We start from the raw sequence: 144,179 nt of genomic DNA, 5'->3' as shown, positions 1-144,179 counted from the left end.
GAAACAACCTTTTTTATTTCTCAGACTATAACCAAACACTGACATAGTTTGATATTCAGCTGAACTTCCTGGAAGCATTTTTAACAGAAGAAATGTTTGAGCTTGAGCTCAAAGCATTAGCTTCTGACGTATGACATTTAAGCTCCTCCAAAGGTAACAAGAGACTCTGGCATGTTTGGCTACAAGCATGAAATTGCTTGAAAATGCTTTCTTTGTCACTGAGGGGTCATTTTAAACACAGTCCCAGACACACCAAGACTTACACTCTCAGTTTTATTCCAGCATAGTCACATGGTGCTAAAACACTGGAGGATATTCGTTTCTCTGGATTACTTGATAATAAGTGGAGGGGGTAACTATTCCTCACATTACAAAATTATATAGTATGATCTGACTGAAAAAGTTCCTCATGCAAAACACCGTTTTATTCCTTGAGAAGGAATAGAGAGATTATGTTGTCTGGCAATTGCCAGTGATGGCTCTTTGGGGAGTTTTGAAAGAAACTGGAACTTTTGAGAACCTGAGGAGAACTTTGTGTCACAAATTCACCTACTTTACAGGTACATGGAGAGGAAATGGACCAGTAAAGAAAAAAAAACCTCCAGTACTACCTTTCACTTACACTTAAGTAATGCATTTCAGCTTTTGGGCTTCATCGTGGTCATCGTAAAAATATATACATTTTAATTAAGATTGCTATTGGGTGGAAACAAGCATATCCAGTTGTGTGGCAAAATACACCAGGTGATTTAGTGTATGACGGTCATTTTGAATGTGATATGCTTCCTTTTGCCAGGCAGTCCGAGTATTTCAGGATGGGATTTTATCACACAACCACCTCTAGGGTTTACAAAGAATGGTCAAAAAGAGAGAAAATATCCACCTCACTGTGTCAAAGAATGGCAAGACTGCTTTAAGCTGATAGGAAGGCAACAATAACTTAAATACCCGTTCATTACCACTAAGAAATGCAGAAGAGAAGATCTGAACACACATGTTGAACCCTGACGCAGACAAAACAGCAGAAGACCACACCGGGTGTCATTGCTGTCAGCTAAGAACAAGAAACTGAGGCTATAACTCACCAAATTGGACAAGATGAGAAGAAACGCTGTGTGACATGCTGGTGGTGTAATGGTGTGAGCCATATTTTCTTAGCACACTTTACACCCCTTAGAATTACCTGGTGATCATTTAAATGCACCAACCTTCCTGTATAATTGATTTGATGACTATTTCAATCCCTTTATGACTAGAGTGTACCAATCTCCTGACGACTGCTTCCCGCAGGACAACGTGCCACATCATAAAACTTAGATCATCTCATGCTGGTTTTTTGAACACGACAATGAGTTTAGTGTACTGAAATGGCTTCCACAGTCGCCAGATTGCAATCCAATAGAGCACCTCTGGGATGGGAGGGTCACATATTGGATATGGAGCCAACAAATCGGCAGTAATTGTGTGATGCTATGGACCAAAATCTCTTGCTGAATCTATGCCACAGGTTTAAAGCTGTTCTGAAGGCAAAAGTGGGTCAAACTGAGGAATAGTGAAATTTGCCTAGTGTTTTCTTTCCCCTTTGGGTACAAACAAGGACTTATTAATTAAGGAGTTTTTATAGTGACTGTTAAATTCTTAGTATTCCATTAGATTTTTTTTTTCTTTTTATCATAATGTCTATTTTTTATGATGTATTTCATAAGGTGTTTCACTGCTTTTCCTTTTTTTGGCAGAAGACAAAAGACCCAGCCGTGTAGGTGTTTCCTTGGCTGATATGTTCATGGACTCTTTTGGTTAGTTCTTGGGGAAAAAACTGGACACAAACTCAGAGGAGCTTGGGAACGATGTGACCTTCAGCTTTCACACGGGAAGCTAACACAGCTGTTCTTCTGTGAGGTACACTGTGTAATGAGCACCTGGATATTATGATTTCCTGAGTCAGAGAAAATTTGAAGTAATTTTATTTGATTTTTTTTTACATAGCTGGGATTACCTCACCAAAATTACTTTCTAATCATGAATAATCATTGTGAATCATAAGTACAGGACATAGACACAGCCTAAAAAAGGAGCACCACAGCTCTCTGCTGATGGATATAATTCAGAAATTGGATCCAATAATGATGGACTTGAGCCACCATAAACCCCCATTATCATAGAACATATAAAATCATTTTCAAGTCAGATAGAAAAATAAGCAGTGATACTGTTCTACTGCAATTTGTATGCAAAAGTGTTTTTACATGAATATATGCATGTTGGAGAGAGGACAAAAGAGTAAAACAACTGTGAAGATTTATTACTTTCAGCCCTAGTTTCTGTTGTTATACATGGAGCATTATCCACAGGTTTTTCCCAAATGAATGTAATTTTAAGCAACTGAATTTGTACACATCTCAGTACTGGGGTTAGAAAATGACATTTGCACACTTTCATATTTTTCTAATTATGTTGATGCACCTTCCTGCGGAGACCTGGTGGAGGATAATAAAAACCACGGGTCACTTATTGCCTTAATGTTCTCATGTACGAACGTGACATGACGAGCCAAACGGGGTCAATTAAATACGAGGGAGGAGGTGCAATAAACCTGTTGTGGTTTCACAAAGTATTTACATTTCTTCATTTCAGAGGACATTAGCGAAATTGCATCTCAATAACTACATTAGCATCAGACACTAACTGCTGTTTAGAGGAACTGGACTGCACACTGTGCTGGCCACATGTAGGCATCTTCAGGTGTGTGTGTGTTTTATCTCTGGAAGAAGTGTTGATAATCTCGAGACACATACAACCTAGATAACTGCTGCTGCTTCCCCGCAGGTTTCAGCCAGTTACATTTTTAGTTCTTTGATTTGTTCCTCTCTGTTTCTACCAGCATGATCTGAGTAGTTCCAGTCTGCATCAGCTCAGATAATTCTGATATCATTTTCACTGTGCAGCTTCTCCACAGTTATCAGCAGAAATTTCCAGTGGTTAGGGAGACATTTTTGTTTGCCTTATTATACAAAGATTTATACCTGAAGTTAGCACAAACTTTAGAAAAAAACATCCCTTCCAGCAAACTAAACACACAGAAGAATTTCTATCTTGCATGAACACAAAGTCAATAGGAAAACTAGTGAAAATCAGCCAAACAGCACTTTGTGATTCTACAATGTAAACAGACACTAAGGCTCTGCCTGCTTTCCTGAGGTCAACATACACTCAGCCTTAGCATCACTATGGGTTCTTCACTTCTGGCTTTGTGTTAGTATGTTGTCTTTGCAGATACTTGCACAGGGTCCATGCCTTGTTATCAGCAGCTGTTCCTAGCCTGCCCACAGTTTGCACTTTATCATCATTCTTCACATTCTTGGCTTTTCAGGCAATAAAAACAAATTGCTCCACAATTTTTATCCTGTACATGGATTCATTTGACTAGAACAAATTAGCAGGGCTTTAAAGGGCTTGGAAGGAAAAGACAGTTTGAGTTTCTTGAAAACATTTCACCTCTCATCCAAGAAGTTTCTTCAGCTCTAAAACCAATCTGTGCAGAGTCCCAGATTTTAAGACCTAGTAGGAGTTGTCCCTTAAGAGGGTTGTTGAGCCACTATTGATCATGTGCCTTTTTCTTCTATTCACTCATCAAGCAGATTGTTCAAGAATGACTGTAACTCAAATAATGTCACAGTTGTATATCACCATGAGGCATGTTAAAGGCCAGTAACATAAACCCTAGATTGTCGTGTTTTTGCAAAATACAGGCTCAAGGAGCAGACTCGGGGCACATTTGGCAGGTTTTTAGTGTTTACTGACAAAGAAAGAATAGTGAAGGGATTTTATAGGATGGGTGTCAGCAGCACTGCAGCTTCACACTCCTGAGCTCTGTCAGGGGAGAAAATATGGAGTTAGCAATTGCCCAAGAGATGAGTATGAATTGTAAGAAGAATCCTGATGGTTCTCAATCATCTTATCAGTCTTATTCGTGTGCAGGGTTAAGAATCTTGGAGCGAGTTGGTGGGCAGCTGGTGGAATTCCAGGAGTTGATGCCGAGAGCAGGAAGGCAGGTGACCAGGTGAGTCCTTCCTTTGATAGGTTATGGAGAGCTGGTTTTGGAGTTGGTATGATTAACCTGATATTTCCACATGCAGCAGGTGAGTTGGTTTCCAGGAAAGCAAGGTTTTCCAGGAGGTACCTGAGTAGGCAACTATGAGTATCGAAGAGTGCACTAAGGAGCAAAAGCAAATGATTACTAGGAGCAGGTAACACAGGTGGCCTAATCTTCACCATACTGGCCATGAGAGTTTGGAAAAGAACTGCAACCTGAAGTCTGGATATCCTTCATACTTGATCATTCGATTACCAGATGTGAGACAGGTGTGAAATAGCTCAAAGGAGAAACTTAACGAAACAGAAAAGCATGCTTGTCCAATAGCTGAATACCTTCAGAAACTCTGACCACATTTTTCCAAGATAAGATTGGGGCAGGCGCTGTTTAACACCGTCACTGCTACTTTGAGCCTTGCTCTTCTTTCCAGCTTTCCTTCATTCACTAGACAATTTACATTTTAAAAAAACACTCCAGGTGCAACCTGAACATGTCAAAGAACCCATACTTGTGTCTTTTTTTGTGAAGACAGACAAATCAAAGCCTTTATTTAACATACAAACAATATCTCACCTCTCCACCTCTCTTTTGTACACCAGCCATCTTCTCGTTCAGCTTTGTCCGCAAAATCTTGTGGTTAAATTCAAACATGTTCTGTCTTATCCGCATTAAACAAGGTGGTGTATTGAAGTTATTCTTCATTCAAAACATATTTTTAATAGATTTTTAAACATGAAACCTCCTGACCAGGTGTTTTGACGAACAAAGTGGTTCATGTTAGGACAGCACAGGTTTCCCGTTGCACAGGGAACACATGGATAACATCTCTCCCACATTTGTTTATTGAACTGTCCTTCTGACTTGGAAACGGGAGGAGGGAGAAAAGGGAACACGAGAAAAAAAGTAAAGACATGAACAAGACAAGACATGAAGTAAACAGATATGTATTATATTATAAGGTGATTAAAGGTTTAGATTTTTATACAATGAATCTAAGCATATATATTGAAAAACCTTTATTTAACCAGTCTTGATACTCTAAGAAACTCTTTTGCAAGATAGGCACACTCTTCACTTCATTGTGATAATTACAGAGTTTTTCTATTTTCAGCAAGTAATTTTCCAAGAAGGATTTAACTGGGAAACAAATGGAAAACTCATTTCTTATTATATATGATGAATTAGATCCATTTCAATGATCTATGAGTCATTTGTTATTTTACACCTTTAATTTGGGTACAGGTTTTTGTGTAAATTTTTCGGGTAGGTTTGAAGTCCTCAGATATTTTCAGCTCTGAGGTATCCAAGGATTTCAGATTCTTATAGGTTAAATAACATGTTGTCAGCAGAGAAGTTATTGTTTCAGACAATTTGCTTGTCTTTAGACCCAGACTGCCTGTTTCTCAACACAGGAGGGTAGACAGTGAGGCGACACTGTCAGCAGAACCAAATAAGGCAGATACACTGTTTGGTAACACGATGAAGTAAAGTTTCATGCTCCCTTCGCTTGATGTAAAGTCGAGTTTAGTTCCAACTTCAAGATGAGTCATGATGGTTTTTTGTGGACTGGACATTTTCGCAAACACTGATTGTATTTTCTCCTTTGGCTGCAATCCTGTCACATTCATATCGGTACTGACGGTGTATAGTTACACTTTGCATTGAGTTGTTTTACAAGATTAGACCTTCAGATTTATATTATATCATCACACCAAGGCTGGTTGCGTTAAGATTAATCATTACCGTGGCTTAGATTCGAGGAGAAATTCTGCAGATTTTATGCATGATTACTTCAGTTGTCAGTGGCAGCACTGTGAGAACAGGTGTCTATGAGCCAGAGATTAGGAGAGAATGAGGTTAGACTTTATTAATATACATTTTAACAGAAAACCTGGTTTACAAATTGGAAAAAAAGAGGGGGGAAGAGAAAACAAGATATTTTGTATCTAAAAGTGTTACAGAGTTGCATAATGGAGATTATAGGATGTTGCAATTTTTGATCTTGAGCCATACTAAGGAATATCTTCCTGCCTCAGCAGGAAAAGCAAGTGGGGAGGTGGGGTGAACTACATCTACAATTAGCTTTAATTATTTTTGTTGTTTTTTGTTTTGTATTTTAAAGCAGCAAAGTCATATTGCTATATTTGGGGAGAATATAATTGGTATGAATATATTTATCTTCTTCTTGTTTATCTGTTTAACTCAGTCTCACACTGAGACTGGATTTATTTGTTAGACCGCTAAGATACTGTACTTAAAGCTAGTTTCAGTTCCCGTGATTATATCACATTAGAACTACAGATTCAGCTTACTCTGGTTTATGAAGGCTGAGCTTTGTCCGCTCAATGAAATATAACCCTGCTGCCTCACTCAGGATAAATCATTTTTCTGTTTTTATTTTATCTAGGGGTTTATGATTTGTTCCTTAGATTTATTTATCTGTTTTTGTTGGAAGTTTACACAGTTATGACAGAAACCTGGAAAACATCAAGCCTGGACAGGTTTGAAGCTGCAAGCCAAGAGATGAATTATTAGTGCTTGGGGTTTATAATGACTGTGTTAGAAATACCAAATCACATTACCCAGCGGTAGCCTCCTCCATTTGTTATGACTGCATGTGAGTGAATGAGTGAATGAAAGTAGGTTTTCCCTAGTTAGAAATCTGACTTTACAGCTGATGGCTGTCAGGTATAGACATTGAACATGTACACAAACTCATTGACTTGAGTAGTGGCGTACAAATGTGATTTACTGAAACATGTGTTGGTCAAACAGGAAAGCATTTTGTTAAACTTGATCAAGTGGAGTTCCAGACTGAATCTATGAAGGCTGAGATCACAGGCTATAAAACTGGGTTATGATTGGTGTAAAATCTAACTTTGATCTGAAAGTCTAGATTTGATGTCACTTTGTTTTGTACTGGTTACGTAGAGATATTGCAATTCAGCATATAGGTTTTAATTTTTACTGGCTAGAGGAGAAATATCACATTGCAGTTTTCAAAATAGCTTCAAAATGTAATTGATTTTTGTTTGGGGTTTTTTTTTTTTTTGGGGGGGGGGGGGGGGGGGTTACATTCCCGCAATTTTTAATTGCTCTGCTTTTGTATCTGTGTATCTATGTCAATGTACATTTTTAATAGAAAGGTTAGCTATGGCATTGGTCATTTTGCCCCTGACGCCAGAGACAGTTAAAGTCTTGCATGATGTTTTGGGCATGTCAGAATTGCTATCCAGACCCAGATAATCAGCCCTGGATGGATGGATGGCTGGATGGATTGCTTTTACATATCAGTTGTATTTTTGTTTTGTTTTTGTAAAAGTAATCAGTATAGTATTATATAATCAGTATATTATCAGTATAATTAGTACAATATAAAAAAAAATAAGGATGGACGTAGCTGTTAAATGTGAAGCCAACTTGCAAATATTTGCATTATTTTTAATGGCCACAAGGGGGTGATACCTGTGACATCTGGTTCCATAGAAGTCTATAGGAAAATGGCCTGCTGACTTGAGCTCTGTAAGCACTTTACTATCAAGTTTATGGACTCTGTCACTAATTTGAATAAAAAAATAAATAATAATAAATAATCTTCATGCTCACCGGTCAACATAATATGACCAAGATTTATAAAATTAAATCTTGGTCATATTATGTTGACCGGTGAGCATGAAGATTCACAGTCAGATGCAAAATCAGTTTTAAAACAGAAAGATGGTGACAGCGAAAATGCCCATGTGGAGGCTTCAAAACAGGACTTCAGATACCAATGGTTAACACGGTAGCTACATCCATCTTTGATATTGACCGTGATTTTTTTGGTTGCTATGGCAACATCTCTACTCTGAGGAGTGTCAAAAATATAGGTGGTGCAAGATGGAAAAAAAATCTGCTAACTAAAATGCATTAAATTCAATGTCATGTTTGTAAAAAGAAAAAAATGGGGGGGGGGGCAAAATATGTCCATATACATCCTTAAGACTGGGCAGAATATCAGGAAATGAAATGTCTGTGACCCATGTAAGTACAATTGATTGATTGATTGATTGATTGATTGGTAATTTATTTCAACATGTGAACAATATACAAGTACATTTAGAAAAGAAAATAAGAGAGAAAAAAATACTATACAAATTACATACAAAAAAACATTCTGATTGATTTACATGTTGAAAGGGAGTTGGAAGAAGCACACACTTATTTAATCCCACCCCTTTGCCATAAATTATCAGTTAATATTTAGTCAGCTTCCTTACTGATATCATTTGTAATAAAAATGGTGAACAGATTTCTGATATACTATATACTATAATATCACAGCATGAGTTTTGTGTTTGTTTGTTTGTTTGTTTTTAAATAGAGACATTCACTTGTGAGTGATGTTTTAGAACTGACCTTGATATGATGTAACACCAACATAAGCCATGACCAGTGTCATTAAATACCTCATAATAGGACATGTCCTGGGAAAGAACATGTGATTTTTCCATGGTGAATTGAATACAAGTTCGAGCAAGTGCATGACAGTTTGGTTGAATTTTCCCACTCACCTACCATTCCTGTCACTGGGGACCTCAGTACATATTTAGCCTACACACCAAATTTGCATTATTACTGTCAGATATTTTTTCATCCTTTCAAGTTCTATTTTTCTTTGTCTGTCTTTGTGATACAGAATTTCCACTAAAATACTTACTCCCACTGTGACCTCTCACGTACCCTCACCATTGTGGCTTCAGGCGAAAGATTTCGCTGCAGTACTCACATACTTCTCTGCAGAAATATGTCAAAACAGATGAGCAGTCTTTCTGTCTCTCTGCTATGCACTAATGGCCTAGTCTGTTTATGTGCCAAGTGACATTAATTTAAGCAATTCCAAATGCACTTTTATGGAAAGACAGTACACACCTGCTAGATGCTCTCCCAGCCCCTAAAAGAATTTACAGACTTTTATATTCGTGGAAGGCTTCTCTTGTAAAAGCCATGCAAATTCAAACAACCTGAAACAGATGGTGTGCTTGTCTTGCCTCTGTTCTTTTTCATGTCTCAGCAGGTCATTTTATGTCATTGAGGCATAAGCTATTCATAAAATTCACTTAAGCTTAGGACTGTATTAGGAAGGACAAACTCTACAAAAGCAATAATTCAGTTTGAGAATGTTTTGGAAATGTCTGCAGTGTTAGAGTTATTGAATAAGCTCGGGCTATTTTAGGTCAAGCCTCAAAGAGTGCAGATCGAGATTCACTTATGACTTCCACATTATATTAAGGGGACAGTCGGTGAATGGACTGCGCTTTACATTCATTTGTTTTGTTGCTGTGGTTGTTTTACTCCAAAGGATAATGTGAAATTTTTCATACACATTCACATGACTGGCTGCCATGTGGACACTGAGCAGCCAGTTGGATGCAACTTGATCCCTTCAGGTAAAGATTAGAAGATAATCCTTTATTTATCAAAGATCAGGGGAATTTTTTCACTTGGAACAGTATTTTCATTCAGTTACATTTTATTTATATAGCACCAAATCACAGTCTCCTCATGGTGCTTTGTATTGTAAGGTTAAGTCCCTATATTATAAACAATCATGGAACCCAGTTTGAGCAAACACTTGGCAACAATGGGAAGGAAAAACTCCCTTTTAAGACAGAGATTATTAATAACCAATAAAAGTACCACTTTTCACAGCTATGATGCATTTTTTTTGTTATGCAATTAAGGAGAAATCTACCAGATTTTTTTGTGCCTGAAACAGCAAGAATGTGCTTTTCATATAGTAGTAAAAGAGATGTATGTTTTCACATTTCTGTCAAAAACAGATACACGCTCTCATTTGTTCATTAACCAGCATGTTCATAAACCTAAGGGAGAGTCCAACCCTTCAGGCGAAGCTTGTATCAGTGATCTCATTCTTTCGGTCACTACCCACACCTCATGGCCATAGATGACCCAGAGGGGCCTTCCATCTTTTTCCAGCTGAGAAGCATGCCCTGAGACACGGACCTAACAGCTTTCATTCCTACTGCTTCTTGCTTGCCTGCAAACCACCCCACAGTGAGCTGGAGGACACCTGCTGATGAAGCCACAAGAACCACATCATCAAAAGCAGAGAGATGATCCTGAGGCCACAAGACCAGAAATCTTCAGCTGCTTGGCTGAGCCTAAAATCTCTGTGCATAAAAGTTATGTATCGAATCGGTGACAAAAAGCAGCCCTGGTGGAGCCCAGCTCTCATCAGGAACTGATCAGACTTATTGCAATATGAGTGAGTGAAACTCTCCCCACAGTTATACAGGTACATGTCCACCATTCTATAACAAGCACAACAGCTTATTACCTCATTTGTAGTGTGATAGGATGACAGCAAACAAAAAAAAAACACCCTGTACAGTTTAAAACACATGTTCCCAAGTTTTTAAACAGCTGTAGAGCTTAACAGCTGATACACAGGCAGATGTGCTGAACCTGAAAAGTTTCTGTGCTTTTTGGTTACAGACAGAAGCCTGCATTTAACTGAGACACTCAGCTCCCAACAACATAAACATATTCTGTGTCTGTGTCTCTGTCTACCTCTTTCTCTCCTTCTCCCTCTTTAACTACATATCATTCCAATCTAAACAGCTTCTACACTATATCCACCTTCTGCTATGTTTAATCTTGGGGTAAAACTTTACAGTTTTCCTGCGGATTAGCTCTGCATTTACAGCGCTGCCAGGTTCATTAAACGCCAATGGACACAGTGCAACTTAGTATCACAGACAAATGTTTACAATCTAGCAAGCAGTACAGTTCTGTGTAAATACATGTGGTCCTTCAGTCCAGTCCAAAGAACTGAAGAGAGGGCCACAGCTGCAGGCAGGCAGTGAAGCTGGAGGATTTTGACAGCCACTTTCAGAAAACAGCTGTCTTACTTGATCAAGTGAAGAAAAGTTTTCTCTACTCTGAAAACAAATGTCAGAATATGAAGTGTTTACTTCTAAAATGACACATGATTTTTTTTGCTGTCTTAAAGAAAACAGTTGATGCGATCATGAGAAGAAATACAACATATAAATGTTGAATTATTATGGGGGGTTTTTTTCACAAATTTAGTCTTTTTTTAAAAAAAACGAATTTAACAGCAACGGTGTCCAGCTGGGGCTTTTCTGTTTAGAGTGTGAATTGCACTGATGTGGATGTGCTATGTAGCGTTCTTCTGATATTGCTGTGGAGCTACACCAGACAGAAGAAAGGCTGGCAACAACTGCTTGAAGGCTTTCCATAGTTTATTACTGTTTTTGTTTTGTTTTTTTGAGCCAACTGCTATGTAGCATCTGTGGAAAATTTGGTCCACTAATTACATTTTCTATTACCATGCTCTCTGCTTCACTGCCAATGCTGCCAGTGTTCATTTTATGTGAATACAAAGATCAAATGTTGATATATTGTCAGTGTTTTTAATTATGTTCTGGTTAGTAATCATTAGCTAAACTTCAAAACATATTTCTCCAAAGCATCATCAACATCAGCTTATTAAGGCTGACAAATGATGTTATTTTCTTTTTAAGACAGATTCAGTTTGGCTAAAGTCCTCCTGTATTTTTAACTGCTGCCTTCACTTCCTTTCTTTCTTTCTTGTAGCTAAAATGATCTAATGGATGAAGACAACTCATGTCCAAGTTATTTTCAGTCATTACAGCTGAAGACTGAAACAGACAGCTGACCATTGTCTTTCATCCTGAGATCAAAAAACGGGATAGATTCACACAGCTGTAGGGGTCACGTACATCCTAATCTGTCACAGTCCACTGAAAATGATAGCTGGCATCTTGTCCCGCTGCTGTTCGTGAAGGGAACAAAGAAGAAACTGTGGTAATATTAAGACAGGTTCACAGCTGATTTGCACACTGTTTTGGCGGTGCGCGCGTGTAATCCTGCAGCATGCGACAGATGTACATGCTGCGAGAACTCGTGTAGATACACACCCACAAATATGGTCATGCAGACATGAACAAATGCACGCACACAGGTACATCGTGCGGACAGACAGTTCATGGCTGCTGGTTTGAGTTATGACAGAATCTGATTGCATCAGTGCAAGGGGCAAAGAGGTGAGCACAAGTGGGAAGTGAGTATGGGAAACACGCACACACACACAAATCTTATTACGCTGGATGGTGATGAATGTGGTTTAATCCTGTGGTTAGAGTGTTCCAGGTGGGAGGGGTCAGACCTTCTTCTCAGGGCTATCTCTTACAGGCCAAAGGTTCAGCCTGATGGCATCCCCAGATACAATGAGTGCGTTTATTCATATGCAGGGAACAGAATAAGCCCAAAAAGCATTCACAGAAACAATATCAGCTTTGAATTTCACTGAGTGACATCCAAAAAAACGCAAGAAGGACAGAAAATAATTTGACTTTTAGAAAGTGACAAATGTGATCAGACATGAGGTTGTAAGACTTTCATTACGTTTTCGTGACAATGGCTTTTGAAACGAATCAGTCCAGTTTTCTTTCTAGATGCTGACGTCAGGCGAGGGAAATCCAGCTTTTTTAATGTTTTCTCTAAACTGATCAATATTTATTATGTTATAGGTTATATCTGATTGAGGAAAAAATAATGAGAAAAATAATATACTCCACGATTTCAATGTGCGTGTATGCTTAAAAAAATTCACAGTCTTCTATCAGCAAATGAATTGAATCTCTTGAGCATATATATTCTTAAACATGTGATTTTTACCGGTCAGTTTTTAGCCAACAACACGGATTTTTTTTTTTTCTTCAATTTAAGTCTCTGATCCTTAAATGTTGCCTTCACTGACCCACAATGTGTGTTGGGTAACGTATTTTCGTACACGTCAGCCTTCAATTTCACTGTCCTGTCAGCGAGGAGGAACTTTTCCTTTGTCTTGGCTCTGTTGTTGCTGTCATTGTGGCGTTTTTCTTCATTCCACCAAGTTTTCTGTCTGTCAGCCTGAAATCAGGACAAGAGACGAACAGACCAGCAGACGTCATCCTTCCAGATTTTGGTGAACAATACGTGCACTTTTGGTTTTTTTTTCTGCCCTCCCTCCCTTTCCACGTTCTCCACTTCTCCCTCGCAGGACACAACAAGTGTTTGATTCGCTGTCTGGTCGTGCATATTAATGAGAATGGGATAGCGGGCAGCTTTTAAAAGAGCTGCTGCCTGCCTCTCCACAGCAAGCGACGGGGAGAGAGAGACCTAAACGAGTGATTGGAGATTCATCCAAGCGCTCGGGACGCACAGACGGAGTTGCACAATCAGTGCTCCAAAGGGACCCCAAAAAGCTGAAATCCCCATTGCTCTTCACGTCTGCCTCCCAGTAGTGGATGCTATCTACATATCGAAAGACTTTTTGTTGATATTTCAGTATTTACTGCTTTGCAAGGCTCGGGTTTTGAGGAACTTCTTTTTTTTTTTTTTTAAATCTTTTTGGACTTGTGAAGACATGCGTGGGTGCACGACGGTGCTGCTTTTGTTAGTGGTGGCCTTATGCTGCCTGAGCGCAGAAGGTAAACACTTTTTTCCTGTTTATCTTAGTTAAAGTTTGTCATTTTTCAAAATGGGCTGTGCGGCGCTTAAGCTGTGATAACTGAACAATTATCGGTAGGTCGAAAATAGGTGGGAGGTGAAAGCAAACGCCTGGTGTGTTGTGTTGTGTTCGTGAAAGGAAAGATTGAGGAATCAACTCATGCTGTGCAGAGTTTGTTTGAAACCAGAGTCAACAGCTGAAGTCAACTTTGCTGAAGGGACTCAGTGGTGCGTTTGCTTGCATGCCTGTGCTCCAAAAATGAATTTAGGTCGGCATAAACAGTGTGTTAGCAGTAGTGTGCACTCAATTAGGCACTTTGTTTGTTTCCTAGTATCCATAAACACTGAGATCTTGGAGCTGAACTGTAATAATGAATACCACTCTGGTGTAAGAAATCTGCTGTTATGATGAGCCTTATGTTGGCAAGCGTCCTTGCACCCTGAACAGCCCCCTGGGACATACAGCGTCTGGCAAGACAAGCGAAGCCACCCTTATGTAACTAAATTAACAGTAAAATATTCCAATTTTAGTTTTTACATAATTATTTAAAATGCATTTTTCTTTCTGTATCATAGTTTCATTCTCCTTTCGTGTCTGCAGCTGTCAAACTTTATGGGAAAACTTTGTCTGACTTTTTGTATAACGTCTTTCCCACCATATAGATATGAAAGTAAACATATACATCATTTGAGAACAGGTTTAACGGGCATCTCTTTCAGTTCAGTGTGTAAAGTGGTGAAGCTGTTTGCCTTTGACAATATAGTAACACCAGTGTTTGCCCATTTTTATTGGCCTTTGTTGTCTGATATGTTGGTGCTCAGTCGCGCTCCACTGTGGGGGCTTGTGACAGATTTAGTGCCTGGCGGTCTGGACAGATAGCAGATGATGGATGAGGGAAACCTTGGACTATCCAGGTCATCACCTCCCATCACAAATATACAGCCCAGCAAAACTAATTTCCTCTGTGTAATATATTCACTACTACAGCTAGAAAACTTGCCCTGAACAGGCATCATTTTAAGTTGATCAGAAGATGATGGACAGACATTATTAAATATATATGTATGCTTCAGAAGTAAGATGACATGTAGCTTTAATTAAAGAGGTGCATAGACTCTCCCTTAGTGCTTGTAGTGCAGGAATTTTATAAAATTAGTGTCTGATAGAGAAGCAACATGATAGTGAGATAAATACAGGATAGCTGAAGTCTCAAGTTCTTCGTGCAAGGCAGTAAGACCTTTAGGAACCCATGCATCGTCTGAGCTTAACGGGATAAATGCAGCATGTTTAATTTTGCTGATGTGCAGTGAACAATCAGCAATAGCATAAAACTCGTACAGTGTGGAATTCAAGCCAATTTCCTCTCTACACAGATGTTTCCATTTTAGTCATGCTTAATATAAAAAGGGGTCTAACTGCATGCCAAATTATATTTCTATTTTAATGTGCCTTTGACTGTGACTTAAGTAAAAGCATGGAATTTCAGCTGTGTGTTGCCAGATATAAATATAGAAACAGATAACACCCACTTGTCCTTTGAATTATAATTCAAAGATAAAGCGGGAATACTTCGTTGTGATTCCACGCCAGTTTGCCGTCAGATTGCAAAGAATTAACTTCCCTGTCAGTTAAATACCTGTCAGTCTGACTGGCAGTAATTGAGCTTGCATGACAAGTTTATTAGATTTGTGTCTTAGCAGTGTAATGTGTGCATTATATTTCTCAACAGCTTACAAGTGCAGGTGCACCAGAAAAGGGCCCAAGATCCGATACAAGGATGTACAGAAGCTGGAGATCAAACCCAAACACCCATTCTGCCAGGAGAAGATGATATTGTGAGTCAGACTCTGATTCTCTTTCAGTGTGTCACTCTCCATATGTCATTTCTGCATTTTCTCGTTTCTCTCTCTGCTTTTTTCCTCAGTTCTTATTCCTACTTTACATTCTTCTTTTTGCTTAATCCCTTGACATTTTCCTACCTGCTTACCTGTGTTCCCTGTTTTTCCCCCTTTCCTCTGGTTATTCATCCCCTTTTTCTTCCAGCGTGTACTCTGCACATGCTTTGAATACAAATCATACAATTAGCAGATTACCAGCATATTTAAAGCCGTTCCTGAAGCATAATGATACTCCAACATACTGTAAACATATTCAGCTGCCGCGCTCACATTTTGAGAACACCCTTTCGTTGGTGCCTAAAACACTCTGAAAGATTTGCAGCGCGATAAACTGATAATTTAATTACTCCCTGTAGACAGGAGGTGGGGATGATTTATTACCTGAAAAGGAGGGGATGAAGAAAGCAGCGATTTCCAGGACATTCCACAATGTTCAATTACTCAAGCATGAACATTTCCAGACTTTTATTTGTAAATTCAGACATCATGGGCAGTGTGAGATGTAAGCATCACATAATGATGCAGTCCATTAATCTATCTATTAATCTATTAAAGTCTAGTTAATGTAAGAATAATGTAATGCTTCTGTGTTCAAAAGACTATTTGTACTTAAACAATAAAAAATGGGCTAAATCACAGATCAGTGCTTGATCTTTCTGCCTCTCTCTGCCATCAGACATTTAACCTTTCAGGTCAAAGTTCAAGCACACATACAGCTAATATGCTCATTTTGAGCTACTGAGGAATGCACCATGAACTGATTCTTCTCCTATGAATTATATTTCAAAAGAAGTAACCTGTAGCGCTTTAAGACAGACACTCTCACCTGAAATTTATAAATACATTCATATTATGCGTACAGTCTGTACTACATGATTTCAGTTGATGTGAATGAAGCCCCACACAAGCCAATAAAAAACTATAAAACGCTGTGTGCGTTTCATTTTTTTTAAGTTTTTGCTTCAAAGCTAAATGAAGGCACAGCAGATGGGGATGTTATGTCAGCCTCCTGGGACTCTGCTTGGTGTTCAATGCACAATCTCTGCTGCCACCTGCTGCCACATTACAATATAACACAGAGGACACAGGCTGTGTGATGTGTGGACAGATTTTTATGCTCAAAGTGTATTCTACTTTTTACAAAAGGTTTGAGATAATATCCAACCATTTAAGTCAGTTTATCATATCAATTGATTTTAAACAGAAAACTAGGTCCTCTTATCTCACAATTTGCTGCTTTTATAGCAATTTTAATTAAGTAAAATTGATTATTAAGTTTTAAGTTTGCTGTTGTTCTGTTTTTGTTTTATCATTAATAATTTATTTAAGCTCCAAGTACATTTATACTATTAAAATCATTCATCTTATTACAGATGCCCTTCCGAAATGAGTACTTTATGGTAATCGGTTGTTGTTGAGTACAGCAAAGAAATTATAATATTTGAAAATTTTAGTGTGTTAATCAGTGTTTCAAATTTCATTTGAAAATTTCACCTTTCAAGTGCTGAATAGTTACAAAATAGCTGTTAGATGTTGTCTCCATCTATCCGAACGTTATATTTTTATGAATGTGATGTGCTCTTGAACGCCTCAAGGGAATTTCTTAAAAATTGAGCCAAATGTTAGCTTAGCTGATTACATTTTGAGGGTCAGAGGTTATGGTCACTCTAACCTCACAAAAAACATTCTGGGGCTTAACTCAAGAATTTACACTGTAAATACTAATAAATTTAACACTCTGTAAAAGTCATCACTCATGATAAAGGCTGAAAAGGGCTATTTGAATTCATGACTCCTACCTTACATATTTTATACATGAACTGCAACGTAACTGGCTGGCGGAGGAATACAGCTGCAAAGCGGAGGGATGATGTATAGTCACACATCAAGTCAGTCAAGAAATAAATTGTGTGTGCATTCCAAAAGAACAAACCTGTCAGAAGCATTATATTGTATTTGGTCTGCATCACCTCACAGGTCTGTTTTTCTGTGAGGGTGTTACGCGCCACACAGTCATCATTCAAGGTTGCTCTATTAGCATGAGATGGGGCCCACCAGCCGTTAGTGCCTGGTGAAAAATGAGTCTCAGCAGGCTCCGGAAAGCAACAGAAAGAAAGAGAGTGGGAGAGAAATGAGCAAGAGAGTCCCCACTTTGGTCGTTTGGCTTACAGCGCTTAGTTTGGCATTCTCAGCAGCCACTCCTAACCACAAACATGCACAACCTAGGAGCCCCATATACCATCTCCCTATTCCTACCTGTCCTCTCAATTTTCTGTCTTTTCCCTGGACTTCATTCATCTTCACCTTCCTTTTTCTAATGTCCTTATAACTCACGGAAGTTTTCAGTCAGTGGCTGTGCTTCAGCTACCTAGGTGAATGATAATGAGTCGGAACCAAAGCTCAAACGATCACGGTAATTAGGTTAAATGCAATATACACAGGAAGTTTCATGTTCTATCCATCAAACACACTCAGAACTCAGTTCTTCCAAAAGAAAGAACACAGAGCTATCTAACTAAGGCATCAATTGTGAAACAAAGGGACAACCAAATGGGCAGGAAAATAGAGGCAAAACTCTTTAATCTAATCTTTATAACCACTGAATACAGCCTTCGAATCAAAAGTCAAGTTCCTTTGCAGTCAAGTCATTTAGCATTCATGGTTTGCTGAGCCTTTGAGTGTGTCACTGGATAGTGAGGCCCCCTAGCATGGTGGGTCTTTTGTTTTTTTATATTTACCACGCTCGCTTCTTTCATCTGAATACGCCACATACAGGCAGTCTGTCTCTGTCGTTGCCAAAAGCAGAGCATAACAGACAGATGAACTGATTCAATGAGCTTAGATGTCACATTTTTAAGTGGCAGCTCCATAATATTGCTTCATTGCCAAAAAAGCTGGCAAAGCTGTGCAAGCGGATCTTTTGAATTCGGAGGGCATTCAGCTGTGGAAATGTTATTGGAGGCAGCTTAGAATAGCCACTAAAATTTGGGGCAAAAACATGTCAGATGTCTTACTCCTTAACCAGTCTCTATTCAGCAGACTCAGACTGGCTTTCAGATGGTTTGACTTGCTCACAACAGTGTTTTTACTCCAATGAAGTTGTGCCTTGAGTTCTTAAGCTGAACTTAACCCTCCAAGTCAAACTGAAAACTTTCATTGTGAAATGTTCTTATTTTACTCACTAGCCATTTTTGTTGTCATGATATGATAGCAGTCAGATTCCGGTAAGTGCTTGGCCTTTAGGGCCACTATATTATTTTTTTCATAAGTGATGTAGTCATTGAAATGTTAAAAGCGATCTTACTGAATAGCTGGCAGCCACATGTGCAAAAATAACTTTTTGCACATTTTAAAAATCTTTTTTAATTTTTATAGGAATAAATAAGAGTGTTCAAGAGTACATGTGTACTTGATACAGACTGGAAAACCTACATGTCATGTTTTGTGTTTTTTAAAATCAGTATTTAACCTTTGCTTCTTCTCGGCTCCTGTTCTCAGTGTGACAATGGAGAATGTGTCTCGGTTCAAGGGGCAGGAGTACTGTCTTCATCCCAAACTTCAGAGCACTAAGAACCTGGTCAAATGGTTCCGCATCTGGAAGGACAAGCACAGGTAATAGCCTAACACCAAAATAAATAAATAAATAAAAATCAGGTGATGTTAGTTAAAAGTACAGTCAGTCATGTTGTTAGGTTATTTAATGTGTAATTATATATTTCAGCAAATTGATTTTCACAAACCGAAACATCTAAACATTTTACAAACTTAGAATCAATTAATTCATAGTACACAGAACAAACACGTGGCCTAGATAAATAAATAAATAAGACTAGATAAAATTTCATCCTCTTCCTGTATCTGAACGAAACCGTGCATGAACACATTTATTTATTCCAAATACTGTCACATTTACTTATGGTAGCAGAGTAGACACGTGACCTTCCCATCCCTGGACAGATGATAACAACCTGAATAAAAAAAACAACAGCAGCTGGGTATAAGCTAACATTATGCCAGCTAATGTTAGGCTCGAGTGCCCTGAAAATCACATTTCCTTCTGTTTATCAGAGACAAAGTGTCGCTAAGAGTCCCAGTCCAAAAATGTTAGATCCATGTTGTCAGCTGAGGTGAAAGCAGAATGACAGCCTACACTCACTACAGATAAACAGCAGCTAGAATTGTTTGTCCTATGGAGGCCACCATAGCAAGGATTTTACTCTTGCATTGGTAGGCGTAACAAAACAGAATTAAGTTGAGCGTGATCTGCATTCTACTGACATCTAGTGGTCATCTATCAGGTTCGCATGAGAAAAAATTATATAAATACGTAAGTCAGACAGAGTTAGCTTAGTCAAACCCATAAACTATCGGTGTTACAGTTAAGGTCCACAAGTGTACTTTTTTTAGCTTCTATGTCCAATTTGCTGCCTTTCATGGGAGATAGAGTTTGTGCAGTTACATAAATGTACCAGTTTATATACCTAAACATAAAACACTGACGTAACAGAGATAACATATGCTGTTATGGAAACTTAACCCCTTTTAGAGATTTGTTAAAGTAAATAAAAGTAAGAATCTGAAGAACATTTCATGTATTTACAATATCGCACAGCTCCATAACTTATATATATTGTCAAATGTTTACAAAACTTCACAAACAACATTTGATGTAACTAATGGTTATTTGACTTACTTCTGCATTGCTATCATCTAAAAGCAGTCAGGCTATTCTTTTCTGACAAGCCAGTATTTCCTAGAGAACTGTTACTGAATGTTTCCCTTTGGATTAGCCTCTACAGACCCTGAGATGGTTTTGTGGGAAAATCCCAGTAGATCAGCAGTTTCTGAGCTAGTTAAACCAGCCCGCACCAGCACTAACAATCATCTTCCCCATTTTAATGCTCAGTTTGAGCATTATAAGGTTATTTTGGACATGTCTACATGCCTAAATTCAGTGAATTGCTGCCATGTGATTGGCTGATTAGATATTATTAGATATGCATTAACAATCACCTAAACAGGCGTACCTAATAAAGCATTATCACCATTATTATTACCATGTTATATCTTCTTTGTCATTTCATTAAGAAGCAATGCATAAACCACTCATAAACATATGCACATAAAGTTTTTCAAGTTTTATCCCTGACTCCGGGCTGAAACCATATCCAGTGGCTATCAATAAAGATGTGATGCTTTATTGATTTGTTTTGTTAAAACTAGTCTTTTTAACTTCAGAGGTCAGAGTCAGGTCTTAGACAAAAGTCCTCTGGACGTATTTTTTCAAAAACAGCATTTCTAAGGGACACTGTTGGTTACAGAAGCATTAAAGTCATGTTCGTACTACATGTAAACATTTGATCGCTACTCAAACAGAGACACCTTTTTTAGGAGGCTGAAAAAAAACCTACATTGTTTGCAACCAAAGGAGCAAATCTCGTAAGAGATATATGTTTGTTTTCCACAGGGTGTATGAAGCATAACACCGTCGCTCTCAACACAAGGATCGTGTGAGACAAACAAAGGACACCAACTCCACCAGGACTACATTTGTGAAGTACAAGATGTAATCTGCATTGAAGCTGTACTTCTACTTCTTCTGCCTGAGATCTGTCAAGCGCATCAAGAGATATCTACAATTTGTACATAGGCTGGTGGGCTCGCTTTAGTTGGCCATCAGTGTAGTTACAGTCACTCACCACTCCAGTCTTTGCCACTGTAGTTATATTTGTCAAATTGTGGACAACGCCATCTGTGTTCAAACAGTTGTATGGTTGTTATTCAAAGGGGCTTCTGTTTTGTTTTGGCTTTGGTGAAAAATGTGCAAGAAAAAGAAATTCTGAGGAAAGGCAAATATTTCTCTTAAAAATACAGTGTATTGGTGTTTAATCATTGCAGTTTCCACTTTTCCGTATCCTATTCAGTATGACAGGTATATTTATATAATCAGCGTATAAGGTTTGGCTACAAGGGCGCAGTTGAAATAATGGGATAAAGGTTCTCCATAAATTAGATTCTCTGTATCTGTAGAGGAGAGTCAGTCAGTGTGTGATTATATTTTATACAGAAGTTGTTTTTATTCAGACAGATTATGGAGGTCCGACAGTCAGTGTGTGTGTGTGTGTGTGTGTGTGTGTGTGTGTGTGTGTGTGTGTGTGTGTGTGTGTGTGTGTGTGTACGCATCTGTGAGTGTTTTAACTGTTTCCATCTTAATAAAAATTCATCTTCAGAGGGACAACTGAATCAATTTTTTTGCAAACTGTTCTCATACTTAACCTGCAGAGTGCACATTCAATAAATATAAAAAAATCAAACAGGTCATCTGTGCCATCACTGCTACAGTCTGTTTATTGGAAATTGTCCAAATAAGTCATTACTAAGGACACTAAGAATATAAGAATCCTAGCTGTTTATGACGAATGACTATATGTTTCCATATTTTCACACTGGTTGAAATATTTTTTTAACTGACCTACATATCGTGGCATCCATAAAAATATGAGGCAGGCCTGCGATAGCACCAGTAGACAGCATCTTGATTTTAAAACCTATTTAAACTCTTTAACGCCTGCTGAAAATATAAAATAATAATAATTAGAATAATTTTAGGAAATATTTGTCAGACAGAAGTAAAATGTGCTCTGGGCTTTACTGCACCTACAACAGTAAAGCAAAAGGAAATTACAGTGACATTATCAATAGTTTCAAACTCTGCCCAGTGAAATAGTCTGGCTTACTGGTGTGCTTTTTACTAGTTTATGGACAATAAGGAAGCTCAGTGGCACAAAAGAATGATCTATAGCAAGATTTGGTTACATAGAAAAAAGTTTATTTTGTATGTCTTCTTTTTGTTGTATGATTTACATATATATATATATATATATATATATATATATATATATATATATATATATATATATATATATATATATTGATGGAGGAAATGTTGGCTGTTATCAGAATTGTCATTTATGATGGAGTTTGTGTTATTTTGATGTTAGAAAGGCATTGGAAAAGTAATGCTTTGCTAGGGACGATTTGGCTGAATCTTCCAAGAGTCTGAATTACAATTACTACCCACACAGAAGACAACACTCACAACAATTTAAGCTGTATGGCCATTATGGGTTTTTTTTCATTGGTTTTCTTTTTCCTATAGTCCTATATGGATGACTTCAGTATCTCCTAACCAATTCTTTCATTCTTCCTTTTGAATATTATTATTCCTATTATTATTATTATTCCTTTTGCACATTATATATATATATATATATATATATATATATATATATAAAACACCCAGCACGCCCCTGCGGGCGGTTTATCCTTCAAGCTCGGGTCCTCTACCAGAGGCCTGGGAGCTTGAGGGTCCTGCGCAGTATCTTAGCTGTTCCCAGGACTGCGCTCTTCTGGACAGAGATCTCCGATGTTATTCCCGGGATCTGCTGGAGCCACTCGCCTAGCTTGGGAGTCACCGCACCTAGTGCTCCGATTACCACGGGGACCACCGTTACCTTCACCCTCCACATCCTCTCGAGCTCTTCTCTGAGCCCTTGGTATTTCTCCAGCTTCTCGTGTTCCTTCTTCCTGATATTGCTGTCATTCGGAACCGCTACATCGATCACTACGGCCGTCTTCTTCTGTTTGTCTACCACCACTATGTCCGGTTGGTTAGCCACCACCATTTTGTCCGTCTGTATCTGGAAGTCCCACAGGATCTTAGCTCGGTCATTCTCCACCACCCTTGGGGGCATCTCCCATTTTGACCTCGGGACTTCTAGGTTATACTCGGCACAGATGTTCCTGTACACTATGCCGGCCACTTGGTTATGGCGTTCCATGTATGCCTTGCCTGCTAGCATCTTGCACCCTGCTGTTATGTGCTGGATTGTCTCTGGGGCATCTTTACACAGCCTGCACCTGGGGTCTTGCCTGGTGTGATAGACCCCAGCCTCTATGGATCTTGTACTCAGAGCTTGTTCTTGTGCTGCCATGATTAGTGCCTCTGTGCTGTCTTTCAGTCCAGCTTTGTCCAGCCACTGGTAGGATTTCTGGATATCAGCCACCTCCTCTATCTGCCGGTGGTACATACCGTGCAGGGGCCTGTCCTTCCATGATGGTTCCTCGTCTCCCTCCTCTTTCTTGGGTTTCTGCTGCCTGAGGTATTCACTGAGCACTCGGTCAGTTGGGGCCATCTTCCCAATGTATTCTTGGATGTTCCTTGTCTCATCCTGGACTGTGGTGCTGACACTCACCAGTCCCCGGCCCCCTTCCTTCCGCTTAGCGTACAGCCTCAGGGTGCTGGACTTGGGGTGAAACCCTCCATGCATGGTCAGGAGCTTTCTTGTCTTTATGTCAGTGGCTTCTATCTCCTCCTTTGGCCAGCCTATTACCCCAGCAGGGTACCTGATCACGGGCAGGGCGTATGTGTTGATGGCCCGGATCTTGTTCTTACCATTCAGCTGACTCCTCAGGACTTGCCTGACCCTCTGCAGGTACTTGGTGGTTGCAGCCTTTCTAGCGGCCTCTTCATGGTTCCCATTTGCCTGCGGGATCCCCAGGTACTTGTAACTGTCCTCTATGTCTGCAATGTTGCCTTCTGGTAGTTCAATCCCCTCAGTTCTGACTACCTTCCCTCTCTTTGTTACCATCCGACTACACTTCTCCAGTCCGAACGACATTCCAATGTCATTGCTGTATAGCCTGGTAGTGTGGATCAGTGAATCGATGTCTCGTTCACTCTTGGCATACAGCTTGATGTCATCCATGTACAGGAGGTGGCTGACAACTGCTCCGTTCCGTAGTCGGTATCCGTAGCCAGTCTTGTTAATGATCTCACTGAGGGGGTTCAGGCCTATGCAGAACAGCAGTGGGGACAGAGCATCTCCTTGGTAGATCCCGCACTTGATGGTAACTTGTGCTATGGGCTTGGAGTTGGCCTCTAGTGTTGTACGCCACATCCCCATTGAGTTCCTGATGAAGGCTCTTAGGGTCCCATTGATCTTGTACAATTCTAGGCATTCCAGTATCCAGCTGTGGGGCATTGAGTCATAGGCCTTCTTGTAATCAATCCAGGCAGTGCACAGGTTGGTCAGTCTGGTCTTGCAGTCTCGGCTGATTGTTCTGTCTACCAGTAGCTGGTGTTTTGCACCTCTGGTATTCTTGCCAATTCCTTTCTGTGTCCCGCTCATGTATTGACCCATGTGCCTGTTCATCTTAGCCGATATGATGCCTGACAGGAGCTTCCATGTAGTACTGAGGCAGGTTATTGGTCGGTAGTTGGAGGGGACCGCTCCCTTCTTGGGGTCCTTGGGGATCAGGACCGTCCGACCTTCGGTTAGCCATTCCGGGTGTCTCTCGTTAACTAGCAGCTGGTTCATTTGTGCTGCCAGACGCTCGTGGAGTGCAGTCAGCTTCTTCAGCCAGTAGGCGTGAACCATGTCGGGCCCTGGTGCTGTCCAACTCTTCATACTGGAGACCCTTTCTTGGATATCTGCCACTGTGATGGTTACTGGACCCTGTTCAGGGAGGTCGCTGTGGTCTGCCCTCAGATCCTCTAGCCACTGAGCATTGCCGTTATGGGTTGCATCCTTCTCCCATATGCTCTTCCAGTATTGCTCCGTCTCCAGCCTTGGTGGTGCTGTTCTCTTATTGTTCCCTTGCCACTGAGAGTACACCTTTGCTGGTTCTGTGGAGAACAGCTGATTTATTCTCCTGCCTTCTATCTCTCTGGTGTACCTCCTCAAGCGGCTGGCCAAGGCTGTGAGTCTTTGCTTGGCAGTTTCCAAGGCCTCAGGTATGGACAGCTTGCTGTATTTCTTAGGCACCTTATTTGTCGCACCTTTCTGCAACTCTGTTAGTTGGCTAACCTCCCTCCGTGCTACTTTGATCTTGCCCTCTAGCCTCCTTCTCCATGGAGGGTACTGCCCCTTCTGGCTGTTCAACTTGTAGCCAAGCATCTCACTGATCACTGCTGCCGTATTGTAGATCAGCTTGTTAGTGTCGGTAATCGTGGTTGTAGGTATTGCCCGTAGTGCTGCATTAACATCATCTAGCAGACCTTCTGGGGGTACTTCACGTAATCTTGGTAACCGGCTACGGGGGATCCAGGTTTCAAGCTTGGCCATGATCCTATTTTTCAGGTCAGTTCCTCTCGCACTCAACGATCCTTCTCCTATCGCACTTGGGGCTATGTACCCAATCTCGGGTGGGGGTGATGATATCTCCCCCCTGACCTGGCGTCCTGACTCCTCCTTGCCGTAGCATTTGTGTTGTACCTCGTCAATCTCTAGCTGTGAGAGCAGTCCCTTCTTTCGAATGTTGGAACACTGAGCTACTAGTTGTTTCGCTGTCATTGTGGATGTTGGGTATCGAAGAATCCATAGGTCCCTCATCCTATTCATGTAGCCCCTTCCGCCGGGGTTACTTGCGTAGTAGCATTCCAACAACGCCCTGTTTTCGTCCCTTGCCCACCGATGCCTTCTTGTTCCAGTAGCCCACTTTTCGTCAGGGTGCCCTGGTTCCTCAACACCTGACGCGGACCTTGTTGATCCGGGCGACGTCCGAGCCGGCATGCCTTCATATTTATCTGTCTCGCTCATGTCTGCGGTAGGCTTGCTTAGCATAGGGGGTCTAGCCTTAGGACCCTTACTGGATACAGACGCCCCAGGCAGGAATCGAACTTGCGATCCTCTGTTCCAAAGGCGTGTAGTCTAACCACTACGCTATCCAGCTGCTATATATATATATACATACATATATATATACATATACATATATATATATATATATATATATATATACACATACACACATACATTCGTAAAGAAGCATTTTGGAAGTGGAAACATATAGCCTATACGTTACTGAGAATAAAGAATAAATTCATCTTAAGACTTTATAGCATCATGTATGTTGTATTACTGCATTATAGCTGTTTTTTGCTATTTAAATCTTGTTTTGGTAACAGATTCTTGGAGGGTGTGTGTTTGAAGCCCGCCAAGCTCACTGTTAGACCTTCCTTAGATTGTTAAACAATAAACACAGCAATAAAGTGTCTATAGAGTGTCTATAGAGCTTGTGTCAGCTTGTGTTTGTATTTAATTCATTTAATTGAATTATTGAATCGTAGTTCAACTGAAACAGCAAAGAAACCTTTTTTTCTTACAACTTATTCCACCAGGTGGCGGTAAATACCCATTCAGTCACATTTAATATCCTGAAAGTGACTTTGCTCCACTGTATTTATACATAAAATACATTTATGTTAAGTAATATAATGCATAACTAATATAGTACATTTATTTATCATGTCACTATGTGCAGTATAGGCAGGCTGGATATCAAATACGTGTAATGCTCTTTTATTCACTTTAACAAATCTCTAAAAGTGGTTACGTTTTCATAACAGCATATGTTATCTCTGTTACTTCAGTGTTTTATTTTTAGGCACATAAACTATTCATTTAATGATTAATTAACTTGCAACTATCTTTATGTAACTGCACAAACTCTATCTGCCATGAAAGGCAGCAAATTGAAGATAAAAGCTCGAGAAAAAAAAGCACACTTGTGGACCTTAAGGTTACAATTGTTACACATATAGTTTATGGGGTGGACTTTGTTGTAAAGACTCAGGTTTATTATGCTGCCAGCATATGAAAAAAGGGGTGCTTATTAAAGTATATGTAGTTAAAGGTTTTAGTTTATACATTTATTCATTAGTTTTATTTGTAAGAAGCAATGTACAAAAACACTGGAAGAGAAAAAACAAACAAAACAAACACATATCTAACATGCAAGTAATAATAAAAGAATCTTTGCATTATTAAGCATACAATAGCAATAGTACTTTATTATTTCTAAAATATAAAAAAGAGATTATTAGACGGAACTTACAGCACTGTGCAAAAGTCTCTTGCCACTCCTGTCTTTTGCTTCCAAGGAGCCAGACTTCCATGTAATATTTTAAAGTGAGCAGCAGTTCTCCAGGCTTTCTGAAATTATTTCACAATCTTTCTTTAGACATTGGCTGCTTTTTCTTTAATTTTCAGTCCATTCCTTGTACCAGAGCATTTTTTACATTTTCTACTGTTTGTGAAGCCATTCAAATATAAAAAAGCCACACAACTCAGGGGAAAAACCAGTCTTGCACAATAGTGTAATATAGCCAAAACCAAATTTGAAATCTATTTTTAGTCACTTTGTTACTAGCAGAATGTTGTAAAAACACATTTGGTTATACAAAAAAAGTGAAACACAACATAGTTTGCCACAAATAAAATGTTTTTGCGCTAGCAAGGTGCCTCCTAAAGAGAAATAAGCCCAAGTGTGTTTTTGCCTTACATACTGTACTTACTTTTACTGTACTGTACTGTACTGTACTTACTTTTACGTTTACACATTCACATTTGTGCGTAAATCGCTGCACCTATTTCCTATCGTCTATATATATATATAGACGATAGGAATATATATATATATATATATATATATATATATATATATATATATATATATATATATATATATATATATATATATATATATATAACACATACTTGACACTGGATTATTACTGTTATAAGTAGATAAAGAAATCAGCCACAGATGCGTTTTAAGATGTCTCTGCTAGTCTACAGCTGTCTGCAAGGCGGGGTCAGTATTTGGCAGCTGTCTCCTGCTGCGCTCACAGTAAAGGAGGCGGGGCCAGTATTTGGCAGGTTCGTCCCTGGAGGGTGTGTGTGTGTGTATGTGTGCGAGTCTCTCCAAGCAACGACCTGCGAACGGGCATCCGAGCCAGTCTGAGCAAAAAAACAGGAACCACATTAATTTCGAGTGTCTTTGCAATGTTCCCGACGATATTTCTACATTATTTGCTTTGATCTCGTCAAAGTTACCGTCTCACCAGAAGTCGGCTTCAGAAACGAAACAAGAAATTAATGCATCTCGCTCCGCTTTCCTGTTTGTTTTGACCTGGTAAGGTACCCCGGAGCGTCTGATTAGCTTTCCTTGCTAACAGCTCTTCTTCTGGTTCTCTCAGCATCTTAAACGCTAACTAATGCTAGCCTGCTAAGCTAACTCTGTCTGACCATTTCTATTATGTGTTTATATCATTTTTTTCTCATGTATACCTGATATGATATATCTGCTCTATATGTGTCTTTACGTAGAGGCTAATATTAAAGCGCACAGCGGGGCTTAAACCCGTTTGCGACTACATTTGTGGTCACTGTGAGCTAGTGGCTAACGGATAGCACCGAATAGCAGTTCCATCACATCTGTGGCTCCTCCGCAGGCACGGCAAGCTAATTCGGAGACAGAAAAAGAAACTCCTAAATAATTGAGTGTTTGTTGGCTTTTATCAGTACCGCAAGATAAAAAAAAAACACTCAATGGATTTTTTAAAAAAAAAAAGTTTTGTGTACATTTGATAATATATATAAATTATGGAGTTGTGTGATATTGCTTGTGCATCAAGAATATGAGACGCAGTAGGTAGGATAGTTTAAAATCATCCGGTTATGACGGGTTTTTTATACAGGATTATACGGAAACCGTTTTGAAATCTGTGTTCCTGGAATTCGTGTTCTCCCGAGTTGTAGATGGTTTCGTTTTCTGTTCTGTTTATTTCTGGAAAGCTTCATCACTGACACAGATGCTTCCTGCTCGGATTCATTTAACTGTGTGTGCTGGAATGTTCGCCAATGCTTAGGTTCACATGATTTGATACGAAGCTGTGCTGATCCAGATGAGGATATGTATATGTGCAATAATTGCGTCAGCAATGGCGTTACATTGAAATGAGAGGCTGACGTTTATTTCTGAGCTTTTTGAAGTCTTGGTGATTGCATAATGGCATCCGGCAACATGTCAAGAAGCATGACGGGTTGGTCTTCTGCATACGCTGTATAGTGTGCATAAGTAAAAGAACTTCCATGTGTATGAAAACTAGACTGTAATTCACAATTATTCATAAATATTTGGCCAATTTAGGTCATAAATAAGGCATTAGTTAAGAGGAATTTACCAGTATATCCAGGTATGTTGTTAGTAATATTATTTCTGTGCCTACCATATAGGTTCAAATAATAAATATAAAATAACAAATAATTTTTTCACTTCATGACTTGTAGGAGTTAATTCTATAAAACCCTTTTAGTTCGAATACATTTCAAACTACAGCGCACCTAAATAATACACATTCACAATTATTAGTTATACCTCTTAAAGTGCTCATTAACACAAATACCTAATTAGGAAGTCACATGGCAGCAACTCAATGGATTCAGGCATGCAGACTTTGTCAAGTCAACCCGCTGAAGTTTAAACTTAGCATCAGAATGAGGAAGAAAAGTGGTTTCAATAACTTTGAACTTGGTTTGACTGTTGGTGCCAGATGGGCTAGTCTGAGTATTTTCCTACACACCTCTCTGTACTGTGCACAAGTAAAACAAGTGCTCTCACAATCTAGTTTGAAGTTCAGTCTGGTCTGGAAAAGGGAAAATATCAAGTGAGCAAAAGCTCTTTGGATAAAAAGCCTTGTTTGTGCCAGAGGTCAGAGAAGAAAGCTGCTTTGAGTTGATAGGCAATCAACAGGGGCTTGAATATCAGCAGTTGGGCTCAACTGTCTTAAAACTGTGTTTAAATGGTACATAATAAATTCAAAATAAAATGTTTGCTGCAATGCTACCTTTGCCCCTGTTTTTAAATAAAGTCAATATATAGCAAGTCTTTGTTGTAAAGCTTTGATACAAACTCCATTTGGACTTGTCACGATAAACAGTGTTTTAGCCTTGAGGAATTACCCAGTATGCTGTTAAGCGGCATAATTGTGTAAATATGAAGTTATTAGTTAAATAGTTTGTTTGACAACTTGTGTCCTAGGATTGTTCCCAGTTGAAGAGATTTGCAGATTTGTAATGGCTGTCCTTATAATGTGTATGATTCATAGGACAGGAACTATGAGTGAGAAGACTGTACAGTCATAAAAGCCCCCTTCTCATGCGCTTCAGCAGTATCCATGGCAGTAATAAGATAAATAATAATATAAGCTATTTGAAAGGACACGGTGGGCGTTGTATCTTTTAACTGGTACAGCATTTATGAAAGACTGGTACACTGCTCAGCACTGCGTAATTTGCAGTCATAAATACCATTTATGACTTCGAGATTTTTAATTGCAATAAAAAGCTTTGTTTTATTTTGGTAGTAAATGATACATTTCTGTTGTTTGTCAGACAAAACAAGTTAACTAGATTTCAAATTATGCTATGAAAAGCTTTTTATGAAATTTACATTAGAAAATATATGTGATTAAGTTGATTGGGAATTAAAATGAGTTGTTCTGTGACATCATCAGCTAACCAAATGATGGGGATGGCATTTTGATAACTAGAGATATACTAATATATCAACAGAACATTTGCATTGGTCTTGATCAGTTGCAGAAGTCAATGTTATCAATTTTATAATGGGTAAATATATATCAGGATTGTTACAAAGGGCTGAAAGACTTCTAACAGTTATGTTACAAGCTGTCCAGACGATATCTTTGTTTTTGATACTAGTTTATTAAAAAACTAAAAGCTTGAAAAAATTAGATTATTTGTTATTTATGTCACAAAACTGTCCTGGCAGTAATTTAATACCGAAGCAACCTCTGATTTGTTTCCAATCTGTTCTGATTGGATAATCTTTATTGTGTTGAGCTCTTCAGATATAAAATAAGAATTATTTTTATCTACTTTAGTCTTAGGCCTTCTCAGTACAGTATAACCTGTTACCAAAACACTAGTGTCTAAGAAACAACAGGTGGATCTATACAGGTCAGTGGAAAAAATAAAAGTAGTTCTAAAGTTAGCTGCTGTAAAAACACCTTGGATTTAATCTGACAGTACTTTACAAGTGGTCTTATACAACAGTCCTCCAATACAGTCTACCTTAATAAAGGTTATAATTGTCCATGTTTGATGAAACTGTTTAAGCAAAGTGTTGATTCAGCTTTATGGTCATTCTAGAGTTGAGTTCTGGAGTTGTTGGTGTAAATGAGCTAGATAATGGGAGCGCAAACATCTCTCTAATAAAAACTGATCAGTATGATTTTATTGTGATTGATTTGAAATGGGCTGCATTAACTTTAACTTAATGTGGAACTGCAGTTAAAATCTATTTTAAATTTTTATTACTCCTCCAGTGATTTTATCAATTTTATCAATTTTAATAACTGGTTTCCTCTCACAGTGCATATACATGCATGTTAGGTTAACTGGTGATTCTAAATTGGCTATAAGTGTGTATGTGAGTATGAAGGGATGACTTTCCATTTATGCTAGACCTGCAAAAGACAGGCCGCCTGCCTAGGGAGTACTTTACCTCTCACTACATGAAAACTGTTCCAGCCCTAAGTTGGGTAAGATGGATGGATGAAACTGTACATTTTCCAAAAATGGTGACAATGGCTCTTACTCTTAGAGGCTCTTAGAGTGGAGTGTAACATATTAAGCCCTAAATACAGGAGAAAAAGCAGTAATTTGTCATATTGTGACAGGAATCGGTATGAATTTCAAATATTCAAGTTGTCATCCACTAATAAGAATGAGTAGTGACTGGGTGGTGGCGTAGCTCACTGGGTTGAGTAGAGGATCCATATGCCACATTCAAGAATAATTGGATAAGTTAGTATTTTTTTTTTCATGAGATGCCTAGATGTTAACAGCTGGAAATTTAATAATTACAGTAATTATTTTACCTCTAGTCACCTACTATACCTACTTATAACTAACTATTAATACTGAAATCAAATAAAAATTAAATTCTCATTAAGTGTACTTAAACTGAACCTGCAGCCCTTTATGTGGAGTCTCTCACGTATGCACATACCAACAAAGTCAGAAATCTCCAGCCTCCTACAGTGTCAGATAAGACATACATGTAAGACGACCCATAGTTTTTATATGGAAGGAAAAACACACGCACACACAGCAGTGTCAAAATCACACAGCTGCCTGGAGTGTGAAACTATTGTTGCCTAGTCATTGAATGTTTTTTTTTTTTAAATGCTGTGTATAGGGCCCCAAGCCAAACTAAATATGCCCCAAAGTTTGCTAAAGCTGGAGCAATACCAGAAAGCTACAAAATTAAATCTCATTTGGTTTATGTTAGCACGTATATAGCAAATATGCTTTGTAACTTATAACTAGTAGAATTGGTGAAAACACCATTTGTATGTTTGTATGTCATGTGTAAGCACAAGGCTAAGTACTCAGTGATGGACAACAACAAACTCCCATGAAAAGGAGTAGCAATATCAAAGTATGTAGCTACAAGCTGAGGAAATCCAAAGCACTGCCCTCTGTTGTAAATTAAACCAAAACTGCCCGAAGGCAGTGTCATGCTGTGTGTCACTGACCTGGCTCAAAGACTGTGTAAATGGAGATGGTTCACTGGGTGGCTATAGAAACGAAAGCTTCTACATGAGGGGAAAAAAACCCTCATAGAAGCTTTTTTCCTCATATTTTGTCATTTACCTTGAATAACAAAGAATATCAGAACTTTAACTGTACATAGAGAATAGATGGAAATGATGAAAATCACCCTTTGGTTTGATAAATACCATGTGTACATGCTTTAGGACTTCCATCAACAGGTATGACTAGTATGATCCTTTTGGCATGTATGTATTTAATTGCTAAGTGCTCTCAAACATGGAGCTATCGCTGTTTCCTCAATGACAGTAAACAGCTCAGTAAAAATCGCTGTGTCAGGCAATTATGAAATCAGGAAGTCATGTGAAAGTACAGTTTGTCACTACTTCTAAAAAACTGACACAAAATGCATTAAGTTATCAAGCTCCTTGTGGTATGAAATAACACTTTGCAGAAGTGGTCAGCAAGGAGAGTGGTGAGGGGGATAGATGGCACTTGGGTCTGGTATAAACTAAATGTCCCACGTATAAACTGATCTCTGGAGAATGCTAGAGAATCAGTCTTGTGTAAAGATCTGACTGATCATCTTTAAAAGATCAGTGATGAGTGCCATGAAGGGAAAAACTATGAAAAAGAGAGATGGAGTTGGGGGGGGGGAAGTAAAACAAGGTCCTCATTGCACTTTGAAGGACTTGACTGATCTTTTTGCTCATGTCTGAGTGCGAAATACCTTAAAAGGCCTTGCAGCCTCCAGGCTTTGTGGGTCAGAACTGTTTGGGCAGCAACAATGAGCCAATAGAGAGTGGTTACAATCTTTTGACAATTTGTATTTACGTTTGAAAATTCCAAATCAGAAATTAATAATTACATTTATAAGTTTAAAACAATTCACTTTGTTTAGTCTGTTAGTAGATAAACAGTATACTTCTCACGGGTTTTGATCTCGTTTCTATTTGCTGTAGTTATTTGATGAAAGCAGTTCTTAATTTTAGTTTGGAGTTCATTTGAAAAGCAGAGGGCTACAGTATTCAATTAGGCAGATGGAGAAATCCTGTACTGAGCAGCTGGTTGGGGTTAAGTAATCTGGGGCTGACACCGTGTTCTCAGTAGGTTTAAGGACAGTGCCCTAGCCGTACAGTATCTGCTGAGTGTCGAGCAACCACAGAGATTGCCTGGTGAGCAAGGTCATATAACTGTAAATACAGCATGACAAACGACCATAAAATATATTTGTAACTCTTAGCACTATTTTCTACAGTATTTGCAGACCTTTGTACATTAAGCCTGTGGTTTTCTTCCTGCTTTGGAAAGCCCCAGTCGCTAAATATCTCTAAGTGTATTGGTTTCTATATCTATTTTCAGCTTTGGTTTGCATAATTAGTTGCCACCCTGTCTATAATATGTATGTATGTATGTGTGATGTGTGTGTGTATATATATGTATATATATATATATATATATATATATATATATGTATGTATGTATGTATGTATGTATGTATGTATGTATGTATGTATGTATGTATGTATGTATGTATGTATGTATGTATGTATGTATGTATGTATGTATGTATGTATGTATATATATATATATATATATATATATATATATATATATATATATATATATATATATATATATATATATATATACGAAACTAAAGACTGAATTGGTTTAGTTGCCCAAGTTTCCTTGTTTTTTTATTTGTAGAAAGAAATAGTGACTCACTTTTGTTGATAATTTATTCTTTATAATGTATGAAAGTGACTTATCACAACTGGGGTGGGTGATCAGTAAAAATTATTTTAAGTCCCGTTTAAGCCAAATTGGAATCAGTAAAGCCAACAGTCAGTCAGCTATTACTGCATGCTTTCAAACCTCTTGAATTATACTTGTGATAGCTAGAGCAAGGCTTTGCAAATGGCTAATGCATTAATTTGACCTTGACCTCAGAGGTGAGTTTTCCTCTCTTGATTTGGCAGTAGTGCTGTTTGGCTTGGATTGAAGGGTAAAGTTAGTTTGCTGGCATCAAACTCAGCTATTAAAACCTCTCAACACTGCTCTGGAGCCATTTCAGGTCAAGTCATTGCTTACCTAGATCTGGGATCAGCTGTGCTCACTTGTTCAGCATTGGCTTTTGCACGGAAACTCATTTAATGGAATGTACTTTGGTTTATTTTCATCTGGGCACATTAAGGGTTTATGTTACAATGTTACATGAATATGATGGATACTCTCTACTACTGTTCATATAAATCAGTAAAATTAAGGAAATATTTTTAAAGATTTATAAAAATCATAGCAAACACAGAACTGTTTAAAGTTGTACACAAAGGCCATGCATTATATAAAACTAGACATGCATGGGAAACTGCATTATAATAATTATTTATATTAGTTTTTAAATATCAGTATCATTAGGTTGAACAACAATTAAGTGATTATAATATCATGAAACTGTTCCCTTGAAGTCTACAAACAATGATATGAACTGTTTCCCACTCTTAATATTTTGTTTACATTACACTTTAATAAGTACACAGTCTTGCTAGATTCTGTTGTGCGTTTCCGTTTTCCCAGATGGGTTTCTACTTACAAAAAGAAAATGACATCATTACTCTGGATACTTTTGTACATGCTCTTCCTTTTTCCACACGTGGAATTAGTTGGGTAAAAAAATGGTGCTTTTTCAATTACATTTTTTGTCATTTGCCTTGACTTAAATTATCTATTATACCTCTGTTCTTATCATAGTAAAAATGGCAAACAAAATTTAGCAAGTGCATCTTGAAGAGAAAAGCAACTCTTTTGTGTGTTCGATGCATGTGGAGAACAAGCATTGACTCGTGGCCACAGAGCAATAATTGAGAAGCAAATCCTCATTGATCTAAACTCATTTCTCTGCCCTTTTTGGTGAGAATGCAAAACTGCCTAAATGTAATGGCTAAAATATCCCTCTTAATTAACCTAACTACTTACCACAATGTAGATTTGTTCACTTAAAAAAAGTTCAAAATATAAAAAGATGCAGTTAAAGGAAGTAAAAGACAGCAGCAAAAGCTATAATTAAAATGTCACTTCCTCTATTCTCTGTGAAACTATAGCTTGAACTCGTATCAGATTTTGCTTGGTCACTGTTGTTCATTTGTCAGCTTATGCTCACAGCTGGTGTTTTGATCTATTGTTTACACACAGGAACTCACACACAGATGGGAATGACAAGACTTGTACTATCCTGTGTAGACTACTCTGTTAATTGAGCCTCATTCAGTCTTTGTATAGTAATGCAAAGGATATTCATTCTGTGATACTGGACAACAGGCTTCCTCATTGTTTGGGTTTGACTTTCCCATTGCACTGTCACTGCTTTCACAGAGATGCCAGACATACACAATGTACAAAGGCAACAGTGAAGTAAAATACCGGCAGAGTACTGGCCCAAAGTTGGAGTGCAGACATTTGGAAATTTCCATCAATGTGAGAACGAGTGAGAGAAAGAGGTGATACAGATCGATGCTAAATCAAAAAAGCTCAAAGTCACTGCCTCAAAGGAGGCTGGGCCCAGTAACTCCTCCAAGCTCTGCTAAGGTCGGGCTACCACCTAATCTGTAATGCTTTGATGGTGAACTGAAATGAGTGTGTTGAGGTATATGGAAGCTCTGGAAACAAAACATTTACTTTCAAATTTGTAGGTCGTGTATATCAGTAGGAAGTGTACTTCACACCAGTGGTGCATATTTTGTCACCATGGCAACTAAGAAAAAAGAAAGACATAGCAATCGAATTTACTATGTATTTAATAGATATCAGTACCATCAAAAAAAATAACCGATTACTTACATAATATGCATACAAGACATGAGATATATATCACCATACAAAACCTATCCGCAGATTATACACCTGCTGAATTTAGTGTGAACCACACCTGAATGTTAAAATGACTACTGCAGTTACTTTACAGTACAAGTTTGAAATAGATCTGTTGACTTAAAACCCCATTTTTACAGTAATTAATGTTCTTGTTCATAATCTTTTGCATAATTTTCTTGATAGAGGGTAATTACTTTAGATGTGCCAGCTCCACATGACTTTGTTGCTGTAGATGCTATCGTTTGATCAAAAACCACTGGTTTATTATTACTTAGTTTTCTAAGGATATATTAGTGTGAGCTCTAGGGGGACAATTTAAAGTACAGTCTTCACCTCTGAAGGCCTGAGGGAAATAATTAAACGTTTATGATTATAAGGCCTCTAAACAAAAAAATCTTCAACTACTTAATAGCTCTATTGGGATTGACTTGATAAAGAGGCTGCACTAAAAGTTGATAATACACTATCAAAAGTCCCATTTATCTTTTATGCAACATTGCTGAATGTTAGTGATGGCCTACTGTCATCCAGACATAATTCATGACAGTAAAGCCACAGTATATAGCCAATGCTTAGACAGTAATATATACTATGTATACTGTATAATAGACTTCTTTGGGAGATTGCACAGTCTGTGTGCAAATGACCTTTTTTAAGATGGTTATATTTAATAAAATGTGACCATAACCATTTCTTTAGTTTAAGAAAAATCTGATTTGGGTTATTGGTAAAGTGTTAAAAAATAAATTCTGTATGTCTGTTTACCCAGATGGCAACCAATCAAACTTTATGCAAATGTCCCAAACAAAATGCTGCTTTCCCTCCACTCCCACATTGGCTGCACAGAGCTGCACTTGTGTTTCCACTGTAGGCGTTAGAGCTTTTTTCAATGTCAAAGCCCTTCTGGGAAGCAAAGAAAGGTTGTTTTTTTTTGTTTTTTGTTTTTACCGTTTCCCTTGAAAGGCACATGAGTCCTATGAAATTTTAAGACAAATTAATTCAAAGGCCTTCATAAATCAGATGGTTGTTTATCCATAAAATATCAGTATAAAGTATCAGAAAATTGCTGTTACAGTTTCCAAAAATGTCTGTAGGTTGCATTTTCTAAACGACTGTCCAGAATGATATGATGCGTGCTGCATAGGCTGGTTACATGAAACAAGATTTAGCTCTGTTCACCCCCTTGAGCTGTCATATTCATCAGATTCTCTAGCTTCAAAGAAAATCAAGCTAACCAACATTTGACAGCCTATTGTACTAGTTTTTAAAGTACATGTTGCATGAAATAGTATAAAAATATGTGTTGAAATGGTTATTTTTATTAGATGTCCCCTGCATCTTCAAAATAGTTAACAGGAAGATTGTGAATGTTCCTCGAGGGAAAGAGATAACAAGGCCTGAAAAGAAGATGTCCCCCAAAGACATGTGCTTATTAATTTATCACAGAAGGAGCAGCTAAACTAGGCTAGGGCAGTGAGCTGTTGCTGCTGATTCAAGGGCAAACACCAGCTTTACTGCCTTTTTCCCCTCCTCCTTACCTCACTTGCCCTTTCTTCTGTGACTTCATTAGTGTTTCTGCACGCAAACTGGATTCTGTTTGAGCAAGATAATTGCCAGTTTTCCTCATTTGGCATAAGAAAAATAAAAAACAAACAAATTGTAAAAATGATGCGCCGTCTTTGTGTGGATACACTACTCAATTTTTCCCGTGTGCTTTTCCTCTTCTTATTCTTTCAGCCATTCTGTTTAGCCATTCTCTTTATGATGCTCTTTTATTCTCTATAACTCTACTCCTTTATTCCCCCATCTGTCTGTATCTTAGACTCTCAGCCTGACTTGACCTGCTGCTGTCTGCCTCCAAGAAATAGACTATAATTTCAAAGTTGTAAAATAAAAAAAAACTTTAACGTAAAATTAAAAATGTTAACTATCCGCAAAATATTTGATTTTGTACTAATAAATGACTGAATGCTAAATAATACTCTTCAACTCTAAAACTAATCTACAGATTAAGCTAGATAGAGTATAGTAGTATCTACTTGAGTCTTAGTAGGAAAATGTATTTATTTATATTAACATCTATTTATATGTAATCCTTCTATTCTGTTGCTTTATACACTTGCCATGAACAGTCTATGTAATAATTAGATGCTATTCAACCTTCAGGTTTTTTAACACAAAGGATAGTGCTATCTATGTATATATTGTTTTAAATTACTTAATATTTTTCTTAAATTGTACAAATTGAGAATAAAACAAATAATAATAATATTAAGTATCAAATTTGTAATTCTAGCAGCGAGAATCTAAATGACAGAGTATTTATTTCTCACCAAAATCCCTGCTCTCTGTTGTTGCCATTCATGCATTTTGCCCATTTAGAAGTAAGTCTGGTGGATAGTGAACATTATCTGCTAACAGCATGTCACTAAAATGTACAGATGAAGAAGAAGAAAACAAGTAAGTTATTACAACATTACAACAACATCCTTTTGCTGGGACAGGGTGTATTGTTAGGGTGGCTTAGTGCTACAAGGCAAATGAAAAGACTTGGCACTAATACCAGACAGCTTAAAATGTGCACATACAGGTTTTAGGTCAGCTTTCACACCACCTATATGTTTTTGATTTATATATGTTTTAATAGCTGTTGTATTTCCTGTCTTTGTGTTCGTGCTTTCTTTTACGGGCTCTCCCATGCAAACTGTTTATTTTTCGAAGCCCTATCTATTAATGTTTTGTATACTGAGACTGATACAGCTGTGTGTAATGTAAAAACACCTTAGCTGCTGGGATCAGCATAATCACTAGCTGTGCTTAGCAGGTTTTTGATATGCTTCGTGTTATGCAGGTTCTTGCAAATTAGTTAAACATTACGAATGGCTAACTGGGCTCAAGGTAGCAGAAAATTAAAACTATTTCTGTGAGGTGACATGTTGTAAGTAGTGTCTGAGTAAACGAGTCTCAATTTAAAAGCCGCCACTTTGTGCTCAGTAACTCAGATTGCAAATCAGATGGCACAGAAAATGTTTAAGTATACACACCCTGAATGATAAATACCAATGTCTGATATATTTGATGAGTGCTTAAAGTGACGTGTCATCTTCATTCCTTCAGTGACAGACCTTTTTTTGGGGGTTGGGGTTGGTCATTCCAACACTATCGACTTAACAATCAATGGATACATGTAAGAAATGACTTGAGTCCAACGCACCTAACACAGTAGGTGTGTGTGGAAATATGAGGCCATAATAATGGTTTTATGGCAGACCATAAAAGTTGATAAAGTTTAGGGGATTCATGTTTCTTCTCACGTTTACCTTTTAAGACTTTCAGGAAGGAGAATGAAAATCTCTTTCCTGAAGATTTTTTTTCTTTGCATGTATGTATCGCATGTGTATTTTACATAGTTTTCTGTTATTTACCTTTTGTCTTATGTTATGTCTTAGGTCTTATGTTTCACTAAGTTTTAAGACTGGGTTTTTATTCTATCAAAATATTTACTTTAGTTTCTTTTTTTTTTCTTTAATGGGATTAAGTAATATACTTGGCAAGAATTGTTCAGCGGCAAGGTTCAAGAAATTCAGAATAGATTTGTGAGGCAGTTGAGTCACGTAGACACCCAAGTTCCAATAAACTATTACACGAATTCACAGGAAATTTGTATCATTACCTTGAAAGGGAGACAGAAGCAAAGGCTGTTGTTGAACTTGGGGCACTGCAGTAAGGCCTACTGATCCTTAATGCAAGGTGCAGTTACTCTACCAGGTGGGCCACCAGGGCACAACAAAGGGCTTCTCTCTTTTTTAGTTTTTGGTTTAATATAAATGCTAAAAAAAACTCCCAGGCACTTTGTTTTAAGTGACAATTAAAACACTCTATTTCTTATACCACTATTATGTTTAATTGAGAGAATAGAGTTGGGTTTTTTTGTTTTTTAGATTGAGTATATGTTTTGTATGAGAATGAAGCCTTTTTAATTCTTCAGATTTTGACAAAGTCTATATATAATCTTCTGAAGAGCAAACAAAACCATTTTGAATCCAGGAAGCCAATCTGTGCAAGTATTTTTTTAAGCTCAGAAATTTAAGACAGTACATCATTGAGAATGAAAAACAGAACTACTGAAATGCAGGAAACAGGAGCAGTTTCTGGGTTTGTTCTTATGAAGAGAATTCCTGGCCCAGCTACTTCCTCCAACCTTCTTTTTGTCACCTTGTCCTTCCCTCATTTAGTTGGACCATGATAGTTTGGCACCTAATCACAGACTGCAGAATTGAACCACTTTGATCTCTTTTATTCAGTAGATTTCACACCATGGTGCGCGTTGGGGAGAATTTGCTGATTTATTTATAATGCCCTGTGAATATTTTATTTTCATTGTGGTCATGGACTCTGTTTTAATGGAAAAGACACTGTTTTGCACATCAGAGGTTCAACTTAACAAGTCTTTTGTTCTCATAGTTCTTTCCTCTTTTTTTTGCTGCTGTTATCACTTGGACCATGTCAGTGAACTGTGTGGTCATAGTCATATTGTGGAACCTCTGATCTTTCTGTTCAGGTTTCATATCTATGTGAACACAGGTGCTGGCATACTGAAATGTGATACAAGTCACATGGCAAGGATAGAGTCACGATCCAGAATCTGATTCTCCCGGCAGGTGTAGTTGAACTGACTCAAATCACATGATTAGTTGTGAATATAGTCCCTGGAAAAAAAAATCTTGCCACCTTAACTCAGTTTCTGCAAACTCGTATTTTACTTCGAAAGTTCTGATCATAAGTGATTCATTTCAAATTTGTTTCTGTTCCTTCTGCACCTTAAGCTCAAAAACCAGAAATCCTCATAGTCAAACATTAACCAAGTCTTTTCGTTAGCAGTGTTTGACTTTCAGAGGGTGAAACAGTTAATTTAGCTTATCTTCTGTGCTTTCTTTAGCACATCAACTGACCGTGTTTATTCTAGTGAGACAATAAAGTACAATTGGAAAATGCCAGAAGACTAGCAGAGCCATAGCCATACGTCTGGAGGTTTATTAGATGCCAAAACAGTATGATGTTTTGGCATCTAATAAGCAAATGTGAAACAAACGATTCCAGTCATTTCATCCTCTATCGCAGCTGATGCGAGGGAAACAATAAGAATATGCCTGTTCCCAAATGACATGCATTCCGGTTCTTTACTGGACCACACGGTCCCTCCCAATTGAAATGTGTGAGCTCATGGCTTTTTACCGTCTTATTGTTTAGCCGTGTGTCTCTGTGTACACCTTTCTGGGTGTGTGTCTTTTTCTTTGAACACCTTCCTTCCTCGTTCTTATTCAGGTTTATTTTTCTCTCCTCAAACACTTTAAAATTTATCATGTTCAACAATGCCCCTTAATGTTTAGAAGGACGTTGTAAAATGTATATGGGTTTAAGACAATCAGATAGAAGCATACAAATCAGTTCTATTGCTGACCAAACACTGCAGAGATCTTTTAAAGTAAATTTTCATAGCAGGCAAGGCTTTGGTTTAGTTGGTTGTCTAATCTCTTGATTAGAGATTGTCCTCATCTGTCTGTTTCCTCTGTCTGACATTGCTCAAGTGTTTTGAACCTGCCTGTTAATGTCAAGCTTTTGGTTCTGCTATTGAAGCTTTCAGCCTGGTGAATTAATAATCATCTAACAATATTCAGAAACGGTAGTTAGGGATTGCATAATGACTTTGTTTTCCGGGAACAAAGCTGTGTAGCTTGCGGGCTCTGACCCAGTACAAAGAGTTTTAGCTGCAACAGTGGGATTTTCTCTGGCTTTTAAAGAGGCTTAGCAATGCCAGTTCAGTTGGCCTTAGAAAAACTGGAGGCTGAAGAATCTCTTTATTAGTAATAACTGTGAGCAAACACAAGGGTACTGAAAGGTCAGTTTGATGAACTTAAGTAAAATATCCTATGTAGTCATTGGGAAAGCTTTGATATTAAATATCACTCTCTTAGTTTTTGCGGACAACAGTTCAGTAAGATGGGAACACTGGTACTCAAACAAAATGGCAGATAGGAGAGTAAGTAAAACTTGAGTCCCCAAACAGACCATATGGTACAAGAGACAATAATTATGTGTGCTGCCTTAAAAACCAAACTTGAAAACAGTTGTTTCTATGTTTATTGCAGTTCTTTTCTTCATCACAAGGAAACATGGCTGTGCCTGACAATTATAATATGCAAACTCTGTTTCAGCTGAGTCCCACAAAACCCAGAAATACGATTCCAAGTAATCTGATGGTCGATTTAGGTTTTATATTAACCAAAAATGCCAAAGAGCTCATTTTATCGTTAGTGCTTAAGTCAGTGCACTGGAGTTTTTTCATGGTTTTCCTGATTTGAGATTGTAGCTTTCATAACATGGCACAGGGCTTTATTTCCATATGGTTGTTGCCAAGGCTCTTAAAAAGGTTTGTAACTGGCTCCGTTTGATGGTCTTACTTACATGATCCAGATGACTGTTTATGAGATTTAGGTACTTTTGTAATTTTGAAATCTTACTGTTTTTGCAAAGAGAGGCAAATCTTTTATCTGTCAGTATTTTCCTGTCGTGCCAATTTCTGTTCCTGTTTATCTCTACTACTGCGCTTCTCTTATTGTAGAACTGTTGAATCCAAGTAGGCCAGGTGGGTTGTGTAACACACAGCCAAAACTGTGAATAAGATAGGGAAGAAAGGAGTGAAATGGAAAAGTGCATTTATACACTGTTTTATTGAGTCTGGAGCCTAAATGGGTCTACCTGCCTTTCCTTTGCTTCATCAACATAAAATACAGTTTGTGGTACATATTTCCATACTGACCAGTTAAGCAAAAGTAAACTTTTCCTCCTAATATACTTTCAGACACGTACACTCATCAGCTAGATCTCATTTTGCACGTATTCTAACATGCAACCATGTCCTGTCTGGGCAAATAATAGTTCACATTCATACAATGGCAGTATTGAGACACACATGCACACTCTAAAGGGGCAGGAAGTCAATAGGAACACACCTAATATAGACACATTAAATGGGACTCTTTGTGCATACGGGCAGGCACAGGTCTGTAAGACACTATGGCACAGCTTTCCAGAACAATCTTTATTGGTTTAATTATTGTATTCAGCTCTCCAGCTGACTTTTAGACAGCCTGATATCTCAAACCTTGAAGATTTCATTAGCGAGCAAGAAGAGCAGAAAAACAGAATGGGGAGTGAAGAAACAGGAAAGAAAGGATTTTAATGAAAAAAGATGAAAAGAAAATGGGCTTGGAGCATAGAAAAACTAGAAGAAGAGAAGGGAAAACTGAAACTCGCTGTTGTGGGTTTTTATTGCTGCGATTCCAGCTTTGGTATTGGGCCCAATGCATCTTTCATCACTAAATAACCATGAACATGCAATGTATGGATATAAAGCCTGAGAATAGAAACTGGAAGTGGAAAACTATAGCCCACATGAAACCCATTGTTACTACATGAAGTAGCTAATTGTGTTTTTCAACACACCTGCGATTGGTTAATTAAAACGTTCCATCTTTTTTGTCTCCATCCTTATCCTGTCTTCTTCTGCCATTATCTCCTGTTCTTTTCCCCTCCATCTTTTTTCTCTTCCTGGTTCTCTTCTCAGTGCAGCTAGAAGGGAATCCTGTTCGAGGGATTAGCGGTCTGTCAATGAGGAACTACCGGCTCATCTTCTGCCACAACCTGAAGCAGCCATAGATGATTCAGTGGTTTACTGGCCAGGGGAGGAGAGGATAGAACACACTTTCACTGCTACACGGTGAGTGCACACAAACACACAACACTTACCGAGCCACATCCGTAATTGAAGGGGAAAATAGACTCGGTGCATTTCTAAGCCATGATCACAGATCAGATGCACAGATGCACATCTGGGGTTTTTTAAGCAGTTTGGAACTTATGTAATACAGTCAACAGTGTGGTAAACTTGCCAAAGCGAGTTTATCATAATGTCTCATTGTCACACTTCCTTATAAACTATTTCTTAGATTTCATTTTATTATCTTTATGATTCTTGGTGCTATAAAGAGCCCAGATGTGAGGATACAAAGAGCACATCATCCTACAGCCAAGAATTAATTAGCTACAACCGATGAACTCTGCCAAGGGCTGTAAAATAAGCAGTCATTGGTACATGAAGGTATCCACTTAGTAATGCGAACAATCTGTTAAAGTAGGGTTAAACATAGTAGCTGTTGATATTGTAAAACAAACTGGATATCAAGAGAGTAAAAGAGAAGCACACTGAATATATGTAGCTTTATCTACTCATTACAAAGAATGCATTGAACGTATTTTAAATTATTAGTGCTGATATTTTTCTATTTTCACCTGAAAATCAAAATGTTTTAACATTGATGTTTGAAACTATTAAAATATGTACTCATATTGTATGTCATTTATATTTATATTGCATTGTATGTCATTATTGTAAACAAGGCCAGATTACTTGCTTACATTTAAAAGACCGCTATCATTAGTTACATAATACTGCAAGATTAGTTTCACTGGAACAAATTGAGATTACATTTCTGATAAACTGATGTTCCTCCCCCAGTGATGAGTGGACTGGACACCATCTGTCGATGTTTGCATTTAGATTACTCACCAAACAACCAACGTCAATATCAGACTTTTCATTTGATTATTTTGCATTGATTTTCATCCCATCCTGAATGTCATCACCTCTAAAGAAGCTACAGAGGACCACAGAACACATAATATAAGACTGCAGGAAGCAAACAAAGCAATTTGTCATGCAACATTTGTTATAGGATAAAAACACTGGTACAGTATTACAAACTGAAAACCAGACAATTAGTCAGTAGCTATTTTGAATATTGACTACACATTTTAGTCAAAGAAAATTGGAATCTGAATGTTTGCAGGGTAAAGCTTCTCAGAAATGATTGTTTCTTTCTTTATTGGTAAATTGATTATGCAGTCTTTGGAAGACTGTAAACAAAACTGACATGAGATGTCCTACTCCCCCACCTACCCTCTTTTTACAAAATCCCTTTGCAGGTCACTACCCTGTAGCTGTGGCCCTGCCCCCTCCCACTCACTGGCACTTAACAGTTAGTAAAGCCAGACAGTCCTGTATGTCCTGCATGACTGTTTACTGGCGCCTTTAAATAATTATTCTTGGTATCTATAAGCCCGCATGATCAGGGATGAAGATTTTATTTTTTTTAAGCCAGGCTGCATTCTGTCTTTCTCTCACATTATGTCTGATCTCACCCATTTCTTCCTTTATAAGACGTGAGGTCTTGGCGGGGTTGTGGTGAGGAGGAGGAGGAGCAGGCCATGAGGAAGAGCGTGTCTCCGTTGCCAGGCAACGAGGGCGGGAGCTCAGCCAGCACCACACGGGTTTTTGGTGTTCCTCTGGAGGATGTGACCCACACACACACAATCAGCGGCCATGAGGTTCCTGCACTAGTAAAAGATATTGTCGACTACATTGAGGAGCACGGTGAGTGACTGAGACGCAGTTCAGTTCAGTTTAATTCAATAATAATAATAATAATAATAATAATGGATTGGATTTATATAGCGCTTTTCAAGGCACCCAAAGCGCTTTACAATACCACTATTCATTCACTCTCACATTCATACACTGGTGGAGGCAGCTACAGTTGTAGCCACAGCTGCCCTGGGGCAGACTGACAGAAGCGAGGCTGCCATATCGCGCCATCGGCCCCTCTGGCCAACACCAGTAGGCAAGTAGGGTAAAGTGTCTTGCCCAAGGACACAATGACCAGGACAGAGAGCCCGGGGATCGAACCAGCGACCTTCCGGTTACAGATGCGATTCCCAACCCCCTGAGCCACGGTCGCCCTAAATTCAGTCCTACATATTTGTTTAATATGCACATTGAAATGCATATCCTAGTCAAAAACGGGTCCAAGATTCCTCACAGTGTTACTGGAGGCTAAAGTAATGCCATCCAGACTTAAGTATCTGGTTAGATACCATATTTCTAAGATTTGAAGGGACAAGTACAATAATATCACTTTCTATCTGAATTTAGGAGCCGGAAATTGGAGGTCATCCAGGTCTTTATGTCTTTAATAAAACCTTGCAGTTTTGTGCGGTTTAACTGATTAGTGTGTCATCTGGCTTCAGGGAAAGATAGAGCTTGGTATCATCTGCATAGCAGGGAAAGTGTATACTATACATGTATAACGTAAACAGAACTGGTCCTAGCAAAGAAACCTGTGGAACTCCATAATTAACCTTAGTGTGTGAAGAATAGGGATGGGTATCGTTTAGGTTTTATCCGATACCAGTACCAAACCGATACTTTTGAAACGGTGCCGGTGCTTAAACAGTGCTCGATCCGGTGCTTAAAGAATGGAGAACACAAACTTTGTGCAAAAACCTCTTATGTTTTGCTGTTTTTTTGTAAAAAGATAACAATGTTAGCCTTTTCTGCAGCTATGGGGCATATATGGTATCACTCTTGGCTGGAAGCAGTGCTTAAACAATGGAAAAAACACCAATTTTGTCCAAAAACCTCTCATGTTTAGTTGTTTCCCACTTTTTCTTTTCTTTGGTTATTTTAGTATCTGCCATCAAACAAGAAGACAGCCGCATGTAACTACGACGGTGTTTGCTAGTTCACCTTACGTGCATTAATTTATTAACGTGGTTAGCCTACTCAACGTAAATTATCACCATCATCCGTCATCATTTCTGCTACACTGGCAGGGCTAGGGGCCAGGACTCTCCTCTTCGGGTTTTTGGGGGAATGTTGCTAACTCTGGTCCCATAACAGGCACCACACCCGCAGTAGATGTGCACGGTGTGAGGTCTCGCAGCAAGCTATCAAATACGGTGCATTTCTCGGCTTTTAACAAAATGCTATACGTCGCCAGGTGTTTCATCAGATTCGAGGTGCTACCTCCTTTGCACAGTATCACCTTAAAGCACTTGCTGAGTTTGCATCTTTTGCTGTGAAGTACAGCCAGACTTTGACCGCTTCGCCTTGGGCATTTTTAATCTGTAGCTCTGCTCTAAAAGAATGTACGTACCTGGGCCCGCCTACTACGCTTGCAAAGGTAAAGTGATTGGCTAGAATCCAAAGTGTGTGACATCTTAGGGAAAAAAAAGCACCGAAATGTGCGCTGCTTTTCGGTCTGGTTACTACTCTTTATGTCAGAACCGATACCGGTACCCGTCCCTAGTGAAGAAGACTCTCCATTAACATTAACAAATTGAAGTTTATTAGAGAGACTCAAATCACTGCAGTACCTTTAACATGCTCTAATTGCTAATAATTAATAATCGAATGCTGCACTGAGGTCTAGCAGGACAAGCACAGAGATGAGCCCATTGTCATCGACCATAAGAAGATCATTTGTAACCTTCACTAATTCTGTTTCTGTACCTCTACAAATAAACAATTCTTCTTCCGATGATCTGTTAGCTGTTTTAAAACTACGCGTTCTAGAATTTTTGAGATAACAATAAGGTTGGTGATTATTAGCCTTTAATATAGCCTATAATTAGCTAAGACAGCTAGGTTAAGTGACAGCTTTTTAAGTAATGGTTTAATCACTGCCACCTTAAAGGCCTCTGGTACATAGCCCAGTAATAGGGAAATGATTTGGAGGAAGTAATTATTGAAATTAAATCAGAGGGAAAGAGTCTAAATAATTATTAATAGTACTGAAAGTAGCTTAATTCTTAAATGAACTTAAAATAGCCAGAGGAAGGTAGCCTAGTTACAGACATTCAGTGTGTACAAAAGAAGCAGAGAAGTTCTTGTAGGGATAAAGCTCCTCTCTAAATCTTCTGTGATTAAATTATAAGAGGTTCCTTAAATTTTGCATGTGGCTGAAGCAGATCTTTCACCTCATTTCTTTTTGGTAAGGATCAGCTGCATCTCCCTCAGTTAAAGTTATGAGTCATATTTACATGGAACGTTTAATTTGTAGCAGGATACAGGCATTACATAATCTTACATAATTACCACTAATGTTAGTTTACTTAATGTAGAAAGAACTCTGCGGCTGATGTCAAAATCCTTTTATTCCGTTTTAGCTGTAGTTTGACTCGAGGGGTTGCACCTGTAGGTCATTCCGCTTATTTAACTAAACACGTCGAGCCAAAGATTTAAACAATTTCTCAGTACAAAATGTTGGATGTTCAGCTAAATCAGATTCTGTGATGTTTCAGTCCTGCTTTTGTTGAGCTACAGTATCTTACATCATGATAAAACCAAAATATGTTGTTTGTGGGATCCAGTTTTTGATAAGATAAATTCTGAAGGCCCTGGCAGACAGCTCCACGGCTGGCTTCCTTCTGTTACATAACACTTCTGTCAACTTCAGCCTCACTTGTGAAAACAGAAGAGAGTGAGGAGAGTAACCTACCAAGCGCTCGCCCTGGATTTTCCTACAACTCCCTAGAACATTTCTGTATGAGCATCACAGAACAGCAACTTCAGTCTTCTGTCATGTTCTTACAAAAAGGAAGTTGGCAGTTAAGACAGCTCAGTCTGAAAGATGAGAAGTAAAATGCCTGACTGTTTCACTAGCCAGATCCAAGTTTTGTTTTTTGTTTTTTTAAACTATCCAAATCTGAATTGGGCTTGTATATTGGTTCTGATTAGATTACACTATCAGTACTTGTTTTATAGCTCTTTAAAACCTCAGCCAGATAGTCTTATGTATGCTAAAGATATGTTGTTGGTTTGACCCTTGTTATATCAATTAGACACTTGTATGTCGTTACCCTTACTGTGTGCAAAATTACTTCACATGAGATAAAAAATTGCAGAGCATGTAAAGATCAGTTGATGTACTTTGTATCATTAGAGATTGAAAAGCAATTCCACAGCTGTAAATATATCCCACATAAAATGAAGGAATTGCCTGAGAAGACAATAAATGGTTTAAAGTAATAAAAAAAAAGATTATCAGGAAGCATCCTGATCATTTAAGTAGGATTCATCTTTGATAGAGATCTTACAAAGCAGGTCAATGGGACGCTGGACACGCTGGATACATTTTCACGTTAAAGTAAATAAGTGTTGAATAAATACGCTTTTTCTGGATCCCCAAAAGTTGTCACTGAACTTTTTTTAAACACTGCTGAAATGAAGTACCACTTCAAATTGTTTCCAGTGAAGCAGGTTGGTGATTTGTGTAACTTGGGGGCTCTTTGACTACATGAGGTTATGCAATAAGTCTCCAGGGTCTCTGCTGGTGCAATAATTAGAGCGGTGCTGCCTGTCAGGAAGTTACTAAGACAGTGAAAAGGCCTCCGTCTCTCTGGGATGCCTGGTAGTAGTTGAAGCAGGAAAATGACGTGAAATGTCAATTTGATAGAAGACAGTTGCCAAAAGCTGAAAACATTAGAGGCATGTCTGAGCAAATGCCCAGTGTTTTAATGGATCAGCAAAGACAGAGAGACCGTTTTATTTTATTTTAGTGTAACTCTGCTGTCACTCGGTGTACCTCTGGTGTTCTTCATGTAGACGGCTTTGTGGAGATATAAAAGGGAGCAGGTCCCACGGGATTCCTGTCATCATTTGGACTTAGTTGATTATCTTGCTTGTTAACAGATAAGAAACTGGAGAGTGAGGCTATAATCAAATGTAATCCACACATCAAACCATTACCACTTAAATATAGTTTGAAGCATTTCGTGTGTTTTTTTTGTTTTTTTTCTCCACACCATATATTTGTTGTGTTGTCAAAAACGGATCATTTTCGCACATTTGTGATAGCGATAAGTCATCAGATCTAGAACACTCACCACTAAACAGATGTTTTCAGGTGAAAATGCATGCAGTCAATGTACAGTGGGGCAAAAAAGTATTTAGTCAGCCACCGATTGTGCAAGTTCCCCCACTTAAAATGATGACAGAGGTCAGTAATTTGCACCAGAGGTACACTTCAACTGTGAGAGACAGAATGTGAAAAAAAATCCATGAATCCACATGGTAGGATTTGTAAAGAATTTATTCGTAAATCAGGGTGGAAAATAAGTATTTGGTCAATAACAAAAATACAACTCAATACTTTGTAACATAACCTTTGTTGGCAATAACAGAGGTCAAACGTTTACTATAGGTCTTTACCAGGTTTGCACACAGTAGCTGGTATTTTGGCCCATTCCTCCATGCAGATCTTCTCGAGAGCAGTGATGTTTTGGGGCTGTCGCCGAGCAACACGGACTTTCAACTCCCGCCACAGATTTTCTATGGGGTTGAGGTCTGGAGACTGGCTAGGCCACTCCAGGACTTTCAAATGCTTCTTACGGAGCCACTCCTTTGTTGCCCGGGCGGTGTGTTTTGGATCATTGTCATGTTGGAAGACCCAGCCTCGTTTCATCTTCAAAGTTCTCACTGATGGAAGGAGGTTTTGGCTCAAAATCTCACGATACATGGCCCCATTCATTCTGTCCTTAACACGGATCAGTCGTCCTGTCCCCTTGGCAGAAAAAAAGCCCCATAGCATGATGTTTCCACCCCCATGCTTCACAGTAGGTATGGTGTTCTTGGGATGCAACTCAGTATTCTTCTTCCTCCAAACACGACGAGTTGAGTTTATACCAAAAAGTTCTACTTTGGTTTCATCTGACCACATGACATTCTCCCAATCCTCTGCTGTATCATCCATGTGCTCTCTGGCAAACTTCAGACGGGCCTGGACATGCACTGGCTTCAGCAGCGGAACACGTCTGGCACTGCGGGATTTGATTCCCTGCCGTTGTAGTGTGTTACTGATGGTGACCTTTGTTACTTTGGTCCCAGCTCTCTGCAGGTCATTCACCAGGTCCCCCCGTGTGGTTCTGGGATCTTTGCTCACCGTTCTCATGATCATTTTGACCCCACGGGATGAGATCTTGCATGGAGCCCCAGATCGAGGGAGATTATCAGTGGTCTTGTATGTCTTCCATTTTCTGATGATTGCTCCCACAGTTGATTTTTTCACACCAAGCTGCTTGCCTATTGTAGATTCACTCTTCCCAGTCTGGTGCAGGTCTACAATACTTTTCCTGGTGTCCTTCGAAAGCTCTTTGGTCTTGGCCATGGCGGAGTTTGGAGTCTGACTGTTTGAGGCTGTGGACAGGTGTCTTTTATACAGATGATGAGTTCAAACAGGTGCCATTCATACAGGTAACGAGTGGGGGACAGAAAAGCTTCTTACAGAAGACGTTACAGGTCTGTGAGAGCCAGAGATTTTCCTTGTTTGAGGTGACCAAATAGTTATTTTCCACCCTAATTTACGAATAAATTCTTTACAAATCCTACCATGTGAATTCATGGATTTTTTTTTCACATTCTGTCTCTCACAGTTGAAGTGTACCTCTGGTGCAAATTACTGACCTCTGTCATCATTTTAAGTGGGGGAACTTGCACAATCGTGGCTGACTAAATACTTTTTTGCCCCACTGTATTTCTTTGGAGCTTTGCTTTTAATGCATTTATCAAATATTCCCCTTTTCTTTTGTTTGTATATGTTTCAGTACATTTTTTGGCAAATTTGTATAAACAACTTACAACTTACACGCTACTTCAACAACTTACAAGTGGTTGGTCAGGTAGCTGCAACCAAGTAGTTGTTACACATCCAGAAAAAGAACCAAAAATCTTTTGCAGCAGATTCATGTGACATCGCAGTGCATAACATCAGGATATTGTTTTACAAGATCAACTGATATGTTTGGTAAACAAGGGGGAAAAATGTTGGTTATTCTAAAAATGTCCTCTAAAAAGCCTTGACAAGATTTACAGATTGGTTTATCTTTTCTGTCACAAACACATGTGATGCTGCCTCACATGCGAATGATATTACAGTATGGTCATGCTTTTTCTGATAGATAAGGGAAGAATCCACATAACCAAATGTTTTTGCACACACACACACACACACACACACACATCACTGTACTTTCTTTTGTTCATCTTATATAAGTTGTGTAACAGTGAAGGATCTGAATCATTCTGCATCAGCAAAATTACAGTACTCGGTTAGTTTTGACTTCCCTTACAGGTTGGTAATTTTCAATTCCTAATTTGGAAACTCTAACATGACCAAGCTGTATTTTGTTGCATCTTTATGAGTTATTATTGTCAGAAAAACATGCCCTGTGGGGGGGGGGAAGCATATAAATCTTCACTGTTTTAAAACACCAATGACAATATAATAGTATTCCTGGTGCTAAACCTGGTTGTTACACTTTACAAGGTGACAATAAGCATGTTATTACAACATCGGTTTTGGACTCTGTAATGCCTGATTTTGTTAAAGAGTTCTCTGACAGACATGAGCTTGTGAATGGGCTCATTGATTGGATCCAGTGTCTCTGTTTCTCTCTGCTTTTGATATCAACTACTAAAAAATTTACTTACATGCAAAATTAATCCAAAGCAAGCAAACCAAACTACAGAAAGCAAGACTGTCACCTAGTAGGTATTATAACTTGCAAAACTACTGTAATGCCTGGCATACCTTCCTGATCACCTCTACAAGAGGACTTAATTTGACAAACCTTTAGCTGCAAAAAAGTGTGCCACACCTAAGCTACTGCCAAGACCTCTAAAGACCTAAGCATGCAAGCAAACACCTGTTTGTGAACCACAGTAGGGCTTTGATGAGGTTATCTTAACAATTATGCAAATATGAGAAAGGTGTGATTGTTATATAATAAATATAATTTTAAAAAATCCTGGTAAAAATGAATAAGCAAACCAAGTTAACCAAATACTGAAAATTGAACTGTATATTAACATGAATGGTTTTGAAGTAGTTTGAGTTGATAATTAACATATTCATAACTGCTGCTATGTGTGTCTTTAGGTCACCTGGACTTTGAGGGGCTCTTCCTGGTTAATGGCAATGCAGAGCGAGTGGATTGGTTGCGTCAGCGCTATGACAGTGGTGAGGAGGTGAAGCTAGAGAAGGAGGCCGATCTGGCGTCCGCTGTCAGTTTGCTCCGACTGTTCCTGCAGGAGCTTCCTGAGCCCGTTATCCCAACGGCTATACAGGGACGTATACTACAGCTCTATCAAGGTGTGTGACCGTGGCTGTGTTTCCTCTTCTCATGCTATTTTACGAATTTCTTCTACACTCAACCACAGTCTGTTTTTATCCAGTACAATGCAGTTAACCTCCTTTTTCACCCTGTCCTCCTAAAGTCCGGTTGGAGCTTTGAGTTTGTTCTGCTCAGTCCGTAAATGTACTTCCTATGAAAAGAGTGTTGACCATAGCTGTTATAAAAACAAGCGCACACTCTTCTGCATCATTTCTGGGTCTTCATCCAAGTTGATTTTGTTTTAAGCTGTTAAGGCTGTGCCCATGTAGGCTGATGCTGGTTATATAAGCTGTGAGTACACAGTACGGTGGTCTGCATGTAAGGAAAACTGGCTGAAACAAACTCTTTCATAACGAGAACCTGAATTATCTCTATGTTTGCATATCTGCTACGCTGATGCACAGCCTTTATCTTTTCCTTTCTTCATTCTTTCTGCCTCTGCTTGTCCACACTCTTCTCAAATTCAAAATCTAAGGTTGTGTTAACAATGTCCCAGAGAGAACTGCTGTCTTATTAATTCTTCATTTTTGAGGGATTTTTGTGTATTTGGGTAAAAAATGATTGAAAGGCATGGGTTTCATTTCCCTTTTTTGTTTCGGCTCTTTGGCCTGTCCTCTTTCCCCTCTGTTTTTATCACAGATAATCTGCTCTAATCCCCTTGTCACAATGATGGTTGTTCCGGTTGCTGTCATCCAGATTATAGTAGAAGACTGGCTGTGTGTTTGTCGAGACTCCTTGTCATGCCATTTATTTCTCAGTGTGTTATATTCTGTAATGGCACCACTGCACTTGAAAAAGGATTGCCTTTTTTGCACATTTTCCTCTCTGTCGCCCTCCGTCTCACCTAGTTTCACCTCTCCCAGAGGTGAAACTGAGCATAATGTTATCTGTGTGTGCAGTTTCTCTTGATTAGATTTTTTTAAGGCTATCTGTGAAGGACCAAGAAGGACCCGATAACCCATAATTCACCCCACATTATCATTAGTTTTGAGAACAAGCTCTAAAAGCAACACAGACTACAACAGAAATTCTAATAGTGATTCTGAAATAAGAGCTTACACCCTTTTCAACTAAAAATAAAATAATTACATAAGAGATCCTGTCTGTGGGGTCGAGCTCTCGCCAGCTGTGCTTCATAGCAAGTACGACCTGCTGGTTCTCCCGGGAGCTGGTTTGCACAGTCCATCAAAAACCTAACATTGTTTGATGATTTTAAATTGGCCATAGGTGTAAATACTCTTAGCCTTGTTAGACCTGTTGAGCTGTCCAGGGTGTCCCCTGCCTCTCGCCTAATGAGAGCTCCAGCCCCGGTGACGGTGAAGCGGAAGTGGTTAAGCAAAGAAATGAATGTATATTGGCTTAAGTAATGATATCCGGTTTTTCGTCTTCACATTTGCTAGATTACGACAACGAAGAAGAGGTGTGTAGAAATTTGAAGTATCTGCTTCAGGATCTTCCCCAGTTGAACTACGGTCTGTTGCGTTTCCTGTGCCGCTTCCTGGCTAGCGTGGCGTCACTTCAGCAAAAGAGCTGGAACGTCGGAGCGCTGGCCGCCGTCTTTGGACCCGACATCTTCCAGTAAGATTCTTCTGCAGTTATTTAAGAATTTCGAATCGTAATTTTGATCATTGTACACAGCTACCGTCTCCATCTTACAGATGTTTACTTTTAACTTAATGAGGATGGTGTGGATATGTCACTAGTATATATTCAGTACTACATTACTTGTTTTAGAACTCCTGCTGCTTGTAGGGATGCACCAATACCACTTTTTTGGAAACGAGTATGAGTACGAGTACTTGCATTTCAGTACTCGCCGATACCGATACCGAGTACTTAATAAAAACATGATTTAAATTTGCAGGGAACAGCTTTAGTCCTATAATTTAACAAAAAACAAACAAACAAGGGACTAGTTTGGAATTAAGAACATTTATTTAAAATGAAAAGCATGTTGTATGCAACATATTACAGAATAAATAATTATAAAAAAACAAAATTTAATTTTAAATTTGTTCGTCTGTTTCTCTGTTTAGAAGTCTCACTAGCACAGTCACAGCTGGGATGACATCAGAGGCTAGTGCGTCGTAGCTGCTCACTTTTTTAGTTAGTTCCTCAAAGGGGGCGAGGATGGCAACAGTCGTCTCCATATGAGCCCATTGGTGAGCGGTGAGATAGTCAGGGAGTTCGTGCTCGGACACGCCCAGCACTCGCTTTTGCTAAATGATGGACTGGAGCATGTAATACGTGCTGTTCCAGCGCGTCTGTACGTCCTGCTGCAGTCTCTTTATTGGTTGGTTGAGCTGTCCCTGAATGTCCTCGAGGCGGGAGTAGGCTAAGGCGGAATGTTTAAAATGCCCAACTATTTTCCGTCCCACTGCTATAGCATCAGCTATGCTCCTCTGTGCTAATAAGCGTGGGTAAACTCTTTGTACTCGTTGTCGTGTTGGGATTTTAGGTGCTTGATTAAATTACTTGTGTTAAATGCGCTACCTTTAGAGCCTCCTCTGGACAATTTCGCTGAGCACAATTTGCAGTCCGCCTTTGTTTTCGCGTCTTCGTTCACTTTGAAATAGTTCCACACAGCTGACATGTCTCGCCTCGCTTTCTCCCCGCTCTGAGCTGCAGCTGGGGCCTGGGGGCGGGCACTCGGCGCCTGTGATTAACCCCTTACATGCCGCTCAAACATAGACAGGTCTCAGACCGTGGTATCGGTCCTCGGTATCGGGGGACTTTTAACAAGTAGGAGTACTTTAGAAAATGTGGTATCGAGGCCGATACCGGTATCGGTGCATCCCTAGCTGCTTGTATTCAAAAGCTTCATTGTTACATCTTCAGTGGAAATGATTAATCAAGTGCAAATTATCAGATTATAAAGCTGTAAAGTCCGTGGAAGGAAACTCTTGAAGCCATATACCACATCACATTTAATGAAGCCACAGAATGGAGTGACAGCTGAATATCTATTTTTTTTAAAAGAGTGAAAGAAGTTTTTATTTTTGGCACTTGCAGGAACACATTTACACAGAAGTTAAAAAAAGAGGGGTGTTTATTCTCATGGGAGTATTATTAATCTCATGGGAAGCAGTGTGCAGCCAACTCAAACTTTTCTGTCATTTTCCATCTGCAGTCTGTCAACAGAAGGAGAGGACCTTCGGGACCAGGAGTCTGTCAGCAGAGTCCTGGCAGAGCTGCTGGACAATCAGGAGGGCTTGTTTGACTCAGAGGACGATGATGTCTCCACCACCAATGACTACAGCTCCATCAATGAACAGGTTCGACCCATCTCTCTTACACCACGCCTCTCAGTATTGTTGTTTCTGCCTTGCGTACTGTCGGTGTCCAATAATATGACAATAATTAGCATAGCAAACTTTCTACACTTGATTTTGCAAATGCTTTTGAATTTATTAATGACTGTGAATGGTGAAGATATTGTAAATATAGCTTGTGCTGTCGTAGCAAAACATTTTATCACAGTCCACAGAGAGGTCGTCTATTTTCAAGCTTACTCGTTAATGCAGTTTTTGGTGTTTCCAGCCCACACGTCTTCCCTCCTGCTGTAACAGATTATTTTCCCCCTGGGATCAATAAAGTCTTCTTCATCTATTTTTTGTTCACCCCGGTCATTCTCCCATAGGGGTCTTTGTAGCTTTTCTTTTATCCTCAACCAAACACAGTCTCTAAATCTAGAGAGTGATGGTAAATGCCTTCTTAACCTGATATAATAATTAGAAATCTGCAAACAAAAACAAAGTACAAAACAATCAAATGGAAAAACAAGACAAATTTAAAATTTCTTGCCAAGTTATTTGCAGAAAATAAAACTTTTGTAAAAAAGTTAATTTATTGGCATCAATCGTTACATATGAACAAAAGCGTGCTTTCACAAAAGCTGTTAGATTCCTCTTTGTCTTCCTCCTCTTTGTGTTTTCTTCGTCCTCTCTGGTGGCATTTGGCTGTAAAATGTGGCATTTAACCGTGCCAGGGTCAGAGGGGAAGTTTTTCAGCGCTGACGCACAGAGATAGCAGTCAAATCTTATGAAAAGCGAAAGATGAAATTTATAAATGTCACCCAACAGCATAAAAGAATTTAAAAAGGCTTGAAGTGATTGTTCCATCTAACAAGCATGTTCTGTCTTGCGCTGGGGTCTTTTTTTTTTTTTTATAAATAATTAAATTTTGTTGTTGGCATCAGCAGCAGTAAGTTAGATGTAATAAATGATCAACCTTAAAGGCTAACGTGAGAATAACAATTCTGCTTTATTTTGACTCCAGTATTAGAAATCTAGAAGACATCACATTAACTGATTCAAACCTGTTATGTACAAAAACTACAGTGTGTCTAACTGGAGTTATTAATTAGCTAGAAGATCAGGCTGAAGTTTTGCTGTAAGGAAATGTAAATAACACTGATACCAGCTGTACCCACTTCCTCTTGGTAATGTTGAAATGTAAGCAGTGGCGTTTAAGGAAAACAATACAGCATTTTTCTGTAAACAAAATTTTTCTCCGAATGATCTTGGTGTTCCCGCCCAAGGACAATGGCACACCCCTGCATACTTTACACAGAGCATTACAAGAATGTAGTTTTATAGAAACACCTGAGCCTAAACCAAACATTTTCCTCCGCTTTCTAACAGCTCGTTCTCTTTGCTGTCGTGCACAGTACAAAGAAAGGCGTAGTTAACTTTTAACTTTACAGTGCCCTTGTGCTTTTGTGCGATAACAAAAATACAACAATAAAGAGGCAACCCTTGATCAGTATCTCAAATGCTGTGCTACTTTAATTTAAGAGTACGTTGTTTGCCACAGCAGGGACTCTTTAAAGATAGCCTAAAAATGTTGGAGTGAAAGGGCAGCCTGTCATTGTGAAAGTATGACCACAAAAAGAAAAAGAGAAACTTTGCTATATATCTACATTGTGTCACCTATTCAAAACCTTTCAGCTGCTTGCTTTGTTTGCTCCCCTCTCCTTATCTTTTATTCTTCGCTTCACACAGTTAGTGTGCTCTTAACCGAACCACTGCAGACTTTGCTTCCACTTGCCTCGTAATATTGAGTCCTTGGAGTTATTATCTGCCAAATCCTTCCTTTTATTCAAGGAAAAGTTTAAAGCCTTTGCCTTGCGAAAGACAACTAATTAGATTGTAATTGCGCTCTAAACAACAACAACATAAAGCACAAGTTCTTTCAAGCAACGTCATATCATTCCCTCTGTTAGCTGTTGACCTCGGTTTTATTGTCTGATTTGTCAGATGAATGAGACTATAATCTAAGAGAGGAGGTGAGAGCAGATGAAGAATGAGAAGACAGAAGCAAATCTGTAAAGACATTTCTGTGCACTGATCCATGTGTCTTATGTAATAGAGAGGGCAAAAAAGTGGGTGGTTTGAAGAAGGAGGGGGAGAGAAAGCAGCCAGGAAGATAGGGGAGAAATGACAAGAGTGCAGAGACAAAAGAGGAATAACTGAAGGGAAGGAGAGAGGGAGGGAGGTAGAGATGGTGAGACAGGGGAGGAGGATGATGTAACCATGTAACTCACACCTCCAGTCCCTGCTCTACACCGGGGATGACTCTCATGAAGGGGATTATCTCCCACACACACCTGCTTTCACACAGGAGACCTTGAATCAAGCCTGGTTACAAACTAAAGAGTAAGTTGAAAATGCTTGGTCGAGCCTAGCTAGCACACATAAAAGGAGCCAATTCATCCTAAGAAATGGAGAGACATTGTAAAAGCAGCGTAACAGAGAAGTACATGAACGATAATGAGCGGAGAAAGGTGGAAGGCAGGTGTTGTTTTTATGGTGTGTTTGTGCTCACCTTTGGAGCACAACAAGGCGGGAATAGGTCTGACAAAGATGAATATAAAGATGGATTTTAGCTTGTTTATCGCACAATCGGAGTCAGTTGAATTTCTGCTTGGGTGACAACAAGAGTACGCTGATGCTTGTTGCTGTTGCGAGGATAATAAAAGGTTTGTTTTTTAGTTCACACTTCTTCGTTTCAGGGTTTCTGCTTGGAATATGAAAGAAAAATATTCTGGATTCTCTACTGAGATGGCTTGTGACATTTTTGGTGCAGCTTAGCTTGGCTTGGCTGGACTGTCTGATAGTGTGTTTTGATTCCTTAGCCCACATTTTTCTTTGGATACACACCAGCTTGAAAATATATTATTGCTCTAATCAACCACAATCCTGTGGCACTAAAATGCTGCTCTGTTGTGACTCATAGCTTTTAGACAGACAGCGACACTGCAGTACCAATATTACAAACATAAAAAGTGTGCACACTGTCCCATCGGAATAATAATATCTGTGATGCACAGTGCCTTGCGTACTGGGGCCACAGTTGATATTTCTGCAGATTAAATGAGGCTTGTAGGCTTGAAGTTAATTTGACTGCTGAACCTCAGACCTTTTCCGCTTGAGCTCTTTTCTTGTTACATAATTGTTCTGTTTCATGTCTCAATAAGACCTCAGATCCCTTTGTACATCCCCTGTGCCCGAAGTGGACATAAGTTAAGGCTTCAGCAACAGATGTTTTATAATGCATTTGTTAGGCAGCTTGTGAGAAGACTTAGTATGTGGGTAGTTGTTTCTGTTATTACTTTTCTGCTCCCTGCTGCGTTGCTGTATGACCCTTTAATTGCACCAGGTGTCATTTCTGTTTAATGCAGAGCTGCAACGATTCATGGAGTAATTCATATAATTCTCTTACAAAAAATTCTCGATACAAATTCCTTTCTTTGACTGCTTTTGTGCCGTTGTCACCGTAGGAACGTGAGCGCTTTGCGACTTAAAGCAGACCTGCAGTACCAACAGATTTAGGAGCAGAATAAAAAGTTTAACAACATTAAGCCCACACAGTTTTAAACAAAAACCCTGATGACACAACAGCAGCAGCAGTGATGATGATGCTGGCACAGTTTAACGTGTAGTGCGGACGCTGTTTACACACCGCGAAAAGAAAAGAGGAGGAGCCATTACCGAGATTTGCATCCAAAACAGCAGCGCTGTTCCTGTGATCACCATTTAAACCTTTACTGGAAAAATGCTGGCAGAGTCCAACAAACGCTGACATGAGGAAAATTGAACTCTGAAGCTGCTCCATCCACCACTGTTTGTTTTAAGACAGCAAAAAAATCTTCACTAACGTATATTAAAATGTGCAGATGAACTGTTGACTATCAAAATCGTCACTACTCGATCCGTACCGGAAACCCGATCGGTACCCCGCATGCGCGAAAGGTGTCTACTTCCGGTCGTAGCATTTTACGATAGTTATGGGTCAGAGTATCTGTTAAGATGTTAAGAATAATAAGTATATCTTAAAATGTTTGCAATAATGAAGCATTTCAGAACAATGTAGACAAAAACGAAAAATAAAAAGATAGTTACGGATCGGGACCTGCTGACCGAGCGAATGAACCCTATTGTAACGGAATTGGCGTCATTACAAACGTGTGTTAAATTTGATTTAGTGATAGTCAAGTGTGTTTATGCTTGTCTGTGTGGAGAGGATTGACTGGAATAGTGATGATGATGATGTCCGCTATCACTGTCAGTTGTCAGTAAACACTTAATCCGGCTGATGAATCTTCACGTGACACATTGCTAAGTCAATATTATTAAGTCTGTAATTAGGCGCCATTCTTCGTATTTTACGGCGCTGTTGTTCAATCGGGGGACGCTCTCTGTGGAGGAGAAAAGCATGAATTTGTTTGTATACGGAGGTGTCCATTGTTTAAATGTCCCGGGCAGTCGAAAAGGAGGCAGAGCTGTTGAGAAATGCTAGGAGCTAACTGGGCGCTAACCGTATCATTCAAATATATTGAATGTCGCAATCCGGTTGTTCAGTCTGACGTCACTAGCCGTGTCTGGACCTAAACTCCGCTGCAGGTCCATATATCAAACGATCACTATGGCATTACTGAGAGTTGAAAAACTGTCTAAAGTCTTCCATCTTTAATAAAATGATCAGCGTTCTGCTCTACCAGGTGTAATGAAGACAGAAAACTAAACAGCAGTGACGTTTGTAGGGTTACTGAAGTTGGGCTAGCTGGTATATAATGATGTGCTACGTGACCGCTAGCGACACAGCTATGTTAGCATAATATAAACAAGCTAACTTTTTTTCCACTCGATAAAAGTTAACGTGAGTGTTCTCGGTGGTCAGGAACAAATGTAATCGCATGGCAGGATGCTGTAAAAGGACCAAACTTCAGCCAGGAGAACAACTGAGATAATCCACCCACAATACGAGGTTAGTCACTTATATCATGCTGCATGGGCTGGGCTGTAGTTACATCCTAAGGTTTTAAAAACTGAGCTTAAATAAATGATTAGTGGTAATAAAAGCTGAGGGAGGTCAACAGTGATCACTGACTGTTTTAGGAGCTTTTTGAGATCAAATAGAAGAAAATACAAAACATTAAACATGTTAACAACACAAAAGCCATATTAAACGCAGACTACTTTTTTTTCTTTTTTTCTTTTTTTAAATATTAAACTTTATTAAGAAACAATATACAGAACATGTATACAATCAGAACAAAATTAACATATGCCAGGGGGTGTAATACAAAGAATTACAAACATTCAAATAATTTGTAATTACTACAAATAGTAATAGTTTTCATAGCCTTTTTGTTAAGTGATCCACTAATCAATTTTATGTAACATAAAACATCATTATAGTAATGTTTAAAATTAGGTTTTTTGTTACTGTATTTGCATTTGTGAAAATAAAATTTAGCTAAGATAACTAACAAGTTTATTATAAAGTAAACATCTTCTTTTTTTGCCTTTGAAAGAAACAAAATACAGCATTTTCCCATTTCACAGTAAAGTCTTTATAGAGATGTCCAGCAATGAATCTACTGAAGTCTTTCCAAAATGTTCTAGCGTATGAACAGATCCAGAAGAGGTGTTGCACAGTCTCAGGATGGCTTCCACAAAATCCACAGTTCACATTTATGTCCCTTTTGAACTTTGTCATGTAATGATTAGCAGGATAAAATTTATGCAGCATTTTAAATGAGACTTCCTTCACTTTATTCGTTACCAGATACTTGTTAGGAATTGTCCATACTCTTTTCCAGTTAATGTCACTGACAAAGAAATTCCAATAAGAGACCACATGTGGGATATAAACGCAGACTACTTTAGGCCCGGAAGTAGGATTCGTCGTGTCATCACTGAACAACTGGATGTTGACAAAGAGAGGAAGTGACGTAAGCGGGGTACCGATCGGGTTTCCAGTACGGATCGGGTAGTGACACCAACAGTTTCCAACAATGGCGGCAGCTAGTTAGTTTTAATATTACTCTTATTATTCTTTCTGGGTCACAAAATAAACGTTTCACATATTTTCAGGCGAGAATGTAGCTGTGTAAACCTCAAATATCTGCTCAGTTTATCAAGACACCACATATTTTCAAAAGCGCTCTGTCGTTTTCGGAGACGTCTGTTACCCACTAGCTCGATAGCTAGCCGGGGGCAAGGTCACTAGAGCCGTGAGAACACCGGACTCCCGGCAAATCGTTTTCAAATCCACCGCCGTCTTTTGCTACTCAGGTTAAACATATATAAGTCACTTAGATAACTTAAAAATGTTATTGTTTGGCTTTTTTTTTTTTTTGTATTTTATTTGTTCCTGAGTAAATCTGTTTGGCTGAGATTAAAGTTATAGTTTTTACACAGCTGAATAAACTTCAAGCAGACAGCTGATTATCAGAAGTGTGAGATGCTGGAGAATATATTCCGGTGTCCTGTTATATTTTAGATAGCAAGGAGTTTATTAAACTTCACCGAAACAATCTGCAAATTTCATTAAAATTTAATAAACTCTCATCTTGTCTTTATTTTTAGTTAGCACATACCTGAAACACTTAAAGCTGTAAGCTAATGATCGTTATATAAGAGCAGATGCTGCTGGTGCAATAAGCTGTACGTTTTACGTCCAATGGATGATGATCTGATTAGTCGACTAATCGCAAAAATAATCGGTGACTAGTCGACTATCAAAATAATCGTTTGTGGCAGCCCTAGCTGAAAGCAGCCGTCCTGTTTTACATTGGAGCAATACCTGTAGCAAACAGGGGTGAGTCTAAAGGGGGGTGTTGGGTGTACTAGACCATATATTATCACAAGTATTTCTTATCTGATTACTCGATTAATTGATGCATTAATCAATAGATTATCCATCAATGGCTGCACCTCCCTGAACCTGTTTCTTCCTGTTAAAAAGGGAGTTTCTCCTTCCCACTGTCGCCAAAGTGCTTGCTCATAGGGGGTCATATGATTGTTGGGTTTTTCTCTGTATGTATTATTGTAGGGTCTACCTTACAATATAAAGCTCTTTGTGGTGACTGTTGTTGTGATTTAGTGCTGTATAAGTAAAATGGAATGGAAGAGATTACTCTATTACTAAAATAATCAATAGCTGCATTGTAGTGCAGCTGCAATGTGTATACATGCAGTTGAGTGAATGAAAGGTTATAATTTTAAAACCTAGGAAAATCTAGGATTATGTGTTCCATGCATGAAAGACTTGTCTGTCTACTTAATTACTGTCTTAATGAAAGCACAGGTGTGGTCAGAACTGTGAACAGTAACTCCAACTGGGTGGATGTAGTAAATTCATAAATATCAAGGTGTTCAGCAGCAGTGAACAGCCTGCTTAGGATGGAGGACACACACTTGCTTGGACCTCTGACACGAGTGATAAATTATTGAGTGGTAGCCTATTTAAGTTTGAATGTGGAGTTATTTAAGGAGGATCTGTTGGCCTAGTTGGACAGTAGAGGAGATGTATAATAGCTGTGGAGAGATATATAGTATGAACACACAAAGATCTACGGATTTTTCAATAACGTCTTATGAATACACAGCTACATTCTTGATTTATTTACTTTCACTAAGATCTAGATCACACTGCCCACTCACTGCAGGAACATTAGGCCAGAGGGCTGTTCTCCAGTGGTACTGCTGGAAGTAAACAGTGCAGTCTTGCAAGCAAGAATGAGCAATAAAGCACTGAGAGGAGATTCAGTTGAACAGTTTGGACCTTTACACTTCCAGCACCTTAAAAAAAGTCCACTTCACAGTTCAGCTTCCACTCTGCAGTAGATAAATCTGAAAATGAGAAAGAACTGCTTCTCGTCTTTGTTCTCTTTAGTCTCATACCGCTCGGGTCTGAATGACCCCTTGGAAACCGCAAATGTAGGCCACAGTTTGAGATCGGTAATGCCCATCCCAATCAGTTGTTCTGTGATTGTTCTGTGTTCTTGGCCCACAGACAGTTTGACAGCCAAGCTAGTGATGTCAGTGCAGCTTGTTCCTTGTTCTCCATCCTGAAACTCTGGATTAGACTGCTAAATAAGGGCCAATGTCGTGACCTTTTGTTCTAGAGTGTTCTCTCCCATCGTTTCACCCACTCGACCACACACACACCACACAGAGGCGCACTTGTCTATCATCACTGGGACTTGATGTCTAAAAGCACTGCATCTTCTGTTTTTAAACATTAATTTGATAAGTTAGCCCGATTAAAGATTTCCACAGCCCTAAATGGGGGTGGGGCGGGGGGTTATAACTGTTTAACCAACCCAATGAATGACCAAGCAAGGTCATCTTGACAGGGGGATTTAACCTCTCTTATCCTCTAATATTGTTACAACCCCTCAAATGCTTTCTGATAACTTACTCAGCACATTGTTGACCATATTCATAACTCCATTTATACCATTTGAATGAACACATCTAGCCCAGGGGGAAGTTATACAATCAAGATTCATTGTTCATGATGTCAACCGCTAATGTGGATACACAGGGGCTTTTGTATTTAAAGCTTATCCACACCAATTTTTCCATGTCACTGACCAGCAGCCTGGATAGAATATGCTTCTGTTAAATCTTTAATCCCAGTTCATGTTCATTGAATTCAATATTAATTTTTCGTGCAGAGAATTTTTCATGAGTTTTGCATAATTTTAATGTTTAACCCGTCTTTCTGTGATTTCCTGCTGTGTGTGTTTGTATCTGTTTGTGGCAATCACATAATCTGAAATTATTTTACACTCAAAATATTCTGATTTGGATTATAACATCAGGAAGGTGTTTACTAAATGACAGTTTCTATATTTATTGTTTCAGCTCTCTGGTTGATAATTATGTGTATGTCCGGGTCAGCGGAGAACGTTTTAATGAAAAGCAGCTGAAAGAAGCAAGCCTGGAAAGTTGGGTTCTTATATATAAATGTCTAAGATAAGAGATGAATTTTCTGCATTCATATATAAACATCCAAAACTGGAGTTTTAATAAATCAAAACAATATTTCCCGATGGTAGCATGGTTTCCATCCATTCTCTTCCACGTATCCAATTCAGGGTCGCTTCTAGAAAAGTCCAAGTATGATTGTGATGTGAAGGCAGAAATGAACAGAGTCCTCTCTTAACATCACCATGAGCTGAGCTGCTGCTTATTTTTCCAGCTCCTGTGAAACATTAGCATCACTTGTATTTTTTATGTGTTAATAGCAAAGGATGGTCAGGAGATTAATAATTGTCTGTCAGGCTTCCATATAATTTAATCAGTATTTCACACACCTACACGTAAAGATAAGCTGAGCTACGGGGTGATAATTAACTGCATGCTGGGATAAAGGATATTTTCACTTCTCAATTGAAGCTCTGTCATAAAAACTGAGACTGAAGCTGTTTAAAAGTCTACGTTCTGCACTTGGTCTCACTTAGACACACACACGCTCTCTTACTTCAGGGAATCTTGTGAGTCACCCTCCTAGGTCTGCACATGTGACGATGCAAGAATTTCCCAACAGCCAATCAGGGCTTTTTTTAACAGAGGTGTTTCCATAGTGACAGTACAGTGACAGCAGCAGATGCTGAGAAGACCAAAGGAGAGAGGCACAGGAAAGGGCAAACAGGGTGATGTTGTTTCCTCATGACAGTGAATCTGATTTAACCTTTTAGTCCACGTTCCTTTCTGGGTTTTTGTAGTTGAGGTCAAACTTGTGTCTAATGCAATGTGAGCATAAGGTGTAGCCTGAAGACATAGCTGATGATTTTACACAGGAAAAAATATCTGTTTATAAAAGTCATGTTTTACTAAATCAACAAAAGAAATCCTTGAGCTGGAGCATAAAGTACAGCTTGTTCACATGCTGTCACCTACCAGAATGATGATGAGTTATTTCTGTCAACATATTTATTCCCCCTCCCACCTTCTCTCCTACATCCATCTCCTTCCCGTCTCCCTTTCTTTCTTTTTACTGGCAGATTCATTATCACTCTTCTTCTTTCCCTTCGGCTCGCTCGCTTGACCTTTTCCTCATCGTATTCACACCTTCTTACATGATCTTAGCCTTAAAACCGGAGCTGCGGCAAAAGAAACTCAATAGTTTGTTGTCGAGTTTAGGTTGCACTAGAAACACGCAGCATCAGCTCGTCTTTTTCCATCACCCTGTTTCCTTCTCTGTAAAAGCTTTGAATATGTGGCTCGTGCAGGCCAATCAAAGGATTTTCCTGCACCTACAATAGGACATGTGCTCTCTGTGAGTCAAAGGAAAAACAAGACGGTGATTTTTCCTTCTGGTGTGTGTGTTGCGTGTTCAGTTTTTCACAGAGTTTGTGTGATATGGTTGAGTTAACATCCAGAAACCTCCGCAATTAAATAAAATGTCTTCTGGTGGTTATTTTTCTATATTAATAATCAATTTTTGACCCATTTCTGTGACCTTTCTATATTTGCAGAGTACACAGACCCACACGTATCATACATGTCAACTATGTGCTCAGTGTGTTTACAGCTGTGGATGCAGTCTGACATTTAAAAAAGGTTGAGTATCTGCCATTTAGAAGAAAAATGCATTCACTTGTTAATTTTTAATTTATTTTATATCAAACAGCAAAGCTCCACGTGCTGCATACCTTGTGGTCTGGTTTCTCCTTATTACAGTCTTGGAATGTGACTATCATGCATCGGGACATTGCTACGTCAACGAGAAAATGATACATCCTCAAGCCCGAATTTAAACCCTCGTTCCCGTCCTTCTCCCTCCTTCTCGTTTCTCTTGTCCACTCATCGCCCCCTCCATCTGTCCGTCAAAGAAATGTTTTTTCCCTCCCTCCTGAAGACTACATCTGTGCTGTCAATGTGTTACTCATTAGCGTCGTCTATATTTGGATATCTAATTGAACAAACGGTAACATCTTGGTTCTGCCTTGCAAACACAGAGTATATATAGCTTTATATGAAATGATTTTATCTCTGCAATCACTGGAAGCCCCTGAAAAATAAAAATATAGGATATGTTCACATGCTATTCTTATAACTGTAAACCTAACAGTGAAGTTGGCCGTCTTCATTGGACTCCATCGTGAGGCTGGTTAATGTCAGCGTGTATATTTCCACTCAGCATGAGATACAGATAAATAAAGTTTCACGTTACTACCCGAAATCTTTATTGCAAAATAAACATGCATCGCATTACCCTTTAAGAAACTGCTTTGATAAACATTTCTGGATTATGCTACACCCGCAGTACAGGTGGTTACCTGTGCTGTAACCTTTGTTGTTCCGTAATGTAATCCTGTTTTTAAATCTAATTGTTTTAGTGCTTGTAGTGCTCCTCATTTACATCCTTTTATATTTCTGTCTGCAGATCACAGAGCTGTTGGATGATGAGAAGTGTGAGGCAGAATGTGAAGAGCTGCCTCAGGACGGGGAGGACGGCCCTGCCTCAGATTCACCGCAACGCACGCACACCGATGACAACCCCGCAGTCAGGTGCGGTCACACATCTCTGTCTTTGTTATTAGATCACATGATGTGTCAGAGTCATATTAGGCAGAGGATATGACATGTGATAAAGGGCATGACATGTCTTGGATTAAAAACCAAGACGTTCCAGTTCTGTGTTATTTTTCGACAGCCCTTCAGGCCAACTAGCAATGTGGTCATTTTATCAGCTGCTCGTCTCAGTCTGATTAAGAGAGATTTTGTTTGGTCTGTAATGGACTCTCAGTGTAGGAACAATAGCTCATTCACTCATCGAGTTATTTCATTTTATGATGCCCTAGAAACAGTGATTTTTAAAAAGACAAATATTTTAATCCCAAGGCGCACCAAAAGACAAGCCAAACTTTCAAGGCACACCTGCATGCCTACATGTGGAAAATAGCTTCTTTCATGTGAAATATCAGTTCCTCTTTTATTTATATATTAGCAGAAATGGGCATCTTTTACAGCACATTTGTAGCATCTGGATCGTAACGCCTACAGATTAGTTACTTCTAGTTTGCTCCACACAAGAAAGCAGTCTGTTTTATGTTCTCAGTCAGACCCTTTTGATGTGTACTAATATAGACAATTTAGTGTTTTTGCAGTTGCAATGTATTTAGGTCAGTGTATGCTTCTGAAGTTAACTGGATGATATCTTGTTTGTGCTGTGGTCCCATTTTAGCCCACTGTGAACATATTTAACTGTGTTATAGTATAAAAGGTCAGCAATGACAGCAGGGATCAAGTTGGAGTATGAGTGTGTGTATCTTTGGTATTAGCAGTTAATTTTTTGTTTGTGGTTCAATACAAAATGTTTTCCATGACTGTGTTTATATTTATGTGAGCTTTATTAGAGGAAGATTTAAGGTTGCAGCTATTGTACCACAGTGCACAGACTGCCAGTGAAAACAAAGGGGGGATTACATGCAGTAAATTCTTTAAATTAAACAATGCACATCAGATGGTTTTGATCCTGAAGTCACATGGGATTGATTTTAGTTGGTATTAAATCTCGGTTAGCCGTGGCTAGCCTGCAGCCATCATCCCTTTGACCTCGACTAACCTCTTGTCTGGTCTGGGGGGGATTACTGTGGTATTTGTAGACCATGGAGCATCCAGGGTACTCCGCAGAGCCATTTCAATAATGCACAGATTTAGAGATTGTTTTTTTTTCTTTTTTTTTTTAAATTCCTAGTCCTATTTAGTCCTCTCGAGTCTGGTTATGTGGAAAAAAAATATATTTTTGTGTTTTCAGAGTTGACATTTTCATAGGCTTGTTAAATTAAATGCATAAATGTTTAGAATTTGAGCATTAAGGATGGTACTGGTTATGATTGGATGGGTTTGTTTTTTGTTTTCTACGATTATAACCACCACGTTTTTGGAAGCAAGCTGGAAACACTTACAGTCGAGTCTATTAATTTAACCCACGTGCTTGATCCAGAGCCAGTCCTGACCTCTCTGGGGCCTTAGCAAAGTTCTGCCAAAGGATCTTCCTGACAGATCCATGAGCCATTTTAACTATTTATCATTGCCACATAATTACACCAGTGATCCCACTACAAACCTAACTCCCTAAACCATTTAAGGATAAGCACTGCTAGGTAGAACACAACGAGATGTGGACGATAAACAGTGTCGTTTCTATAGAACTACATGAAGTTTTAACATCAGATTTGGAGACTTGTCTAATTTTCTGTTAAAATACACAGAAATGTTTTTGTTGAAAATCAGGTTGGGCTGTTTTTTTGTCCTCAAACCTTTTTTTGAGTTGAGCTTGCTGTTCCATATATGTATATGCCATATGCTTTGACAAGGCTCCAAAAAGGTAAGTTCCCATCTAGTGATTCAGCGTTAACGGTGGCTCAGTTGTTTGTCTAGACTTGACAGACAGGGAAGGCTGTCCTCTGTGGCTGTTGCTGTGCCCTCTTAATAGACTCTGACAGCCAACACACACACACACACCTTAGATTCCAACAGCCTCTACTCATTTCAGATCTATATATATATATTCCCTGGAATTTCTCTTCTGATCTCTCTTCTTACCCCATCACTACTTCCCTCCCTCTCTGCCCTTGCTTATGTTCTCTCTCCATGTGTGGAAAGTATTTTTCATGGGATCACTGAAATACCCTGGCAGCATGAGAAGCATCACCCTTAGAAAGCACGTCTATGGCTAAAGGCGGGAGGAGAGCGATGGATTAATGGAGGGAATGGAGATTCAGGCAGCTAAAAGCGCCACAGTGAGATAAGAACTGGGAAATGTCCCTACTTGTGAACGATTTATTGATTTTCAATCTAAGTGATAATGCAATACTAGACCTCAGGAGGAAAAATGTCAGCCTGACAGTAGATTTTAAAAAGATTAGCAAACGTTTGTCTTCAATTTTACCTTTGAAGACAAGTTGGCCTCAATTTTTTACTTTTTAGAGCGTCGTACCAGTCTAGCGTGACTGACCTGTGTGAAGCAGATTACATCTGTGTACATAAAAATCACGCGTGAGATTATTTTGTGTGACTGTGGAAATGATTCGTATATCTCACTGGGACACCATACCAGGCTGGAGAGCCTTGTTCTGTCCATTTGTGCCAACAATTTTCATGTGCACGCACACATATATGTCTGACCTCGTCCCTTCTGGGTCACCTACACTGGCTTTGACCAAACTGTCAATGGTCACAACAATTTGGATATTAATAATCATGAAACTGATCTATGTTGGTCTGGTCCTAGTTTTGGGCAATGTGCAAAGGAACTGTTTATATGTTTGGGAAACCTGCAGTGAGCTGAGACTGAAGAAGTCACTTGGATGAGTGATGAACTGTTTCTCCAACTGAAAACCCATCGTTCAGATGAACAGAATCAGCTTTTGGGGATTTCCTTACCTGGATGATTGAGCATGCATCGAGACAAACAGTCACTTACTTTTTTACCTGTGTGAATTGGATGTTGAAAGCTTGGTTGTGTATTCTGTATCGTTTTATGCCATATTGCACTGGTCCAAAATGATCTCCAAACTGACCGCTGGAGTCCTTATCAGGTGTAATTCATAGCCACTGTTTTGGATTAACAGGCACAAATTGTACCACAGTCCCCTTACAATTCTTCCCTCGAGTTTGCACAGTGTAAAAGGGCCTTTAAACTCTCTGCACATGAGGAACAGAAAGAGACAGAAACCATGGTTAGTTTTATATCCTCATCCAGAGCTGAAAGCTTGTGATAGCACGATCTATCACAAATGCTGAAAGAATCCCATCATGTATAAAAAGGAGAGAAAATGTCCCAATTCAAACCACCCTGTCTTGTTTTTCAAAAGCGAAAAAAATAATTGCGGATTTTTGTGTTCAAATCCAACACATAATTAGCTCTGCTTCCCAGGGCTTTGCTGCTTCCTGGTACAAATTGATAAGGTAAACCTGTTCTGGGCTGTCTCTGCTCTGCAGTCTGCTTCCAGAAATTTTATAAATAACAACCCTTCAGTAAGTATTGACATGTGTTGATGCTGTTCTCCGTTAGGTTTTCCTTACTTGCACCCTGCCCATGCTTAAGGTAACCATTACTCGAATATGTTGGCTATAAGATCTCTGCGTGACCTGTACATGGACTGTATATGGATAGGTCATGTTTGCTTTATTTTCAAAAGCTGACACCAAAAGAAAAAAGGTAGATATGCACACAGACCAAGTTGTTTTTAGATTCTTTTCTTTCTTTAGCATTTTTAAATTGTGATGTATGTTTCTATAGCAAAAGGAGTGTAATGCACACAGGAAGTGAGGGATCAGTACATAATCAAAACATTTAAAAGGATACACAGAACTAGTCAACACTGTCATAGTGTGTTTTCTTCAGCACGAGAGGATTACTCTAACAAAGAGGTCTGGAACATGGAGGGGGCTGGATCAGCAGGTCAAGGCAGTGGGAAAGTAATAGGAGACATAAAAAAAATGTACAACTCAATCAAATAGAGCTAAACAAAACTGTCATTGCAGTTAATTTAATGACAGAAAGCTGTTGCACAGCTGTTGTCAGCTCCACTCTCCATGCATCTATATCACTGTGACACTCATGGAACAGAGATTAGAGTGAGCTGGAAACGATAACACAAGCCTTCAGCTTGAAACACCTAAAGGAGAGAAAACACAGCCACAGCAGCACTGCAACATGGCATATGATGTGCATCAAGTGACACGAACAACGGCCAAGTGTGACTCGGACCACGTTAAATAACCTGTCTGTGAGGGACAACAAAATCCCATGTGCATCCACCATTTGAACTTTGATTTCTTAGTTGTAGAGCCAGTCTGCAGAGCCACACCTTACCAAGTTTATAAGTGTAGGTGAAGGGTTATTGCAGTTGTGTGAAATGTCACGCACATCATTGTGTGACTAGTCACAGCAGGGTTTCTAATTATACATAGAAAACATTAGAAGCTGCTGTTTTGACACATGCCATTCAGCAGCAGTGTGTTTCTGGCTTTAATTATATGTTTCTATATCACTGCATTAAGTTGATGGGACTGGTTTCTTATGGCTTGGTGAATTGTTGTCAGTACAACCCAGTGAACCCATTAATAATGTTCAAACAGGTCTCCTGGTCCTTTCGCCCTTTGTTTCTAGACTGTGGCCTTGGCAGTAGCTTCGGGCACAGTGTGTAAAATGATATACCAGCTGACCCAGATTGTACCGCTCATTGACGTGCTATCAGTGCTCATCCACAGTTCGGGGACAGCTGTTCTATCTTTCCAAAGAGTGCTCACGTTTCTAAATCACAATAGATAAAACAGTTATTCTGATTGGCTCTGAAGCTTCTTTGTCAACATGCTGCCCCTGTTGTGTCTGTATGTTATAAATAGAAGATAAAGTTTTAGTTTAGGCGTCACCAAAGTCAGCGGTAATACCAGGCAGGCTGAAAGTCAAAGTAGTGTTAATGATTCATGAAGAACGCTTCATAACATTTACACATTCTCCTCGTCTGTTTCTTCCCTTGAGAGATTCCTGGAACGTTGTGTGTAGACAGGTGTATCCCACATGGAAATAACAGAATCTAAAGTTGGGTCCTTTAGGAAGTTTGGAACTAGCAGGATTTGTACACCACTGAGCGGATTTGGTGTATTGCACATTTCTTATCTATGATGGTCATGAAAAAGTTTTTTAAATTTTTGTAGTCTGTCAATAATCTGCAAGTCCATGGTCTTCAAATTGACGGCGGTTAGAGTTATATATAATAATACCCAGTCGTCAAGTTTAAAGTGAAGTTTTTAAAGAATTTATCCAAACTGTAATCATTGAAGTTGTGCTAACTAATTGAAGGATCAGTTGAATCATAAGCACAGAACACAAAGTGTCAATACAGATCTAATATGTCGAAACTTCCTTTTAAAAAATCATACAGAAAACAAAAATTTGGATCAAACTTCTCCTAGTTGCTGTATGTGAGGGTTAAATTTTGCTTGTGCAACTGTAAAATCATCAACTTTTAACTTTCACTGTTCTTTATGGAAACTTCCAGAAGCTTCACCTTACAGTTTGTCCAGAACAGAAGAACAGAGGCACACTGTCTGATATAAACACACTGTGTTCATAGTCACACTGAAGCTCCCAAATGGAAAATGCTTATTTTTTAAGTGTAGTTACTTTTGTAGGTACGTTTTGCTTAAACAGACAAAATCAGTATTTGGTTTTCTTTTTTGTAAAATATGTACCTAGTCTTGTATTTAGTATTTAGTATTGCCTTTTACCCAGCAGCTGTTTGCTCAGGATGATTCATGATTTTTGTCTTTCTGCTGAGGTCATGCTTAGTGAGCGCTGTGCCTCTAAATCTCAGGGGCTATAATGGTTTTAGTCTATTGTTTTCCTTCTCCGCTCTTACTACGAGACTCGAAAGTTCTCTAAAACTTCAATATACATCTTTTAAAAAAGCTTAATAACTTAATATATACAACCATGGTAATTATAGATAACAAAAATATTAACAAAATAAGGAAAAAACACATTTTAGTTAACTGAACTAAAAAATAGACTAAAAGAAAGAAAACTAAAACCGATAAAGCCATCCAGGAAAATTCTTAGATTTTTGACTTTGTCAGTTTAGTTTGGCTGATCGGCGAGTGGATATTTTTGTCTTTATTACTTCTCTTTTGAGGGAACCCACAGAAGTTTCTTTAGGATTTCTGATCGAAGCGGTTCCCATTCAGTTTTACTTGCTTTGTCTGAGTCATGATTATCAGGGATATTTGTAGGCAATGAATCAGCACACTGATAGGAGTCTTCACCTTTAGTCCATTTGTGTCATACTTGTTCTCTCTTTTGTTCCTTTTTAACTCTTCCTTCTTTGACTGGTATAAATATTTTGGCCTCTTTGTTCCTTCACACCCTTTTTCTTTCGTACACTGTTTCTGTGCCTTCTTAGTCTGTATTTTCTAAATGTTTTAATTCTTCTCTTTTGGAAAAAGCTCATACAGGGTGTTTTAAAAGACACAGGCATCTGTTAGTTTGTGTGCATCTTGTCTGTGCGTGCGCACCATTACACAGCCCACGGGGCTGACTGTAAACTGCTGAGTTCATACTCGGCACTGAGTGGACAAAAAAAATCAACCCTCTTCCCAGTTTCTGCCGTAAGATTGGCCCACATAGCTTTCCCTCCCTCTTCCCTCTTTACAATTGGGTCTCAAATTCAGCCCCTCCCATCCCATTGGTCCTCCTGGGGTTGTTGCCTGGTTACATCAGAAGCTCATATATTTGAGCAGAGCTCTGGATATTTACTGCAGCACTTTTGGAGACAGAGTGCAGAGTGAGGCAACCTCACTCACTCACACACACACACATCCACACTTGTTCATAAATTCAAGACACACACCGTTTTAGAGGACGCTACAGCATGCACCCTGCTGACACCGTGGCTCTGTTGCTAGACCTGCTTGTACTGACGCTGACACCTCAAAGTGCTCAATTGGGATAACCTCTGAATACAAGGTTGATCTACAGACCTGCCAGGTACTCGAAGAAGGAAGGAAAAACTGAGGGTTCAGGAAGAACAAGCTTAACAGCTGGATACTGCTGCTACAGGAGATGTGTCAATTGGTTAACAGGCAAAAAGAAGAGAAACACAGAGATCGTGCAGAGTTTGGCTAAAAGTCAAGCTCGCTTCTCACACTGGACTTCAATAACCTACAGGTTGGCTTGCTGAGTACAGTGGAAAGACGAGAAAGAAGATACTCAACAGAGAAACTGACAGAAACTGAACCGCCTACCGGCTTGATCCAGTGGCATAAAAACCCCAAAGCTAAACAAAAAGAGTAGATCACAGTGAGAGGAAACACAGCTGGGAAAATGAGAATGGCCTGTGACATTCTGCTGCAGAGGTAAACATCAGGGGTTATGTAACTCCTGTAGTCTGACTGGAATGAAAGATTTCATGGATGAATAGATGGATGAAGGAGAAAGCAAATATGTGGTTGGATGATTGATGAAGTGAATAAAGAGAAGAGGTGGGGAAAAGTGGATCGTTGTGATCGTTGTGATCGTTCCCTGATTGTTTGAGGGAAAATGACTGTAAGAAGCAGCAGGAAGAATAGTTGAAGTTTTGATTTAGGTATGAATTGGTGGAAATGTTAGGAATTTAAAACATCATTGTACATGGAAAACTGGAGGGGAAGGAAGATAGTTTGTGCTTGTTGCTCAGTCTTTATTTACCAGAGAGAAGAAAGAGGAGCTGTATAGGAGTCCAGAGGAAGTATATACTTGACAGCAGATTTTTTTAAGTTATGTAATCTGAATATAAATGACACAAGAGTGCATGATGACAGTGTGTCAGCACTTTTTGCACCATAGAAGGAAAGAAAAGGCAAGTTAGTAGGGAGTAATTAGGCGTGTGGAAGTTTATCGACAGAAATTTTGCTAACTGATTAAAGTAAAACAAGTCTTGATGTGCCAAATGCCAAACCCCTGTTTCCTTCTGCTCAGATGTAAGGATTTTGATGCCGTTCAGCTAATGATTAGCAATTAGAAGATGTGACCTTGAGCTTTTTCTTTTTAATGCTGTTACCTCACATTTTACAAGCAAATCTATTTAGCAAGAAAATAATCATTGATTCATTTTTGGCTTTTTCTGACATGGAAAAGAATGTGAATTAAACCATCAATATGGAAAAATATATATAATGCATAGTTAGATGTAAAATAATCAAAACAGTGAGGGTATCTGTAAATGTGCAAGCTCTCAACAATGTTGCATCAGTTCCTCGTGACTGGTGAATGGTGGAATGAGGAGGATTTGTTGGGCCAACTTAACCAAAATCAAATCAGTATTCTCTGATGGCCAAACTGCTGCGGGACAATTAAGAGAAAATGAATGAATCTGAGCTGCGCAAAGCAAATGATGGAAGGAAACAAATGAGCATCATGGAGGCAGTGAAACAAACAGATGTTACATCTTTGACCTGGTCTGTGTTTAGGTTGCGATCTGAATACAAACATCTGTGACGGATTTTTGGCGCTTCCACGAAGGACTATAAATGTTTACAGTTTCAGACGCAGCCAGGAGAGCTGTTTATGAGATGTAAGATGATGCTTATGAAGAAGAGTGGGCAAGTGAGTGTGTGTTTCAGGTTGTGCTAAGGAAGGAAAGGCTTATGCAGGCAAGGTGTATTTATGTCCGAAGTGGGTAACGAGCTTAAGCAGTGAGCTATGTTTTGTTGAACATGCTGGTTTATAAATATATATGTATGTGTGTGTGTGCGGGGGCTGCTGCAGTCACTATTACCTCCCAGCCAGAGCAGAGCCGAGTCAGGTTTGCTGACAACAGCACATCTTTAAAATCATATCTCACCTCTAACTTACCTTACGCGCGCACACACTCGTATATTCTTGCCTTTGCATCAGAAGAACCATTGAAAATAATAAAAGTGGGTAATTGATTAGTTATTTTATTCTTTAGTGTCATCACTGATAATACAAAGTCCCTCTGCTCTACTTTGCAGTAACCCACAATCTTTTAGCTGTTTAGTCACCAGTCAGCTGACTTGATGGCGCTAATACACAGCACAGTGGTTCACCTCTGCAGTTCATGCTCTTATCTGTGCAAAACTGATACCGGTGTCCTAAATTTGTGATACACACAGGGTACTGTAATGTTTTAGATTTCAGATAATTGCACAAACTCAAAATAGAGTCGAGTAAATACTGCACATTTCATCCACATTTCTCAATGATTTTATCTCCTAATACCTGAAGGTCACGCCCCGTGCTGCAAGTATAAAATGTGTGATTGCGAGATAATATTAAATCTTACAAGTTTTTCTCCATTACTGAAAGCCAATAGGAGATATTTTTTAAAACAGCTTTGTTGAATAATGATTGAATTACCTCAGCAGCACGCACAGCAGCAAATGGAAGGATAGCTTTCAACACAGATGGAAATAACAGTCGTGTTTAGACCGTGGCAGTGCTGACTGAGATAATCCTTTGGTGGTAAATCAGCAGTAAATATGTTATGAATGTATAAATATTGCTCTTCACAAATGGAAACCCATGTAATCCAACTGGAGAAAAATGGCCAAACGTACATGATAGTTTTTTATTTATATTGATTTATTGATATTGATTTATATCAAGTTAAGAGCTGAGTTGTGATGATTACTATAACCAAGACTACAAAGTTTACACAAGAGTGCTAATTGTGGTGGTGTGTAAGTTGGACTGTGTCCACTGACCCTGCTGCGGGAGAGATGTTTCTAGCAGAGGGATCCAGGGAGGAGGCAGCAGATTAACCTGATGCGATCTGAGTGATTCTGGCAAGCATCCCTTTTACTCTGACGCGCTCATCTCTGCACCTTTAAGACGTAGATAATAATGCAGTTAGTAAAATCAAAAAAATCTGTCATAATCTGTTTGAATAATACAAAGTTTAGTGGTCATCATATATGTAGAGACTAAATGTAAGTTGAACTATTTATACTTTGGTCACTAACAAAGGGTTTAGAGTATTAATGCCAACAAATAGCCGTAAAAGGTGTGGTTCCTTAAAATGTTATTAAGGGCTTATCTGTGTCTGCCGTCGAGGCTTTAGGAGCTGCTCTAATCCAACTACTTGAAGCAAAGCTGTGTGTGTGTGTGTGTGTGTGTGTGTGTGTGTGTGTGTGTGTGTGTGTGTGTGTGTGTGTGTGTGTGTGTGTGTGTGTGTGTGTGTGTGTGTGTGTGTGTGTGTGTTCTGGTTGACTCATTGTTAGGTCTCTGCAATACGAGCGCCTTCCTTTTTGTCTGTCCTGCCTTCACACTCACTCATGATCAAGGCTACATTCTCAGGAAGGGAATGTCGGATGTTTGCTGCCTTCATAGTCAGTAAGATGGAAAAAAAAAGAAGCAAAGCGGAAGAGAAAGGAGAGCTCAAGAGATGCAGTAATGAAACTAAAAAGGCTTTTTGGGGTTGAGTGAGCATGAATGAAAAGAAACAATAGAGTGATAAACAGAAGCAGATTTGATTTAAAACATAGCTAATGGAAGACAAACACCCCAGAGAAAGAAAAGAGAGGGAAAGTAGCAAGAAGGAGAAGAATAAAGAGAGGGCATTATGGTTTCCTATCTGCCATTAATAATTCAGTCATTATCGATCAACCTGAGCACTTCTTGTAGCGTTAAAAGTGCGTGTGTGTGTGTGTGTGTGTGTGTGTGTGTGTGTGTGTGTGTGTGTGTGAGAGACAGACCCAGAACACACATACACATGAAAGGCTTGCATAACGTCAGCTGTTGTTTTTCTAATGAGTCGAGTTTGCCCCCTTGACTGACACACACACACACACACACACACACACACACACACACACACACACACACACACACACACACACACACACACAGCAGAAGGTCGTTCGCATTAAGTCCAAGAGCACCGACACGTCTTAGGTAGGTGTGTGTGTGTGTGTGTGTTAGTTATATAAATCCTGGCGTGCCTGTCAGTGGGTGTGTTTGTGAATCAAGTGATGAGACACATCACAGCCAACTTCTTGTTTCATGCCGTGTACACATGCACACGCACACACTTCCCTGCTTATGGAAGAACAAGTATGACATTACATACACAACTGTCTATCTGATCAGCAGGGTCAAGCAGAGCTCTGTAGCCTAAATAACAATCTGCCCACTCAGAGTGGCGCCACTGACTAAAACTGTGCGCGTGATACATTTGCTGAAATTGTCATTTCAGGGCATCTCAGACATCACTGTGCTAATTTTTACATGTTTTTCATTGATTTCACCTCTACTACCTCAGTGCTCGATCCCTGCTCTGTCTCACTAATGCACGTATAGAATACACAGACATACTCATTGTTAACAGCATTGCTAACATTCTTCTTCCCTGTTTTGACTCTTGCGGCTCGACACCCGCCTCCTCCAAGGTCAGTGCGGGACAGGAGTCGAGGAGTGCGTGATGTTCTAACCTTGTTGTGCTTTTCCTCTCTCTGGCTCTACAGCTCCCACCTCTCCCCTATATCCATCCTGCCTGCTGACTCTGCTGAGTAAGTCTCCACATATTCACACACACTCTCAATGGCATACTTAGACATAAACTCACGCTAACATACGCATTATATCACAACAACTTATCATAAACATCATAAGCTGTAATAAAATATGTACTCAATAATTCTTAATATTATATCCCGCAAAGGCATTTCATGTTAGAATATAATATTAATGAAACTGCAAATAATCAATAAGAGAAAGACAGAGCCATATTATATGTTAAGCGTGATGAGGCAGTCAAATAGCGTTTTCTCAAGAGGCGAATAAAATAATAGAAATCGAGATTGATGTGCAGCCGCTGCTGAGACAAGTGAGTTTTAAAAACTGTACAAGGTTTAGAGGAAGAGACGAGCAGGAAGGAGGAGAGCCGGCCTTGTGTTTTGATTAGGAAGCTTAAAGTAAAGCGTTTTGCATGGCGTGGCACTTTGACGGTCTCAAGGACACGAACTGCAATCACATGACAGTCAGGCCGTCTCTTCGACGCTGCTCAGCATGGACGCAGAATACAATTATTTCTCTTTGTACAGCGCTTTAATGTGGGTTTACTTATTAGACTTAAACAATGAGGAATTAAACATAAAAGCTGGAATTCACTACCAGCAGTCAAAGGAGTTTAAATTGTCACATGTTCAGCTGCCCACCAATTTGACAGAAAATAGTAAAGATGGTTTTAAAAGAAGAAGAAACACATGATGATGGAGATGGGGAGACAGTTTTTTGCTGTGCAGATTTTAAAAAAGCAGTTTAATCTATTTTCATAACGCACATGCCAATAAAAAAAAGTTTCCCTTAAATTTAAAAAGAGGGACCCTGCAGGTCCCACCGAGTTTCCCTGTTGGGAGGTAAAAATTTGGACGCTGTGTGAGTGTAAGTGCTTCTTTCTGTGTCTATGTAAGTAGGAAAGAGTGCAAGTGCATCATCTTTTACTGCTTATGTGTTTATTTCTGGAAGTGGCTGTTTGTGTGTGATGTGCAGTGTAGTTATTATTGTAGAGCTTCCTGGAGGTGGAGGCGAAGTTTGAGTGTATGTGTTCATATATTGACACCTACATTTCATTTATCTCAGCTCAGTAGCTTTATGAGTTTCTGCCTTAAATGGACATAGCAGAAAATCCCCTACAGCTATTTTTCCAGCATCAGGTACTCGATGTGTTAAATTCATGCGTATCTACAGTACCTGGGACAACTTGGTGTCACTGTCTGGACATTTACTTTGAGGATCAGCTTAAGGAGCAGAAGTTATATGATAGAAAAATAGAGGAAAAGTTGGAATAACACGTGATGAAAGCAGATGAAGTGAGTGAACAGTTGGTATGGGGGAGTTGGGTCTTTTCCCATTCAACTTAGGCTCTGCTGCCGTCTAAGCTGGAACAGTGACAAAACTCACAGACTGCATGAAGCCAGAGTAAATGAGGGAGGAATACATTATGATCAAACAAACATGGTCCAGTAATTGAAGCCAGATAGATAGAATCTCAGTAGAGCCGGTGGATCAGGCGTTGCATGTCGGTGCAGAAAAGGTCAGCGTGTGACTGCCGATGTTACCTTTTATAGGCTCTAACATCCCCTCTTTTTTTCTCCCTGACTCCATATTAATCCTTTTAGACCAGGGCCGCACCATTGGCTTAATAAGGACTTGTTAAATAGCTCAGAAGGGGGGGAAAAGCACTGAGTGAAAATGATGAATATTATTCACTCTTAAACTTCAATAAATGTCTCTTATATGTACCTAATTACTATATAAAGATGAACATATAAATGCCATTTATCTGTTAATTGATCAGCAGAGGTTCCAGACACAGAGGTAGTGCTAAAAACAAACATCTTAATTAAATCTGGAAAAACAGCCCTCTAACCTCGTCAGTGTAACTGAACTAAGGATGTCATGTTGATGTCAACAGTTTTAGGCATTATGTGAGCGTTTTTAAAGCATGTATACTAATCACTAAAAAAAACATGTTTAACTGAAGGATTAAAAAAATAGTGATGGTAGTGCTGTAATGTTGGGTAGTTGTTACTCTGCAAATCAGTTTTTATCTTTTTAGGTTTTTGATACATCGTGTCCTACTGCAGTTCAGAAATAAATACATACACAAGCCTAAATAGTGCGCATGATTCTGGCAGGTGGACGACAGATGGAACTTATCGGTCTCCAGCTTTGACTATTTGCAACATGGTTGAAGTATTTTCGTTTTGGTTATCAAAACAGTTGTTGACGTCACAGACTTTTTCTCTGCTCGATAGAAGTCAGAGAAACATGCCCAGCATCTTGGGTGTTTGGATTATTGCTGTGGCTCGTTTTATGTGGATACTTCAGGTGGATAATGTTATTTTCAGGTTATCTATTTTTGTTTTTCTGTGGAGTTGTTGCACTGAATGAACAGGAAAAAAACATGGTCACTGGATCTCATGCAAATTAGTTATGTAAAGCTTGGAAACTCTGCTTATCCTCTTTAAAGGTAGTCTGAACTCTTTGGACAGTGGTTAGTGTTAAACATCATTTTAACTTGTATTTCTGCTTTGTTTCCCAGTATTATTCAGCGGACCATCAGGGCTGCAGTGGAGCAGCACTTCTTTGATCTGAAAAACTCCATCGACCAAGACCTCAGCAGGTACGACAGCCAGGGGTGAGAGTGCAACACAGGCAGACCTGAAACCACAAAGTTTCTATGCACGCATGAATTAAATGTCTGTTGCACTTTGTAGTTGCACCTGTTGGTACAAACATGATTGCTCAGTGTTTTAAAGTGGCATCAGATGACTCTAAAGAAGCATTTCCAAGATAGCAAATCTCATGTACAAAGGCACAAAGCCAGCCAGATGGTTCACGTTACAGATAAACACATTTAGAGGTTACTTTAGCATTATGCTACTTTGCATAGCATTCCCCTGGATACAAGTTATGAATTTATATTTAAATAAGGGTACTTTCATTGCTTTATTAATCTTTCCATTGTGATATGTTAGGGAGAGTCCCAGTGAGCCTGCAGACCAGGGCTGTGATGGAGACGAGGAGCAACAAACTGACCCTGAAGACAGTGCCTGCGACACAGAAGGGGGTACCCCACTCACACAGCCTGAGCAGCACATCCAACAAAATCAGCGAGAAGCGCAGGTCAGTGGGGGGACGTCATGACGTGATAACCAGAAAGGGAATCTTTGTTTTAGTTGCGCGCGCTGCCTGTTACTGTAACATTGGCCGAACAGCAGCTCCCCTGTGTTCAAACAGAAAGTGACATCAGATGATAAGACACAAAAGAAAATCGTAGCAAGCTGCTGTGTGGGCTCAGAGCATGCTTCCCATAGCTAACCTCCTTCCCATCTCAGTGTGTCGCTTCATTCCAAGGCGAAATGTGTTTGATATTATCAGCACAGGCCCATCTTTGTTCTGCTCTGATCGCTACAATAGCTGGAAATTTACTGGGAAAGCAAGAAACAAGAGGGTTGTTTAACAAATGCAAACACGCAGACACATTTAGTCATAACTAAATGTTAATAAGGTCATTTTGTACTTGGAAAAAGTGCTGAGTAGCTTCTTTCTCAAGGTTTGGCGAACACATTTGCCACTTTTTATACCTATCATATGCCAGGATGCTATATTAAAAAACAAGGAGCTACTTTCAAGGGCTTTGGAAATTCTTGACCTTGCTTTCTTCACATTTTGGTAAGAATAGATACGAACTGATAAAATTATTATCCAGATGATGATGCTTTGAGATGCATTATCTGTTTAACACATTCTGAAGAGTAGTAATGTTTCTCTTTATTTTCAATATCTAGTTTTAGGCAGACATACACGGCACATATTCTTTGTATTCCTGTGCACATCACATACATTTTTATTGAAGCTGTCTCATTGGAAATCAAAACCCTGTTACTAGTGCCCCCCATTCAGCCTTACTGGCTTTTATCCCAAGAACCATGTTAGCTTCCAGATGGAGGGGTGAGGAGGAGACAACATGGTAGGCAGGGAGATGAGAGCCACGGCTGGAGGAGAAGCTGTCACAGAAACAATAATCTTGATCCAAGTCCTTAAATAGATCAGCCAAGAGCCAAAGAATGACAGCTGCTCCACTGTACTACATCATCACAGACATGCATGTATTTACACTGGTTTTATGTTTAAAAAGTTGTATAGTTGTGCCATGTGCTATTAACAATGAGTTCAATATGTGTATGTCCACATAACATACACGCTGTGAAATGTCTTCTCATTTATGATGAGGACTTTTGTGTTCCTACAGAGTCGTCTGTATAGGTTCTCAGTCATTCAGGTGATGCTAGTCTTAGAAACTTGAGGGGGGGAAACAGAAGGTATCTGGACGTCTTTAAGCTTGTGAAGACATTTCATTCTCATCCAAAACTCCCAAACTCTCTTTCAACGATGCCAATGTTCACATTCTGGACTGAAAAGACAGATGGCTTGAAAGAGGAGTAAATGAAAAAGATCTATGAACAGAAATGGTAGCTTTTTCTTCCTTTTCCTGTAGCGCCTACTCAGCTTGGTTTCAGTCATTTTCCATTACAATTGATTACCAACTTATGTGCATGAGGTTGTTATAGCAACGTCCTGTGACATCTTCTGTATCTGACACAAAAATGCATGTCGCTCTCATGACTCATCGAGTGATGCCACTGACTAGCCAATCGGTGGCATGCGGTCTGTTAATGTCACGTTTTCGCCTCAGACTGCTCGGAAGCTGAGTAGGTACTAAAGAAGTGGTACCCGTTATTACCAGCTAGTGGAAAACCCTAAAAAACGTATTTAGCTGAGCCAAAAGCCAACCTGCCTTGAGAACCCTTCCCAGGTTTTTCAAATCTCACTCACAACTTACCTCAGATGTGAGTCAGTAGGTCACATGATAGGGTGGGGCAAGGTTTCACAGTAGTTTCACCCTTAACTTCCCTGATGGTATTAAGCCACACCTTTTTTCCCACCTTGGCTCGTGACAATGCACATGACGTGATTAATACTGGGTCAACGACTCTCCAAACCACCTCCAAAGAGAACAACCCCCATGTTAAATACGTGGGACTCTCCACCTTTTGTTTTCAGGACTGAAAAGCCTCACAAACTTCAAGAAGTCCAGTAACTTTTTCAAGGTTTACAGAGTTGTTGAAGTGGAGCAGAGGCATTTTTAACCTCTAATTTTTAAGGAGCATTAAATTCTTAACTATTTAAGGTGAAAGAGCTTTATTTAATGCATTTATGATTACCTCACTGTATTCTGGGTATTTTGTGAACATTTGATCTGTTGGAGTGCTACATCTCTGTGTTGCAGTGTTTTACTTATTTCTGTTAGACTCCAGTGTGTAGCTCAGTTTGTGTTCTTGCCCATTCCTGTCTCTTGCTCTGCTTATTCCTGTTTAAGTTAAACAGAACATCTTGCTGTCCTGTCTTTTTTCCTCCAGAATTCACTGGACTCTGTCCCCACCCTGGAGGAGAGCTCAGGAATGGACCTGGATGCAGAGTCTGTCACCGATGCAAAGAACAACTTAAACACTGCCAGGTGAGCTGTTTACTTCACAAACACCAGCTGCCTGGATTTACCCTCAGAGTTTAGTTTCGATGCAAAGCAAACGAGAGGCAGCAGTGTTGCCGTGCTGATCAGACACTTGCCTTCTGCAAATTGCTTTGACACGCTGTTTCAACCAGAGCTCACATTTTATGCTGCATCTGAAACGCATCTTTATCTCAGTCTCTCTCACTCCCAACACTTATTCACTTTTGCTTCCTTCTTGTGTATCTTTACATGTCATATGATGATATTACACCCCCAGCTTGTTGTTAACAGCTGTAGTGAGTACACCGCCATCAATGTGGCATGCAGTGTTAAAACTGACAAATGCTGCTTCACACCTATTTATTTAAAACAGGCAAAATACTGACTACACAAAGCACTGATTTTGGTTACAGCTTTGTGAGTTTTTTTCCTCGTCGAATTATTCGTGCAGCGGAAAGATTTCTTTGTTGTGTGACTGTGGTGTGACTCTTCGTCAGCTGTTATCCAGGCAAGGTTTCAGGAAGACTAAATATGGTGAGAGTGATATGATTGGACAGCTTTTATAAAAGTACACTTATCCAGATGAGTCTGTACAGGGGTACCATATTAGTACTTCTTGTTATTGGACCAAAGAGTACTGAAAACGTACATCCCCTGGTGGAGTGTTAATGTGTTTATCTCCTTTATGGTTTCATTTTGAGTGTTTATCTAATTTTATTTCATTCTAATCTTCATTTTCAGGCAGGACAATCAGCCTCTTGTGACGATGGAGCACACTGTCACCATAAGCTGTGTAAGTGACAGGATGTGGAAATGTACACCTTTCATAGACTGTATATAAACAATGGCTACAGCCATGGTTATGTCATCCACTGGCTTGGACCTTCACAGTAAAGCTTTTAAGTATCTGTTAAGGCCTTAATTACACGGGCCTACAGAGCAGTCAGTGACCCCATGGAAACCAGCAGATGCTGGGGGAAAATGTTTATTCCCTGATTTGTTGGCAAGTGGTTGCTGGAAGTTGCTAGGTGAAATTGGTTACAAAGGTGCTGGTCTGAAAAACACCTTAGGCCAACATTCCTTCAAACACTTGCAAATTTACCTTCAGTTATTTGGTCCATTTTCCTTATTTCTTTTATCTCTTATTGATTTTATTTTTTTTTACTCCTCCAGGACTCCAGTTCATGTTGCTGTGATCACAACGCCAACACCAGCCAGCCCAACAGGAACCACCTGTCACCATGCCAACCAGACTCCTCCCACCTCCAGCTTTTTCCCAACAACCAATGGGAAGGTGAGTTCCATCATATCCTGGGAATTCCAGCTTGCTCAGTGCAGCATAAATATTCATAGAAAATTAAAGTGGCATTGGAGAAGTTATGCAGAGGAACAGACTTTTAAAACTTTAAATTAATTTATTTTATCTAATAAAAGTGACATAATGGGAAAAGTTAATTTCATTTAGATTGTTGTATGAATTACTCTTACTTAAATATAAAAATTATGGAATATTTTTACTCTAAGCTTAAATATGTCGCTGAGATCTCAATTCAAACCTGCTCAGTTGGATAAATTCTCTCATATAAGTGATGAAAAACTGACGTTGGTGGCATTTGTTTGCAATTAAACACAACACACATTGGATGAATGCTGGTGAGTGAAGTTATGAATGACCTCACTGCTCCTCTTCTGTGCTATCTCTCTCCCTGTCCCTCTTCCTCCTCGTCCTTCTACTTCTCCTCCGTCCATCCAAACAGCGTCACCCCCCTCCCATCTCCACCTCCCTCCCATCGACTTCTCATTGATGCATCTGCAAAAGGAAGGCCAAGGTAAGTCATTTCATAAGCGCCCATTCACCAGTCTACCCCTCCCTCCTTTCACTCGTCCTTGTTATTGTTTTTAATGGTGGTCACGGGTGACAACAATAAAAGAAACTATATTAAAATATAATTAAAATAGCCTCGGCTTTTCAAATGTGCGCGTGGTGACGCTGATCGTGATAAATCCTTCCCTGTAACATTCTTCCCTCCATCAGATTTCATGAGATAGCAGGCGAACTTGTTTTTTCTTTCTTCACTCTTCCCTCTTACTTTTTTAATTTACACTTTGATTCTGCTGCTCTTATTGGTCACGACCCCTCCTACACTCTCTCTTCCTCCTCGATTCAACTTGGCAGCATAGCACTGACTGTAAATACACCGGTAATCAGGCTTAGCGTGAGTCAGCAGGTATGGAAGTAAACAAAATAAAATGTTGCTGTACATATCTGTCCATCATGATATGTATAACACCTCTCTCTCTCTCATGCACTTGCTAGAGAGGGATTAATCATCTGGCCTCTCCCTTCCTTCTTGTCCTCTTTTTACTTGGCTTGATTCCTCTCTTTATTTCTTTCCGTCTTCTCCAGACCCCGTCCCAGCTTTTAAATCCTGGCAGGATGACAACGAGAGCGGAGAGGCACAGCTCTCCCCGCTGGCCGGTCGCATGGTTCCTCTCCCTCCACTCCCCCTGGAGGAGGGTGGTGAAGAGGAACAGGGAGAGGGAGGGCAGGATGACTCCCCTTCCTCTTCCCGCTCCCACCCTCACCTGCTGGCACGGCGCTTTCTTGATTTTGGTGTGCACGGTGCCCAGAGATTTCTCCAGCAGGATCTGGACGCCACTTCACCCACCAAAGTACATAGGTATGATGTGTAGCTTATTCACTGTAAGACTGGTGTTTTGGGAGGGTTTAATGGTTATAATGACACCCACAAATCGTTATCTTTGGTCTGAGACCCGAAGGGTTTTTTTGGGTTGTTTTTCTTTTTTGGTAGTTCTGTCATGCTGGGGGGGGTCGCTGTGGCTCAGGGGCTAGAGTGTGTGTGAAAGTGGCTTGTAGTAAAAAGCCCTTTAAGGGCTGAGCTGGAGTCAAAAAGAGCCATCAAGTACCAGTCTACTATTTATCCTCAGGCCCAGGCGAGCATCGTTTGGTTCCAAAGAGGCGATGAGAGGAGGAGATTCGGTGATGCACCAGCTCACCAAAAAGCTTCAGCATCTGAAGAAGAAAATCAAACAGTTTGAAGAGCAGTTTGAGAAGGAGAGAAACTACAAGGTAAAATCAGAACTTTAATGGTTTTTTTAGGTAGTAATTTAAAAAAAAGAAGAAGAAAAAACTGCAGGAGCCAGTCAGTTATTGCTTTCTTCAGGCTGTTATAGCAAACAGTCATCTTCCTCTGCATCAGAAACACCAACACATTGTTTAATTGCTTACACTGTCACACATTCTGAAAATGTAATTTTGTATTTGTGTCTTAGCTGTTGTTGATGTTTTCGGTGAAATGCCAACTCTTGGTCTCTGTGTGTCCCCCCTCTTCTCTCTGCAGCCTTCTCATGCAGATAAGGCAGCTAACCCCAAGGTCCTCAAATGGATGACTGACTTGACCAAGATCCGCAGGCAGATTAAAGGTACAACTACGTTTTGCTGTCGGCATGCATTCATGTGTGCTTGACGGGGTTAGAGTGTCTGTATGCCATCCTGTTCTGTGCTGGACATTTTGACCCCACTTTCAACCTTTGACTTTTTGTGACAACATGGCATGTATGCTGGTCTGACAGACATACGCAGACATGCACGTGCTCAGGGTCAACGTGGCTCTCACATGCGTGGCTCCCACCCTACAGTGTGCTGGTGCGTCCTTGTGAACCCACATTCATTACCTGCAGGGTGAGTTCAGTCAGGTGAAGCAGCGGAAAACACACAAAGGAAGTATTTGAAAATATTTGGTCAGAAATCCCAAACTGTGGTTGCAGAAGCTTTTGGTTTGGCTGCCAGTCAGCATGTCCAAAATCAGATATTAAAATATAAAATGTATAGAAATTCTTTTCTGCCGGCGGATGTTTCTCCTCCCGTTGTTTCACCACACTGAACGAACCCTGCAGGACGCCCGTCCACCTCCTTCCTGTGAGGTGCCGGCTCTCCTTTATGGAGTAACGCAGCGGCCAAAACATTTGTCACTGTTTCAAATCAAAACTGAAATCAATAATGTGAGAATCCGCTCTTCACTTTCCTCCTTCCTCCTACTGCCCAACGACCCATTGATTGATTGATTGACTGATCGGCCAACCAGGACGCCAGCACCACCTTTTGCCCAGAAGCACGTTGAGGCACCAGGCTTTGATCCATTCACACAGATGCCACCATGCTCCCTCCTCCCCTTCCTCCTCCTCCTCCTCCTCTATCTGCTCACCTCCCCATCACATACTCACCCCCCCGCTCCACCCCTACTCAGGCCTACTCAGCTCTAGACCGTTTCACCTCAGTAAGTACAAACCCCTCAGTAAGTAGACATCTCAAACACTACTGACAGTCACAGCGAGGCGGCTTTGTGAGAGCATCTTGCTTCCTTGTTTCGGTGTCTGCTGAAACAGCTTGTTGGCATGGGATAATTAATGGAGAGGTGGTGAGAAGTGTGAAGCATCATGATGAAATTACACATTTATGGTTCTGATTTCAAAATACAAAACAAGCTCTCTTTTTTGCCAGACATTTTGGGTCTCTGACATGTTAAAAATGTTGGCAAACTGCAAAAAAACATGTCTAACTGCTGGTATCGGTTCTTTAAACAAGAATGCTGCGGTGCTGAAGGTGCAGAAGTGTTTCACCTTTACAGCCATCAGGGCCTTTTGAATTTAGTGATTTTACTGTCTGGAAAAAGTTTGCTCTCTGTCTTTGGCTTTGTATGTTGTTGTCACACTGTCTTCTTTCTCCTTATTTCTGATGGGTTAATTGTAATCGTGACGGATAAATTCCTGCATGCCTTAACTGACTTTCTCTGTTTTCTACGTCTCTCCCTCTCTCTCTATCCCTGCCCTTATTTCTTTCCTCTCTCCTCAACGTCATGTGTTCATCCTTCCCCAGATGCCAAACACCGTGCAGAGACCGAGCTCGGCCCTCAGACTCGGCCCCGCAGCAACACCTTGCCCAAGAGCTTTGGATCCACACTGGATCACAGTGCTCATGACGCAGCAGGGGAGCTCAAAGGCCCGCGGCCTACAAGGGAGGAAACACTGGAGCTGATCCAATGCAGAGTCAAAGACAAGAGGGAGGAGGACGGCTGGCCGGATGATATCAAGGTAAGGACCAGATATTTTCCAGCAGAGCCACTGCACTTATCCAGGGCTCCAGCAACAGGACAAATAAAAAGGATGTGGATCAGATATATAGTTGTCAAGATGGGGAAAAAGAACAGAATATAACCTATAGAGTTTTTTGGGGTTTATGAAATCCTTTAGAAAAGGTCTGGTGTAGGTTTACATACCTAGCAGAACTAAACATGTCCAGTTTTATTGACAAAAACGTTATTTTTACATTTCAATTCATGCTTTTAAGTTCTACAGGAAGAGAAGAAATCTTTTTGATGGACATGCACAAAATTTATAGACTACAACTTACAAACTGCTGGTATATTGTTTGACTATAACTTTAAGGGTAATTTAAATAGTTTGATTGTGAACTTCTCCCATCACCAGTTTAAATACTAGTTAGTTAAATGTATTACTTTTGTTTTATTAACATACAATGGCAGTTACCTGCTGGTTCAGAGGTGTTGCAAGGCCATCAGCCACTAACAGGGCTCTGCACTGCGACAGGAAGTTACAAGCAAGTAAACAAGCAAGATGGAAAGTAAGCAGTGACGACGCAAGATTCTGCAGCACTTTGATGCAGAAAATTAGCAAATGTATGAAAGCTGTTTCAGAATAAACTGACCCACAAGCGCGCGGCAGGTCACCTCAGCTCGGTGATGTGCAAGCACATTGTGCTCGGGCATGTGGACGCGGGCCTGTGCTCTGATTGTGAGGCCCTACATTTCAGCAAAAAATTCTTATGTTTTTAACTACACGTACATTATTTCTACGTCTCTGTGTTTTAAACTAGTCGATCTTTTTTTCCCCTTCCTCACATTTAATGACTAGTAATATTAAAACCAGGAAAGACACTGTTGAGTGTTAAATATCTGTGCATCTCTGTAGAAGATGACAAAAGAGCAATTAACCTGTGAGAAGACTGTCCTGCAGAAGAATCTGCTGCACTACGAAGGGCTGCACGGTCGACCGGTACGTTCAAAAACCTAAATTCTGCAAAGATTTGTCTTTGCCTTAAAAAGCAAAAAAGAAACCCCTTCTAACCAGGTCTGTCGCTTCACCTGTCCTTCTAGGTGACCAGAGAGGAGCGGCTGGTAGTGAAACCTCTGTACGACCGCTACAGGCTGGTCAAACAGATGCTCACCAGAGTCAGCATTACACCTGTTGCAGTAAGTTCACAATCTCCACCAGAGACACAAAGTTAGCAGCACTCATGGAGCAGACAACGGATCAACTGCATCTACCTTCCTTTCCCTCCTCTAGGTATCTCCATCTAGTAAGAGGCGGAGTAAAACCCTGCAGCCAATCATTGAGGGTGAAACTGCTCACTTTTGGGAGGAAATTAAAGAGGAGGAGGAGGAGGAGCAAGAGCAGAAAAGTGGAGGAGAAGAGGAGAGGGATGAGGAGGAAGAAGAAGAGGAGGAGGAGGAGGAAGAGGGAGAGAGCAGCGGTGGTGAGATGCAGAGCCCCGAGGTTATCATGGCCATCGACCCAATGACCTCGAGTGACGGGCCCGTGAGCAGCCAGAACCAGTCTGACCGACAGAGCGACTGTTCAATGAGAGAAAAGATGGAGGAGGGATCGGGGAGGCTGGCGCTCGACCTGCGTCTGTCCAGCTCGAACGCCTCATCCATGTGAGAGCAAAACACACGCAGACGCATTCATGCGACATTAGGGCCTAAAAACTGATGTGTTGTTACGCTGAAATTTTGCTCAGCTGTTTATCATTTTAGAAATACTGAATTTGGGTGATATTGTGAATTTGAATACATATTTGTTGCAAATGTAAAGGTCTACAGTTGTTCCTCTCAGTGTAGCTGCAAGTTCACTGAGCCTCTGCCTTCATCTCAAAGACAGGAGAAGTGTAGCCTGCTGTGTTCATTACTAAACCCTGGAGAGGAAATGTTCACGTATCCTTCTGCTTTGCAAACTGTGCAGATACAAGCAGGAAGTGTGACACAGTTTTCACACAGGTTTCAGCAGCTGAGGTGTAATCTGTTTAACGTGTCACAGGATAATGCCTGGCATTAACATACATAGACTCACACCTCTGATCAGCTCAGGTTCCTGAGTCCAACTGTGATGTGTTTCTTATAGGTTGTGACTCCTGTTTAGGTCACTTCCTGCTCACACTGGTCACCTTCTCTCTCTGAATTCAAGTTTTAATTTCTGGTTTATAAGCTAAGTGATTATTAGTGTTAAAGAGAGCAAATGTTGCTGAGAATAAAGCTGTTCTCATGTCTCCACACCACTGTAGTGTTACGTGTGGTTACAGCATCCTCTTCTATCCCATCATCCTCCAGGCCAGAGCTGCTGGAACAGCTGTGGAAGGCCAGAGCAGAGAAGAAGAAACTGAGGAAGACCATCAGAGAGTTTGAAGAAGATTTCTATCAGCATAATGGAAGGTAGGTGGGACACACGTTTATTTAAGGAATGAAGTCCAGCTACATCACATATGTTCAATGATTTCAGCTTTGTCTTTTTAAACTCAGCAGAGATTGTTTATTCACTGAATCAGGACAACCTTTATGTAGGATGTATACATTTGTGACGGACTCCCTTTTCTGTATTCCATGCAGCTCTTTTCTGGTCTCTCACAGCTTCTCTATTGTGAAAAAATAAATACCACACCTTCTGACAGGCAAGTCTTTGTGTTAGAGCTTTGTCTGTCTGGATAGATCAGCGAAAAACAGTCTCAGCCTGTGTGTGGCAGGTAATTTGGCCAAGCTGTGAAAATGAAAGCCAGGCGGGGTGTGAGAACCATATAGCGAGGCAAAAAAAGTTTTTTTACCTTCATGATATGTTCGAGATGTCACATCCTCTCACTGTCGGTACAGTGATCCACTGACTAGAAAGAGCAGAAGTTTCTCCGAGATCAGTTTTTAGTCAAGAAAAATATCCTTATTGAAGCTCCACCTGCTTGGCAATAAACACACTGCATTTCCTGCCAAAACAAATTAGCTGAAGTGAAGGAGCAGCTGGATCAGGTTCACCATGCTCAGCAGTAACTTAACAGGTCCGACATGGCTGAAAGCGACCAGCAAACTGAAGGGAACGGCAGGGAAATTCAACTAATAAAAAGTCTGCGTTTCAGATGGAAGCTGCAAAAGTGCTGAGAGCTGAAAAATAAAAACATAAAACCTCACAACAGAAACCTCACAACTCTGTCTGCTCTCGTTCCCCTTTTAGAAATGTTCAGAAGGAGGACCGGGTGCCGATGCTGGAGGCGTACAGAGAGTACAAGAGGATCAAGGCCAAACTCCGCCTGCTGGAGGTCCTCATCAGCAAGCAAGATTCCTCCAAATCCATCTAGACCCCTTCCTCAAATATCCGCTGTCCCCGCACACATCAGCTGTCATCACTGCAGCGACGCTACGCCCAGGACGTCTAGCCTGTCATCACGCCTGGAGAGTTTAACAAAGACTGCAGCCAACAGTCCAACACACAACAAATGACCTCCTGTTGGTACCCTGCAGCCACATCATGGGGAAATTAAGTCAGCTCTGACTGCTTTTATTAAAAAGTAAAAAAATAAAAAATAAAAGTGCCACCGAAATCGTAAATACGACATATGGTGTAGCTAAGCTACAAATAGCCTCACAAAAATTAAAATGGTACGGAAACACCCAAAATATTCACAAAGAGAAACACATAACTGACTCTGCCACATATCAAACAGAAGAATATTTTAGGGCGGCTTCAAGTGTCATTTCCTCAAATTAAAAAATGGAATGACATCTCAAATGTTTTTTTTAAACTTGTTAGTGATCCAATCTGCCAAATGCCTGCAAGTGTGTGAGGACAAACACTGGAAAAGTAAAGCCGTCATTTAATGTGTGGCCAAACCGAGGTGCTTTGCCAAATATCTGAAACCTAGGTTTTAGTTGAGCATTTTAAAGTTAAATGTGCGTTCTTACAACTTTTTCCCCCTGATGTGAATGCAGCACGGCCGCTGGTCAAACTTAAAGCAACTTCCATCATCCATCCCCGCTGCCTCAGTCTGCATATCATCTGAAAACAAACAGCAGTTTAAATAAAAAAGACAAAGAGAAACTAATCACTGTGTGTATCATCATCATCATCATCATCATCTCACCAATTTGACTCAAGACTCTGCACTCGTCTCTCACCTCCTGGTTTTCTGACCAGGAAGAAAAAGGCAAAAGCATTTTGACTATTTGATTTCAAGAACATTACTGTTGTCGTCGATCTTTGCGTTTCTGAGGAATCTCATCGGACAGCTCGAGGACTGGCATTTTAGACACTCTTCACTCAACACACTTCGGATTCATCTGGAACGTCTCGCACTGCGCTTCAACCTCTTTCACTTGTCATTTTAATAATAATAGTCTAACATCCTTACATCCTGGATGCCTCACCTTCTGACTGATTTTAAATATTCATCCACAAGATTTCAAAGCCGCTTTGTTTTAAAAAGATGATGTACACCGTACAAGATTTATTCCAACAAAAGTATTAATTCTTTTCGTTATTTTCTATTCTTAGGCGTTTTCTTCTACTTTTTGTTTGCATTTCAAAAAACAGTGATGTGGGAGCATCTTGCAAAAAGAAAAAAAGAAATGCTGCTTTAAGTCTTTCGACAGTTCCCAAGGCCTCATTAAACAGAAGATGCTCACAGGAAACAGCTGTGACTTGGCTCCTTGTGTTTCATCCGTCTCCTGTTCAGTTTGCCACATTGTAGTTCCTGAGTTATGGGTGATAAATAGGTCTGTGTTGTTTTTCATCTGAGAATCCAAAAGCATGTTGGCAGCGGGCATTAGTAGTCTTGTGACTAATCTGGAGGTTTTAATTGAAATTTGAAGCTGAGCAGATCATTTGTATGTTAGCATGATGTCCTCAATACTGAGAGAGCTGAGGGTGTTTTTAACGAGTGAACGGTCTTTAGGTGTGCCTCTGACCTCCGGTCTGCAGTTTGATTTCCTGCTGGCAGGTCAAAGTAGGGCAGGTGAGGGGAACAAAGTCTGATTTGAGCTCTTCTTTTATTGTTTCCAGTAAGAGTCGAGGCGTCACAGCGTGCTTTAAAGTGTGGGACAAAAGTTTCCGACAGTCACTGAATTTTGGTTTTAAGCTGCGAGCTCGTCAGTCAGCTGTTTGTCGTTTTTCTTCAATCTGCACTTGCATGTTTTAGGCGCACAGGACAAAGCTGACGCACAATTCTCTGCCTGGTTCAGAGGTGGCTGCAAGTCTGTCTGTCGGTGGGCATTCAAAGCTATGAATGAGGTGAACCTTTTATGTTGTGTGAAGATTATTAGGAGTGTGAGAAGTTGGGACAGTTGAAGTTAAAAAGTTTGATGTAAAAAGATGTTATTTGCACAGCATTCACAGAATGCAGCCCTTTTGTGTTTTATAATTTTTTTTCCATTTGTATTTCTAGAAATGAAGCACTACTTCTATACAGAAATTATACTGTACATTTAATAAAAAAAAAAAAAAGAAATACCCGAAGGAATGAATGTCAAAAGAAATGTTTAAATTATTTCAAACATTAAGTTTGGCCCCCTTTGGTTTATTATTGTTTGTGATGCCCTGAGAATGTGTTTTTTATTATTATTATTAATATTATGAATACTGCTTGTAGTATCATAACCATTATTTTGTGTGGTAACGACAATAATAATCCTTTTGTATGTACTCACTAACTGTAAAACCAGCTGTAGACGTTAGTCTGGCACTGTGGCGAGACGCACATGAACCTGCTCTGTTTTCTGAATTACTTTGTTGCTCTGTGTAATATAAGCTAATATAGAAGCTGTACTGTAGTGAGCTTGCATGGCAAACAAGAACGTAATCATATGAAAAAAAAGTCAAATTGTTTCCATTATTTGTGCCATGAAGAAGCAGCAATAATATGTTTGTGTTCTCTTTAACACAAAAAAGCATTGTGGGTTTGATCCCGAGTGAACATTTGAGGTACGATGTTTTCGGGGTTGGACAGTGTGTTTTTACCTCTGCGTCACGCCGGCACTGCTGAAATCCAACGTATCAATAAGTCTGTGAAACTAGCAGGGATTGAAAAGCCAATGACAGATGTATCATCTGAAAACATTCCAGTTTTTATCGTCATCAAAAAAGTGAAGAAAAGCGATCCACCGTCAATATCTGAAGGGCTTTTATTTCTGTCGACTTGTTTTTCATTGTGCCTGTAGCAGAGTGGTAAAATTCACAAATGTAAATGTATTCTGTCGGTGTACAGTATGCTTCATCTCACACTTACCCATCTGACGTGCATGGTTGTTTTACACACCAGGAATTCAGAGCAAAACTCCTCTTCAAAGACGTCTCCTAGGTCCTCCTGGAGATACTTTAGAGATTGGACACATTTTTACTAACTGATTATTTAAAGTGATTTAAATAAAAGTTGTCATGAAGTTAGTTTAAAAGACAGAAATTATGTTTTTCCTTTAACTACAAACAGTCTGAAGTCAAGAAGAAAACCTCAGGACATCCTTGAGATGGGATTTTGCTATAAATTCCTTCAGTCGAGATTTCAGGAGGGATGTGGCATCAGACGCTCCCTCCCATTTCCTCCAGTCGACCTACACGTGACGCGTTTTAACGCATTAATATATCGTATGCATCTGTAACTGTTTTCTTACTTTGTGAATGCTTTTTCAGTTGTTCCTTCATTGACGAAAATGAGAAAATACAATCAGTAACAAACATTTACACATGAAAATAAAATTTACAAGCTTGCCACACCACTTCTCCCGACTGTTTTATTTTTTAAATGAAATATACTGGGACCAGGATGTCCCCTGCAAACTTGCCCTGAATATTAAATAACTTATGTCCATTTTTAACAAACAAATCCTTAAGATGACTCATTTACCACTTTTAGCATTAAAACCCATCCAGGTTACAGACTGGTTTTGTACTAGGTTAAATTAGAATTTAACCAGCTCTGCAGCCATTTTTCATCAATCTATGCTAATTTTTTAAATTACTTTAATAAGTATTTAATTTGTCTTATTATCACGCAAATATGATTTATAGCGTAAACAGATGCATAGACATAATGTCACTTGTCTCTGATAATTTTTCTTCTTCAACATTATGTGTGATGTTCTCCAATTGCAGGCTGTAGTTCCCATAAAAGTAGTTCTATGCTCTATACATCTACAAATGGATAGCGTAGTAGTAAGACCACGCTCCTTTGGAGCAGGAGTTGCAAGTTCGATTCCCACCCGTTCCATTCTATATACAGTAAGGGAATCTTATAACCTTAGACCTATGAAATCTTCAATACCCAACATCCACAGTTGATGGCAAAACAACTAATAGCTCTCAGTGTTCGTTTGGAAGAAGGGACTGCTCCCACTGCTAGAGACTGACGAGGTACAAAACACATGCTACGGCAAGGGGGAGCCAGGACGCCAGGTCAGGGGGAGAGATCATCACCCCCACCCGAGATTGGGTACCAATTAAACAAAGAATTACATTTGTTGAGCTCAGGCATCAAAGGTACATTTTTTATTTCAAAATGTCAGTGATAATATTAGTGTTTTCTCAAAACATCAAATAGATGCGAGTAAACTAGTAATCTGATTACTGAAAAATCTGACCAACCCTTTATCACAGAAACCTTTTAACCTGATTAGGTGAACTACAAATTAGTAATCAGTGACCTCTAGTGGAAGCTAGAGAACACATATGCTGCACAAATACACTCTTCCTTCCCTTTTTCCTGCAAACTACAAGTCAAACATACCAGTTAAGATAAGTTATATACCGCCCTTTGTTCTAATTTTGTTGAGACGTCTCACACAGTCAACCATTATTGTTTTTAAAACATGTTTTAAAAGTACAAGTTGTGTCCTCCAAGTTTCACAGCCTATGAGATCCCACAACTCGCATCTATTTGAGAAAACACTAATATTATCACTGACATTTTGAAATAAAAAATGTACCTTTGATGCCTGAGCTCAACAAATGTAATTCGTTGCTTAATTATTTGATTTATACATAACAGCGTTATAACATTAAGTGACATTTAATATAATTTTCAATATTTTTAAGCTTAAATTGTCCTCCAATTGTAAAAAAAACAAAAAAACACCGTGAATCCATCCTACCTGGAAAAACATCCTACCCAATGTTTCTGCGCAGACGCGGCGCATGCGCACAACACCAACGCCAAATTAACTTCTTTTTCTCTCACCCATTCTTTATGGTTAGGTTTAGTCGCAAGTCACCGTCAAACTATAATACGGGTAGGACGTTTTGTCAGAGTAGGATGGTTTCTCAGAACACCGCCATTAGCGCTAGCTTAGCAGGTTTGGCTTACAAACTACTAAAACGAGTACTTAACAAGTCTGTTTATTTATTCCAGTATGCAACAATACGGCGCCTCTCTGCATCCCACCTGGTGTGGTCATTTAAAGTTAAAAGCATGGTAGAGAAGGAAACAAGTGACGGGAACGAAAATTAATTCAAACTCACCTCCCGCTAGGCTCTTCTTGCGGCACACACGTTTCCTGATAAATCCTTTTTCTTAATTATATTATTATTAAAATAGTTCAATGGCTAACTGTTAATAGCAACTGCTACATTCGGCACCGTAGCTAATTAGGCTCGTTGCACCTGTCAACAAAACCAAGACCACGCCCACATGGACCCTTTTCTTTTTTCATCCGAACTCATTCAACTGCTTTTAAAACGCACACCTTTAAAAGAAATTAAGACATTAAGAATGTCTTTTCTCCTTAAAGGTTTGCTTCTTTATAAAAGGAAATAATTTCCCTTAAAATAGATCATGGTTTTGTTTTATATGCTGCTTTGTCAAGAGGAAGATGGCATCATGCAAAGAGCACAAAGAGATGTAATGATGGAGACATAGAGAAGGCCAGAAGGAGCTGCACAGTCTTTGTGGATTAGACAAAATCATATAATATTCAATTCAATAAAACTTTATTGATCCTGAAGGTTGACCCCGAAGGAAAGGAAGGAGGGTATCTGCATGAAGTGATGGTGCTTTTTACTTTAGTGCGAACAACTCATGAATTTCAAAGCTGTTCTAACAGTCCAACACTGGTCTCTCAATCTCCCGTTGGAGAGCCGTGAGCTTTCTATGATGTTATCCAAACTTACGTTCTGTGATGTTGTCGTTCTTTTTGCTCAAAGAGCAGGTTCTGAGAACTCACGACCGCAGTGCACTTCCCCAAGATGTGATTGAATTTGCGCTCAAAGGTGTTGTTCGAGCGAGCCCCTCCAGATGTAATCCAGTTTTTCACTCAGAGGTCTTGTTCTGAGTGTTCACGGCAGCCGTGCGTTCTCCAAGATCTTCTCCGTGCTGCACTCAATGAGCCCATTTTGAGAAACTCACGCCTCGTCCCATCATTTCAATCCCAGCGGGCAGCCTTGTGGGGGTTTGAACAGCCAGTTCCGCTTCCTTAATTCCTTAATAAGTCAGGGCCAAGCCAGCTCCGATCCGCCAGAACCCTGTTACCATGGTTCCGAATAGGTAGATATCTTCAGCAGTCAGGCTCACCCGAGCCCAGACTTCTCGTTGAGAAGGGGTGTCAATTGCATTCAGAGACCAGTTGATCAAATCCATAATTCTCTTTTAGGTTTTAGAGAACAGACTGTGAGAGACTGTTCAGGGAAAAGTAATACAAAAAACACGAGACTAGACAAGGACATAAGAGGCTAAGCAGGGAAGCTAAGGGAGAGGAGGAGAGGAGAAAAGTGCGACCGCCTTCGTCAAGAGCAAGAGCAGACAGGTAATAGGTTGCAAATAGAGGATCTTAGAAAGCCCGGAGTGGCAGAGAATATGAGAGCGTGGTGCAGGAGATTTAAGAAGACAATGAGATAGTGGCGAGTAGTGACAGACGGGTTCAAGGTTGGGGTGGGATCATGGAATCTCCCTGGCCTATGAGTTTTGCAGATGGCAACTGCAACCTGTTGTGAGAGTAGAGAGCCTGGAGAGGTGGGGGGAGCCAGCAGAAGAAGGTTGAGCGATTTGGAGACAAACTTAGTGATGCAAGGCTGGAATGTTTGGACACGTGCAGAGGTGGGAAAGTGGATATATTGGACTAAGGATGTTAAACATGGAGCTGCCAGGAAGGAGGAAGTTCTCCGAAAAGATTCTGTTAGTGAAGGAGGTGTGCAGAGGGTTGGTGTGACAGACAGGACACCATCAACTGTGGCAATAAATGTTATGCATTTGGGCTGATTAGAAACCACCACTGTGCACTTGCTCACTCAATACCAGCTGCTTACTACTTTTCCATAGAAGGCAAAGTCCACTTCATACAAAACATCCTTAAATTTCCACACAGAGTCAGTTTTAAGCTCCTCTTGCACATTAGCTCAGCTTCATTTCATGAACACATTGAACAGTTAACAAACTCACAACAGCAGCCGTTTCAGTCACAACATCCACAGTTTATATTAAAAAATATAACATCTGCTGTAAGAACATCATTATAACCTGAAGCTTCGATAAAAATCGCCATAATCATGACCAAATGGGTTTAATTTGCCATCTACATGAAACTGCATATTGTTATCATAGCTTTGTTTTTTTAGAAAAAAAAAAAATCCCAATGCTTCTGGTAGAGCAATGTGAACGTCCGCTAATAAACACTTAGATTTGCTCGAGACAGATGCAAGTGTGAGTAGGTTTTATTTTTTAAGTGAAGAAAAGATCTAAGAAAGCAAAAATACTTGGTGATGCGTTCAAGTGCTGATGGGAGGCTCTGAAATCACCTCTTATTGCTGCCAAGTGCATGTCTCTAAAGTTTCACCCATTTTAGTTAAGTGTCTAAAACTCGGCGTGCGATCTGTGCTTTAAGTAGTGCCCTGAAAAATAAGAAGAAATTTACACACATTTCACCTAATCAGCGTTGAGGATCTATAACATAGGAAGTGGTGAATGCTTTCAAACACAGCAGAGGACATGAAGGAATAAAGAGCCTCTAACCTCACTGAGTGACATGGACTCCTAAATGCACCACGTGGCTCGAGCCACTTGCGATACTACACAGTGTTAAAGGCTGTCCTGATGCTGAACTCTAGCTCTTCAGATCACTACCCCAAACTGGAATAGTCACAGTGATCCATTCATATATCTCGAGCAAATTCAAGTCACTCCAAGTCTGAAATTTTAAGAACTATGTAGTATTTATAGTTCTCTGTGAGACTGCTTTGAAAGGTTAACCATTATGTCATGATTTTAGGGAAATCAAAAACAGAAATTACAAAAGTCGACGTTACATAAAACTTTTTTTTTTTTATAAAACTCTCTTCAGATCAAAAGCCATGGCACCAGTCAGTCATCTACATCTAAAAGACACCCACCATCATCCAGACGGGGGCACAAAGTGACATTATGATGCTAAGACTTGGATGCGGATGAATGCTGTGTGATAAAAGTCAACCAAATAATAATAATAATAATAATAAATAAAATGTTAAATCTGCATGTTTTACACATTACAGCTGAATTACTACAGTGCATTTTTGACACGATCGATTCTTAATTTACTTAAGCGGTAAAAACATCTCCAGCATTTTTTTGATTACGATTCAAACTGGCATACAGTTGTTGTTGTTTTTTTACAATTATTGGCCTTTAAGAAGTGAATGTAAAAGCTCCTGTGAGTGCGATCAGAAACAGCTGAGCGATCAAGTTCGTTGGTCAGTCAGAGAGAGGTCGGTCGGTGTGTCCGCTCCGCCGCTCTGCGTCAGTCAGTGCAAGTGATCAGTGCTTCAGTAGTGTGTCGACAACAGCAAAGTCCCATCAACCGGCCTAGGTCAGAGCCCCTAAAAATATTAAATATCACTCTTAATTTGCATATTTTATACATTCTTTACACTAACTGTGCAGCTCTCCGGGTCCAGGATTCTTGGAGGCGAACCAGCTCAACTCCTCAGAATAAAGTTGAGCAGAGTTGCTGGGTGAGTCCTATAATTTAAAAAAGGAAGAAGAAGAAAGGTCTCAACTGCTCACCCAGATTACAATAATCTTGTGAATGATGTTCCTGCAGCAGCCAATCACAGGCCAGCATTGGAGCGTCGAGATTATCGCCTCAACGATGTTGTGAGCAGTCTGAAACCTTCGTGCAGTCCATCGAGTCAAGTTGTTTCTTTTTTCCTTCCTCAGCTGATGTTTCAAAGCTTTAATTCTCCAGGAAATTCTCCAAAAAAGAAAACCGTACGTCTCCATTTGGTCCACTAGGATCACTTCCTTCCTTTGAGTCTTATTACAGCTGCTGGTTGTGTGCTTAGCATTTGAAAAAGCCCACTCTCCTGTGGCTGCTGCTTCTTATCCAGTGCAACACTGCCCTCAAACAGGATCTGACACAGCTTGAATTGAAATGACAAGAAAAACAAAACAGATGTACCCCCCTAAAAAAAAAAAATATAATAATAAAATCATTTCCGATCACGTTAGCTGAAGACTGAGGGCGTCTCGTGTTTGTTCCGCTTTCCCGATTGCTTGCTGAGCTTCAGTTCGCTGATGCGGAGCAGATGCCGTCATAACAGCTTGTCAATCACTGCGACTCCTGAAACAACGAGACGACCAATCAGAGAAAGCAGATTTGCAAACAGGTAATGCGTGTTCAGCCCGTCACGTTCATTTCTCCCGGTACTGTAGAAATACTGCCTGCAAGGAGACCTACCAGCATAACTTCGTCCATTGCTCATGTTGGTGGGAATGAGGCTCCACTTGTCTGTGGCTGGGTTGTAAAACTCTACAGAGGACAGATTGCAGGACCCGTCATCTCCACCGATCACATACAGCAGCCCGTTAATGGCACAAACACCTGGGGGGGAGCAATGTAACATGTTTATTTTAAAGATCAGCACAGGAAATTTGTCCCATTTATCATTAAATGACCCAATTTACAAAATAATCAGCGTACACCACGTTTACGTATGTTTTATTAGCAATACAGGAGAATAAAGGTTTTTAGTCATCTCTTACAGATCGAATATCTTTAAAGCACAGGCCAGTAGAGTACATGAACATCTTAAAGCCAATCTGAACATCATGCAAGAAAATATTGTAAATATTTGTACATGTAAATCTAACAAATGGCTCTCTTACCCATAAACTGCAGCTGAATAGTTATTTATTAGTAACAATTTAAATAACTCAAGGACCAAAAAGAAAGGCAGTCATCAGCTTTTCAGAGGGAGAAATAAAGCTTTAGCCAGAGCGTACGATGAATAGATCGATAGATGCTGTGACCGCAGTCTGACCTGCGTTTCGTCGACACATGTTCATGTCGCAGACCAGCCTCCAGGTGTTGGTCTGTGGGTCGTACACCTCCACACTCTTTCTCACCAGAGGACCGTCATGGCCTCCTGCTGCATACAGCTGACCACCCAACACACCCACACCTGGACAGAAATGTTTTTTAAATAAATATCAGGAGACTGTGAAATCCTCCAAAACCCCAAATATAGTGCAAATTCACCACAAATGAAGAGCTTTAACAAAACAAGTTCTGATTTTGTTCAGATTGTTTTTACAAAGCAGTTAGCGTCCACCAGGGGGTGCTGTTTCTACCAGTTAAATGGTTAGAAAAAGGCCAATTCACCATCATAGAGCGGGATGATTAGATGCTTCTAATACTGATATTACACAACACATTATGATCAGAGCATGTGAGCATTCGCTTGGATCCCACTGATGGAAATTTCTATTTTTCCTGAATACTAAGGGTTGAGCTGTGATGCTGCTCCCTGTGTGGATGTACAGTAGGCAGGATACAGTGTGTGGTACCTGCTCCACTTCGCCGTGTGCCCATCTCAGCTACATAGCACCACTGATTAGAGACTGGGTCATATTCTTCCACTGTACTGAGACACTGGCGTGATGCACCATCATAACCCCCTACTGCGTACAGTTTACCTACAGATAAACACAAACCGGTTAAAAACAGCATATACATATTTAAAGCTTGGATTTTCATTCTGATGGCATAAAAGGTAGCTGACACACAAGTCATTCTTACCATCAACCACCCCTACACCCACGCTGCTGCGTCTGGTGTTCATGGAGGCGACGTACGTCCACTCGTTGGTTTTATAGTTGTAAACCTCGACTGTTGACAAACCTGAGACACAGATGCAAAGAAAGAAGGGAGAGATGTAGAAATGGGAAAGACTGGAAGCGAAGGTCTGCGGTAAAGGGTTACCGAGTGCGTTATCACATCAGTCTGTGAGCCTTCTACACCCAGCTGGTAGATGTGTTGTGAGAAGAAAATAGATCTCCTGCCTCCTGTGTTTTAATGGGATTTAATAGAGCATAAGAGCGCTGTGCCACTACAAGCAAATGTATCAAATGAGGAGAACAGTCAGATGATGATACCAAGGAAAAACAACTTTTTTTCTAAAGGGAAAATATTTTTCTTCACTTGCATAGAAATTTACCTTAATTTCCTTCAGTATAAACAGTTCATAATCAGTATTTTTATATTAATTGAAGGCAGTGCAATGAGATCCCTGTGAGCAGCAACTGGATGTGTGATAGTTCTCAAACTGCAATAATGTGACAAATGTATCTATTCCGACTGAAATTTACTAAACTTAAAAATGTGTTTATTTGAGTTACCAACAGGCACATTATGCATAAACCCACTGCTATTAATAGCTACATGCATTATGTGTACCTATGCTTCCATTAAAGCCTCCCACAGCATACAGTAAATCGCCCAGCACAGCGGCTCCCAGCGTGCTGCGTCTCTCCTGCATGCTCGACACCGCACTCCACTGGTCTCTTGTGCCGTCGTACACGTCCACCGTACGCTCCCGCAGCGAACTGTTGAAACCTCCAACCGCAAACACTCGGCCCGCCATGGAAACCACACCTGGGAAACAAGACAAAGAATTTGGGGATGAGATCATAGCTTGTTAAATTCCAAAAGTCATTGCTTCTATGAGGAAACCACAAGAATGTTTAGAAACCAACATGTCAGAAATGCACAAAGTCTGTCTTGAATCCTTGTATCTTTAACAGTCTTTGTTACACCCTTGCTGAACCTCCTTCATAGGACTCTACTAGACCACAGCTGGTCTGCTGCATTGTTCTACTGATTGTTTCTCCTTTTTTCAGTGCTTTTGGAGTAGGGCTGTGCGATATGACCAAAATCTCATATCCTGATATAACCCCGCTTTATTGTGAAAGGTTTATGTGGAACATAAACAAGCAGACACGCGAAGGTGTTACCGTCATTGTTGCTAACCACAACGCATAAAAACAGGCGCTTGTAGTGTGGTTATATTAAATATAAGAGAAAGAGAGAACTTTAAGAAATTAATACAGCCACTACAGTGACCATCAAAATGATGAAAAATATCGCCGTGAACAGTTTAGTTTATTTTGCGACATCACGAAACAAACGATAGCGTAAAATGAAACGACAGATGTTTTTATATCGTCATATCGAACAGCCCTATTTTGGAGTGCAGGAACCAAAACCATAATAAGTTTACAGAACTTTTTGGGGCCGTTTTATCTGCTACTACAGAGTCAGTAGTTTTGGTCCATACATATATGTAGGCTTGAGTAATCTGGATAAAGCAAAACTAGTACAGGTATACATGTATATAGATTAGTCATTGAACATAAATGCAGCACAAGCCACCAGCATTGCAAAAATATACATGTAAACCTTAAAAAGTGGATAAATAAGGAAATATTAATGCACCGTAAATTGATCCTATATAATATACATTTTAACCTGGTATATAAGACCATATATTCCTGTCAACATAGTACAGGGCATCCAACACACTGCAAACAAATGTAGAAATAAGAGGTGAGAAATAAGGTTTGGGCGGTACACAATTCCCTGGGAACAGTGCAGACAGTCCCCAAAACTGATTGAAATGCAGCCATTATTTCTATTTTTCCATCAGAAGTGCATTTGCAGCAGTGTTATCCAACCCGCTGTTTTCAGATGTCACTAGACACACCAAGTAATGAACTAACCTGCCCGGCAGCGTCTAGAGGGCAGATCGGCCACTTGGTACCAACGATCTTCCTGGAAGTCGTAACACTCCACGCTGCGGATGGCTTTGGGAGCCTGACCACCCACTACAATCATCACCTGCACGTCCACACAGACCCACAGTAAGAAAATACAAGCGCACACGTGTATTTTATGTTAAAAACCTTCAGCTTTGGCACATTTCTGCGTGTACCTTTGGGATGCTGATCGGAGTTCGTGGTCGCGTCCTATCAGTCTTTATGAGGTGACGCTGGTCAGCAGGCAACAGGTGATACTTCATTGCTTCTATGAGGAAATCTTTACAAGTGTTGTTGTTCTTTATCAAAGCTTCTTCCTCTACAATCTGAAACAAGGATCAGATTTCATTCAAGATGAAGACACAGTAGATTTCTGTTGAGTACTCAGCCTTTCAGTCTCTGGAGGCATTTCTAAATGTAATAACTCCTTTCATCAAGTCCCTCTGTTGTTGCAATACCTGTTTAAAATGTGGCAACAGTGGCAGAGACATGAACACTACAGGTGGGAGGCGAGAGAAAAAAAAAAATTACGTGGGAAACCGGTTTCTTGTGTGTGACTTGAGCAAAAAAAAAAATCAGTGCTGCTGAAAGATTTGCATGTAGGCACACTAATTGTAGCAGCTGGCCCACAAACACGATGACTAATGTACTGCACAAAGACGAACAAACAGTGATTTATTTCAGCATCAACTCTTCTTAACATACTGTGATGAAAACCATTTGTAGCTGTGGGAGTGACTTTGTTATCCAACCTAAAGGCCAGAAACTAGTCTAACATCTTAGTAGAGCAGCGATTCCCAACTGGGACGAGCCATCAAGGTACGGCAAACAAAGCTATGAGCTGAATTTATTGTATATCACATTAACAGTGGGGCTCTCAAATGTAAAGCGGATTGAGAAACTAAACAAGCAAATCATTAACAATCAAATCAAGGACAACATAATGAAGGAAATGCTTGATACACTGGTGTGATGGTCAAAGTTGTGGGTTGGCAAGAGGAGATTTTTAGCTCACATAATGAGCGATAGCAGTCTTAGGTTTGAAAAAGCTCTTTTGAATATTCAATTATATCTGATGGCACGGCTGACTGAAAGCCATGATTAACCCCCGTCCCCTGTTGGTCAAAGACCGATAATGTTTAAACAGAATTCGTTTTACCTGTACCAGGTAATCTCTGGAAAGCAGTGGAAGTCTCACATGCTCCATTAGTTTGGGCATGTATTCCAGACGAGCTGGTTTATCATGTTTGATCCACGATATCATTGCCTCGAACACCTAAGAACAAGGAAAAATATGAAGGATATGGAGAAACTGCTCCGAGGTAGAAGCGACCACAGCAGTTTATTACATAGACTCTCAGTTACTTTGTTTGGCCCCACTTTGTATTTACAGGTGCTTATCTACATCAGTACTCCACATTTTCAGGGGTGTGTGAAAGTTTGAAAACTTTTGGGATCAAAAATTTTAAAACTGGGAACAAAACCTGTTGACACAAGCCCAATTTTATCCCATCCCCTTGAAGTTAAGAGGGCGTGACAGATTTTTCTTGGAAGCTGCTGGATGTTAGAAATGTGCAGGCTGAGACTGAAACAGTGAGACTACCAGTGTATAAATACACGACACCTCATAATCCCAACGACTTTCCTGTTTTGTAGATGCCGTGAAGTTTCAAGACTGATCGCTCCAGGGAGCAATCGACAGAACAGAGGCTGCAGACACTAGTTTCATGCCACACCACATTCATATTCATTGTGCCACTTCAGTCCCATTTATCTCTTGATTGCCTGTAGGGCAGCTCCACAAGAGCAAAGGGGGGGCTGCGTGCCCCTCACATTGTGCACAAAGGACTCCAGCGATGGTAGCATAAAAAGACTCACCCAACTCAAGGGATGCACCAGTTTTTCTCTAAACATAACAAACAACCTAGCAAAAAAAACTGTTTTAAATCGCATCTTTACACAATTCATTACTAGAAAGCCTGTCAGAAATGCAAACACAATTTGTTCCCATTTCTTTAGCTGAATCTTTGAAAGAAAAAAAAAAACACCAAAGATAACAGTTTGACGTGCATAGAAATCGTGTTTTTCCACCAGTAGGGCAAATACCAAAGTGCTATTAGGTGGAAACCTAACTTATTGTGGCAGTATGCACTTCCAAGATTAGAGGAAACTAGTCCAATAGCAGAAATGGGCAACTGGGAGCTAAAAACTACCAGCAAATAAATCACTATCTGAAAGTTACGTCCTTAACAAATGAGACAAAATCCAGCAAAAACCCAACTGGCCCTTTTGTTGAGCCAGTTGTTTGTTAAAGCCTCGTCAGAAATGGTGTGAGGGGAAGGGTGGCTGTTAAGAAGCCATTCTCATGGAAGAGAAGTGGACTGAAAACCAGTGGCAGCGGTTTTGATGAAGTGATGAATCCAAATTTAAATTTGGACTGGATTAACCAGAGCCCAAACCTCAACATTACTGAAGCAGTGCGGGATCATCTTGACACAACAGAACAAAAGGCAGCCACCAACATCCAAAGCCTGGAGAACTACTCCTGAAGACAACTCAGACAAGCTTTCTAGTAATTTCTTTAAGAGTCCGGCTGTTTAAGAATAAAGGTGATCATAGCAAATACAGACTGTCAAGCTCCTTTGTGTTTATACCAGTTCTGTTTTTGCCTTATATGCTGTATTTTTATATAGGATTGCACATTTCAATCCATCACTGCACCCATTTTCAATTTTCCTTGCAAAATATAAAGAAATAACGGCTGATGCAAGACTTTTGCACAATGTAAAGCAATAAAAACTGCAATTTGGGTTATTCTCCTCTCAACTAAGAGGTTAATAGAGGGGGAACCCTGTTTCAATGATGCATGAACACTCACATGATGGAAGAACAAAGTCAAATTGAGACAATACACAAAAATGACCTCAAGAAGTTAATCCACTCACTTCATTTAATCCACTCACAAAACAGCTGCAGCAGGTAAATCAGAGCTAAATGACTGTGTCTGCTGATGCAGTTTGTTTGGCGCTTCATGGTTAGCGTGACAGCATCCAACTCCCCGTGTTTATGTTTGAATCAACCTTTGCTGTCAGTGCTCTGACAGCAGCATGTCACACAGCTGCTACATCAAACTCTTGCTGTTTGACAGGTTAACTGCAGACAGATGCGCCATCCCCAGGAATATACGTCTGCTGTCAGATTCAGCCCATCATACACAGCAAGTGTGGGATGACTCTTTTTTACTGTCCCTTTTTCTGAAGTCTGCTTTACTTCAGAGATTTTGTGATCACTGAAGTGAAAATCTGTTATGGATTTCATTTTCACTCAAGCATCTTTAAAAAAAAAAAAAAAAGAATAAAAATCTCTATCTTTATGGTGACGCCTGACCTTTTCCTCTGTTGACACGGTGAGTTTGTCGCTGGAGATGAGGCTGCACACCTGCTGCAGAGAAAGGCTCAGAAACTCCTCGCCCTGCACCACATCAGTAAAATGCTGCTCTGAGAGACACAAACATCCACAGCACACATTAAACACTGTCCCAGCAAGCGAAGCTTAAATGAAAACATGTTCGTTGTCTTTGCTGTCCAAGACACCTAATGTATTCCCTAGACTCGTGTCAGATTTTAAACACCTCATAAATCAGCCAACTCACAAAGTGACAGATTATGTGGCGCGAATAGAGAAAGAAAAAACAAAAATCTTACCAGCGTAAGCATGAGCCTGGTTGAGAAGCTGTGTGCATGTATGCAGGTCAGCAAAGGCTCTGATGCCCAAGCAGTTGGTGGGATGAAGCTGAGATTGCAGGAATTCGCAACAAACCTGACGCACATCCATCAGCTGGAGGAGGCTGGCTGCAGGCAGCAGTACCTAATATTTGTTTTTTTTAAAAAGTCACAAAAAGTTGAGTTAGCAGTTTACCTCCACAGCCATTCCCTGTGTACACAACTCAAGACTTCATCAGCACAGCAGGTCTGTTATTCAGTGAGCTAATCAAACAAACTCAAACGCATCATTCAGGTTAGGAAGCAAACTGATACCCGGTAAGTTTATCAGTAGGATTAACTTTAAGGATCGGACAGAACTGAAGAAGCTTCTCGGATGAGAGGTGAATCGTCTTCAAGCAACTTAAAAAAGTCCAGACGCTTTTCTTTGCAAGCTCCTTAAAGTAGAGAAACTCACATTTGGTTTTGATCTCTACTTTGAATGAGGAGCTACTAAACGACTTCCTGCAAGACTTTCAACTTGGTGCAACAGCCTCTAAAACGAAAGGTCACAAACATGTCAGCTATGCTTGCCACTTAGAGTTTATAAACACAAACATCATGGATTTAACAATTTTCTGCAATTCTTCATCCCTCTATTTTCTTTACCAGCAATGAAAAATAAATAAATCCAGCCCGGGACCATAATCAGCCAATAGCCATAGTCCTTGGTCCTGACCAGAGTCGACCTCATATATGATCACAAGCCAGTCCGATTCATGCATGCACAACACATACACGCTGACAGCCACGCGCCAACATGAAAGCTTCTCACTGGGCGTGAATACACAACACCGCATGGCGACGACCCCAAAAACACTTGAAACAACAAACCTAATCAGACACTTAAAATCACCTTCATCTAAATCACTTTTATCAAATCAAATCAAATCACTTTTATTGTCACATCACATGTGCAGGCACACTGGCACAGCACATGCGAGTGAAATTCTTGTGTGCGAGCCCCACAAGCAACAGAGATGTGCAAACACAACAACACAAACGAGCAAAATACAAGAATGGCCAACCTGAGACTAATAAATATATGTACAATATATAATAGTGTATGCATTTCTGGATGAACACTGACATTAACTGAGGCTAACAAAGGCTAAAGCTATCCAGAGCTCAGAGCCAGGACTAAGACGGCAGCCTCGGTACGAGCAAAGGCTCAAAGCAGAGACAAGTGAAAAAGAAAAAGAGCTTGATGTCTGCTGAAGTTAGGAACACTGGAAACATTATTCAAGTACCTGAAATTGATTTTGTTATATAAACCTGTTGAACCTGCTTCTGTTTGGTAAGTAAAAGTGGGTGTGCAGCAACTCATTTTCAGTTACGTGTACCTCTTTCCACTAAAGAAGATCCTGCAACTTACTGCAATTAGGGAGAAAAGCTTAGCCTTCACTGTAAATCTGCCTCCCTTTTTTTGTTGTGTTAAAAACAAAGCAAGTCCTTATCCTTTACAGCAGAGCGCTTTCACCCCTCCTTGGCACGCCAAACCGAGTCCCTGTTTATCGCAGCTCAAATAAAGGTAACTAGAAAAGAGCTTTTTATCAACACGATATAAATAAAGTCCTAAATAAAGAGTTATCTGAAAAATCTGGCTCCAGTCCGCCTTCTGCAGCTTTTGTTTGTATTGTGATTTTATTGTTAGAACACTAGATATTATGCTAAACTCATCACTGTGACATAAAGATAGACAAAAAAGAAAAAAGATTAATAAGACCAAATAAGAGTTTGCACACATTCAACTGGCAACACTTACTGATCGATCAGTACTGACCTTGGCCACTTGAAACTATTTTCTAGACCAGCCCTCATTTTTTTGGCTACGGCTATGTTTTTAAAACGGGTGCCGCTTTTTGTCCATTTCAACATTTGTGACAAGCATCTAGGGAACTGCCGAGAAACTGATGCTAACAAAGCTACTCATTAGTTTAAGTAGGTCAGTGTCTGCCTGCCTCAACACCTCGCTGTTTCTTCAGACACACACACTCATCCACTGAATGAGTATTGTCACTGTGTCCTCTGTTTCCTGTACACAGCTGCCCCGAAGCCTTGCATCTTCTAAAACACAGCATCAGGCCCAGTGAAACTCTGTTTACAGCAGCTGTGACACACCAAAACACACACGGCTGCAAGCAAAACAAAAACACTTTTAGTACAGAGAAACGCTGACTTTCAAGAAAAGAAAAAGAGTCTAAATCCAACTTTTGACAGATTTTTTTTTTGTCAAAACACACACACACACACACACACACACACACACACACACACACACACACACACACACACACACACACACACACACACACACACACACACACACACACACACACACACAGAGAGAGAGCCAATCAGCAAGGCACGCTGCTAACAGTTGGAGGATTTCCTGCCTTGTCCATGCACACTTCCTGCACTAATAATCAGAGGAAGTATCTTGCCTGCAGCTGGATCAAGCTGAGCTGTGAGAGAAGTAATGCAGCTACCACAGGTTAATGCCACCGAGCTAACCAAAGCCTCAGCGCTGTGCTTTCACAGCAGAAAACCCCACAGAAAGCTCTGTGTTTGTCCTCTGTAGTAAACATCTGCTCCTCAAACACGGCCAATCGGACCATCCTGATAAAAGGGAAAGACTTAAAATGACGACAATCCCTTTCAGGTATTATGCAGCTGTGTCTGAAACACATTTATGATTAGAAACAAAAACAATAATATCATTAAAATGCTTTTGTGAGCAACACTTATTAAAATTAATTTAGGTCTTAAAACAGGTAAATAGAGGCACTTTCCCCAAGAAGGACAGTTCAAAATATGTGTTTAGTTTATAGTTTAGCAACAGTGTTTAAAAAAATTAAAGCTTTTATCCACCCCAAACAGGATTAATATGCAGTTATTCTTTCTTGTACTTAAACTGGTGAACAAAAACAAAGGTCAGGATAAAGAAAAGGGCAGCAAGTTACAAATTTCCTTCTTAAAACAAAGGATGTTTTGTAAGAGCCAGACTTATGCTGCGATCGTTTTGCTTGGAGCAGCAGCAGCACCACTTTGATATAATTATCTAACTTGTTAAACAAGTGTGAAAAAAGAAAGTGTGACAACATGATGTTTTAATATGCAGCTCCCCAGGCAGCTCCATGTTTACTTCTCCACTGTTAACCATTAAACAGAGGAGACGACCAGCTTACAGGGCTAGGCGTTATTAGCAAAGGTGATTATGTTATTGCTGCTAATATACAAGAGTCGTTTTAAAGCACAAGCAGTCTTCAAATGAACACACAAGCCACCATAAGAGAGCAGAAACGGGAAGGAAATCTAGGATTCTCACCTGGACGTTGTCCTCTGTGACCTCGATCTCTGCTGTGTAAATATAGTCGACCAGTTTTCTCAGAGTCTGACCGTCCACCTCTCTGATCTCCACCTGGTGAGCTTTACTCTCACTCATATCACCTGCGCACACACAGACACACACAGCTAAGCATACACACAACTGTGTGCAGCATCATACACAATGCACCAACAATAGTGTGCATGTACCTGTGAACATGGCACAGAAGTAAGGGCTACAGGACGCCAAGACCACCCTGTGAGCTGGCACTTCAACGCTCCCGGCTACCAGCTGGACGTCACACAGCATCTTTTTACTGGAGGAAGGACAAACAGACGGCGTTGTGTACGAGAACCTTCAACTGACGATGTCCATAACTAGACATCTGATTTTATCGCTTGCAATTTTCAGATTCGTCATTATTTTTGTGCAGAAACACTCAATTTCCTAATGTTACACACCTACAAACACGACGTTTATTAGAAAGTAAATCTAAACAGACATGTGGCAGTAACACTATGAGATTAAATGGTAAATGGTAAATGGCCTGTATTTATATAGCGCTTTTCTAGTCCCTAAGGACCCCAAAGCGCTTTACATATCCAGTCATCCACCCATTCACGCACGCATTCACACACTGGTGATGGCAGCTACATTGTAACCACAGCCACCCTGGGGCGCACTGACAGAGGCGAGGCTGCCGGACACTGGCGCCACCGGACCCTCTGACCACCACCAGTAGGCAACGGGTGAAGTGTCTTGCCCAAGGACACAACGACCGAGACTGTCCAAGCCGGGGCTCGAACCGGCAACCTTCCGATTACAAGGCGAACTCCCAACTCTTGAGCCACGATCATTGAAACAAAGAGAATTTAACTCACTTTTCGATAAAGACTAAAAGAATTACTGACATTAGAACATAAATATGTCACAGACATACGATAAACACAAAATAGAGCAACAGATAAGCATTAATGCTTCTGGTCATTCCAGTTGCTTTGTCAATTGAGAGTTCTGGAAGGATTATTTGAGTTGCGTCAAAAATATAAGACAGAATTATTAAAATGTTTTTTGTACAAATGTGAAGTTAAATCTGCACTCAAGAGCCGAGCCAGGGAAGAGGGGCACCTTTGAAGTACAAAAACTCTGGTATTCATCACCAGTTGATGAAATATCACAGTAAAATACATGAACCTGGGCCAGTTGTGTTGAGGTTCACATTTCACAATTAACAAGCCCACAGTCGTTTTTGTCATGCATGTGCAGAATAAAACATCCCCACCCAACAGAAGAGGTTTGCCAGTAGCTGTTCGACAGTGATTTGCAGTTGAAGTCGCTTCTTTAAAAATGCAGCAGTTCAGTTCAGGCAGAAGTCATGTACTGCTGCACTGACATTTTCAGACAAGCCAGGTGAACAAGCGAAGACTTGCATGTCCTTTCTGGCTTACAAAACTCGATACGGCCTCTTCGTTCTCAAGTTAAAACGAAACGGTAGAAACCACAATTTGAGCTACGCACCTCCTCAGGTCGTTCATCAACTGAAACGCTTTCCTCATGTGCGTCTGGTTGAAGGTGTGCATCCCTCCATTCACCGTGTCCTCTTCTGAATCGGTGGCACATGGTGGACGCGGTGAGGCCGGTGTGGCAACCAGACTGGTAAGACATAAGAGGCGGTGTCTGGATCAGCGGATAGCGATGATGACAAAAGGCAACCACAAACCATAACAAAGCCTCCACCATCTTTTACAGATGACTGTAGACACTCACTGTTGTACATCTCCCCTCACCTCCTCTGTACATATGGATGATCTGAACCAAAAATAATTTTATACGGCTTCTTCACTCCATAAAACTTGTTGCTACAGTCCAGTTCTTATGTAATTTGGCATAGCTCAGCCTTGTCTCCTCATTTCCCTTCCTTAGGAACAGATTTTGAACAGCCACATATCCAATGAGACCATTTCTGATAAGGCTTCAGCAAACAGTGGACAGATCAACTGAAGGTTCATATGCATCTCTCAGATCCTGTGTCACGTCTTTGTGTAGATACAACACTGGCTCATCCTTGAGTTAGGTGCCTTTTTATCCTTGAATGGTTAACTGGTTAGTGTTAAGTAGAAAGTTTGGATTTCTCAAGACAATCAAAACAACAACAACAACAGAGTCTGGCTTCTTGGAAGCAAACTACAAAAAAATGAGTATGTGTATACTCAAAGCTGATCCATTAGACTGATGGATGTCATCTTCGCGTTAATCCAAAGGTACCAAATAACCATTCAAGCATGTCTATTTAACTGAGGATACCTGCTCTATTCAAGATGATTGGAGGAAAGGTGTTCTTTGACCCTATCCTTTATTAAGGATTAAAGCTGGATACATTTTATGGTCAGTGCATCCTTTAAAAGGGTAAAAACAGCCACAATATATAGGGTTTCATTTCTTTTAACGAGCTAAGCAATTAGTGCCTATTTGCTGTGGAAGATTAACAAACATCTGCCACACAGATGGCATGTGCATATTACTGGTAACTTCTTTTACACAGGGACTGCACAGAAAAAGAAGCCCTCACACATGCTTACAAGGAAATGGGGGGAGAAAGAGCATGCAGACCCGAAGCTTCAGCCCAAACCTTAGGATATTAATTTACAAGCAAATGTGACCTGCAGCGAGCTGAAAGCACATCTGATAGTGTCGGACAGAAAAACCGCTGTTTATTTAAACAGTGCTTGGCCGTCTCCACCGTGCATGTACTGTACGATGTGCTATCTTAACTCTCAAAACAAGCCGTCTCTTCACCCACAGATAATCAAGCATTTCGAAGAATTTATGATGCTGCACTGAAAAGTCCCAGTAGCTGCCCGGTAATTCGTTTTTGTTTAACAGCTTACGGTAAGCTTGTCTTCATGCGTCCAAAAAAACCAAATCAACAGGAAGCTGTTCAATTCATTTTAAGTTTGTTGTGGGTTAAGTTAGCTAGCTCCTAGCATTGCTAACCAACATATAACCTTATGACAGCCATGGATATCAACTGAAATCGTATTCTAAGCTACTTTAAAAATAATTACAAACCAACCCACTTTCAGTCAACTATCTACAGTCTGGTTTGGTTGGCTGCCATCAGCTGAGCAGCCAGTGATGCTAGCTGACTAACGGGCGCTAACTAGTCAACACAGCTAGCCCCGAGTTCGCGTGCTGTGAGCGAGCTCTCGAGCTGTCCGTGTTGGGTTTCTGGCCACTACATCGCGTAGGTTCAAATGTCATCCAGCAGATGCAGAAGCAGCCTGAATCCCATCTTTAGAAAACATAATCCCCACCGATGAGCCAACTCACCCCAACGACACACCGTCCATCCTCCCGGAGTCAGAGAACACAGCGGGCATGAGCGCCGAGCGGCCGGCTGCACGCAGATCGTCTATTAGAAAGATGAGTAACTCCGCAAGACTGGCATACACAGATAGTTTTATATGGTGACTCACTCCCTTTATTTTTATGCACATTTTTAAAAATAGTTATACAAACTGTATTAAAACACAGTAAGCCAACCTTTGAAAGATAATAAGTAATGACAAGAATTATCAACAAGACCACAATTTCATAAGAGTTATAGGGTTCATCGTTCTTTCTTTGTATCATTCGTCTTTTGTTGTCATTTCCAGTGAAAACAGGATCAGGGATCAACATTTCCCTGAAATTACTAAATGCTCCTCCCACGATAAACTTGAATTTCTCTTATCTTAAAAACACAACTGATTTGAATTTAAATTAGCTGGATGATTATAATTCAGATATTCCGATTAACTAAAAAGAAAATGCGTTTCGATGCCTTTTGTTTCCATTTGCACTATAAAGGCAGCACAGTCAATAAATGCTTTTGCATTTGCAGGACTTCATGAGTACAATTGATTTTCCATCATCTGGCTAATCAAATCACTGTTTCAACTCTAACAAGAAATGTGAAATCCATCACCTGGTATAAAGCAGGGGCGTTACCAGCTACTTAAGATAACAGGAAATGCAGCAACGTTGTAGACATAAAATAAAGCCATTTTTTTGTTATTTTAGTTGTATTGCAAGAGCTGTTAGTCTTTAAATCTCTGCAATGGAAGGACTGCCAAAGTAAAAGAATTTAGATGACTTAAAAATCACATCTTAAATAGGCCCACATTATGAATATTTAGGTTTTATTAAATAGCAAGATTGTACAATCCAAAATTGCTTACTGGAGGGTTGTTTACCAACTGGTGGCCTGCATTTAGTCTATTAGTGTATCATAAAATGCTTACTAAGGAGTCAAATACAAATAGTCACATCTGGTCACATCTGCACTGAAAGAGTCCCATTTTAAAATCTATGGGAGCATTCAGTGATTGCAAATACCACGAAGCAAAATTCCTACCCATTATTGTGAGCTTTCAAACGTAAGTCAGCCACCCTTTGAATTCACATTTGAGCAAAAGGGGTATGCAGAACTATTTCTATAAGTTAATTGTTCCTATTTTAACAGCACAAACATGCATTTAGTTTACTTCAGCAATAACAAAAAATAACTTGAGGAACTTTCTTCTATCAGTTGAGGTTAAAATAAAAATGCTTATAGGCTTTGTATTAGCACTTTTATGCACTATTTGCAAGGGATTCAGCAAATTATAAAAGTGGCTCAAAAAATAACTCTTTGGACTACAGTTAAAAAAATTACATATCAAGTTCTGCACGTAGTGTAAATAATGGTCGTCTCTATAATAAATCTTTCTAGCTCCACCCACTGTTTGACTTAGTATTTTACATTCACAGTCATCTGTCCAGTGATCGGAGCTTTATTCTGGCTTCCTGTGAGTCAGAGATTTTTCTGCTGTTGTAAAACACTGAACGGGTTGGTGTCAACAGCACTCCTCTCACAAACTCTAAAGGGAATAATTATGAGTTATACACCGGAACCTTCTCAGTTAGCCTCATTTAATATTGCTAATCTCACTCGCTATGAATTGAAGTTGACTTAAAATCCTATTTGTAACCTGTGAAAAACAAAAAAACCTGCAACCCTGTGCCTGAAGAACTGAACTCTGTGTGACCTTTGGGGAAGCTGTACCTAGATCCCTGTAGGGTGGCTTTGAAGGGAGGTTGTCATACAGTTTACAGGGAGTAAACACTGGGAAGCATGCTGAACATAGGCACGCTCAAATACACTGGAAAAGCAAAGCTTGGCCTGATATGTTTGGCATGTGAGAGGTGCTTCACATTAATATGCATTTAGAGTCTACGCTTGTGCACAATACATGTGGTTAAATAACAAAGAGAGAAGGTGTCAGCGGCACTTTGTCTTTCTCTGCTGCTCGTGCTTAAGTCTCGACACCCCAGGGGATCATTTTTACTCCTTAGTTTTTTATTTTACATTTTCTATTAGGATCTGTTAATCTGGTTTAAATCAAGCATTATATCTAGCAAGATTATGCTCAAAATACTTTGCAAAACAAGCATTACAAATTAACGCTCAAACCTTTTGTGAAGTGTAACTTTTCATTAAATATATTAAACAGGATACAAGGCAAAGCTGCACAGAAACGTTAAAATCATAGGTTTTCCAGGCCTGTTTTCTGCATTTATTTCTGATTTCCTTCCTGGAAATGCACATTCTCATCTCCAGGCCTCTTAGGTCAGGTTTGTGATGAGTATGTGCATTTCCATGTACTAAACTGATAACAGAAGACCAGCATTCAGTTTTAAGTTCGCTCGAGGTCTCTTCCAACTCTCATTCCATTTAATCTAAAGCCAAAATGATTCAGTCAAACAATGAATGTATGCTACTAAACGTGCTTTATAAAAATCAGGCATGAAAGGAGTGATAAAATGCAGTGTACAGCTGTAACAACATCAGGTTATAACACTCAATGTTAAAAAGAAAAATACTTTCATATAAAAACACCCAGTATTTGGATATTTTCCAAACCAGAAACAGGTTCAGAGTGAGAGCTCTCACTTTATTCTTCCTTTGCCTGTGCACCTACTTTCCTCCATAAAATCTTGTAGGTCATGTAGGTGTTGCTGATGACATCCAGCCCTTACACAAGCGGATTTGGTACACACTTTAGCACCATGGCCGGTTACGTTCATCTATATCTGCCAATACCTAACACCTCTCCCCTTTGTTTGATGGACACTAAATACTGGTTGCTCCCAGGTGAAAATATTTATCAGCTGGCTGAATCTGTGAGGGTTTTAGGAGCCTGATATTGTGAAAACCTGTCATCGATGAGTTTCTGTAGATCAATATGGAGGAAAAATAAAAAGACAACTGGTAAGTCTTAAAAAAAACAAAAAACAAAGCAGTTAATCAAAATGAGGATGCTCGTTTATTTTTTTATGTTGTATAGGAATAACAAATACTGCTTTGGTGATTCACCACCTCCAAAATGGCCGATGTAGCAGAAATCCATGATTTCCAGGCAATACTACCTCCTAGTGGTCGTTTCCTGAACCCAATTTAAAGAGGAGAGTTTAAGGATTTAAAAAGGAAATAAAAATAATTGTTCCCAAACGTTCCCAAAGTGGGGGGTTTAAAAGCACTTTCTGTTGATCTGAATTAAGACTGCGAGATTAGATAGATTTTTAAAACATTAAAAACTTTAATAAAAGCAGAACATAGGGGGTGAGCTGAACACATGAATTTCAAAGGATTTTAATCTAGGCAAAACAAAAAAAGAAAACAAAAAGAAAACTGGGACGGGAAAGTGGGGCAAGAGTACAGTGAAAATAGTCCCTGACATTTCTCAAAACAATAAACAAAAGAGAGCAAAGAAAAAAGTTTTAGGGTCAAGAAGCTGAAGAAATCCAGTCCCATGCTGCCGGACACTGCCACAAACTTTACCTAAAACCCTGAGTTCATGGTGTGAAAACAGGCAAAACTGACAGATCTGCAAATCAAACAATCGATTTTTTCTCATTTGAAGCAGTGACTGACAAAAATTATACTTAAAGAATTCAACATAACAAAATACAGTTCAATAATTCACAATTCTTAGTATTAAAGTCCATAACGTGTGGAATAAGAGGACAAGAAGGGAAGTCCTGGTGGGGGGTGGATGGGATCCAGAAAGCAGGCTGTGTGGGTGATGGGCGTTGCTTCTTTTTAATTGAACTCGAAGACCACCTCTCACCCCCTACCTGGACATGTGTAGCTCGTGTGTGTAAATCAAGTCCATTTCAATTAGAAATGAATCTCTCATCGTTTGAGGGCGCCATTAGTAGCCACTGCTAAATCCACCACCCCTGTTATAAGGAGCCCCGCTCCGGTAAGAAGTATAGTTGCCCCCCTTCATCGCTCCGTAACTGGAGTGCTGCTGTCCATAGCCGTCCCCAAAGTCCCCATTGCTGTACCCGCCACCCATCTGGCTGTCGTATTCGTCGTATCCCCCGTAGCCTCCGTAGCCATCCCCCCCGTTATAGCCCCCGCCGTAGCCGTAGCCACCCCCGTAACTACCGCCGTAGCCGCCTCCGTAGCTGCCGCCGCCGCCTCCTCTTCCGCCGCCGTAACTCTGCATCCCTCTCCCTCGACCCCTTCCTCCCCGGCCGCTGGTGGACATTTCCTGCTTGGTTAGAGCCTTTTTCACCTCCACCTTGTTCCCGTTGATGGTGTGGTATTTGGTCAGGACCGCTTTGGTGGCGGAGTCGGTATCCTCGAAGAAGACAAAGCCGAAGCCTCTCTTCCTGCCGGTCTGCTTGTCGGAGATGATCTCGGCCTTCTCCACCGCGCCAAATTGCGAGAAGTACTCGGTCAGGTTCTCCTCAACGATGTGGTCTTTCACGCCGCCGACGAAGATTTTCTTGACATTGGCGAGTATGTCCGGGTTGTTGGCATCCTCTCGCGCTATGGCCCTTTTCACCTCCACGTTGTTGCCTTCGACGACATGTGGCTTAGCGGCCATTGCTGCGTCGGCCTCCTCCGGCGTGGAGTAGGTGATGAAACCGAAACAGCGGGAACGTCCAAGCTGCTGGTTCATGACCACCACGCAGTCGCTAAGGGTACCATACTGCTCGAAGTACTTGCGGAGGCCTTCATCGGTGGTCTCCACGTTCAATCCCCCAACAAAAAGCTTACAAAGTTTGGATGTCATGGTTCCTCCGGAGGATGGTGCGCAGCTCAGACCGTCCCTCTTCTTCAATGAACCGACGTAAGGGCGGGCCGTTTCACTCACGTCTTCGTAAGACGTTCCTCTCGCTGATTGGTCACCTTAAACCAAATCACCCCCTCACAATCGGCGCGCGATTGGCGTCACTGTCCTGTTCCCTTCAGGTCCCATCGGAAATCTTAATTTCCTGAAAAAGGACCGCGTAAATTTCGACCTTTGTTTTTCTTCGAATACAGTAATAAAGCTACACCCCCGATAAATTAATTTTACTTAAAACACATAAAACGTCAATCCGTGTTTTATTTTGTGTTGCACTTTAGACCCACTGGGACAAAATATATTTTTTCCAAGTGTGTACGTGAACCACGTTCAACCCTAAAATAAACGAAACTCATAAGCCTGAATTTCATGTTTTATTTTTTTAAGTGTATATTAGCTCTGCACGACTGGCTGTTTCCAGCAATTACAGCTGTGAAATGCAGTCATTTCGCTGTTAAACTATTATGATCAGAGAAAATCTGAAGTCGCTACAGCCTTAATAAATTAGGTTAGCTGGAGGCAGGCGCTTCACAATAAATGCAACTTCTCTCAGCGCCCCTCCCCCCTTGTTCCTGGAACACGATTTGAGCCCGACAGAAGCGAATAACTCCCATCACATAGTCTGACACACGAAAAGCATTTTTCCTATCAAATTCAGCTTCTTAGTTTGATCCACCTAATTTCTGATTGAAAAAAAAAGACATTTTGATAGGACACCTTGTGGAGATTGTTCTGCAAGCCATTTAAACTTCAGTCTTAGTGGTCGTGCAGATCTGAAATGTAAATTATGTTAATTTAATTCTATGTGAATTTTCAGTAGTGGTAACTGAGATTGGATATAATTTATTCATTTAACACATACTTATTTATCTTGTTTGGCAAACATGTTGCAAAACACCAACTGTAACCAAGTGAAAATATAGTTAAAAGGTACCACCAAGGTTTTATTATTATTGCCACTATTGAACTATTATTTCAGCTAGTTATTTAGCCAAAACATGCAGCAATGTGCAGGCAAAACCAAAGTGGAAGGAGGCCAAATAGGAGTGATGGTGATGGGCAGACCTCCACAAGGCACCTTCAAAACTGGCACAGTATGTGCTATGCATATGGAAAAACCATGAAATCCAAGCTGTATTATGGAACACATGGGATGGACAGTAAAGAAGGGCACTCTGCATGTTTTATAAAACACCCCTAAAACAAAAACACATACCAGCTTTACATCTCTGGGCTCCCACCTCTGCAAACCCTCCACCCAACAGATTGAAAACAAGCAATCAGACTGCCCTCAGTGTAAAAAAGCAACATAACAGACATCTTGATATACAAAAATATATTGATTTATTGTGAATTCATAAAAAGAAAGGCCAACATAAGTTTCCTTTTCCTACAGGGTGATCAGAATTCGCCAAGCACCATCATCCTATAAAAAAAAAGGTAAGAGAACAAAAGCATAATTTACACTCATGACCACATCAAGCAGTTCCTTTTTAAATCAGCACAAAACCTCAGATTGGTTTTCATTTTTTATTATTTAAACCCTAACAAATACTTAAGATTACTGTGGGAGTTTTAGTCAACTCTTGTACTGATTTTCTAGTGCTCATTAAAGCCAAGACATCAAGTATTGTCTTGCATTTCATCATTGAAGCGCTCTTTAGAACATCTTTCAATTAATCTGAGAAAACTGCTTCAAGAACCACAAAGACCAAGATTCACTTTTAGACAGTGGTCAGCAGACTTGAAGACTTAAAGCAGTGCTGGAAAAACCAAATAGCTGAATATAACAGTCCACTCTGTGTAGATGACTAGTTTGGTCTACAGTGTTTGTTTATGCAAATTCTGAGTGCATTATGGCTTTTACCTGATACAAAGTAGCATCATCTCCCCTCTGTTCAATTATATATGACTAACGTTCATTGTCAAATGTGGAGGCCGTTTTAACAGCTAGCCCACTTTGCAGCTGTTGAACACTTTAATAATTTAGGTAAGAAGCATTGAGCTGCAGTGGGGTCTGCCACCATCTCCCATGTTTTTATTCCCCACCCCTTCCATTTACTGACCCGTCATGTTTTAATTTTACAACCATCCATTACCACATTAAAACCCAACAAGTGGGTTATTTTAATTACTTATTTGCAAGTTAATAAAATGAAATGTGAAGTCAATTCTGTAGACAAATGTACAGTCAACTGTGTTGTTTACAAAGATCAACTAGATTTTTACTGGTCTTGCAAAACAAGTAAAACCAGAACTACAAGAGCCATTTGAACAGTTTCCCTTTGGCCAAAACCCCACAAAGCATGTGACTGACTTGAAATGCATCTTAAAAAGCTTTACAATTATCAGCTTCAAGTGTTAAATACTTTTGAAACAGCGCAAAAACGCCCATGCTCCCTATGAACATTGGTGGTTTCCAACCAAGATGTTGAATCAAGTAGAAAATTCTCAGACTTGACCTCAATTTTATTTGGGTACTGTTACTCAATGCCAAGTTCTCCTTTCATACGAGGATTTATTCTGGTATTAAACACAAGTTAATAAGTTACCTAGATGAAAGTCAAAACTGTAAAAGCTCAAATACACCAAAAAGAACACACTAACGAGGACTAAGAAAACGCTTTATTTTAGAAGGTGTTCCAGACCAAAAAGGCTAGAAAACCCCGATTTGGATTCAGTACTTATTTTTTTTTAAAACAAATGCATCAAAGGTGTACACTGGTTAGTCAGTAGCACTGGGGTACTGTATAATCAAAATTCCCTGGAAACCCAGTAACAGTTCACATTAAAAAGCACATTAACACTGCCTTTGACCACACCGGGGGAATCCTCTGAAAACTGACTTCACCTGTGGGGGAAGAAGGCACAACCACTCTTTGGTCCCCACTGTCAGCGTGGAGACACACACCCCCATCGTTTCGGGGGTTACCGTCCTCGTGCCCAGGTTACAGAAGCAACCTGGAGGAGATGAGAAAGAAAACAACAGGGTGAGATTCTGCACAGAGCAAAGCTTCTCTGGAGGAGACTCCAATTTACTTGTTCCATCGTTTCATTTAATTATGGAACAATACTTGGACCCCCTTCCAACCCCCCATCAAAAAAATAATTAACCCACCCACCCCTCCCTTTTATTTATTTTAAGATTAGCTATATAAGACGCTGATAAATTAAATAATGGCACACGTGTGCACCATCTCAAAGATATGCCATACAATGACCAACACAGAGTGAAGACAGGTTGATTTACATACCTAGTTTGCTGGATGTGGATATCCTAAAGAGATATTTCAGACTCCTATCACAATCGACCCCAGGTAATCAACAGGGTCCTGATGTAGCCTACAAACAAACTGCTACGGCTATTTTGGCTGGGATAGCCTACTGGAATAAGAGTAAGAACACCTAAATGTAGGAATAATCAAAGATAAATATCAGAGCCCTCATGTCCACATAAATATATGTATTCAGAAGAAAAATAAAGAGTTATTAGCAATATCTAAAAACCACAATTTTAAAACAACGTCACACCCTACAAAGCCTACATGCATTGGCTGTGGGTAGACAACCATTAACCATTTCACCCACCTGAGTGTAAGGGAATAAACTGTGGGAATGATGCCATGTAACTAAAGAGCAACAAGGTGATGCCACTTATATACCTGTGGATGAACTTGAGGAAGCCTGGTTAAATAAGTAAAATAACTAAGCTAAGTGGTATAACGTTTTATTTAAAATGAACATACATGAGCATAGCAAATTGTTTTTTTTTTAACAGTAGGTTTTGTTCTCCAGACATGAAAGTATACAATATACATTAGATATTGCTACAGGTAAAGGAAACATGAACAATATTTAGACTGAGACTGGCTGAGAGGTTTGGTACAATAAGGGAGAAGGAAACAGTGGTCCTGCATCCCGTCCCGCCTTTGCTGAATGACCCAATAAGTAAATAATACATGTCCGTTATCAATAATGACATAGCTATGAAAAACCATAAACATGCTTTCTCATCCTCATACATTGAAAAGTCACACTAAGTTTTCTGCAGAAAAAAACAAAATCGAAAACGAACTGCTTTAAAATGCAAATATTAAAAATAAACCAGAACTTGTCAGAAAAACAATCCTACATCGAAAAAATCCAAAAACAACGAGTGAACGCAAATAAAAAATAAATTCAACTCTAGACAACTAGACGCCGGAGGCGTGAGTACATAATAAAAAGCGATGTTATTCTTCGTCTTAATGTGTCCTAGTTGAACGGCAACAACCGCTTCTCGTTATAATCAGGTGTTCTGGGAAGTGACCTTCCTACCTGTTTGGGTTTGGAGGTCTTCGTAATGATTTGGGGGAGGGGGTCTTTGTGTCCGTATCTCTGCCATGGTTGGATTTCACGGCAGACGCCCCGTTACTGGCTTTGACTCTTGGCGTCCAATTCCGGGCTGAGGGGAGAGGGCAATTTGTGGGACAATAGTAGGGGTTGCTTTCCATCGTGCAGTCTCATTTAATAGCCGCCGCCGCCGTAGCCCCCCCTTGCGTAGCCGCCACCGCCGCCGCCGCCTCTGGTGTAGGGAGCTGCGCTCCTCTGGCCGCCGAAAGGTGGCCCTTTCATGGGGCCATAGCCAGAAGGATGCTGACCATAGCCGCTGCCAAACTCATTGTAGCCGTTGCCACCGCCATAGCCACTTCCCTGATCTCCATAGCCACCCCCATATGGCCCGCTGCCGTACCCTCCGTAGCCGCCACAGTTGTAGCCTCCGCCATTACCGTAGTTGTAGTTTCCGCCATAATCCCTGCCGCCGTAGCCATTTTGATTTCCTCTCATACCTCTACCGCCTCTGCCTCTCGGTGTCATAGAGGTTCTGTTGGCTGCCTGCATCTCCTGTTTGGTCAGGGCTTTCTTTACCTCAACTTTGTGTCCTTTGACGGTGTGGAATTTCACGACAACCGCCTTATCGGCCGAGTCGTGATCGGTGAAGTACACAAAGCCGAAGCCCCTTTTCTTTCCGGTCTCCTTCTCTGAGATCACTTCGGACTTCTCGACCTGTCCGTACTGGGAGAAGTATTCGGTCAGATGCTGCTCTTCGATGTCGTCTTTCAGACCGCCAACGAAGATTTTCTTCACCTTAGCGAGGGCCTCGGGCTTGTTTGCGTCTTCTCTTGCCACGGCTCGCTTCACTTCGACCGCGTTGCCATCGACGGTGTGCGGCCTAGCCGCCATTGCCGCGTCGGCCTCCTCCGGCGTGGAGTAGGTTACAAAGCCGAAGCAGCGAGATCGCTGGAGCTGCTTGTTCACGACGACAACGCAGTCGGTGAGCGTGCCGTACTGCTCAAAATGCTTGCGTAGGCCATCGTCGTCGGTGTCCACGTTGAGCCCACCGACGAAAAGTTTACAAAGCTGGTCGGTCATTTTTGAAAAATGGCGAATCGATTACACCCGAACACCCTCAACAACGCTCTGAACTCAAGATGGAGGTGGGGGAGAACGCAGCTGTATTTATATCATACGCGCTGTGACGACATGCTAGGCTGACTATTAGCGCCGCCTTTTCCGGTCCACTGCTGTTTCTTTTGTAGAAAAAGACTGAAGATACATGAATAACCCATGATTTAAAAAGACTTAACTACAGTGAATAGTTTTGGCCATGCTACCCTTTTCTCACGTATTACCAAACCACATCGATCTCAAAAACTTAGACCTTAAAACATGGAGGTGGGGAACCTTGTTATGTATTGCGTATCTCCTCCTCATTATTTTAAAGAGTGCGAGGCTATGACCCAATAAATCGGATGAACAAAAAAAGACTTATTCGGACTTATTCTCTTTTCTATCTCTCCGAAATATGGCATTGGAAGATTTGCTAATGAAATTACAATTTTTATATTTGGTTTTATCTACGGCAGAGGATTAGGGCCACTGGGGGAAAAAAAGTGGGCACGTCTTTCCCCCCTTTCCAGAATCCTGAGATTGAAGTCAGAATTCTGACTTTTTTCTCAGAATTCTGGAAAAGAAGAAGAAGAAAAAAAGACGTGCTCACTTTTCCCCAGCAGCCCTAATCCTCTTCCGTATTTATCAAGGTAAGAAAGGCTGTAGAAACTGAATAGGCTCTCAACTAGTGTGTGAAATTGTAGCAGACATTATTTTTCACTAATTTACACGTCAAACAGAAAATGAGAAAAATACTGGATTAATCTGGAGAAGAAAACCTTGTCAGTGGCTGATGTGTTTTCTGCAGAAGTTGCAGGTTTCGGTTGTAACAGATAAGCCAATCGTCCTGCCTGTTTTCCCCTTATCTTTCCTGCCACGATCTCCATGTAAGTGATCAAACACAAAGAAAAGGCCAATTCCCCTCGAATCCCGACGTCCTCGGGCTATGGCGATGTAGTTTCAGGTGAAAGACACGGCACTTGATTTAATTACCTTGTGCAGAGAATAACCACACCTACCAACAGCTTATGGTAATGCAGATTTCAGAGCAGACAAGAGCAAAGCAGACGGCAAACAAAGAAACACCAAAATCAAAGTTTACTGAAACCTTTATGAGGCATATTGCTCATGAAACAATCCCCATTTCTACTCTACCAACACAAACACACAGGACAGTCTGTGTCTGCACAGATACAGCTCCAAACTATAGATGGACACAAACGAGGTGACTCGTGGTTTGCTGATAAAACAACAGATGGAAGAAAGGACCGACCACAAAATTGATTATGTTAACCTGCATTTTTTGAGTATTCTGGGTGTTCAGGCTTGATTTTCAGAGTGACCTTTAGGTCCTTCTCCATATTATTTTATATCCCAGTCCTTCTATAGTACGTTTGAAAGCCATAAAGGTTGAATGTGACTCCTCTCCTCCTCCTGTCTTTGTAAGGAAAGACAAAGTCTTTACCTTCAGTAAAGGCATGTGAATGTATATTAAATGAAATGGTCTTAAAGCCTGTAATAATGGTGCTGCAAGCAGCTTCAACATAGAGTACAAGACTGGTAACGCAGCGCCATTGTCCTTCTCTTTATTATCGAGGCTTCACTGGGAAAATAGTTCTGAAATTCAGACTGTAGGCAACGTCCAGTTGACTAAAAATCACCCAGAATGTCTTTTTTTAAAGGCAAAATTTCAAACAAACTGAAATAAACACCAAACCTGTCACACCAAAAATGGGAAGACTGTTTTTGTGTTTTTCATTTGGAAGCTAAAAACATCAGAGATGGTTTTCTTGTCTGAAAACTTAGTACATTTCTTTACGGGAGCAAGTACCGCTTAATTTATATTACTGTCTGTGAAACTACGAGCTTCTCCAGATATGAGAAATTATAAGCAAAAACCGCTTGACTTGAGGATATTGAAGGCTACATCAGGTTTTAAACACCCGAGAAAACACTCAAATTTACACAGCAATCTGTGCAGATGGCAAATATTTTGTTTTTTTAAAATGACATTTCTCTAAAACTCCTGAATTTATAAATGAAGATCAAGTCCTACCTAATATTTACATTAAAACTGAAGCCTTTTGTAGCCCAAAACATCCTCCAGTTTCAATCGTGAGGGAGATAAATGTAATTAATCCAGTTAGGTAGTTTAAAGGAAGCATTTAAAAATATTCCCTAACAACCAACATAAACATGGCTATAAGACAAACGATGCAGACAGCATGCACCATAGGAGGAGATGTGACTAGGAAGCCATGTCTGTTCACAAAAAAGGCTCAAATCTTGTGTTAATGGTTAAAGCAGCGACTTAACACATTTCTGCCACATTATTTCAGTAACAAACAACATTTGTAAAAGGAAAAAAGTCAAAAGTAACCTCAACAGGATTTTATTTGTTGTAGTAAAATCAAACATCTATCTAGCAGTTTTTCCACTCTTCAGTCTTTTTCTCTACTCTCTAATCTTCAGTGTGAAGGCCTGTAAGATAATGACAATGCTGATAGTCCATGTGCTTGAATGGATCAGATTAAACAACTTCTAGCCACATCTAAAACAGAGTCTTAAAGGAGAGGAGCCCAGTTTGTCAGATAAAATGGAGGGGGCGGGGGGGCACGGGGTCTGGATGGGCTAACTTGAGCTGATCATGTAGAGGAACTGGATGGGTTGGGGTGGTGGAGTCTCCACGGACATGTGGGTTTTGTCTGTGGGAGGAAGGGCACTGGATCACAGCTCCACAGGTGGCTCTGAGCAGGCCGGGTCACAGGTGATGGGCGACGGGCCGTATCTGATGTGGTTGATACTCAGAAGCGTCATCCGAGCAATCACATGATGTACACTTTCTCCGCCTGAGAGAAGTTGAAGACTTCTTTGGTTCTGGGACACACCACTTTGTCATCTTGGCGAATGGACAGAAGAGACTGGAAGAGATAATAATGAAATATCAAGGAGTGTTTTATGAAACTTTATCATCCTTTAAGTCTGCATTTTAAATTGCTTCAACATGGATGGAAGCACCTTTATACAGTCCCAGCTGGCATCATGCAGTTTACTCACATTGTAGCCGTAAACATATCCATTAGGCAGCATCATGGGAGGGTTGTTTTCATTCATGACCTCTCCAGAGATTTTACAGACTAGTCTGGAATTGGCGCAGTGGGCCATGGGTAGAGGCTGAGCCAACTTGTTAAGAGATTTACTGCACACTGGGCAGTCTGGGTTTTTAGAGGTGCCATCCTCCTTGTAGCACTGACTGGTTTGGAAATGGGAGTTAAGGATTAATGCAGATTAGGGAATAACACACAGAATAGACCCCCCTTAGAACAAAAAGCACTATCCATCTTCATATAGCTTAAGAAGTTGAAATGACAGGGTTAAGAGTAACCACACACTGGAAGGATACGGTGTCTTGATGGCAGACAGACCAGCCTGCAGGGTGATGGTGAAGACAGAGTTGTTTCCCAGCTGATGCAGTCTGTAATTGTCATATCGGAACTGCTGGATCAGCATCTTCCAGCGGGCTGGATCCAACAGATCCTGATAAATCAGAAAGAAAAAGAGAAAATAAAAGGAAGATTTTTTTTACAACTGCATTTCTGAAAAATTAATAAATAAATAATCAAGTTTAATTTGGCACAGGGGGCTTTTATAATTTGTACAATATAAAAAAAGTCTGAATTAAACAAAAAGGTCTACTTTTGTGTATAAAAGGCATACATTTGTCTTTGGTCTGCGCAGCTTAAAACACAACTGAAGCTACACCCTGTCTGGTTAGTAATGTTGGGACACCACAGGGTGCACCTTAGACTTCACGTATAAAACGAAATTTATGGTCGAGCAGAGGTTTGTTGTCCTCTCCATTCCAGGAGAGCAAAGTTATAACATACAAAGAGCTGAAATTTCAATGTTTAAAACAATGAAATTTGTGTTGCATTTTTTGTGGCTCAACAAATTGATTCACAAGGCTGGACCATCACTGACCATATTCTGGGGGGGCACAAGATTCCACACATATTCATCACATTTATCTTCTTGGAGCAGTTTCTAAGCTACTTTTATAGCAACAACAACAATAACAATAATAGCAACACTATGACACATTTTTACTTCCCCCAGAGTCTATTACAGTAATGCTCTCTTTTCTGGACCACCTAAAAAAAAGAAGCCCCACTGAAAGTCTTAGATTCTGACTTGGTCTTTAATCAGCGATGTTGATTTCAAGTGAATTGTGATTAACGGTTTTTCCAAGAACAGCTGAGACTGTAATCCTATCAGTAATGTAACTGCGTTGTCTAAATTAATTACAGTTTAATCCTTTCTAATTACCCCTGGCAGTATTTTTATTGAGCATGATTATATTTATGATTACTTTTATTATGATCATAAGTAATCATGACACTGAGGAAAAACACTATGATAATAATGAAAGCTACTAAGCTCTCCCGTTAATAGCATACTGGCAGGGAAGAGAGGCTGTTTCTGTAACTCTGGCACAAGCAGCTGGCACAAACACTACACTGGCTTGCCTAAAAGCGAAAGAAAAAAAGCCAAAGGCTTTTTGAGAAAAAGCCTTGGTGACAGTGTGCCATAGTACAATTCAGAGGATGTTGGAGTGGAAAATTAAAAACAGCAGTGCCACTGAAAGCCTGTACAAAAAGGGAATTGAGCTTTTTGTAAAAGACAATGGAGGCCCTCTGGTGGCTGGTCTGTGTCTATAGCGCTTTCTCTTTACTTCAAACACACAAGAAGTCAGGCTGGTTTGGTCACAGCTCTGCCCAAAGTGGTACCAATATTTCCACGAGGACAGACCCATGGAGTTTAAAGTTTTTCTCAAAATTTTCCCAAGTGTTTTTCTTTCTTCTTAACACAGAGCAAGAGATTTTCAGCATTTCTAAACATATCAGTTTTCTTTAGAAAGCATAAATTATCTATATTTGAACACAGAAACAAAACAAAAATGACCAGGTCAGAATTATCAGCCTGACTGAAAATCTGACCTTTTTGAGCCAAAGCACAAACTATTGCTGTGTAATGACTTCTGATCAAATCAAATGATATCCTTGTAGACATTCACACTGATAAAGACCACTAATGTTACCTTGTATGGAGAGATGTGCGTATCTGATGGAAAGGCCAGCATGCCCATCACCTGCCGAACCTCATCCAACTGTCCACCTTCTGCTTGGCTGAAGTGCTTTCTAGCATGTCTAATACACACAGAGAGACTCACAATCTCAGTAACGCAACTGCAAATGTGGAAATACGTGAGTAAAAGGCTTCAGGTGAAAAAATTATTTGTGTGTGTTTTAAGTACCGCACTGCATCCATGCGCTTGTTTTGTCTGATGAGCTCAATGAACTCCTGGATTCTCAGACTGAACTCAAGACAACTCTGCCAGAGAAAGGAAAGATGGAAGAGGAGGCATCGAGTTTAAAAAAATGAGGCGACCCCCCCATGGTTAATTAATAATGTCCATGGAAATCGAGACAGAACAAACAGCAAAATGATCTGTTAATATTTTACCATCTAAATGGACTGAGCAGGGAAAAACCCCACATCTGTTACCAACTGGAACTATAGTTTTTCTGATTTACATATTGCCCAACTGGCAAGAAGATAAACTAAACCAAATTTTACTAAAACAAAGCCACGTCCATATAAATAATTAACAGCCAACAAGTCAGATTATTGACTCCCGTCTGAATTCTACTGAGGACTCAGACCCTGTCTAATAAAATAATGTTGGGATTAAAATGGGAACTTGCTGAGATTCTCAGCAGAGCGAAAGCTACAAGAAAAGCAATCAAGACTTAATTTTTTGCATCAAAAACCGGTTACACTGCTGACTGTTGTTTATTAGAGCCAAAACTATGCAATGTAAAAAACTGATAGCAGGGTTTTTTTTCAGGGTTCACTGGTATCAAAGCTAGTATTAACAATGCCTTGAAACATCATTAATTATTCTACCTTCATCTTGCGGAGGCGGGACTTGTTGTCATGGCACCAAGCCAGGCAAGTGGCTGTCTCCTGCCTCTCCAGAGACTCCTCCACCTCCTTAGCTGTGAGGAACATCTCAATGTTCACCAGATCCTAAAAACACAACAGAGACAGAAAAACACAGGTTATTTCTGTATGTGAAAGGTATGTGTGAACGAGAAGACTTTTCTTTTAACTAACAAGCTGACAAACAGCTATGAGGATATTAATTGAAAGAAGAAGAGATCTATTAAAGTCTGATCTTCGCTACACATTTTTCATGAAGTCAATCATGGCTTAAACAAAAGAAATCTCCGAGGACCTCAGAAACAAGGACGTGATGCTCATTAGGCTGGCTATTGAGTACTCTCTATAGAGGCTGACAGACATTGTACAAAAAAAAAAAAAGAGAAATTCAAGACCATTGTTACCCTCCCTGGGAATACTTGACTAACAAATATTCCTCAGAGAGCAAAATGTGTAATAGTACCCGAGGTGACAAAGTAACCCCGGGTAACGTGCTTCTCAGAAACTAAAGGCCTCTCACACTGGCTCACGCTCATGTTTTTGAGCCCACCATCAGCAGAACACTGAACAAAAATGTTATCCATGTCACGGTTGAATGGAGAATGCCACTGGTCTTCCAAAAGAACACAGCTGCTCATCTGCTGTTTGTTAGAGAAAAGACACTGGAACTGTTTGGTGTAAATCATAAGCACTACATTTGAAGAAATAAAAAGACAGCATTCCAGCATCTGAATCTCATCCCATCTGAAACGCACTGTACTGTTCGAGTCATGGTTTGTAGGCCTTGTCTGCCGGTCCTTAGTGGGGCGATTCATTTGAATTATACTACAAAATTCTAAAATGTCAGGATGTGCCTGTAAAAAAAAGAAAAAGCAAACTGGGTCGTGCAGCAAGACAGCAATGCTCAGCACATGTCATTCTACAAAAGAAGGATTAAAAAGAGTAAAGGTAATGTTTTGCAACATGTGCTGAGCAAATTCAATACAAATGCTCTGAAAGGACCTGAAGCAAGCAGTTCAAAACGATGAAGCCACTCAGAATTTCTGTATCCAGCTGGAGGCCATTTAAGTCCAAGACAAAAATCACACACATCTTAGATGATTAAAAAAATATTATAAATATTTAAAAAAAATGTTCTGAAACAGTATCTCGAGGACAAAAAACTGTAAAATAAGTGAGGGGAAAGGTTTTAGAGACAGGCATGGATGGGGGACGTCCTGTCCTGTATAGTAATCACTAATTACAACTAGTTTGGTGACACGGTTTTTAAAATACTGTGTAGATTTCATGCATTGGCTCATGAAATCACACCATTCATAGCAAAGTGATGTCTGTGCTTCAGTATTCAAGTAGTCGTTCTTCCAGCAGAAACTCTGATTGTGTGGGCTGCATTCAACTGAATCTTGCAGAAAAAGAGAAGCACTGTAATGCTTTTGGTGTGTTTGGCCAGGGCATGTTTGTAAATAGACAGTTTTAACTGACAGCACAATTTATTTCCATGCTTTTCAGTAGTATTATCCACAGACAAATGAACTTCACAGTGTTTGTTTAAAACACTGCATTTAATCTTGTAGTGATTCCACATTACAGAAACAGTACTCTCAGGCTACGTTCACACTGCAGGTCTTGATGCTCAATTCAGATTTTTTGATCAAATCCGAATTTGTCTGCTCGTTCACACTACAAATAAAATGCGACAGCAAACGCGCTCTAGTGTGAACGCTCAAAGCGGCCGCATGCGCAAAAGAAGACGTCACACACAACGCGCTCTGTTTAGACCCAGAGCAACAGTATTGTTTGACTGATGGCCCTTAATATAAAGACTTTGGACTTTACGTTTCCCAATTTTTGCTTTAAGTTATTTTGTTATTTAAATAATAATGTAAATAGCCTAATAATGATCCTTATTGCTGTTTAAGAGGAGCGCTGCTTCAAAGGATAGTTGCAGATTTCTGTCAGAATCTGCAGATACAAATAAAATGTTCACGTTTCTCCAACGTTTTTTTTCCCAACAGTTTCACTGACATCTACACTGGATGGCCAGGAAGTGTTCATGGTGTCTACTCCGGAGCTGATAATTGGCGTCTGTCTTGTGTCAGTGACGTAAAAGACGGATTTAATGCGACTTGACCGTCAAACAGCAGTCGCTTTCTGAAACATCGGATATGTATCGGATTCAGCACCACATACGAAAGTGACCCAGATCGGATTTGAAAATATCGGATTTGTGCCGTTCACACTGTCATAGCATGATCGGATATGTGTCGCACAGGGTCAAAAAAAATCGGATTTGATGCGCTTTCGCCTGCAGTGTGAACGTAGCCTAATGCAGGCTCCCTTTTGGCCATTTGGCTTGTTCTCCCATTAAAACTACCCCCATTTTAGATTTCCTATCAACAAATAGATCAATATCGCTGCAGATACAATTAAATATGAGTTGCCATTATCACTGCTCTTCCTGTTGGATAAACAAACTAATGTTTATCCATTATTAATGTAAAACCACATTCCTACTTAGGGGTGTCTACATGTTGTAGCTGTTTATTATGAACACAGGGCAGTGGGGAAAGTTGTCTTGTTCGTGTACGCGCTGTTGTTGGTCTTTTTGGTTTACCTTCAACTGCAAGTCTAAATCATAACAAAGAGCTTTTTATGGTGTAAAGAAACAGAGTGTTAAGAACAATGAAAGCTGTCCAGTGTAGCCACAGCCTGTACTTCAAGCTGCTGCTGAATTCCACTCTTGCTCCCTTTAACTCTACCTCTGCCTATCATCACCACCGTAGTGCCACATGCTGCTGTTGTTTTGAATGACCATATGCAAGGACATGTGCAAAGACAGAACATCCATAATCCTTCACTCTCAATAGCCAAAAGCCACAGAAACACAAGGACAGTACCATTAACTCTGCTTTAAGAGTCAGGGCTGTATTCACTAAATCTCCTAACAGCCAAGGAGCAGATGGAGATCCAGCAGGGATCTGCCACAGATCTGAACAGGGCCTGCCACTGACCAACCAGCTGGTCTGTATCAGCGAAATCCTTCTTGGAGTTAAACACTCTGTATATAAGGAACTGGTTAAAAGTCCTTTAAACTGATGTGCAGAACGACAAGTTCTGCACATCAGAAGTTAAGTTGCAATTACTCCTGCACTACATACTGACAGTAAAGGTTAATACCTTTTCCCCTTGCAGATACATAATACTGGATCAAACCCTCAGTAAATAAATGTAAATCATAGAACAATTTCTTTAATTAGGTTCTCTTTTTAAAAAAATGATTTCAGGTCATATTTATGAAGAAATACAGAAAACCCAAAACCTTTGCCTCTTTCTGTACATGAACTGTAGGAGCCCTGTAATTACCTCTATACCGCTCTGTCTGGCCAGTTTCACAGCTGTGTTGTAGTAGCCACAGCGCAGCAGATGCTCCACCATCATGCGGTCCATCCGTTTCTTCTTCCACAGGTTAACTGAAGCTGGCTGGTCGCTGCTGTGCTCCTTTAAGTGCTCGATGCGACGCTTACACAGCTTGGCACTCTCGTCTTCTGCTTGAATGGACTCTGCAGCCTACGGGACACAAACACAATCACGAGAGCTACAAAATGCTTCCTGTTAATCGTTTCTCTAAGAAGGATAATTAAAATGAATTATGTTTATGACATGTAACATGGTTGACTTTAGAACAGGAACAAACCCTGAACACTGAAACCAAGAAGTCAGAAACCTTGAACGCTGCTCAAGTTTCGTTGGAACAAAACTGCTGCTTTCTGCTTCACAGACATGGCAGGATGGAAATTATGGATCACAACCACAAAGGAGTCATTTCTTTCCACTGTTACATGCAGTAAGGACTCGGTGATCCTTCAGCACATAATTACAATCCTAGGCTCGCTTTTCAGCACATCTTGTACTTTTAGAGTAAATTGAAAAAGAAACAAATATAAAATTGTATAACACCAATTTAGATAAGCATTGTTTTCCTGGTAGAAATGGAACAAAGCATGATTTATTTTTCACTTCTCAGATTTCAGATGCCCAATCAGTGCAGTGTCTAATGACATCATCTGATACACAATTAAAGTACCCCCCCTTCCCCCGCCCAAAATGAACCTTTTGTATCTGCTGAGAATGTCGACATAAAGGTAAATTTTTTATTTTTTAAAAAAAAGCAAAAGTGCGATTTGACAGCTCAACACACGAGCCACCCTTGGAGCATTCCTTGGCAAACAAATGCAATCCACCTAATGAGGTGCTTTTGCTAAAACAGTGATTACTGTGGTTTTCCATGGTCGGCTCTACATGAAGCAAGATTTTGTTTGTAAAGAAGATAATACGTGTGATGCATAGATGTATAACAGCTTTTCTACTCCAGGTTAACAAGATGTAGGTGGTTGGTTCTGCTTTACCTCTTCACACTATTTTACATGTTAGGCAAAATGATGGTGTGCAGACGGGTTCGAGTAACTTAGAAAGGCCCACAGAGCACGACCAAAATTTAGCTGCACGATTGAAGTACCTCTTTTAAGGCGTGCACTTTATCTCTTTACAAAAAGCATCAAATTATTTCTTCCCTCAATCGCATTCAAACAGCTGCCAAGGAAAATTGAGATTTCTCTGGCCTTCTGGAAACCGTTTTCTCTCTTTCCAGAAGCGAGATTTTAAATAATGCCAGAAACATTTTAAAACACAGGCCTGTAAGTGTAGCAATGACAACATACACAGGGATGACTATTATGATAGAACTATATACAGCTGCACAGTTGCACTTGAAAGCCATCTTCCTGTTGGGCCTGATTATCTCTGTAATTGCCTTTTTGTATAAAAGCAGTGCTTCTGACTGCTTCCAGAGAAAAGGCTAAAGTTGAAACTGATAGAACCTCTATTGTGTGGTCAGCTTCAGTGGAACAGAAAACAAGCAACCGCAGAGAGTCAGCGCCATCAGAGATTTACTGTTAGGGATGAAAAGAACATGTGCAAAGCTATGCATGTTCATAAAATCAAGTGTTATCATAAAAGGTGGCGGAAAATATCGACTTTTATGCCTTCAAAAACATGATGTTCAAGAGCTGCAAACTCCCTCACTAAAACTAAAAGGAAACTTGGCACTCTTACCAGTCTGGAAGGACTTGACTGTTACACTTGGAAAATGTGTATGCCTGTATCTCTTACCTTCCTCTTCAGGGCACTGAGTTTCTCCACCACTCCATCCAGCAGGGACACCACCGAGTCAACCACGGGCAAGCTGCTGAGCGTTTTCTCCAGCTCTGCAACTACCATTGTGACGTGACTCGTCTCCCTGTCGATGTTCTTCTGAGCCGCTCTAAAGCGTTTGTTCAGAGTCTCGTATGGCACCTGTAGACATCATAAATGTTCTATTTCAGACATTCATTCAAGGGGATTAATGCATCTTAGTGTAATTTTATAAGCTACGATTATAGCTCAATATGTGAATTACCTCAAGACAATATGGTAGAAAACTGTTTAAATACTAAAGCTTTACTTTTTCTTATCCTTGATACAGAACAATTGGCCATCATTATCCTTAATTTGAGATGTTCTGTTCTCTAATTTATGCCGTTTCATCTGGAATGAAGAACAAAAACATGATGCTAAACTCCTGCTTAAACATTTCCTAATACTTAAACTGAAAAACTGCAACAGATTTCTGTAAAAATGTTACTTTCTCCGTCAGTTCACTTTAAATAAAACTTCCATATCAATTTATGGTCATTCAATTTTAGAAAAGCAAGTAAGCTGTCACAACAGATTCAAGAACTTCATCCAGACCACAAAGAGAAGGGGGGGGGAAAAAAAACACCATTTCCCCTCACCAGTTGGCACACACTGGAGCGCAGTCAGAGTCTGTAAACTTCTGAAAACTCAGCTTGAAAAAGCTAAAAAAGCATTCGAAACCACGTCCTTTTCAGAGAAACCTGCTTTGTTAAATGATGTACTTATTTTCTTTGCACGACAATAAAAGTACTTAACTAGTTTCATGTGATTCTTGATATTCCCTCTGCTGACATGCTGGATCAACAAAAGAAGTGCTTTGACCGATTGAAAGGAGCGTTTCTTTTAACTCAGAGCCAAGTTTATGTCACAGATTACTAAGATGGCGAGGAAGGAATCGGGGGGGACAAACTGGAAAATGCAGCACCAAATGCAAAGCCCAAATGGGCCGCATTTCTCAGATAGCTTACTTTACCACATATTGGTATATACTCCAAAAAAAATTATTGGATGGATTTTTCGTATTACACTAACAGCTCCCATCAGAATATAACAGAGATTAAACATTACCTTTATGTCAGCCTCCACTCCCTAATATCTTTCAGTGACGACTACATTAGAGTCAGGATTCGCCACAGACAAGGTTTATACTTACTTATTGACCAGCAAATATTCTGGTTGCCCAGATCAACAAATAACTACCGGTACTCACAACTCAAATTTTTCAACACAGAAGACGATGATTTTAGCAAGATGTAAGGAAGAGCCGAGGTATATTTATAACGTAGGTAAAAGGTTTTTCCTGGCTCAGAGAGGGTCATTAGAGATAATCAGTTTGCATTATGTCAAAGTCATTTCAATATGTCTGTGTTACATTTTTAATATAAATCTATTAATTGTCCTGCTGTTATTGGCCAGCTGACAGACACAAATGTGTAGTCTCCCCAATTCACAACACTTATTGAACATGTCAATGTTTTTGATTTTGTTCTGGGGAAAAACACATGTAGCAGGCTTTGGTAACATAGTAATATAGTAGCTAAATGGTAGATTGGTAAGCTCTAATTAACTTTTACAAAACTCGGTGCTCATTTTTTTAAAAAGCTGCTTGAAAATGATTACATATTTTTTCTGTGGCAGACTCATCCTCATGGCAATTCAAACAGACTCATAACTTTTTCTGTAGGTGGTCATGTCAATGGCATACCTGCTGGCACAGACTGTGCTAACCCAGGGTTTTTCCTGGCTCAAAAAGAAGGCTTTGAGGGTGGTGACCACACATGGAAGCACACATTCTCCTTTATAATTTAGCCATAAAGTCTTTTGTTAACAGCTTTTCAGATACATTTTTATAAAATAAATAACACATATTCTTAAATAATCCATAAGGCCCATGTCTGCAAAAATTTTTTAGCTGCATGTTGGGAAAACTGAAATATCCCCTTTCTGAATTTGACTGGCTACTAGATGTTATAACATTGCTAAGATTAGTAACCCCTTTATGATATGACCTTGATTTAGTCAAGAGTGAACATGTAATTCAGCCATGAACACAAAGCAGACTGTTATCACAGTAAAAGCCATACAGTATATGAGTATGGTGGTTATCATTCATAATTGTTTTAAGTGAATCCTTGGAAGAGACAACAGGAAGCCCATTTCAAACAGCAAACATTACATATTAATAACAATCACAGTAATAATCAATACAAGGCTCAAGTGATTTAATTATCATTTTGACTGCATTTTGCTGTCAACATTTTAATACCTTTGTGTCTTAATTGTGAGATCTTTATATATGCTTAGTAATGCAGAAATAAAGATCAGATTAGAACCTTCTTCAGTTTCTGGGACAGGCATTATTACAATGATAAAATTCTGCTCAATACAGCTCCAAATGTAATCAACACTGCTGTCCTGCAGCTGTAGACTCCCATTTGATGCCAATTACAACCATCACTCCTGTCTTAAAATGGTGCCCATCATCTCACTGCAGCATCCAACCATAGCAGCCAGAGACATCCCCCAACCAAAGCCATGCATGCTCAGCACAGAGGCATTTTAACATCAGCTGCAGCAGGAAATGCCTCTATCCATCATGCAACATTACACAATTAGTTACCACACAAAAGCAGTAAATGCGCCGGTACTCACAGCCCTGCTGTCTTTATATGACGACGCTCTCCTGATCACAGGAAGCAGCCCGGACCTGTCTTTTAGCAGCGGTGTCGCAGCAGCAGCGTTATGTGGAATGGAGGAAAACCGTGCGTGTGTGCGGCGGCGGCAGGCTGTGATTTCTCTCACTGGCCATTTTGAAGTACAGAGAGGCAGCAGCAGCAGCAATCTGATGACACTGCGCTAACTCACAGTGCTGCTTCTCCGCCTGACAGCACCGGGTTAGGGGATCTTCCTCCTCCCCCGAAAGCTTTAAACCCACGTATCTCCGAACCAGCCCGGATTTCGCTTGCTTTGACGTTATGAATTGGGCAGGCTGCTCGTTAAACACGACAAATACTGGTTTTAAGTGCCGTAGCTAAGCTAACGGCCGAGTTAGCAGGCCAATCACGTTTGCATGTCACTTCTCTGACTGGGGGCGAGTAACCATGCTGCTTCCATGTAACCATATAAACTGTAACCCTTAAACCTCCTATCCCAGTCTTTTTTAAATGTCCAGGTCAGCGCAGGAGACAAGCTGTACACTCGCACACATACACTACACAAAAAAGCATGCTTCCCACAGGCCAGCCATCTTTAAGGTGATGCACCCTTAGGTAGGTGGTAGGTACTTAGGTGAGCTCACGAGCCATGGTTAAAAGGATAATCAGGCCAAACCCAACAAAAAGTCAAGCGATCAGCTTTTGGGCCTCTGACGGACTCAGAGTCCATAATAAAAAGAATTAACCCAGCAGGAAGCTAACCAACTAACCCCCAGCTTATATCATTTAGGGGACCACTCATATTTTTACATCCGTTCATAAAAACAAGCACTTTACGGACACTGGGTGCCTGGCTAAGCTAATTCAGCTAGCGTTAGCCTCCCTGACGAGTTCACTCGCTATCTAATGAACGACTAATTCCGATTTCTTTCCAAGTGGCACAGCACGCATCGCGTATTTTTGTAACAGCAGACTCATTGGGCTATCAATATACACCATTATGCGTTTGTGTTTACCTTCAGGGTGGGATATTCTTGGACTTTGAGAGCCATGGACAGTTGAGATGCTGTCTCCTGCACCGCCATCTTGGTTTTGTGGTTTTCTTGTGGTTGTTTGTGTTTTTTTTCTATCAGCTCAGAATGGGCTCAGCGCTCACTATCGCCATCTGGTGGGACGGTGTAAGTACTGACTCTGAAGACGTTCAGGATTCAGCACTTACTATGGAAACATAACGAAGTGGCAGTTATACTCCCTCCCTAACCTTGTGCACAACATTTACACACAGCACAACACGCACGGACGTACATACACAAACAGTAGGAGGAAAATAAATAAAAAATAAATAGGATAATAGAAAAGTATTTATATCTTACAGTTATTTGCTTGCATTCCTAAACATAAACGTTTTTGTAGTTTGATAAATTCCTCACTTTTCAGAGAAGTCCAGTGTGTTGCCTCAAACTTGGGTATAGAACATTATTTTGGTGGGTATTTCTGTCTAAGTAAAAAAGGATGTAAACAGTAAGGACATAAGACATTTAAACAAGTGCAACTTCCACCAATACTTTCAGATTTGCAACTCTGAGAAATGAAATGGGAAAAAAAAGACTAATACACCTCCAGGAAGAAGTACAGAAAGGTGGTGACATCCAGGATGAGCGCTGCACTGTTTTAACCCATTCCAGTTTGTCCTGTTTAGTGAAAGGTGATTTTGTTTTTCTGTGTGTAAGGATGCGTTTCAGCCTATTTGCGTGTTTGTACACCTCTGAAGTACCTGCTTGATGGGCGAAGCTTGAACAAATGGAGGTCTGGAGAGTCTTTGTGGCCTTCTTCACACAGCAAGTGGTGTAAAGATGATCCAGATATGGTAGCTCTGTGCCCACAATCTTTCCACAACATGCTGGAGGGCCTTTTGTCAGCTTTGGTACAGCTACCACACCAAGCTGCGAGGATGCTCTCTACTGTGCTGTAAAAGCTGCAGTGTTGGTGGCAGTGTGGTGCGCAGTAGACTCTCTCTATGGATGTGTAGTGGTGTGTCTGTGGTTTTCTTTTTGGTTCGGGACTCTATAATCATCTCTTTGGTGTGTGTGTTATTAAAACACACACATGACATCATATTGTTATGATGTCAAATTGAGTGCAATGGCTGTCGTATCATCTGTAAACGTAACAGTGGTATTCGTCTTGTGCATGCACTGATGGTCATGTCTGTCCGGAGCATACAGGAAGGGTCTCGGCACATAGCCTTGCAGAACTCCGTGGTCAGAGTGAGGATGGGGAGTGTTTGCCTGCCCAGGCTGACAGTCTGAGAGCAGTTGGTGTTAAAATCTCATACCTGGTGATCTACCTCCGCTGTGACGCATAGCTTTATGTGATTGAATAGCAGTCTTTCAAAGTATTTAGGAATGATCATGGTAAGAGGAATTGGCCAATAGTTGTTGACACAACTTACTGTAGATTTTTTGGTCACAGGTTCAATGATGGTTAAAAAATTAACCATCATTGTGTTTTTAAAAAGTTTGAAGTTATTCAGCAGGAAGAAAGAAAGCATCAAGGGAAAGGGATGAATGACTGAATAACCCTTTAGTGTTGGAAACATGTAAACAGTTTTTGCATGTCGGTAAGAAACATTCTTATTATTGTTATGAAATATCCCTTCTTTAGGGCTGGGAGGACACAGACCCAGTGTCAGTCAACTAACCCCCAGCTTATTTGTATTTAAGGAGTATTAGCGTACTCCCAGTGCCAGTCCCAAG

General features: G+C 40.1%; 6 protein-coding genes across 11 annotated transcripts; 2 read left to right on the top strand and 4 right to left on the bottom strand.

The window, feature by feature from the left end:
• The first annotated feature begins 12,975 nt into the window (after positions 1-12,975).
• cxcl14 (chemokine (C-X-C motif) ligand 14) lies at positions 12,976-22,368 on the top strand. The gene is made up of 4 exons (XM_085415380.1): positions 12,976-13,614; positions 15,364-15,469; positions 19,031-19,144; positions 21,000-22,368. The coding sequence occupies exons 1-4, from the start codon at positions 13,551-13,553 to the stop codon at positions 21,013-21,015; spliced, it is 300 nt and encodes a 99-aa protein (XP_085271506.1). The 5' UTR covers positions 12,976-13,550; the 3' UTR covers positions 21,016-22,368.
• Positions 22,369-28,266: 5,898 nt separating this feature from the next.
• Positions 28,267-97,242, top strand: fam13b (family with sequence similarity 13 member B). Of its 6 annotated transcripts, none has more exons than XM_085415341.1 (24): positions 28,267-28,510; positions 44,459-44,611; positions 46,112-46,324; positions 53,667-53,879; positions 55,302-55,479; positions 57,032-57,176; positions 68,590-68,714; positions 80,178-80,222; positions 82,760-82,840; positions 83,196-83,343; positions 85,641-85,738; positions 86,474-86,525; positions 86,906-87,026; positions 87,490-87,561; positions 88,140-88,413; positions 88,682-88,823; positions 89,095-89,176; positions 89,839-90,030; positions 90,630-90,844; positions 91,742-91,825; positions 91,927-92,022; positions 92,117-92,487; positions 93,157-93,258; positions 94,043-97,242. In XM_085415341.1, the coding sequence occupies exons 3-24, from the start codon at positions 46,159-46,161 to the stop codon at positions 94,164-94,166; spliced, it is 3,126 nt and encodes a 1,041-aa protein (XP_085271467.1). In that variant the 5' UTR covers positions 28,267-28,510; positions 44,459-44,611; positions 46,112-46,158; the 3' UTR covers positions 94,167-97,242. The 6 variants fall into 6 exon arrangements, with proteins under 6 accessions (XP_085271467.1, XP_085271460.1, XP_085271479.1 ...); XM_085415334.1 differs by having other exon boundaries at positions 82,760-82,855; XM_085415353.1 differs by lacking the exon at positions 80,178-80,222.
• A 4,147-nt stretch (positions 97,243-101,389) lies between these two features.
• On the bottom strand, positions 101,390-117,397 carry klhl3 (kelch-like family member 3). The gene is made up of 15 exons (XM_085415326.1): positions 117,273-117,397; positions 115,461-115,595; positions 114,152-114,258; positions 113,943-114,064; positions 110,558-110,720; positions 110,241-110,350; positions 108,013-108,129; positions 107,030-107,179; positions 106,818-106,935; positions 105,496-105,693; positions 104,839-104,940; positions 104,607-104,735; positions 104,081-104,221; positions 103,498-103,641; positions 101,390-103,380 (listed from the first exon to the last, which is right to left on the bottom strand). Exons 1-15 carry the CDS (start codon positions 117,320-117,322, stop codon positions 103,352-103,354), a joined length of 1,815 nt encoding a protein of 604 aa, XP_085271452.1. The 5' UTR covers positions 117,323-117,397; the 3' UTR covers positions 101,390-103,351.
• Positions 117,398-120,538: 3,141 nt separating this feature from the next.
• Positions 120,539-122,109, bottom strand: LOC146676834 (heterogeneous nuclear ribonucleoprotein A0-like). Its single transcript, XM_085415318.1, has one exon. The coding sequence runs from the start codon at positions 122,048-122,050 to the stop codon at positions 121,178-121,180; it is 873 nt and encodes a 290-aa protein (XP_085271444.1). The 5' UTR covers positions 122,051-122,109; the 3' UTR covers positions 120,539-121,177.
• Positions 122,110-125,815: 3,706 nt separating this feature from the next.
• On the bottom strand, positions 125,816-127,584 carry LOC146676833 (heterogeneous nuclear ribonucleoprotein A0-like). Its single transcript, XM_085415307.1, has one exon. It carries the CDS (start codon positions 127,514-127,516, stop codon positions 126,611-126,613), a length of 906 nt encoding a protein of 301 aa, XP_085271433.1. The 5' UTR covers positions 127,517-127,584; the 3' UTR covers positions 125,816-126,610.
• Positions 127,585-128,625: 1,041 nt separating this feature from the next.
• On the bottom strand, positions 128,626-142,526 carry maea (macrophage erythroblast attacher, E3 ubiquitin ligase). Its single transcript, XM_085415296.1, has 9 exons — positions 142,440-142,526; positions 138,707-138,889; positions 136,901-137,104; positions 133,502-133,624; positions 132,849-132,925; positions 132,633-132,741; positions 130,938-131,071; positions 130,592-130,787; positions 128,626-130,455 (listed from the first exon to the last, which is right to left on the bottom strand). The coding sequence occupies exons 1-9, from the start codon at positions 142,506-142,508 to the stop codon at positions 130,360-130,362; spliced, it is 1,191 nt and encodes a 396-aa protein (XP_085271422.1). The 5' UTR covers positions 142,509-142,526; the 3' UTR covers positions 128,626-130,359.
• Positions 142,527-144,179: the final 1,653 nt, after the last annotated feature.

The sequence above is a fragment of the Rhamphochromis longiceps genome, linkage group LG2 (assembly GCF_057381845.1).
Source record: "Rhamphochromis longiceps isolate RC_006_pf linkage group LG2, R_longiceps_female_GT1.1, whole genome shotgun sequence".
In the NCBI taxonomy this organism is placed as follows: Eukaryota; Metazoa; Chordata; class Actinopteri; order Cichliformes; family Cichlidae; genus Rhamphochromis; species Rhamphochromis longiceps.
The sequence above is the reverse complement of the archived record's forward strand: the minus strand, read 5'-3'. Positions and strand labels throughout refer to the sequence as shown.

What these genes read in the sequence shown, in the direction of transcription:
- cxcl14 (XM_085415380.1), top strand. Translation starts at nt 13,551, where the DNA reads ATGCGTGGGTGCACGACGGTGCTGCTTTTGTTAGTGGTGGCCTTATGC. An exon ending in ATGCTGCCTGAGCGCAGAAG is followed by an intron (nt 13,615 to 15,363) that starts GTAAACACTTTT and finishes ATTTCTCAACAG; the next exon opens with CTTACAAGTGCAGGTGCACC. An exon ending in TGCCAGGAGAAGATGATATT is followed by an intron (nt 15,470 to 19,030) that starts GTGAGTCAGACT and finishes TCCTGTTCTCAG; the next exon opens with TGTGACAATGGAGAATGTGT.
- fam13b (XM_085415334.1), top strand. Translation starts at nt 46,159, where the DNA reads ATGAGGAAGAGCGTGTCTCCGTTGCCAGGCAACGAGGGCGGGAGCTCA. An exon ending in CTGCCTGCTGACTCTGCTGA is followed by an intron (nt 80,223 to 82,759) that starts GTAAGTCTCCAC and finishes TTTGTTTCCCAG; the next exon opens with TATTATTCAGCGGACCATCA. An exon ending in ACACTGTCACCATAAGCTGT is followed by an intron (nt 86,526 to 86,905) that starts GTAAGTGACAGG and finishes TTACTCCTCCAG; the next exon opens with GACTCCAGTTCATGTTGCTG.
- klhl3 (XM_085415326.1), bottom strand. Translation starts at nt 117,322, where the DNA reads ATGCCCGCTGTGTTCTCTGACTCCGGGAGGATGGACGGTGTGTCGTTG. An exon ending in ATGGACGGTGTGTCGTTGGG is followed by an intron (nt 115,596 to 117,272) that starts GTGAGTTGGCTC and finishes ATGTCTTACCAG; the next exon opens with TCTGGTTGCCACACCGGCCT. An exon ending in TCACAGAGGACAACGTCCAG is followed by an intron (nt 110,721 to 113,942) that starts GTGAGAATCCTA and finishes AACAAATATTAG; the next exon opens with GTACTGCTGCCTGCAGCCAG.
- LOC146676834 (XM_085415318.1), bottom strand. Translation starts at nt 122,050, where the DNA reads ATGACATCCAAACTTTGTAAGCTTTTTGTTGGGGGATTGAACGTGGAG.
- LOC146676833 (XM_085415307.1), bottom strand. Translation starts at nt 127,516, where the DNA reads ATGACCGACCAGCTTTGTAAACTTTTCGTCGGTGGGCTCAACGTGGAC.
- maea (XM_085415296.1), bottom strand. Translation starts at nt 142,508, where the DNA reads ATGGCGGTGCAGGAGACAGCATCTCAACTGTCCATGGCTCTCAAAGTC. An exon ending in AAGAATATCCCACCCTGAAG is followed by an intron (nt 138,890 to 142,439) that starts GTAAACACAAAC and finishes TGATGTCTACAG; the next exon opens with GTGCCATACGAGACTCTGAA. An exon ending in CGCACATCTCTCCATACAAG is followed by an intron (nt 131,072 to 132,632) that starts GTAACATTAGTG and finishes CTGATTTATCAG; the next exon opens with GATCTGTTGGATCCAGCCCG.